This window comes from Thalassophryne amazonica, chromosome 5 (genome assembly GCF_902500255.1).
Source record: "Thalassophryne amazonica chromosome 5, fThaAma1.1, whole genome shotgun sequence".
In the NCBI taxonomy this organism is placed as follows: Eukaryota; Metazoa; Chordata; class Actinopteri; order Batrachoidiformes; family Batrachoididae; genus Thalassophryne; species Thalassophryne amazonica.
Window position 1 is genome coordinate 102,386,017 of NC_047107.1, and position 137,500 is coordinate 102,523,516.

The 137,500-nt window shown below is 39.6% G+C and overlaps 4 protein-coding genes across 6 annotated transcripts; 2 read left to right on the top strand and 2 right to left on the bottom strand.

Annotated features, from left to right (window-relative positions):
• Window positions 1-4,707: 4,707 nt before the first annotated feature.
• On the bottom strand, window positions 4,708-27,659 carry isca1 (iron-sulfur cluster assembly 1). The gene is given in 5 exon segments (XM_034170991.1): window positions 4,708-4,853; window positions 9,876-9,981; window positions 10,536-10,561; window positions 10,564-10,588; window positions 27,491-27,659. Coding segments are annotated over 5 exon segments (447 nt in total). The 5' UTR covers window positions 27,635-27,659.
• Window positions 27,660-35,746: 8,087 nt separating this feature from the next.
• tut7 (terminal uridylyl transferase 7) lies at window positions 35,747-88,613 on the bottom strand. 3 transcript variants are annotated; one of them, XM_034170994.1, is made up of 29 exons: window positions 88,364-88,613; window positions 86,882-87,308; window positions 84,013-84,176; window positions 79,420-79,530; window positions 79,091-79,268; window positions 78,880-78,968; window positions 75,288-75,339; window positions 75,083-75,152; window positions 73,504-73,630; window positions 73,280-73,399; window positions 73,052-73,183; window positions 65,125-65,302; window positions 52,958-53,649; window positions 52,611-52,761; window positions 52,358-52,444; window positions 52,095-52,195; window positions 51,306-51,363; window positions 51,100-51,203; window positions 50,922-51,011; window positions 50,714-50,827; window positions 47,488-47,565; window positions 46,856-47,033; window positions 41,807-41,854; window positions 40,126-40,217; window positions 39,909-40,024; window positions 39,604-39,797; window positions 39,378-39,402; window positions 38,954-39,021; window positions 35,747-37,439 (listed from the first exon to the last, which is right to left on the bottom strand). In XM_034170994.1, the coding sequence occupies exons 1-29, from the start codon at window positions 88,367-88,369 to the stop codon at window positions 37,423-37,425; spliced, it is 3,867 nt and encodes a 1,288-aa protein (XP_034026885.1). In that variant the 5' UTR covers window positions 88,370-88,613; the 3' UTR covers window positions 35,747-37,422. The 3 variants fall into 3 exon arrangements, with proteins under 3 accessions (XP_034026885.1, XP_034026883.1, XP_034026886.1); XM_034170992.1 differs by having other exon boundaries at window positions 38,954-39,017; window positions 39,368-39,402; XM_034170995.1 differs by having other exon boundaries at window positions 38,954-39,017; window positions 39,368-39,402; window positions 86,882-87,314.
• Window positions 88,614-89,080: 467 nt separating this feature from the next.
• Window positions 89,081-119,035, top strand: LOC117509990 (cyclin-O). Its single transcript, XM_034169599.1, has 4 exons — window positions 89,081-89,134; window positions 97,384-97,869; window positions 118,111-118,296; window positions 118,385-119,035. The coding sequence occupies exons 1-4, from the start codon at window positions 89,081-89,083 to the stop codon at window positions 119,033-119,035; spliced, it is 1,377 nt and encodes a 458-aa protein (XP_034025490.1).
• A 4,427-nt stretch (window positions 119,036-123,462) lies between these two features.
• On the top strand, window positions 123,463-126,801 carry LOC117509853 (multicilin). The gene is made up of 7 exons (XM_034169491.1): window positions 123,463-123,546; window positions 123,620-123,695; window positions 123,778-123,857; window positions 124,277-124,328; window positions 124,461-124,681; window positions 126,127-126,237; window positions 126,376-126,801. The coding sequence occupies exons 1-7, from the start codon at window positions 123,463-123,465 to the stop codon at window positions 126,799-126,801; spliced, it is 1,050 nt and encodes a 349-aa protein (XP_034025382.1).
• Window positions 126,802-137,500: the final 10,699 nt, after the last annotated feature.

Below are 137,500 nucleotides of genomic sequence, written 5' to 3' on the forward strand. Positions count from 1 at the left end.
ATTGTACTGCATTCATATAGCGCTTTTCAATCTGCATCAGACGCTCAAAGCGCTTTACAAATAATGCCTCACATTCACCCTGATGTGACGGTGCTGCCATACAAGGCAGCTCACTACACACCAGGAGCAATAGGGGATTAAAGACCTTGCCCAAAGGCTCTTAGTGATTTTCCAAATCCCAGTCAGGCTGGGATTTGAACCAAGCATCTTCTGGTCTCAAGCCCAAGACCATCACCTCCCCTAATATAAAATAAATAAATAATACAGATATACTGGTATACCATGACAGAAAACTTAAAGCAATATGTCTCAAAAATCGAAAATGCACAACAAAACAAATGAGGAACGAATGGGAGGAAACTGGAGTCAACGTCTGTGACCGAACTGTAAGAAACTGCCTAAAGGAAATGGGATTTACATACAGAAAAGCTAAATGAAAGCCATCATTAACACCTAAACACACACACACAAAAAAACAAGGTTACAATGGGCTAAGCAAAAGCAATTGTGGACTGTGGATGACTGGATGAAAGTCATATTCAGTGATGAATCTCGAATCTGCATTGGGCAAGGTGATGATGCTGGAACTTTTGTTTGGTGCCGTTCCAATGAAATTTATAAAGATGACTGCCTGAAGAGAACATGTAAATTTCCACAGTCATTAATGATATGGGGCTGCATGTCAGGTAAAGGCACTGGGGAGATGGCTGTCGTTACATCATCAATAAATGCACAAGTTTACGTTGATATTTTGGACACTTTTCTTATCCCATCAATTGAAAGGATGTTTGGGGATGATGAAATCATTTTTCAAGATGATAATGCATCTTGCCATAGAGCAAAAACTGTGAAAACATTCCTTGCAAAAAGACACATAGGGTCAATGTCGTGGCCTGCAAATAGTCCGGATCTTAATCCAATTGAAAATCTTTGGAAGTTGAAGAAAATGGTCCATGACAAGGCTCAAACCTGCAATGCTGATCTGGCAACAGCAATCAGAGAAAGTTAGAGCCAGATTGATGAAGAGTACTGTTTGTCACTCATTAAGTCCATGCCTCAGAGACTGCAAACTGTTATAAAAGCCAGAGGTGGTGCAACAAAATACTAGTGATGTGTTGGAGCATTCTGTTTTTCATGATTCCATAATTTTTTCCTCAGAATTGAGTGATTCCAAATTTTTTTCCCTGTTTGGTCTAAAAAAGTAGCCGTTACTGCCACAATTTTTTCCTGATTTTATAGTGTTTCTTAAAGCCAGAAAGTTGCTATTTGAAATGACTTTAGTTTTGTGTCATGTCTGTGATCTGCTTTTTTTCTACAAAATTAAACAACTGAATGAACATCCTCCGAGGCCTGTGATTCCATAATTTTGTAAATATATAAAAAAATTTTATATTAAAAAATTTTATAAAAAAAAAAATCAGGCTTCTTTATATTAAAATTTAAGAAATTATGCCCTTGATACCAACAATGGAAACAAATTTCTACAACATGACATGAATTTAAGTAAAATATCAAGCCAAAACTATGACAGCCACAACTAAGTGCCCCCGTTACAATAATTTAAATCAGCTAGTTTCCTTTGGACAAGTTGGAGATGCTGTGAATGAATCTTGAACTTCATTTACATCAATCATTCAGAAAGCCTAATTTGGCTTTATTTCTTTGTGAGGAGTCTGTCCCTGTGCCCCCCCCCCTTTTTTTTTAAACTCAAAAGTGATCTTGTACCTCACAAAATTAAAAGAGCATATGAGGGGAGTCATTACAATCTGATGACCTTTGATGCAGTACATCAATACAAAAAGCAACATTGTTTGCTAATGTATTATCCACAGACGTTTGCCACCTGTTGGCTGAAGGTTGAGAGGCACGTGTGTGAGAGATGGTGTACAGAAATGTAAATCAGAGAAACAGTTTTTCATGAATGTAACAGAAGCAGACTTGTTCCCCCTGGCTGTCTCAATATGTACATGGTTTTGAAGTTGCAAATGTTGCTTGAAATGAACTGTTAGTTTCTTTAATTTCAAAAGTCTGGGCCTATTGTTTGATAAAATTAAGTATATGCAGTAGGGGAAAACTTAATTTGAAAGTTTTTAGCCAAGATATTGGGAAAGTTACTTACGTCCAACATCATCCAAAATCTTATCAAGAGCTTACTATTGACAACTGATGCAACAATCACACTAAGAAAATTACCAAACACAACACACACAGTGTCACTTTATTTCATTTAGCCATTTATTTTGTTAGCTTCATATGTACACATATTACAAAGCTTAAGAGTACACATTCTAAACACAAAGTCCTGACTGCAAAAGGTTAAAAAAAAAAAATTCATGCACTCCTGCGTGAGGGAGACATGTTTTTGTGCGTTGTTGTGGTTTTACATTCTTTACATTTACACAGCAATAAACACTTTTCCTTTTCAGGGAAAACACAAAACTGAGACTCAGGCTTCCACTTCTGCACAGGCAGCAGCACCATGTTGGCACACTGTCATCAGCCAGTTCATTAACCTCAACCAAGTAAGTTTATTTTGGCCTTTCCTTAAAATTGCCATCAACCCATTGTTTTTTTGTTTTTACTTAATTCGATAGAAACGCTGGCTGCTTCAAGGGGAAGAAATTAAATTTTGCTCATCCAGTTAGGGATGGATTAAGACAATTATCAATTATTCTCTCAGTACAACAAATTAGAAGGTGCACGTCTTGTATGATTATTTGGTCTGGAACCACACACAGTACACAGAAATCCAGTAAGATTTTCATTATATAAGAAGGAGATGCTCTAATTATATGTGTTTTGATCATACATTTAATGTTACTTTTGTGTCTTTTGATTTTGTCAGATGCATTTAAACTTTAAAACTAGATGCTTGCTAATGCATTAAATGGAATCGAATTATGATATAAAAACACTGAAGAATTGTGTTGTTCGTGTGCACATCAGTGTAAATTATGAAATCAATATATACGAGGTCTATTAGATAATAAACCGACCTTTTTTTTTTTTTGAACTGTATGAATTGAATGACGTGCGATTACACCAATCGTGCTTGAACCCTCGTGCGCATGCGTGAGTTTTTTCACGCATGTCGGTGACGTCATTTCCCTGTGGGCAGGCCTTGAGTGAGATGTGGTCCCGCCCTCTCGGCTGAATTCCTTTGTTTCACACGCTGCTCCAGACGGCGCGCTTTGCTTTATCAAAATTTTTTCTGGACCTGTGAGGAATATCCGAGTGGACACTATTCGAGAAATTAAGCTGGTTTTCGGTGAAAAGTTTAACGGCTGATGAGAGATTATGGGGTGTTTCTGTCGGTGTAAGGACTTCCCACGGAGCGGGACGTCGTGCAGCGCTTCCAGGCGCCGTCGTCGGCCTGTTTCGACCTGAAAACATCCTAATTTAAGGCTTAATTCACCCAGGATGTCGTGAGAGAACAGAGAAGATTCAGAAGAGGCCGGCATGAGGACTTTATGTGGACATTCCACTGTTTAAGGACATTTTTAATGAAAGACGTGCGCGCAAATTCGCCGAGTCGTTTCCGTGACGACTCGGCAAATCTGTGTGCGCTGCGACAGGAAAAAACCTCCGTGTTGAAAACCATTTGTAAAATTCAGGCGGCTTTTGATGGCTTTCAACAAGTGAGTAACTGAGAAATTGTTTAACAGCTTGGGCATGTTCCAACTTGCCCGTTAAGGATTCCAACGGAGGTGTTTTTCCTGTCGCAACCCGCCGCGGTCGGGTCTGGCCCGACATGCGACTCTGCCCGCACGTTCTTTCATTACAAAATGTCCGTTAACAATGGAATGTCCGAATAAACTCCTCATGCTGACTTCTTCTGAAAGTTCTCTGTTCTCTGACGACTTACTGGGTTAACAGAGCCTGAAATGTGGAAGTTTTCAACTTGAAATGGCGAGACGCTGCCGCCTCGAAGCGCAGATCGCCGTCAGCGCCGTGGGCCGTCCTTACGGCGACACTACCAGACAAAAAATCTCTCATCAGCCGTTAAAATTTTTACCGAAAACCAGCTGAATTTATCGAATGGTGTCCACTCAGTTGTGCCTTACAGTTTTGAAAAAATTTTGATCAAACAAAGCAGCAGTCTCTGAGCCATTCCTAAACAATGAAAAAAATCGACAAGAGGGTGGGCGACTCCTCACTCAAAGACTGCCACAGGCGAATGACGTAACCGACAGGCGTGAAAAAAACTCTTGCATGCCCACGAGGGTTCAAGCATGTCTGATGTAATCACACGTGATTCAAATCCATTTCTAATAGACCTCGTAGACAAAAGAAGCAGTAACTGACCTCAGAGGTATATGAACCTAAAAACACACATTTAATGGTTGTGATTTCAATATTACATATTAATCCTTCCTGAATGTGCAAACATGGGTTTGGGGAGTGCGATCGTACTATGTGTGACCCATAGGAAGAGACGCAGAAGAGCACTGGCAAGAACACGTCAGCGAGGTCCTGGGGGCCACCTCCATCCTCAACACGAACACCCAATCACAACACCCTCCCTATCGTCTAACCGCCTCACCCTTTCCCGCTCATTTTGCACAGTAATATGAAAGGTGTCGCACATTAATGTGCAAAATGAAGGCAACAGGGAGAAATGGCAGGACGAAGTGAGAGTATCGTTACCGATCTCAAGTCTTTTTCCATTGGACAGGGACACTGTAGGATGACGGAGCCTCGTCACGTTCACACGTTGAAGCTCTCCACAGCCACAGTGCCTTTGATGTTGGGGTTGTTGAAGACAAATTCACTGGACAGCTTTGACTCCACAAAGTCCATCTCAGTGCCTAGAAGAGTCAGCTGAGCCTTTTTCTCTATGAAAACTCTCACTCCTGGAAAGAGACGCAGCAGCAGATTCATTAGTAATCCACAGCTGGAACTCCACTCAGCCAAAGAAATATTACGCAGTGATAAAGTGATGCTTTTCAGTTCAGACCTGGGTGTTCATAGGCACAGATTTGGGCTTTAACCATGCATATGAACATTTCTACACAAATTATGGAATTTATTAACTTGTACTTAAGACTAATGCACAGCTCTGACTGTGTACGCACAGCATCTAGTGGTAGAACAGGGAAACTGCAAGAGCATGCAGCCTCCTTCACATACATGTTCATCTCAAATTAATAAACACACAATTAGTAATTATGTCGAGTTAGGAACAGACATGGAACCTCATTTGTGTCAAAACCCATAAGACACTTGTGTGATCGAAACAGCAGCTTTTGACCCAATTGTTTAAATGCAATAAAATAAATAAATAAGGACCTTTACCATAAACAAGCACCTCCATCTCTGCCTTTTACTACAAGGAATGAATCAAACAGTTTCTCTTCTGCAATTTTACATTAAGGTGGTCCCATTATTTTCAATGCTCACTTCTTTAGGGCCCCTTCACACATAACACGACTGAAGTTGACTAGCGCACGAAGGAGGAATTGCATGCCAGTCGTAAAAAAAAAAAAAAAAAATCTGAGCCGGCTCACAAGCAGCAGAAAAAGAGAGAGTGCCCTGTGAGAGCACATTCGATCCCTCTCATGGCAGGTGTCGGCCAAATTCCAGGTGACACAACGAACGTCTAATACTGTGCAGAGCACTTAGAAAATGTGGGCCATTATTAAAGATGATGAAAACCTCGTCTTCTATACATCGTCTTTTAGGCTTTTTACACTCCCATTATAAGACAGTGATTGTAGCACAGTGGTAAAGTTTCTGCTTGTTAATCAGAGCTTTTGTAAATTGCAGGTTCGAATCCCGTGAGTGACTTTTTTTTTATTTAACCAGGATTATTTAACCGCAGAGTTCTGTATTGCGTCCTCTTTTATATCAACCCAGTGATTTTCACTAATTATACACCAATATCTACTCTATCAGTGTCAGGTGATTGTAGTAATTATTTTATAGCCAGCTGGACATAATAAGAGCACACTGCTTCACTCATGTCATTTCGTGACTGTACGTCTGTGACCATTGGTCATCTACAGAGGAATAGACTATTCAGACTTGTATTGTCCGCTATGTAAGAGGGAGTCAATAAACTGCGGTTTTTTTATGGTGCGTGGTTCTTATTTTTTTCCTCCACAGCAGCAGTGCGATGTGGTTTCACACATTCCAGCTGCTTGCACTGTGTTTGTGCACATGCACAAGCGTGCACGAACCGTCACAGGTGTATCGTGCACATGTCCGAATGTGCGCCCCTCCTGACAGCAGGTGGAATGTTTTGTGGTATCCCATTTCGTTCTTGGTTCGCTGATTGTTTTCCGGTTTCTGCGTCCTAAGTGTTATGTGTGAAGGGGCCCTTAGGAAAGATTTTAGCTTTATAAAGACAGGAGCACAAAGGATCCGGGGACAATTGTAATGATAAATTATTGTCTGCTAATTCTGTTAATTGGAATGTTTTATGCTGGAATTATAGTGAAGTTGATCAAGCTTCTTAAATTATGTCCATAAGTGATTTTGCTGTCTAAGTTAAGCCGTTTATGCCCAGATTTGTTTTTTTATAAGTGCGAAAAGTTGCATTAGTACCTTTGAGATTCTTTATTGTGAGTAGAAAATGACAGTGATACACTTCGGCAACAATTGTTGCCAGTGGGGCAAAACGGGTTAAGAAGCAACATGACACCATGAAATAATGGCTATTATGAATTGTTTGGTTCAAAACTACTGGTGGAAGTTTCACTGCCACCTAGTAGTGCTTTTTTTTTTTTTTGACTCACTGCTGTGCTTATGCACAAGTACTTCGATCTCTGTTTCACAACAGCCGGGGGTTTTTCCCCTACTCTCTTGGCAGTTGCTCAGGTGAGGAACACAGGCAACAAGAGGATGTTTCTTACCATATATGCTTAACTGAGGGTGTTCTAAATACAAATGACCATGAACGCGCAGAAGCATGTACTTTAGAACATGCAGGATTCATCAACAACTGATGCTTACCATTATGCATACGATTGGAATTTAGAGGTGGCAGCTAAGCACAGGTGCTGTATATCTACAACGTATTCAAACTACTTCATGATCAGTGGGAATGAAAACAGCTGCACTATGGAACTGCGACACAGGTTCAATTCCCTCCTTCAACATGACTTGTCAACCAGGTAGTAAATATAGTGTACTCCTAAATGCTCTTTGTACAATGGTTGCAACATCTTTGAACACAGCCATGAAATGAACTTTCTCATAAAAAATACACATTTGAAGATACAATGGAGTTTAAGAAAAAATGTGATGACTGCAGCCATTCTGGAAAATGGCCACCATCTTGAATTTTCAGGTGGCCAATCGGCCAGATATGCTACTAAATCATGAGAATGATATGCCAAATTTGGTGAATGCATCAACAAATACAAGATTTTTACATTGTCTGCTCCACTAAAAGGCAGCAGGCAGAAGTAGTGCAGCAGATAAGAGACCATTTAGAGTGGAATCCTGCAAATGGTGATACAAGCATCAAATTCGGCACAAATACTCCTTAGAGAATCCTCTTTTGAAATAACCGATTGACCACTTGAATTTTAGGGATTTAAAAAGGAATAGTTTGGACCATGTGTCATGCTTAGCCTTATAACGCCAAGTGTAACATATTTGATACAGGATTTTCTGAGATGTCTGCTTCATCAGTGTGATATTTTCTCCCCAAAAAAACAATCGTATACAATGAGATACTTGTAGTGCACAGACAAACCACCAGATGTCAGTATCTTATGCATTAGAGAGCCTTCAGATGAGACATTCATAATGGCTGCCTGAAACAAGTGATCCACAGTAATTTCCCTAAGAAAATGCAGCATTTTATAGGTTTGAAATGTTATGTTTGCTCTGGATTTAAAATGGATGTTTTTATGCTAGAACGCCCAGTGTAGCAAATATGATACAAATAAAAACATATTATGCAAAAAGGTTTTTTTTTTTTGGTGGGTTTGTTAAAAGGTCCAATAAAGACTCTTGTTTCAAAAAATTAGAATTTTCTGAATTATTTCACAGGTGGGCTTTTTTAGGGTTAGTTATCATGTTACAGGGTAACATATGTCACATGTCATAGAATCCAGTGGATGTTGACCTTTTTGACCTTTACTTTGGAGACCAAACACTCAACACAGTTAAAACTCTTCCATTTATTAATCCTATTAGCTCAACCAATAAACTGCATCACTTTTTACAAAAATTGAAGCAACTTTAACTTTTGACCCCTGTACAAGCTGAAACTGACCTTTGTCACCATTCTTGCCATTTTTACACCATAACATTTAGTCACAGATAGTCCAAACCCGGCTACACTAAAATAGGAAATGGAGCGAAATAATCATAAAATGGGGGTAACGAAATGGAACAGACTGACCCATTGACTGAAGTTTCATCTTTTGAACACCAGATGGCGCACCTGCCCCTACTACATGTACTGAGCGCGTCTCACAAAAAACAAAAGCTAAACAATTAAATAAAAGTAATTATTTGGCATCAGTCTGGTTCACTCTGCTCCATTTCATTACATTTTACACCCATTTCATGATTATCAGTCCCCATTTTGCCCCATTTCCCTCCATTTCGTATTTTAGTATGGCCCATCCAAACTATACCTTTTTGGAATCTTATGATCAGACAAATAATGTGGCGTAATTTTCAATGTGATTGGAGCATTTTTAAATTTTCAACTGACCCCTACCTGGCTGCCTATTGAAAATTCAAGTGGCCAGTTGATTTTTTCAAAAGAGTAATGTCTAATGCCGCGTTCACGCCAGACGCCAGGCGAGCAACGGCGGCGAGAGGTTGCCATGTAAACCCTATGGAAGGACGCGTTGTGGTGCCACAAAAGTCTAAGCCACGCAATGTGACGCGAATAAAGCGATTTTGAGCGATTGGCGTGTTTGTGGCGCGATATTGCGTTGCATCGTGTCTTTTTTTCATCTCGTCGTGCAGCGATGACCAATCAGGGACTGGATACGTAGTGACGTGGAGATGTCTGGAGTTTATACTTGATGTGGACAGTCCTGTCTTCTGGCAGCCAGCCTGTGAGCAGGACTTAAGTCCCTTTTGTCCTTTATTTAACACAATTATGACAGAGTTTGAGGGGAGAGCGAGGAACTGCAGCAGCAGCTAGTTTTTGTTTTTCTTTGTTCACATGTGCGCGCGCAAACGAATTGTCTGTGAAGATAATTTTATTAACTACACAGATGTATAATAAAACAAATGGTGACTGGTTTATAACACAATTATGACAGAGTTAGACGGGAGAGCGAGGAACTGCAGCAGCAGCCTTTTTTTTTTTAATTGTTCACATGTGCGCATGCGAACGGGACAGGAGGCCCTCAAAGTGGGTCCTGGAGAGGTGGAAGTACCGCTGAAAGCGGCCATCATCCAGACGCAGCTCCTGCAGCAAATGATGAAACTCTCTGAATTGGGACTGTTTCATGAGGATGTTGTGAACCCAGGGACGGCGCCGCTGCCGACATTTGCCAGCTTTCCACAACAAATTCACAGCAGCTTGCTCCGTGTGATCAAGGTCCGCCATGTTGACTTGACGGCGAGCGGAATGGAAGCTCCTCCTATTTGATGACGCACTGGGTGAATTTTCACAGCAAAAGCAGAGCAACACACCGGGCGATGGTGGCGCATCCATCGCCAGGCAAGGGATGCAAATTTGTGGCGTTGCGTGGCATCCAGTGTCAACGCGACATAAGGAGTATTTGTGCCAAATTTGGTGCTTGTATCACCATTTGAAGGATTGTTTCAGTTATCTGCTGCACTAAAGGAAAAGAACAACACTGACTGACTTCAATGAATGCTTTTCATCTTTTTCCATGGATTCCCAACATTCAACACTGAAATTCTACTTGGACAAACAGTAAGGCACAGCATACCATCCTGCAGCACCTCCTCATCAGACTTGTCTTTCTCCATTGTGTAGTTCAGTGTGTAAGTCAGTCCATTGCAGCCACGTGTTCTGACACCCACTTTCAAACCAATCTGTAAAGAGCCACAAGCATATGAGTGTATTCACAATACATATACAGATGTATGCAAATTTTAATGTTTTCATTAATGTTAATGTTTAATGACATCAATCAGAGTTTAAAAAAAAAGACAAAACCTGGCTTGACAGTCAAAATTTTTGTCCCACTGAATAAGAGAAAATGTCATTCTAAGTATGTTGTAGGACTTCATTATGTAACATAGAGGCTGTCATAGGAAATCAACTTGTCACAATTCAGTGGAGAGCAGCAGTGGAGACCAAAAGGACTGCAGGCTAAAGTAAGAGGCCAACTGAATAAACAGTTATCTTATACGTTTTTTTTTTTTTTTTTACATTTATCTCTATTTGGATACTCTCCATGTTACCAGCAACTTCTAACTATACAACCCCAGTTCCAATGAAGTTGGGACATTGTGTAAAATGTAAATAAAAACAGAATACAATGATTGCAAATCCTCTTCAACCTAGATTCCATTGAATACAACAAAGACAAGATATTAATGTTCAACTAGGGATCGGTGCATCCCTAGTTGGATCATTTACTCACATATTCAGGTTTGTCCTGCAACAACAGCTTATTCTGTTCACAGCTGCTGGAGTCTGAAAACAAAAGCAGTATCAGAAAAGTTTATTCATGACTGAAGTAGGGCAGTCACAATTATTACAATATTCGCCAATCACGATTATTTTTCATATTCGCGAATATTTTTCATAATCGTGATTGCCGTGAATTACTTATTTTATCCACAAAGTTGCATAAAACGACTCAGAATCTGACGTCATCGTGCAGCAGCAGCCACACTCAGCCTCACTGCATCACTCTGTTTCCTCTCGTCTTGGTCGGATGGTTAGCGAGGCTCGGTTTACAGACACGGCGCCACGAGGGGGCATTTGGGGGCGACGTCCCTCACGTCATCAACCTCGCCCCCTCGGATGTGAGAGTTATCAAAAATAAAAATAAAAAAGAAAGAAAAAGAAATACTGGAAAATATAGCTCCTCGCAGTTTCGCAGTTTTTTAGTCCAATTTTGCATGCTTTTTTTTTTTTTTTTACAGAGCATTGTGCTCTGCGTCCTCATCAAGCAGGCCGGTGTTCTGTCGAGATGACGGGACACCTGTTGCGGCACTGCGAAGGGAGAGTACGCGCATTGTGTTCTGCGTGTCTGTTATAAGAATCTTCTCGCCCAGAAGAAAAAAAGAGCGCCAACAACTACCCATAACTGTGTTCTTCACTCGGAAAAAGACACCTGCAGCGAGGCCTTCAGCGGAGCAGCGCCAGGACGAAGAGGCGCGATCGGAGGAACTGTGAAATACTAGTCAGTCACTATTAATAATTTCTTATGTGTCCAACCTCGTAGGTTGATCGTTAAAATTAAATTCGTTAGTTCTAAAAGCCATCATAATTATTTATAGGAAAACGTTCTATTTTTATTTCTCAAACAAATGTTTGGGCCTGAAAACAGGTTGGTCTTATTTTTCTACTAAGGTTTGAACTTTGAGAGTGTTTACACATGATAGAAAAGTGAGAAAATGTTAATGCCTGTTTGAGAAAAGTGTATAAAGTGTGTAGTGAGGGGTTTTACAGCCTTAAAACGTCATTAACAACGAATTTAGTAGTTGACGAGCCATTTGTTTTATTTAAGTCTTTGTTTTTCCTCTCAATTCATAGTTTTAGGCAGCTGCCCTGCCGTCATTTGGACGTTCAAATTTTGAATAAGCCGGCCGATTAAAACAGTGGCCGTCTTATTCAAAGCCGTTTAAAATGGGTAGTTTACCGAAGGAGCTGTGTGTGTGTGTTGTGGTGTTTGTGTGCGCGGCGAGCGGAGTCAACTCGCTACAGACTGTGAGGGAGGGACCAGGTGAGGGAGTGAGATTCCTGAACGGAGGCACGAGACATTACGTTCTGCTGTGAACCATCAGTGCACTTAAGACAGCGAGCGCGGAGCAGAGAGAGGATTTTAACCTGAGTGAACATGTTTAAAAAAAAAAAAAACCTTGGGGCTGCCTTTACTCTCTGTACTTTCTCTACATGTGTGGTTCTGATGGCACCGACCTGTTCACACCATAGGCGCTTCGTATACTGAATTTATGAGATCACGAGATGAAATAAATGATCATATATCCTTAAAAATTAGAATATATAAATGAACTGAGCAAAATTACACACACACACGGGTTTAAAGAAACCCTGCTGTGGAGAAGCTGTGCAGAGGCACAGATCACAAAAAGCTGAACTTTAACAGCTGTTATTTTCCAAGGTATGTATTTGTTCAATCTTGAGCTTAATGTAGTGTTCAAGCACAAAACGTGACTGATGAGAAAAAAGAATGACTTCATCACACTAAAATGGACTGGAGTCAGAATAAAAATACAAGCTGCTGATTTCTGTTGTTTTTCAAGTTATTAAGCTGTAGCTATATGTTTTTAATTATTTCAAAGTGAGTTGCCTCTTATTGTATTGATTTATTTATACAAAAAATAAAATAAAATAAATAAAATAAGGGGAGTGTAAGCCCGTAAGTTTATATCAGTTTTTCCTGACATGTCCAGGTGTTCTTCCTTCTTTATAAGAGTTTGGTGTTTGCTCCACAAACTTTTAAAACACAATAAAATGTTCACACTGTTCTTTATAGCAGTTCTGTAATTTCAAAAATTCAACAGAAACGACCACAAATCATAAAAAGTTGTAAAATGAAGATAAAAATAAAAATGCTGCACTATTCCCAGTTTCTCCACTCAAAAAGCCAAACGTTCTTCCAGAGTTGTGTAATCATAACAACCCCTGGCAATAATTATGGAATCACCAGCCTCGGAGGATGTTCATTCAGTTGTTTAATTTTGTAGAAAAAAAGCAGAGTGACAGACATGACACAAACTAAAGTCATTTCAAATGGCAACTTTCTGGCTTTAAGAAACACTATAAGAAATCAGGAAAAAAAAAATTGTGGCAGTCAGTAACGGTTACTTTTTTAGACCAAGCAGAGGTTGTTTGGTGCCATTCCAATGAGATTTATAAAGATGACTGCCTGAAGAGAACATTGTAAATTTCCACAGTCATTGATGATATGGGGCTGCATGTCAGGTAAAGGCACTGGGGAGATGGCTGTCATTACATCATCAATAAATGCACAAGTTTACGTTAATAGTCGGATCTTAATCCAATGAAAAATCTTTGGTGGAAGTTGAAGAAAAATGGTCCACGACAGGCTCCAACCTGCAAAGCTGATCTGGCAACATAATCAGAGAAAGTTGGAGCCAGATTGATGAAGAGTACTGTTTGTCAATCAATCAATCAATCAATCAATTTTTTATATAGCGCCAAATCACAACAAACAGTTGCCCCAAGGCGCTTTATATTGTAAGGCAAGGCCATACAATAATTATGTAAAACCCCAACGGTCAAAACGACCCCCTGTGAGCAAGCACTTGGCTACAGTGGGAAGGAAAAAAACTCCCTTTAACAGGAAGAAACCTCCAGCAGAACCAGGCTCAGGGAGGGGCAGTCTTCTGCTGGGACTGGTTGTGGCTGAGGGAGAGAACCAGGAAAAAGACATGCTGTGGAGGGGAGCAGAGATCGATCACTAATGATTAAATGCAGAGTGGTGCATACAGAGCAAAAAGAGAAAGAAACAGTGCATCATGGGAACCCCCCAGCAGTCTACGTCTATAGCAGCATAACTAAGGGATGGTTCAGGGTCACCTGATCCAGCCCTAACTATAAGCTTTAGCAAAAAGGAAAGTTTTTAAGCCTAATCTTAAAGTAGAGAGGGTGTCTGTCTCCCTGATCTGAATTGGGAGCTGGTTCCACAGGAGAGGAGCCTGAAAGCTGAAGGCTCTGCCTCCCATTCTACTCTTACAAACCCTAGGAACTACAAGTAAGCCTGCAGTCTGAGAGCGAAGCGCTCTATTGGGGTGATATGGTACTACAAGGTCCCTAAGATAAGATGGGACCTGATTATTCAAAACCTTATAGTAAGAAGAAGAATTTTAAATTCTATTCTAGAATTAACAGGAAGCCAATGAAGAGAGGCAATATGGGTGAGATATGCCTCTCTCCTTCTAGTCCCCGTCAGTACTCTAGCTGCAGCATTTTGAATTACTGAAGGCTTTTTAGTTTGTCACTCATTAAGTCCATGCCTCAGAGACTGCAAGCTGTTATAAAAGCCAGAGGTGGTGCAACCAAAATACTAGTGATGTGTTGGAGCATTCTTTTGTTTTTCATGATTCCATAATTTTTTCCTCAGAATTGAGTGATTCCATGTTTTTCCCTCTGCTTGGTCTAAAAAAAAGTAACCGTTACTGACTGCCACAATTTTTTTTCCTGATTTCTTATCGTGTTTCTTAAAGCCAGAAAGCTGCCATTTGAAATGACTTTAGTTTTGTGTCATGTCTGTGATCTGCTTTTTTCTAGAAAATTAAACAACTGAATGAACATCCTCCGAGGCCGGTGATTCCATAATTTTTGCCAGGGGTTGTACTATGATAGTAGAATATAAGAAGGGAAAAAAGAGAAAAAAATAGACAATATAATCGTCAATCGCAATTAACTGCCTGACATAATCGTCTCCAAAAATTCCTAATCGTGACAGCCCTAGACTGAAGAACACAAAATATTTATAAGTACCTTTTATTTCCCCTTAAAGTCCCTGAAAACAGTTTCATCTGGATGACATGTAAGCACTGGAAGAGAAGCAGAGAACTGTGTCTTATTTCCATAGATGTTCTGTTTTCTGTCTGCTGAAGGCATTTACAGCCAAATCAAGTGAAAGGTGCAGAAATTAGACATTTTATACACATTAGTGTAAACTGTGTATAAAGTGCTCTTGCCTTTAAACACACGCGCACACACACACACTTATCACTTCAGAACATCTGAAGCACATGAGCTGAAGTTGTGGTACTTACCATCCATGCATTTCCATCCCACTCATGACATTAAAATGTGATCCCTGCACTGGCAGCTCTGGCTTTTAAAGGCAAACACTTTAATTTAATGAGCTCAGTATCATTTATCAGAAAATGCAGCAAAGAGAAGAACATGAAGTGAAGGACTCAGCACTTCTTGATTCCACATATAACCAGGAAGATCACTGAGGCCTCAAGACTAGTTCATGTGTATGCTTAAACATCAAGGGGCACCACTATCACATATATGACACCTTAATTGGCCAGCTGTTCAATTACAGATACAATGCAACTGTAAACTCAGTAGTGAGAGCTCACAGGAGTGCCACAACAAATTAATCATCAAAGTCTGCAACCCACCCCACCCTGCAAAAAAAAACCAAAACAAACAAACAAAAACAAAAACAAAAACAAAAAACAAAAAAAAAAAAACTACAGCTCTATCCTGCAGAGAGTTGGCCATTCTCCCACAGATGGAGAATGGTAAAGACCTAATGCAGTCAAGAGTGACCTTTCATTAACTGCTTATGGGGACAACTTCAAGAATGTAAGACTCATAGGTGAGATAATATCTATAGGTAAACTGTAAATTTGGACAGGTGGAACAAAAGCGTCGACAGTTACTTAGGCGAAGGCGTTGGTGGGGTGTGGGTGTGTGTATACTTTGGTCAACCATGCAACTTAAACTACTCAGCTCATACATCCATTGCAAACAGTCCATAAATACAACCCCTGGCAAAAATTATGGAATCACCAGCCTCAGAGGATGTTCATTCACTTGTTTAATTTTGTAGAAAAAAAGCAGATCACAGACATGACACAAAACTAAAGTCATTTCAAATGGCAACTTTCTGGCTTTAAGAAACACTATAAGAAATCAGGAAAAAAAATTGTGGCAGTCAGTAACGGTACTTTTTTAGACCAAGCAGAGGGAAAAAATATGGAATCACTCAATTCTGAGGAAAAAATTATGGAATCATGAAAAACAAAGAACGCTCCAACACATCACTAGTATTTTGTTGCACCACCTCTGGCTTTTATAACAGCTTGCAGTCTCTGAGGCATGGACTTAATGAGTGACAAACAGTACTCTTCATCAATCTGGCTCCAACTTTCTCTGATTGCTGTTGCCAGATCAGCTTTGCAGGTTAGAGCCTTGTCATGGACCATTTTCTTCAACTTCCACCAAAGATTTTCAGTTGGATTAAGATCCGGACTATTTGCAGGCCATGACATTGACCCTATGTGTCTTTTTGCAAGGAATGTTTTCACAGTTTTGCTCTATGGCAAGATGCATTATCATCTTGAAAATGATTTCATCATCCCCAAACATCCTTTCAATTGATGGGATAAGAAAAGCGTCAAAATATCAACGTAAACTTGTGCATTTATTGATGATGTAATGACAGCCATCTCCCAGTGCCTTTACCTGACATGCAGCGCCATATCATCAATGACTATGGAAATTCACATGTTCTCTTCAGGCAGTCATCTTTATAAATCTCACTGGAACGGCACCAAACAAAAGTTCCAGCATCATCACCTTGCCCAATGCAGATTCGAGATTCATCACTGAATATGACTTTCATCCAGTCATCCACAGTCCAAGATTGCTTTTCCTTAGCCCATTGTAACCTTGTTTTTTTCTGTTTAGGTGTTAATGATGGCTTTTGTTTAGCTTTTCTGTATGTAAATCCCATTTCCTTTAGGTGGTTTCTTACAGTTCGGTCACAGACGATGACTCCAGTTTCCTCCCATTCGTTCCCATTTGTTTTGTTGTACATTTTCGATTTTTGAGACATATTGCTTTAAGTTTTCTGTCTTGATGCTTTGATGTCTTCCTTGGTCTACCAGTATGTTTGCCTTTAACAACCTTCCCATGTTGTTTGTATTTGGTCCAGAATTTAGACACAGCTGACTGTGAACAACCAACCTCTTTTGCAATATTGCGTGATGATTTACTCTCTTTTAAGAGTTTGATAATCCTCTCCTTTGTTTCAATTGACATCTCTCGTGTTGGAGCCATGATTCTGTCAGTCCACTTGGTGCCAACAGCTCTCCAAGGTGTGATCACTCCTTTTTAGATGCAGACTAACGAGCAGATCTGATATGATGCAGGTGTTAGTTTTGGGGATGAAAATTTACAGGGTGATTCCATAATTTATTCCTCAGAATTGAGTGATTCCATATTTTTTTCCCCCTCTGCTTGGTCTAAAAAAAGTAACCGTTACTGACTGCCACAATTATTTTTCCTGATTTCTTATAGTGTTTCTTAAAGCCAGAAAGTTGCCCTTTGAAATGACTTTAGTTTTGTGTCATGTCTGTGATCTGCTTTTTCTACAAAATTAAACAACTGAATGAACATCCTCCGAGGCCGACGATTCCATAATTTTTGCCAGGGGTTGTATGATCACTGGACACAAGTTAGATCTTGCTATTTGAACCAGATCATCAACCAATTTTTAAACAAATCAATCAATCATTATTCGCTGTTTCGCAGTTGTGAATCTCACGCCATCTTGCGGTCTGTGACTCATGCAAAGATCAGTTTCAGCAGAGTTCCAGTTCAGGGCGCAATGTAAACAAACCTTCTGAAGTATGGACAACAAGACAACATCGGGGCACAGCAGAAGTCCACCACAGGTACTACACCTCCTCTAGATAATCCTCTCAACTTTGGAGAACGTGTCATCATCATAATCACCCGTGAACTCGCTGGATCGACGTCATCCACATCCTCATAGCTATTGTTTACATGTGCTGTGAAATGCCAGAACTCTGCTGGCACCGTGGTGCATTCTGGGAAGCGCAAGGGGCCACCAGGGGGATTATGGGAAATGTTAAAGTACTGAATGTTCCTAGCTGACCTTTAAATATTTCTCCAATTTTGACAATGACTATATCAACACTATTTGATGAGAGACTCATTCCTGGTATAGACAACCAACTTGTAAAGACTATGGAGAGTGACTATAATTAGTCTTTTAAAAAAGTTTATTTTGAGGTACTTCCATAGGGATCCTCACCATGCTACAAACACTTCTAACAACATATTTCTCCTGTTCCATGAAGAAAAGAAATTAGTCTATGTTAAGTGTATTTAGCTTGCCCCATACAATTACATTAAGTAACCGTTTAGACAATGATGGTGTTTGCATTCAAAAAACAAATGACTGAAACAGTTTGTCACAAGTAAAAAGATGAACCCCAAAACAGAGCCCAGTTTGAAAACGCAGAATTTCACCTCTAACAGTAATACTGGATTGAATGTTATGTTTAGTTCACAATTAATAATACTGTCATACTAGTTCAGAATAGGAAAGTTTGTTTTAAAGCACTTGTAAAACCCCCTTATTCTTGCATGGTGCTACACATTTGTGGCTGAGCAAAGATTATTATGGGCAGGGGTTAAAGTGGGATGTGACAGTGGGGAACCCGAATATCCAGTGCAGCAGTTCAGAGGGTCAAAATGACACACCTCAAAATAACTTGCAGACTGATTTGTACTGCATGCTCCATGGACATGTTTCTTTGTGGACAGGGTGTGTGATCAGCTGAACTACAATAGATAAAGAAAACTCTACAGCAGTTAAACTAAGTGCTAGAAATGTGTTTTTAATCACATGATATATAGTGTTGTGCTGCAAATGATGACCAGGAGATGTCAGGATAACAATGAGCTGTTGTGCTGACCCTTACCAGAAGAGACGACGTTATGCCACAAGACTAGGGATGGGTATTGATAAGATTTTAATCGATATCGATGCCATTATCGATTCTGCTTATCGATAAGATTCCTTATCGATTCCCCTTGTGAATTTTGTACTAAAAGTAGGCTTTACAGGTTTTCTATGTATTCATTGAGTCTTAAAGTAAATAAATATGAAATTGGTCACTGTATCCTTGATCTCTGGACATAATAAAAATAAACAAAACAGTGTTTTGCTTTTAAGTTATTAATTCCGACTGGATTCTATCATTCTAACTTGACTCGGCAGAGAGCCGTGCAGCGTTTGGAGCTGTGTGAACAGAACGGAGGACGATTCTCGTTTGTTTTTCACAACAAGACATGAGTCCCAGTTAGTAACTTTGATCCACACAAAAGTGACTCACGATTTCACATATTCAGGGATGAAAGTGGCGCAAAACAAAAAGTGCCTCAAGTGGAGGAGTTTAAGTATCTCTATCGGACGTCGTGGTGAAGACAGAGCTGAGTAGGGGGGCAAAGCTCTCGATTTACCGATCGATCTACATTCCGATCCTCATCTATGGTCATGAGATTTGGCTCATGACCGAAAGAATGAGATCGTGAGTACAAGTGGCTGAGATGAGTTTCCACTGCAGGGTGGCTAGGCGCTCCCTTAGAGATGGGGTGAGGAGCTCGGAGTCGAGCCGCTGCTCCTCCACGTCGAAAGGAGTCAGTTGAGGTGGCTCGGGCATCTTTTCCGGATGCCCCCTGGACGCCTCGCTGGAGAGGTGTTCCGGGCACATCCCATTGGGAGGAGGCACCGGGGAAGACCCAGGACACGCTGGAGGGACTACATCTCTCGGCTGGCTTGGGAATGCCTTGAGGTTCCCCCAGAGGAGCTGGGGGAGGTGTGTGTGGGTCGGGAGGTCTGGGCGGCTTTGCTTGAGCTGCTGCGCCCGCGACCCGATTCCGAAGAAAATGGATGGAAAGTGGTGAAAAACAAAAAAAGCTAAAACCCAAAATTACCCCCCAACACCACCCACACGAAAATGTTTGAATTCTAGAAGCTCTGAAATGCAATCTGGGGTTATTCCAGACAATAAACTGCAGTGAGTGCAGCATCCATTTAGTGAGAAAAAAAACCAACTTTCTTTATTCAAATTCATTCCAGTAGTATTCTGCTCTTACTAGGATGCAGCAGTTTTCTAGTTTGGCAGATAGTTCTGGAGGAAATCACTGAAGAAATTAACACATTAAAAATATGGTTTTACCGAAACAAACTGTCATTAAACTTAAATAAAACAGGGATGAAGTGGAGGTGTAAGAGTCACTAGTTGTTCACAGGAAACACTTATTTATTTCTGTATGTATGTATATATTTATTTATTTATGTATGTTCATTGTTAGTTGGTTTTATGTTTTCTGTTGTGTTTCTATTCAGGTTCTTTTTGTCTCTTTCTCTAAAACTGTATATAATCAATAGATTAGTTATTATTACTATTACTGTTGTGCTTGCTACTATTATTAATATATAAACAAAAATAAATTTAAAAAATGTTATAATTTGTAATACATTTCACTCTTTTATGACAAACGCTTGACAGCTGCAACTGCTTAACGCTAATGTTAAAATTGAAAATGCCATAGATATAAAAACGTGTTAGCATCGGTCCTGTTTTTAAGTTATAAAATACATCTATTAACTGTTTCAGAAGACCATAACAGGTCGGTTTAACATAAAAAAGGTAAATAATACTCACAGCCATAGGGTTTTAGCGGGGGAAAGCGAAAGAAAAAAAATTAATCAATGAAGCAATGATCGAAGTACTGCTTCGATCTGCAAATCACTACTTCGATTGGTTCAAGGTTCAAAGCAAAGCCGCGCTGCAGAAAAGTTGATTACAGACACGCTGCAGGGTCTGTAATCAATGCAGAGAAATTATAATTTTCCTGACAAACACCCCCAAAAACAACGGCCACTCTGAAGGACCGATAAGGGAATCGTTAGGTAAAAACGTTATTGGTGTCGGTGGATCGAATCATTTCTTAACGATACCCGAAAGGAACCGGTTCTCGATACCCATCCCTATTCAAGACATGTTGAAAAGTCTGAATTTGCAAGTTCCAACTCAGAAAAAAATAATTTGAATATGTGGTCGAGTGGGACATTTTGCGTGGAAACTCTGGAAGAATTTCAGTGCTCTGATTTACCCAACTTTACATCATAAGAAATACAGTCATGCATCCTCTGTCATGACGTACGAAATTGTAGTATTAAAAATGCCATTTAATTACTTTTAGGAAACTGTTTCATCCGTGATATGTTTGCATTCTTTATACAGTTGTATGCAAAAGTTTGGGCACCCCTGATGACTTCCATGATTTTCCTTTATAAATCACTGGTTGTTTGGATCAGCAATTTCAGTTAAATATATCATAGAGCAGATGAACACAGTGATATTCGAGAACGTTTATAGGATTTACAGAAAGTGTGCAATAATTCTTTAAACAAAATTGGGCAGGTGCATAAATTTGGGCACCCCAACAGAAAAAATACATCAATATTTAGTAGATCCTCCTTTTGCAGAAATAACAGCCTCTAAACGCTTCCTATAGCTTCCAGTGAGAGTCTGGATTCTGGCTGAAGGTATTTTGGACCATTCATCTTTACAAAACATCTCCAGTTCAGTCAGGTTTGTTGGTTTCCGAGCATGGACAGCCCACTTAAAATCACACCACAGATTTTCAATAATATTCAGATCTGGGGACTGAGATGGTCATTCCCGAAAGTTGTACTTGTTCCTCTGCATGAATGCCGTAACAGATTTTGAGCAGTATTTAGAGTCATTGTCTTGTTGAAAGATCCAGCGCTGGCACAACTTCAACTTTGTCACTGATTCATGAACATTGTTCTCAAGAATCTGCTGATATTGACTAGAATCATGTGACCCTCAACTTTTACAAGATTCCCAGTACCTGCACTGGCCACACAGCCCCACAGCATGAGGGAACCACCTCCAAATTTTACTGTAGGTAGCAAGCATTTTTCTTGGAATGCTGTGTTTTTTTTTCAGCCATGCATACTGCCCTTTATGTCCAAATAACTCAATGTTAGTTTCATCAGTCCACAGCACCTTATTCCAAAATGAAGCTGGCTTGTCCAAATGTGCTTTAGCATACCTCAAGTGACTGTTTGAGGCGTGTATGCAGAAAAGGCTTCCTATGCATTACTCTCCCATGTTGCCACTCATTAGAAGAGATGCAAAGAGGGGAAACATTTGCAAATGGCCACCTTAAATGCCCTTTCTCATGATTGGATTCACCTGTGTAAGGAGGTCAAGGGTCAATGAGCTTACCAAACCAATTTTGTGTCCCAATAATTAGTGCTAAATGTATTCAAATCAATAAAATGGGTGCCCAAATTTATGCACCTGCCCAATTCTGTTTAATAAATTACTGCACACTTTCTGTAAATACCAAAAACGTAATTTCACTTGTCAAATATCAGTGTGTTTGTCTGCTATATGATATATTTAACTGAAATTTCTGATCCAGATGACCAATGATTTATAAAGGAAAATAATGAAAACTATCAGGGATGCCCAAACTTTTGCATACAACTGTATATTAGTCAGATTGCCAACATTATAGTTTTTAAAAAAGATGTCTGAAATTATTGATATTGTCACTGACTCTTGACTACAAATATAAATACACTCATCTGACACATTTCCCATCACATTAAGCAGTTCTAACAGCTTCACTTCAAGTAATAAAGGTTTTAGGAGTTCCTGGGAACCCCCACAGCTTCCTTCAACATCAAATGTCAGCTGAACAAGACAGTTTTGTTTCCTCATATCCAACACCGCTCTGTGACCTTTCTTTTCTCTCTGTTTGACCAGCTTTAATTTTTATTACCAACAAAAACATTGTGTCACATTCAGCTGTCCCTGACTTCACTTCATGTCCTAGTGAGGTCCTATGAAGCACTGGTTCATGACTTAGTTGTGCACATTGAATGCAAGCTACAACACTGTACAGATGTCAGGCTACCAGAATTGTTCAAGTCTTATGTGTAACTGCCGACTGGATGTATTTATTAAAAGCGTAAACATTATAGTTTGATTACAAGACACACAACAGACAGGACAGAAATACAAGCTATGCTTACATTACATTAACCCACACAGCGAATGAAATAACATACTGTTAACACAAACTGATTCTCACTCATCTTCAAACACAAGTGAATCAGTTTTTAGGTGCTTTGATAAATTTAAGGATTTTTTTTTAGTCTGAAATGCATAATGGCATGTTTGCAAATGGATTTTGCAAATCAATTATTACTCATCATAAGCTTCGCACAGAAAGTCCAACTTTTTCCTAAACAAGTTGGAACAGAGCCATTTCTGGTGCAACAGTAGTTGTTTTCTGTGCATGGAATTTAACAGAAGTTGAGCCAAAACTAATTGAAGGTGTTGTGATGTCATTCCAGACTGTTCCAGACCACACACTGATGTGCACCCTTACAGAATACAGTTGTATGTATAGGTTTGGGCAGTCCCTGATGATTTCCATGATTTTTCTTTATAAATCATTGGTTGTTTGGATCAGCAATTTCAGTTAAATGTATCATATAACAGACAAACACGGTGATATCTGAGAAGTGAAATGAAGTTTATATGCTTTACAGAAAGAGTGCAATAATTATTTAAACAAAATTAGGCAGGTGCATAAATTTGGGGACCCAACAGAAAAAAAAACTTTAATATTTAGTAGATCCTCCTTTTACAGAAATAACAGCCTCTAAATGCTTCCTATAGCCTCCAATGAGTCTGGATTCTGGTTGAAGGTATTTTGGAACATTCTTCTTTACAAAACATCCCAGGTTTGTTGGTTTCCAAGCATGGACAGCCCGCTTAAAATCACACCACAGATGTTCAATAATATTCAGGTCTGGGGACTGAGATGGCCATTCCAGAACACTGTACTTGCATGAATGCCTTAGTAGATACTGAGCAGTGTTTAGGGTTGTTATCTTCTAAAATGAAGCTGGCCTGTCCAAATGTGCTTTAGCATACCTCAAGCCCATCCTTCACTTCAGCTTATGAGATTTTTTTTGGCCTGCCACTTCAGGCCTTAACTAGTACTGTGCCTGCGGTCTTCCATTTCCTCACTATGTTCCTCACAGTGGAAACTGACAGCTGAAATCTCTAAGATAGCTTTTGTATCCTTTCCGTAAACCATGATGTTGAACAATCTTTGTTTTCAGATCATTTGAGAGTTGTTTAGAGGCTCCCATGTTGACAGTCATAAGAAGAGATGCAAAGAGGGGAAACATTTGCAAATGGCCACCTTAAATATCCTTTCTCATGATTGGATTCACCTGTGTAAGGAGGTCAAGAGTCAATGAGCATACCAAACCAATTTTGTATTCCAATAATTAGTGCTAAATGCCCAAATTTGTGCACCTGCCTAATTTTATTTAAATAATTATTGTGCACTTTCTGTAAATACTAGAAACTTCAGCATGTCATCTCTGCTGCATAACAAATTAAAGAAGAAAAGTTAGGAGTTCGAGTCCAACAAATGTCACAAAAATGCACATGAATTTCACCATACAGAAATGTCATTCTATGCAAGAAGGCTGAAAATTCTTGACTGCTACTGTGGCTGAATAGAAGGTAAGGAAAAGCAGCACCAAAGTGCTGCAAGCCTTGAGACTCTGGTGGACTGATTCAGGACTGGGATCCCCCCCAGGATGGACAGATAAGGCCTGTTGATGGCGCCTCACGTGCGGCCTTCCAGGCTGTCTGTCTGGACACATCCAAGTCTCGGCTGTCATCTGTTGTGATTTGTTTTTTGTTATGACTGTTTTTCTGTGCTTATGGGGTTTTTTTTGCTCTCCAGTGGTGCTGCGTGAGTTCAACACAGCAGCAATGGAGGTTTTTCTTTTCCCAATTCTTTCCTTGTGTGTGCTTTTATGTGTGTTCATGTACCGGACCGGCTTACGTGTGTTGTTGTTTGTTAAGTGTGTCATGAGGCCGGTCAAGGTTTGCTCAGCCCTGCTCGTGACCTAGGGCAGGGATATACATCTGGAGCTGGGTCCCCGGGCATCCTAAAAGGCGACCTCTGCTCCTTACTGGCAATTAGGATGGGTAAACATGCAGTAAACACATTTCATTGTGCAGGGAACATGTTCCTTATGAGCATATGACAATAAACTCCTTTTGAATCATTGAATCCTTGAAGACTCGTAAAAATAAATAAATTGTAATTGTACTGCATTCATATAGCGCTTTTCAATCTGCATCAGACGCTCAAAGCGCTTTACAAATAATGCCTCACATTCACCCTGATGTGACGGTGCTGCCATACAAGGCAGCTCACTACACACCAGGAGCAATAGGGGATTAAAGACCTTGCCCAAAGGCTCTTAGTGATTTTCCAAATCCCAGTCAGGCTGGGATTTGAACCAAGCATCTTCTGGTCTCAAGCCCAAGACCATCACCTCCCCTAATATAAAAATAAATAAATAATACAGATATACTGGTATACCACCAAATGTCTATAATATACCTTCATATGTATTTTTGAACACACCACCCACGACTAATGGGAATATCATAACTTTTCTTTGGCACTGCAAATTAGTGACGGCAAATTCCAAACACTGCTCGGGATGTTTCAAAACCTTTGCAACACCTGTTTTTCACTGTTCTGGAGTCTATATCAAAACTAAGATATCACAGGCTGTAAAAAATGTAGCCTTTTATGTCACCAACTGCTCCAAAATAAATGTTTCAAATATTCCACTTGATTTGCCCTCCCTGGTGCTGACACATAATAGGCTGTATGCAAACCACAAAATGCTATTAGTACAGCATCCATTATGTAAACCACCAAACATCATAGTTCATGCACAACCCCAACGCTGTTTAATTATATCCACGAACTTTTGTTTGACTTGTTGAACTTAAAATGCATATCACTAGTAAATAAAATGTCCCATGAGCTGACTATTCTATATAAAGAATTATGAACATTTTGATGCATTTCATTTTAATTTTGGTGCTATATGCCCAGAGAAATTAGTCATAAACATGGGGAAATTAGCATGATTTCACCTGCCTTTGATAAATGCTCAGAAACCTCAAGCTGTCAGGAATATGAATTTTGGTGACTTCATCTCAGCTCCTGCTTCTAAAATGAATGGGGGAATACGTAGGTTTTTTTAAGTGTAAAATCTTTTGTGGACTTTGGTGGTGAATACGTCAAAATGGTTAAAATGTGTATTTTGCAAGGAAGTAGTCACATGACCAGTGCTGCTCATTAGTTGGATAGATTTTCCAGATATAGTGCAGTCACTTGCCCAGTTCCGGATCACTGCTGTAGTATTTGTGCCACCGTTTCTCGTAATCAGCGCAAATAAGCTAATACTTGGTACCAATGGAAAGACTGATGTTTTGTCTACAAACAACCACAAGCTCGACCGGATCCAGCCATCCTAGTGATCAGCAGAGGAATCAAAACATCCCAGTGTCTACAGTGTGCGCACGTTTTCTGACACTCATTCCTGCAAGTTTGAAAGTAACGATCTCTAAGATGTAGCAAAGGTGAGTTAGTCATTCAGTGTCAGTGGTTCTAGAGTGGGAAAATACTTACTTACTTGGGTAGAAAATGTCAGTGTGTTATGTCTTGCTGTTTAAATGCTGCACGCATTTATCTCTGATGCGAAAATTTGCCGGTTGTGGATCACTGAAGCAGCAGCCTCGTGTCAGTACTTGTGAGCCATGTGTACTTTGGGGATCATCTCAACATCACGAATGAGCATGAATGTGGAGGCTTTTACTTTTTAATTCGGGAGAAATCTCACCTCCACACTTCATTTTTTGCTTGTAAAAACGTATAACAGTGCCTTTCAAAACTAAGTAAATTCTCATTTAATGAGTGTAATTTATATCATTTTGTGTTCAAAACACATTCTTGGGCACAGTGTGTATCATTCTGCATTAGAAGGGCTCCAGCCAGATGCCAGGAATGCCCCCAAAGTGACACAGTGTCGTGAACCAGAACGGGCAAAGTATTACTTCCAGCAAATATTTGCACCACACATAATGTGGCTTCACACTTTAAGTAGAAGGGCTACTCCACCAAGGCTTTTTTAGCTAGATAACATCCAAATAACCAATACAACAGTACCCAATAAAGGACATTCAGTTGCATTATGGCTCCGTATAGTGGGACTTTAAAAAAAGGTGATCCAGAACTGTCTGTATGTTGAGGAGGAAAGTGAGAGTATTTTTTATAGTGCATCTCGTACAAACAGCACGCGTGAAGCCCAGCACAGTGTGAGAATGGTCTTCAAAACATGATGGATCGTGCGGCCAGGAAAAAAATTCTTAAAGCGTGTTTCCTCTCCCAGCGTGGAACCAGCAGTATTTATGGTTTGCGCAGCTGGTGATACAGTTGCCTTGACAAAATATACCTTGCCCAGTGTCACTGGAAATAAAATACAAGTTTAAGATGTTGCTGTTGAAGATAATGGTGCTAACTGTTAGCTCGTGGCTTTGTTTATCCTCCACATCCGGGCATTTTGAGTTAAGTAACACTGGCTGCGAAGAAACTTCTGCTTATCCAAACAAAATGTTTGTAACTGCTCCAGATAGCCAGTTAGTGCAGCACAAGATAATTTTACACCGGTATTTCCTGACGAGTGCATTTTGTTGTTGTTTTTTTCGAGGTTATGCAATGACAGCTCTGCACTAGCTTCCAGCGCCATTGCTGATCACCGAACTGATGAGCCTCTGAGTTTCATTATAAAAGCAAGCACCGACCGCGTCATTATTTTCTTAGTAATAATAAGGCAGCAAGTTTAAAACCAATTTAAACCCACGGGTGACCACTTACCAGCGTCAGCGCTGCTCTTGTTGGCAGTATTTTTCTCTTGCTGACCGCTCGGACAGTCGCGCGCACCACGGACGCAGACATGTTGTCACCCTTCAATTTCATAACACTGGAGTGCGCACGCGCCAAAGCATTCCTGCTCCACATGCTGAGGCTTCGAAGCTTGTGTCGAAACGCTAAAATAAATCAGTCTGGGTGAGCGAATGTCTATGTCATCTTTGTAATAAAGCCGTTACTGATCCTGAAAAGCGCCGGGCACCGACGGATATTTGTGACAAATATCACATGGGCTCAAAAACAGTGAGGTCAGCAAATGCGACAAGTGAGCATCGCTTCAGGACTGGCAGTCACCATGACAACAGGAGCTGCAGCCAACAGCCTTGTGGATTAGCAACTGAAATCCCATTCATTTGGACAAATTATTTTCATATGCACGAGCATATTTTTAGCGACACAAATTCTGTTTATGGTGAGGGCGGCAGGGATCGATCGATCTATCTATCTATCTATCTATCTATCTATCTATCTATCTATCTATCTATCTATCTATCTATCTATCTATCTATCTATCTATCTATCTATCTATCTTTTTTTCTTGGAAATGTATTAGTTTCATCAGTTTTGTTACAGATATGATCATGATCTCAGAAAATGTACCACCTTTCATTTTTTTCCAGATGTTTTTTGTAACTTCTCATTTTACCAAAATGAGAGTGTAACCTACACTCTCATTTTAGTAAAATGGTAAATGGGGCAAAATCAACATGGAGAGATGTCACAAGTGGCATACCCCAAGGGTCAGTCCTCGGACCACTGCTGTTTGTGATATACATTAATGATCTGCCAGACGGTGTGAACTCAAATGTACGAGGGCTGTCCATAAAGTATAGGTCCTTTTTATTTTTTTCAAAAACTATATGGATTTCATTCATATGTTTTTACGTCAGACATGCTTGAACTCTCGTGCGCATGCGTGAGTTTTTCCACGCCTGTCGGTGACGTCATTCGTCTGTGAGCACTCCTTGTGGGAGGAGTCGTCCAGCCCCTCGTCGGAATTCCTTTGTCTGAGAAGTTGCTGAGAGACTGGCGCTTTGTTTGATCAAAATTTTTTCTAAACCTGTGAGACACATCGAAGTGGACATGGTTCGAAAAATTAAGTTGGTTTTCGGTAAAAATTTTAACAGCTGATGAGAGATTTTGAGGTGATACTGTCGCTTTAAGGACTTCCCACGGTGCGAGACGTCGCGCAACGCTCTCAGGCGCCGTTGTCAGCCTGTTTCAAGCTTAAAACCTCCACATTTCAGGCTCTATTGATCCAGGACGTCGTGAGAGAACAGAGAAGTTTCAGAAGAAGTCGGTTTCAGCATTTTATCCGGATATTCCACTGTTAAAGGAGATTTTTTTAATGAAAGACTTGCGGGCGGATTGCAGTGTTGGCTCGCAGCCGCCGCGACGCTCCGCCACAGGAAAAACACCTCTGTTGGAAGAGTTAAGGACAAGTTGGAACATGTCCAGCTGTTAAACAATTTCTCATATACTCACTCCACTGAAAGCCATCAAAAGCCGCCTGGATTTTACAAATGGTTATCAACACGGAGGTGTTTTTCCTGTGCCGCCGCACCGCGTCGGCTGCGTCCCGACGCGCGGACCCGTCCGCACGTCTTTCATTAAAAAAATCTCCTTTAACAGTGAAATATCTGGATAAAATGCTGAAACCGACTTCTTCTGAAACTTCTCTGTTCTCTCACGACGTCCTGGATCAATAGAGCCTGAAATGTGGAGGTTTTAAACTTGAAACAGGCTGACGACGGCGCCTGAGAGCGTTGCGCGACGTCTCGCACCGTGAAAAGTCCTTAAAGCGACAGAATCACCTCAAAATCTCTCATCAGCTGTTAAAATTTTACCGAAAACCAGCTTAATTTTTCGAACCATGTCCACTTCGATGTGTCTCACAGGTTTAGAAAAAATTTTGATCAAACAAAGCGCCAGTCTCTCAGCAACTTCTCAGACAAAGGAATTCCGACGAGGGGCTGGACGACTCCTCCCACAAGGAGTGCTCACAGATGAATGACGTCACCGACAGGCTTGGAAAAACTCACGCATGCGCACGAGGGTTCAAGCATGTCTGACGTAAAAACATATGAATGAAATCCATATAGTTTTTGAAAAAAATTAAAAGGACCTATACTTTATGGACAGCCCTCGTATATTTATTTGCGGATGACACAAAACTGTTCTGTAAGGCAAATACCCCAGAGCACAAATCCTCATTCCAGCAAGATTTGGACAGACTAGTTGCATGGTCTGAGAGGTGGTTATTAAAGTTTCATCCCAACAAATGCAAGGTAATGAAGGTTGAAGAGTAAATACTGATAGATTCTACTTCAGCTCCAGTGAAAGTAAACAAGAACTGAAAAACACAGACAAAGAGAAAGATCTGGGAGTTATAAGTAGATGAGAACCTGTAGTTCAAGGATAATATCTGTGCCAGAGTCAACAAGAGTAACCAGATCATGGGAATTGTACGAAGATCTTATGACCATTTAGATGAGGAAAATTTCCTTGTCCGCCCCCACCTCAAGTATGCTGCACCAGTGTGGATGCCAGTATACAAAAAAGATGTAGCAACAGTTGAGAATGTCCAGAGAAGAGGAACACGTCAGATCCCATCTTTGAAAGCGACTGAGAAAAGTGGAACTGCCTACCTTACACTTCCGCAGACTGAGACAGGACATGATTGAATTGTACAAGCTATTCAATGAGTATGACAACCACGCTGATCCCTTACTTAGGGCAGCTGCTGGGACATCTACTGGAGGACACCGTTTCAAGTTGGAGAAGCAGCAAGCTACCTCAGCATTCATTTAAATATCATGTAGTCATCAACAGGGAGGGATACCTTGCACACCCGAGTCTCGCAAAGAGTTAATTACATCAGTGAATTGAATTTAATAGATGTATGGAGAAAATATCACTCTAATCAATCTGTTTTCTCATGCTTCTCTGCCACTTGTCAGACTTTTTCTAGAAAAGACTATTTTTTGGTTTCTGCTTCCCTTATATCGTCAATAACTAAAAGCTGGTATAATAGCATCATTATTTCAGACCATTCTGCAATCTTTTAACTTTAAAATGCTTTCAGCACGGCCATCCACTAGATGGCGCCTCCAATCTTTCTGGCTGAGGGATCCAAAATTCATGGATTATATTGGTGCTCAAATTGCAGATTTCTTTAATAATAATAATACAGATCAAATCTCAGCCTCTGTTCCCTGGGAAGCATTTAAAGCTTTTTTAAGGGGTCATATGATATGCTATACAAGCTTTAAACACAAATCTTGGAGACTGGAAATGGAGCAGCTAGAAAATAAAATTGATCAAATTCAATCAAAGGATTTTAATAACCCCTCTGAACAGTCATATAAAGAACTACTCGAATTAAGAGCCAAATATAATCATCTTTCTGTTAATAGAGCCACTAAGAGTCTCCTTAGACTGAAGCAGTCATATTATGAGCAAGGAGAGAACGCTAGAAAATTGCTAGCTTGGCATATAAAACAATCAGAAACAGAGAGAACAATAATACAATAGAAACAAATAAAAATGTAGAAACTAGTGACTTTAAAGAAATTAATGACGAATTTAAAACATTTTATGAAAATCTGTATGGCTCCAATATCTCCCCATCAGCTTTACAGAACCAAATTGAATTTTTGGATTCACTAAACATTACTCCTCTTGAAGAAAACATCCTGGCAGATATGGACTTAGAAATTTCTACTGATGAACTAGCAGTGGCTGCCAGCAGTATGAAAGGCTCAAAAGCTCCAGGGCCCGACTGTATTCCAATTGAAATATATACAACCCTGGCAAAAATTATGGAATCACTATAAGAAACACTATAAGAAATCAAGAAAAAAAGATTGTGGCAGTCAGTAACAGTTACTTTTTTTAGACCAAGCAGAGGAAAAAAATATGGAATCACTCAATTCTGAGGAAAAAAGTATGGAATCACCCTGTAAATTTTCATCCCCAAAACTAACACCTGCATCATATCAGATCTGCTCGTTAGTCTGCATCTAAAAAGGAGTGAACACACCTTGGAGAGCTGTTGCACCAAGTGGACTGACATGAATCATGGCTCCAACACGAGAGATGTCAATTGAAACAAAGGAGAGGATTATCAAACTCTTAAAAGAGAGTAAATCATCACGCAATGTTGCAAAAGATGTTGGCTGTTCACAGTCAGCTGTGTCTAAACTCTGGACCAAATACAAACAACATGGGAAGGTTGTTAAAGGCAAACATACTGGTAGACCAAGGAAGACATCAAAGCATCAAGACAGAAAACTTAAAGCAATATGTCTCAAAAATCGAAAAATGTACAACAAAACAATTGAGGAACGAATGGGAGGAAACTGGAGTCAACGTTTGTGACCGAACTGTAAGAAACCGCCTAAAGGAAATGGGATTTACATACAGAAAAGCTAAACGAAAGGCATCATTAACACCTAAACAGAAAAAAACAAGGTTACAATGGGCTAAGGAAAAGCAATTGTGGACTGTGGATGACTGGATGAAAGTCATATTCAGTGATGAATCTCGAATCTGCATTGGGCAAGGTGATGATGCTGGAACTTTTGTTTGGTGCCTTTCCAATGAGATTTATAAAGATGACTGCCTGAAGAGAACATGTAAATTTCCACAGTCATTGATGATATGGGGCTGCATGTCAGGTAAAGGCACTGGGGAGATGGCTGTCATTACATCATCAATAAATGCACAAGTTTATGTTGATATTTTGGACAATTGAAAGGATGTTTGGGGATGATGAAATCATTTTTCAAGATGATAATGCATCTTGCCATAGAGCAAAAACTGCAAAAACATTCCTTGCAAAAAAGACACATAGGGTCAATGTCATGGCATAGGGTCAATGTCAATGAGCAGATCTGATTTGATGCAGGTGTTAATTTGGGGGATGAAAATTTACAGGGTGATTCCATAATTTTTTCCTCAGAATTGAGTGATTCCATATTTTTTTTCCTCTGCTTGGTCTAAAAAAGTAACCGTTACTGACTGCCACAATCTTTTTTCTTGATTTCTTATAGTGTTTCTTAAAGCCAGAAAGTTGCCATTTGAAATGACTTTAGTTTTGTGTCATGTCTGTGATCTGCTTTTTTTCTACAAAATTAAACAACTGAATGAACATCCTCTGAGGCCGGTGATTCCATAATTTTTGCCAGGGGTTGTAAAACCTTTTCGGACTTACTGATGCGGCCGCTGCTTGAAATGATTATGGAGTCTTTGCATTATGGATCCCTGCCGCCCTCACTGAACATGGCTGTAATCACATTACTATTAAAGCAAGGCAAAACTCCCACTTTGTGTGGATCATATCGACCAGTATCCTTACTTAATAACAACCTCAGAATTCTTTGTAAGGCTTTGGCAAGACGCTTGGAGAAATTGCTACCACAACTAGTGCACCCGGACCAGAACGGTTTTGTTCGGGGACAGCAGGGTTTCCATAACATAAGGCGGGTGCTCAGCATTGTGTTTGAGAGTTCTGACTGCACGGATAATGCCATTCTATCCTTGGACGCCGAGAAAGCCTTCGATAAGGTGGAATGGCATTTCCTGTTTGAAGTTCTTCAGAGATTTGGGATAAAAAAGTCTTTTCTTTCTTGGATCAAATTACTTTATTCTGATCCCAAGCAATGGTACATACAAATGGACACTTATCCACCCCTTTTAACCTACACAGAGGTACGAGACAGGGTTGCCCCCTGTCTCCATTATTATTTACTCTAGCAATTGAACCGCTTGCGGTAGCGATTCGCAATCACCCTGTGCTGAAAGGTATTACAATAGGTGATAGAGAGCACCACATTGCTCTGTATGCAGATGACGCAATTTTGTTCTGCTCCAATTTGACACAGACAATACCTGCATTATTGGATTTAATTAATTTTTATGGTAGCTTTTCAGGTTATAAAGTTAATAGTTCAAAATCAACAATATTATTTATGAATCAGCTAGAACGCATTAACCCCCCAATTTTTACACCCTTTGAAATATGTGTACACAGGTTTATTTACCTTGGTGTCAAGATTACCCCTACAATTGATGAAATTATCCCCAAAAATTATAATGATCTTACTGAAAATGTTACTAATTTAATAAATAGATGGGATAACTTACCCATCTCAATAATTAGCTGAATTAGTATACTAAAAATGTCAATTCTGCCTAAATATTTATATTTATTTCAATCTATCCCTCTTGCACCCCCTGCATCACTTTTTAAGATTCTGAAGAATCTTTTTTCAAATTTTATTTGGAACAACAAATGTCCCAGGACCAGACTCTCTCGCTTGTATTTGCCTTATGAACGGGTTGGCTTGAAACTGCCAAATCTTGAGTGGTATTATTGGGCTGCTCAGATAAGAGCAGGGATGTTCTATTTTGAGCAGAAGTCCCCACCTGCTTGGGTTTCAATTAAGAAACATCTTATCAATGTGCCTCCAAATTTATATTTATACTCAGCTAACAAAGTAAAATTACTTAAAAACACAAAAAACCCATTTCTTCGGAATACATTATCAGTTTGGCACCCCTCTCAGTTGTGTTTAGAGGAAAATGCGGAACTTTCTCAGTTCTCACCCATCTTTGGTAACGAAGAGTTTGTTCCAGGTAGGGCAGACTCTGGATTCAAAAGTTGGTCAGTTCAAGGGGTTAGCAAAAATGCAGACTTATATGATGCCAATGGGACACTTATGTCATTTACGGAGCTCACATCTAAATACAACATTCCAAAAAAACACTTTTTTTAAATACTTGCAGCTCAGGAGCTTTATTCTTTCTAAACAAAAAAATAGTCTGTCATTACCCTCTCTGTCCACACTGGAAGAATGTACCTTAAAGTTTTTAGATTCCAAGGGTCAGGTCTCTTTATTGTATACTCTTTTTGTGAACAAATCCAAAGAATCATCTGTTCACATTCGTAGAGCATGGACAGCTGATTTACAGCAGGATATTACGGATGCGGAATGGGCAAAAGCTTCTCGACTCACTCAGACCCAGTCTATCAATGCAAATTCTAAGCTATTATAGTACAAATGGATATGTAGATGGTACATAACACCCGTAAAGCTGAACTGCTTTAACATACCAGACACATGCTTGAAATGTAAAGTCCAAAAAGGTACCTTGTTTCACTGTATGTGGGAGTGTCCCGTCATTCGGTCATTTTGGAGTAATGTTTTAAGCATAGTTAGTAATATTGTAGGTAAAAATGTTCCTTGTAACCCTAAAATGTGTCTATTGAGTATTTATCCCGCTGATTTTGTGCTGTCTAAAGAAACTGTCTTTGTTAAATATTTGCTTTTTGGAGGCCAAGTGTTGTATTGCCACAACATGGAAATCAGATATGCCCTGTACAGCTTCACAATGGTTGAAGGGGATGACTTTTTATTTAACTTTAGAAAAGATAAGCTATTCTTCCAAAAATAAGCTTGACAAGTTTTGTAAAATATTCCATAACTTCCTTTTGAATAACAGCATACCTATTGATGGATGGATCTGCTATACAGAATAAAGTTTTGCTTGTAATTTTATTTTTTATTCCTGTCTTTTTCTTTGTTTATTTAATAATTGCATTACTGAGCCACCGCATTATTTGCTTTCTACTCTTTTATTGTACTCACACAGTGCCTTTGTTTGTTCCTTATTGTTGTTCATTTTAAAATGAAAATCTCAAAAATATGGTTAAAAATATATATATATATCATGTAGTCAACACATGGAACAGTCTCCCAGAAGAAGTGGTAATATACCCCAGCTTGGCTGCTTTTAAAAATAGACTGGATAAACTCTGGAAGGACCACCCACAGAGATATGATTGGGAGGAAGAAGTATGAGTGGCAACCCCAACTAAGAAGATCTGGACATTGAGGCTTGACCTATACCCAGAATCATCATAAGGTATCAAAAGGTAAGGTATTTTACAAACACACAAATCCAAACATGTAGCCTCCACAAACGCAGGATTATCATGGTTTATGTCACTGAATACATTTACTAAGACCATTACCCACTGACAAAATGCTTCAAACCTGTAAAGGGTGGACTGTAAGGGTAATAATGTTGGTTTATTTGAAATTCATAAGAATTATACGTCAATATCTGATGTATCTGATATTGGATGTATCAGTATTGTATGTGCCATCAGTGTAAAATGAAAACACTCCAATAGACAGTTTTTCATTGTCCACAAATATATTTTAAAAACACACATGTAGTACAAGCTTTTCTATTACATTTTCAAATAAAACTTTTGCACAGCAGGACTCATTTTTAATGGATTCACAATGATTTACAAGCCAATTCTATAAGGATCAGGGTTCCTTGAAAAAAATTAAAATAAACTGCAATTTGGGATGAACACAAAGAGATGCTGACATTGAACAAAGCTATTTTTCTAAAATGAAAAATTATATACAGTACTATCAACATCACTTAAAAAAAGACACATTCAGCCAAAGACAACAAATCACAAAACTAATTTTTTAAATCTGAACAATAAGTAGTTCCTTCTGACATAACTAGATTCAACATAATTCAAAGGCATGGAGCCTCGCAGTGCAGCTACCAAACTGTGGCATTCATACAACAAAATATAGTCTTCTTAGCAAATAAATAAACTAAAACTATAGCCATTCCAAGTACGGAATCTTCTGCCCATTTATGTCACATACATGCTCTTTTTTCAAGTTACTAATGACACTTCCTGGCATGCATGAAGATACTGTGCGCACACATCAGCGTCAGCAAACAGTGTCAATGCCCCAAAATTTACACTAACATTAATTTATTTATAAAATAACAGTGAATCAAAAAACAAAACAGGAAAAAACAAACAAAAAACAAAACAAAAACTAAATTAAACTATGATCTGGAAAATATCAAGATAAACATTTGAGCAAAGATGCAAACATAAACAGAGACAGTGCTTTAAGGCAGGAAGAAAAATGACTGGAGGGCGTTAGTGTAGAGCGCTTAAAAAAATAAAATTCAATTAAAAGGTCCTCTTAATTTCAGAAGGTACTCTGACTTTCAAAGGTTTCAGGACAGCCTGTATAGTAACTGTATTATTTAACTGTCAATTAAAAAACTGCAAATTCACTGTGTATAAATCTGTAATTGAAAATAAATTATATGTAGATCAAGAAATGTTCTTATTCCTATTTGAAATGGCCTAGATCTCAATGACTAATAGACATCACATAACTCAATATATTTGAAACAACATTCAGATTATTTAATCAACTTGTCTATAATTATAGCACTATCTGTGTATTTTTGAACAGAAATAGGTCCTCTGAGACTACAAGGACACAAAACAAATTATTATAAGACAAAAAGCACCTCCAATTTACTGTATGTGTACGCTGATCAAGATCCAGGCTATTTACAGTTATAGGTTATGTATTATTAAACAAAACTGAAAGGCACTTCTCAATCAATTTATATCCATTTCTTCCAAATCCTTTTTCAATTTAATTTACAACACTGTTGGTCATATGAGTTTAAAACTTGCCTGGCAGTGTATGTGAACTAAGAAGTTAGAAACATGCATAAAGGTTTGTCTTAAAAATGAAAGGTTTTAAAAACTCCTCTGAGGGGGAGGGGGGGGGAGGGGGGGGCATGAGGGAACTCATAAAAAGGCCCTATTTGGCTTCAAGTCAAGCGGCTCTGCTTTGGCTTTTTAGGGGCTCCTACTGGCCATACAGTTCTATTGAGCTTTATGGACATGAGCTGCTGTGCGTCCGACACAGGTGAACCGTGTGTGGTTTACAAAGCCATCGCCACCGCCTCCTAAGTAGTGGAGGTCGCTCCACTGGGCTCCTTCTGTGGTCGGCATTACCCAAAACTCAGCAGGCTAAACTACCTAAAAAAGACAAAGAGCACACAAAACTGCATGTTTTAGGAAACAAGAGGACTGCAACTGCATACATTAATTAAAAGTACATTGGTAGATATGCTATTCAAAAATATCGCTGTCTTTGCATAAACGAAACAAGCTAAAAGTTCGGACTTTCCAAGACTTGTAGAAACCCTGAAGTTAGGCTCTTAAAGCTCTTAAAATGGCCTGCTTCTGAACAATTGAAAACTCTGGGTGTATTAGTTGCCCACAATATTTTAAGAAGGATGAATCTCCAACAATAAGTGAACATGGTGCATAATATTATTACTATTAATATTATTAATATTATTATTAATATTACTATTACTATAACTAATTACTATTATTAATATTATTATTCTAATATTATGCCTCATAATTTCATGGTGAAGTCATTTAAGCAAAAAGCTAGAGCACCGCGCTCGTAGAGTGCAAGCCTTCGCCAACACTAGTTTCCAATTCCACAAAATTTTACCTTGGAAAGGTCAAAGTCCTGTTAGAAGTGGATGTTCATAAGCTAAATTAGATGCGAGCAATTGTCAGGAGTACGTATTTAGTTCATGCACTTGAATTTAAGTTTTTTGTGGTGTTGTCAGGTTTTTTCAACTTTTTCGGTTTCTGAATTCTTTTTCAGAAAATTTCACAGAACATTGGTTCTCTCTGTTCTGCACAATTTGTCACTGCTTTTTGGCAAACAGGCATAAACTGGAACCTCCATTCAATTTTAGTGGTATAGGTAAATCCATAACAGAGAAATGAGAGTGATTGAGGCACTTTTGATTGCGAAATAATAAATGTACACCAAATGGGCTTTTCAATATTAAATTCAAATGTCCACAAAATCCACAATCCGGATCACATCTGGATAAAACTTTGTCAGGTGATAGTGAGTGTGTCAGTCTGCATCTCACTTTCAAATATGAGAGTGACTGGGGCACGTTTGCTTAACATATAATGTAAAATATACATTAAATGGGGTTTTCTATGTTAAATATAAATGGCCACAAAACTAATCTGGATCAGATCCAGATTAAACTTTGTCAGTTGATAAAGGATACCATCTTACATAACACTCTCAAATATGAAATAAATTTGATCTTTTCTGTCAGAGGTATGAAGTTTTAGAAATTTGTTCAATGTTAAAGATAGGGATTTTTCCAATTTTCCAAGATTTTCCTGACTTTGACCTTGAAAATTGAATTAGTTCTTGCCTATGAAGATATGAATCTTTAGTAATAAACTCCTAACAATATATAAAAATTGGGGACTCCAGTCTGTTCACAAACAAACAAACAGAGGCGAAAACATAACCTCCTCCAACTTTGTTAGCAGAGGTAATAATTAAAATCCAGCATTGCCTAATGTCACTTGGGATTGTCCCAGAACTGGCCTACATCAAAAGTAATAATTCAGTTTAAGGGATAAAATATACATCATAGAAAATAAGGCGAAAAAAAAAAGGTTTGGTGTGTCTTTTTCAAAAGACAGAATTGACAAACCTGCCTGTGTGTTCATGATCACTTTTTGTTGTTTCCTCATCTTCCCATCTTGTACAGGTGCACCCTGTGGAAAAAACCAAACACATTGAACCTCTGCACACACTTAAAACAGTTATTCTAAAATGACTGTCCAAACCAACTGTCTGTTTAAAGGATAAAAAGTTATATTACAAAAGTGGTCTGTTTAAAATCTTTTTTTTTTTTTTTTGGCAGCAGTTACTGCTTCTGGCCATATTTGAGCTTGCATTCAATAAGTACTCTTCGAGCTAGGATGTGGTCAATGGTTTGATAAACTCTTTACCACACGTGAACATTCAACTTTCACGCTGCAACAGATGATTAACATTTGAGGTGTGTTCACCTCCACATGAGTGGACTGGATGACCATTTCTGTTGATTTGTCACAAAACATACCTGTTTCTCCTTCTCTCTAAAATTCCTCACGTGGCCTGAAGAAAGCGATGGTTAGTTTATCTTCATCACATTTCTTACAACAAAATTTTGAAAGAGTAATAAATGTCTTATCTGCATTTATGAATAATAACAACGATAAAGGTCTGCATGGACTCTAAGAAACATCACAGGAGTCAGACTTTCACTGAAGTTCACACAAATATTTTGTGAAGTCATTAACAGTGCTTTTTCCGAACCTGCAGGACTCCTGTACTGCTGACAGTCCTTTTTGATGTGGGTACTCGATCCACACAGGTAGCAGCACCGTGTCTGGATGGTCTTCCTCCAGTGCTCACTCTTCTGTCTGACCTGCTCTTCAGTGCCCCCTGCTGACTCCATTTTTTCTCGAAGATTATCGGGTCTTTTCTCCATCTCTCGCCTGTTTGTGGACCTGTCCAACATTACCCAAAATTAAAACATTATAACAGTAGATATTTCATGCATGTCATCTTTCAGTAGGTAAATAAAGGACAACCCGAACATGAATTCTGATAACACTTACTTCCTGCGTATTGGGCAGTCTTTCATAAAGTGGCCGATCTTGCCGCAAATGCGGCAGCAGCGGTCGTTGGGAGCTACCTGTCCCTCAGTCAGAACTTCAGGGTCAAAGAAGTACTCCTGAAGCAGATTCACACAGATCAATGTCAGTGCTTCAATAATGTGCTCAAAAAGAAAGAAAAAGAAAAAAGTGCAGCTGCAGTGTTTAAACAGCAACAAACCATGTGACTGGGGTACTGAGGAGGACAGACTTTGGCTGGAGTTCCAAACACTCTTCTGCCATTGATGAAAGCCTTCATGATAAAGTTTGTCACTGTTTTAACGACATGTACCAAACAGAGGTGAGAACACAAAAAACACATTTGAAGGAGAGAAATAACAATAATCCCTTCATTAAAAGGATTGGGTTTTAAACAGAGGTACATGCTCTCATTATTTCAATTTTTTTTTTTTTTTTTTTTACGAATAAACAGCAAACAGTTTTCTTTTTGCAGAACAATATTAACTATTGAACTTACTATGAAACAGTAGTAGGGTAATTTATATAATGGCTGAGTGGATCCTTGTCATTTGACTGGTGAGTTAGTTGTATGTCACGTGACATGGATTACTCGTACCATTTGCCATTGTGTTTCATTGACTGTGCAATGGTTCTATTTAGCGTGCAATTTTGAAATGTGCTATTGCACGCCCTGACCACAGCGCGCACTCACACTACCAGGGGCAGCATTTAGCTAAACATGGCGGAGTTTGTTTTGCTGGCGGACAATGATTTGAAGGAGCTAACTGACACTGCTAATTCTTCTAACACATACACACACACAAAAAAAAACAAGTCCACCATGCCGTAAGCTGTCTGGAGGCACTGAAGAGCTGTTAGGATGAAAAGCTGGACAAATTTCTGACACGATTTTTCGCTGGAATGAGAAAAGCAGACGGCAGTCTGTACACGAAGTCAGTGGACGGCATCACAGACTACTGAGAACAATTTTGGACTCCTATTTAAAGTTGGTGCTGGACTGTTAAGCACCAGTGAGGAACACCAAAATGTAAGTCCCTTTTCTGCTGTTTAGAAATTAATAAAATATCAAATGACAAGGATCTAATTTAGCCATTATATAAAACAAATATTGAATGTTTTTCCATTCGTCTCGTTGAATGGTATGTTCCATCTTTCACCTCATGAATTATTCGTACCATTGAACTCAAACATTCATTATTTGTATATTATATAATGGTTGAGTGGATCCTTGTCATTTGATTGGTGCTTTTTATGTCACATGACATGGATTATTCATCTCATTTGTTTTGCATTGCATTTAGAGTACGATTTGGTTCCATTAAGAGTGCAAATTTGGTTCCATACATTTGGTACATTGCACTCTGCACACACACACCTACACACACGCACGCACAATGACAGAAGCAAGATGATTTAATTGAGCTAACTGACGGTGTTAATTCTTGGAACACACACACACAAAATCCACTCCTCTGTAAACTGTCTGGATGCATGAAAAGCTGACGTGATTTTTGGCTGGACTGAGGTAGTACAAAAAGTTTTTTTTTATGGAAGTCCGAAGTCAGTGCACAGCATCACTGGACTAACACATCACAATTTGGACTTTAGCAGCAGTGGAACACCAAAATGTGAGTCCCTTTTCTGTTGTTTATGAATTAATAAAATATCAAATGACAAGGATCTATTTTAACCGTTATATAAAACAAATATTGAGGTGAAAGCTGGAACATTTATTTGTATAACATGTAATCTTATGCTATTAAATAAATCCAACACCAACATCATGTCAGTACTCAGTTGTTAACATCATGCAGTTAGGTAGCACAATCTCTATCAGGACACAAAGTCAGATCATGCAGTTACTAACAAAACTGGCATACTTTTCCTGGACAGTCCAGCACCCAGATTATGATTCAGGTCAAATGGATCTGTAGAAAAAAAAGAAACATCACAGTTGAACAAACAGCCAGACATAGTCATGTTCCACTTATTCAATCAATTTTTTTATATAGCGCCAAATCACAACAAACAGTTGCCCCAAGGCGCTTTATATTGTAAGGCAAGGCCATACAATAATTATGTAAAACCCCAACGGTCAAAACGACCCCCTGTGAGCAAGCACTTGGCTACAGTGGGAAGGAAAAACTCCCTTTTAACAGGAAGAAACCTCCAGCAGAACCAGGCTCAGGGAGGGGCAGTCTTCTGCTGGGACTGGTTGGGGCTGAGGGAGAGAACCAGGAAAAAGACATGCTGTGGAGGGGAGCAGAGATCGATCACTAATGATTAAATGCAGAGTGGTGCATACAGAGCAAAAAGAGAAAGAAACAATGCATCATGGGAAACCCCCAGCAGTCTACATCTATAGCAGCATAACTAAGGGATGGTTCAGGGTCACCTGATCCAGCCCTAACTATAAGCTTTAGCAAAAAGGAAAGTTTTAAGCCTAATCTTAAAAGTAGAGAGGGTGTCTGTCTCCCTGATCTGAATTGGGAGCTGGTTCCACAGGAGAGGAGCCTGAAAGCTGAAGGCTCTGCCTCCCATTCTACTCTTACAAACCCTAGGAACTACAAGTAAGCCTGCAGTCTGAGAGCGAAGCGCTCTATTGGGGTGATATGGTACTACGAGGTCCCTAAGATAAGATGGGACCTGATTATTCAAAACCTTATAAGTAAGAAGAAGAATTTTAAATTCTATTCTAGAATTAACAGGAAGCCAATGAAGAGAGGCCAATATGGGTGAGATATGCTCTCTCCTTCTAGTCCCCGTCAGTACTCTAGCTGCAGCATTTTGAATTAACTGAAGGCTTTTTAGGGAACTTTTAGGACAACCTGATAATAATGAATTACAATAGTCCAGCCTAGAGGAAATAAATGCATGAATTAGTTTTTCAGCATCACTCTGAGACAAGACCTTTCTGATTTTAGAGATATTGCGTAAATGCAAAAAAGCAGTCCTACATATTTGTTTAATATGCGCTTTGAATGACATATCCTGATCAAAAATGACTCCAAGATTTCTCACAGTATTACTAGAGGTCAGGGTAATGCCATCCAGAGTAAGGATCTGGTTAGACACCATGTTTCTAAGATTTGTGGGGCCAAGTACAATAACTTCAGTTTTATCTGAGTTTAAAAGCAGGAAATTAGAGGTCATCCATGTCTTTATGTCTGTAAGACAATCCTGCACTTTAGCTAATTGGTGTGTGTCCTCTGGCTTCATGGATAGATAAAGCTGGGTATCATCTGCGTAACAATGAAAATTTAAGCAATACCGTCTAATAATACTGCCTAAGGGTAGCATGTATAAAGTGAATAAAATTGGTCCTAGCACAGAACCTTGTGGAACTCCATAATTAACTTTAGTCTGTGAAGAAGATTCCCCATTTACATGAACAAATTGTAATCTATAAGACAAATATGATTCAAACCACTGCAGCGCAGTGCCTTTAATACCTATGGCATGCTCTAATCTCTGTAATAAAATTTTATGGTCAACAGTATCAAAAGCAGCACTGAGGTCTAACAGAACAAGCACAGAGATGAGTCCACTGTCCGAGGCCATAAGAAGATCATTTGTAACCTTCACTAATGCTGTTTCTGTACTATGATGAATTCTAAAACCTGACTGAAACTCTTCAAATAGACCATTCCTCTGCAGATGATCAGTTAGCTGTTTTACAACTACCCTTTCAAGAATTTTTGAGAGAAAAGGAAGGTTGGAGATTGGCCTATAATTAGCTAAGATAGCTGGGTCAAGTGATGGCTTTTTAAGTAATGGTTTAATTACTGCCACCTTAAAAGCCTGTGGTACATAGCCAACTAACAAAGATAGATTGATCATATTTAAGATCGAAGCATTAAATAATGGTAGGGCTTCCTTGAGCAGCCTGGTAGGAATGGGGTCTAATAAACATGTTGATGGTTGGATGAAGTAACTAATGAAAATAACTCAGACAGAACAATCAGAGAGAAAGAGTCTAACCAAATACCGGCATCACTGAAAGCAGCCAAAGATAACGATACGTCTTTGGGATGGTTATGAGTAATTTTTTCTCTAATAGTCAAAATTTTGTTAGCAAAGAAAGTCATGAAGTCATTACTAGTTAAAGTTAATGGAATACTCAGCTCAATAGAGCTCTGACTCTTTGTCAGCCTGGCTACAGTGCTGAAAAGAAACCTGGGGTTGTTCTTATTTTCTTCAATTAGTGATGAGTAGAAAGATGTCCTAGCTTTACGGAGGGCTTTTTTATAGAGCAACAGACTCTTTTTCCAGGCTAAGTGAAGATCTTCTAAATTAGTGAGACGCCATTTCCTCTCCAACTTACGGGTTATCTGCTTTAAGCTACGAGTTTGTGAGTTATACCACGGAGTCAGGCACTTCTGATTTAAAGCTCTCTTTTTCAGAGGAGCTACAGCATCCAAAGTTGTCTTCAATGAGGATGTAAAACTATTGACAAGATACTCTATCTCACTTACAGAGTTTAGGTAGCTACTCTGCACTGTGTTGGTATATGGCATTAGAGAACATAAAGAAGGAATCATATCCTTAAACCTAGTTACAGCGCTTTCTGAAAGACTTCTAGTGTAATGAAACTTATTCCCCACTGCTGGGTAGTCCATCAGAGTAAATGTAAATGTTATTAAGAAATGATCAGACAGAAGGGAGTTTTCAGGGAATACTGTTAAGTCTTCTATTTCCATACCATAAGTCAGAACAAGATCTAAGATATGATTAAAGTGGTGGGTGGACTCATTTACTTTTTGAGCAAAGCCAATAGAGTCTAATAATAGATTAAATGCAGTGTTGAGGCTGTCATTCTCAGCATCTGTGTGGATGTTAAAATCGCCCACTATAATTATCTTATCTGAGCTAAGCACTAAGTCAGACAAAAGGTCTGAAAATTCACAGAGAAACTCACAGTAACGACCAGGTGGACGATAGATAATAACAAATAAAACTGGTTTTTGGGACTTCCAATTTGGATGGACAAGACTAAGAGTCAAGCTTTCAAATGAATTAAAGCTCTGTCTGGGTTTTTGATTAATTAATAAGCTGGAATGGAAGATTGCTGCTAATCCTCCGCCCCGGCCCGTGCTACAAGCATTCTGACAGTTAGTGTGACTCGGGGGTGTTGACTCATTTAAACTAACATATTCATCCTGCTGTAACCAGGTTTCTGTAAGGCAGAATAAATCAATATGTTGATCAATTATTATATCATTTACCAACAGGGACTTAGAAGAGAGAGACCTAATGTTTAATAGACCACATTTAACTGTTTTAGTCTGTGGTGCAGTTGAAGGTGCTATATTATTTTTTCTTTTTGAATTTTTATGCTTAAATAGATTTTTGCTGGTTATTGGTGGTCTGGGAGCAGGCACCGTCTCTACGGGGATGGGGTAATGAGGGGATGGCAGAGGGAGAGAAGCTGCAGAGAGGTGTGTAAGACTACAACTCTGCTTCCTGGTCCCAACCCTGGATAGTCACGGTTTGGAGGATTTAAGAAAATTGGCCAGATTTCTAGAAATGAGAGCTGCTCCATCCAAAGTGGGATGGATGCCGTCTCTCCTAACAAGACCAGGTTTTCCCCAGAAGCTTTGCCAATTATCTATGAAGCCCACCTAATTTTTTGGACACCACTCAGACAGCCAGCAATTCAAGGAGAACATGCGGCTAAACATGTCACTCCCGGTCCGATTGGGGAGGGGCCCAGAGAAAACTACAGAGTCCGACATTGTTTTTGCAAAGTTACACACCGATTTAATGTTAATTTTAGTGACCTCCGATTGGCGTAACCGGGTGTCGTTACTGCCGACGTGAATTACAATCTTACCAAATTTACGCTTAGCCTTAGCCAGCAGTTTCAAATTTCCTTCAATGTCGCCTGCTCTGGCCCCCGGAAGACAATTGACTATGGTTGCTGGTGTCGCTAACTTCACATTTCTCAAAACAGAGTCGCCAATAACCAGAGTTTGATCCTCGGCGGGTGTGTCGTCGAGTGGGGAAAAACGGTTAGAGATGTGAACGGGTTGGCGGTGTACACGGGGCTTCTGTTTAGGGCTACGCTTCCTCCTCACAGTCACCCAGTCAGCCTGCTTTCCCGGCTGCTCGGGATCTGCCAGGGGGTAACTAACGGCGGCTAAGCTACCTTGGTCCGCACCGACTACAGGGGCCTGGCTAGCTGTAGAATTTTCCACGGTGCGGAGCCGAGTCTCCAATTCACCCAGCCTGGCCTCCAAAGTACCGTTACTGCTAAAGGAGGCCGAGGAATAACTAAACATTTCACACCCAGAGCAGAAAAGTGCGGGAGAGACAGGAGAAGCCGCCATGCTAAATCGGCTAAGAGCTAGTAGCTACGCTAAGCTAGCGGATTCCTAAAAACACGCAAAGTGAATAATGTGTAAATAATTTAGAGGTGATTCAGCAGAAGGAGTGCTTTAGTTAAGGCACGTAAAGATTACACTGGGAAACAAATCGTAATCTAGATAACTAGATCAATCTAACTGCGCAGATTAAACAGCTAACAGATACAGAAAAACACCGCTGTGCTCCGGAACAGGAAGTGATACAATACCGCAGTGAGAGCCAACCACCAGTAGAGGCAAGCGACACTATAGAAAATGACAATTAACCCTCAGGGGTCCAGAAACATCTAAGACCATTGACGTGGACTCGTCAGAGAGCCCATGGACCCTTGAGGGTTAAAATCAGTTTGTCAACATTCACTACTCAAGGTGATGTGCACTCTTTAAATTGAGAGAGTCACACTAAATTACTATTTTCACTTCAACACATTAATGACAGCTTACTTTGGAACGGGTGATAATTGTGATCCTTCAACGAATGAACAGGACACTGTAATATTGACGATCTTCACATTACCTGTAAGTACACATAAGTGCAGACTGTATTCTGACAAATCAACCGACCTTCAATTACAATGTATTTTGATGTCCACTGCTTGTTGAAGGTGGTGAGAAGGGCTTTCTGACGGACACAGACAACATGTTCTCTGAAGTCAAAGTCCTCTGTGTAGAAGCGGAGCAGACCAAGCCACAACTCCCCAACTGTCTCAGTATTCTTCCCAAACTGAGGCCAGCGACTGGGCTGCAGGGACAGAAGACAAGAATGAGTCAATACAATGCACAGACATTTTTTGAAATTAAATTTTTCTCATTTCAACACAAATGGAACTGCACATTTTATTTTGCAGCTGCGGTCTAGGATTACTGTATATATGTAGTAGTTGTACACAAATGGGGGTCCAACAATAAATCATGAAACCAAAAAAAGTCACGTTCAGATGTTTGTTTTTAATGTGATAGTGCAAAAATACACTGTAAAAACTTCAGGCAGAATGGTTAGGATGTGGAAACTGCAGATCTATAAGCTATTTAGTGAACATTTGAAGTGATATTATTCCACATTTTTAAAGTTATGCAATTCTTTTTCTATACCTGGATGAGGAAACCTGGCAGGAAAGTACCTTTTTGAACCATACCATGATTCATACTGAGCCATAAGGAATGAGTACCCTTACACCCCAGTACACAACACTTACTAAGGTTTCCAAATCGTTACAGAAGTACACATTCCAGCCATCCACCAGCAGCTCGGGCTTCTTCTTTCCATTGTAAATCTGCAACAAGTACATAAAACAGTATGTAGAGTTGACAATGACATTAAGAGACCAAACAGTGAGCATGTTTACATGACTATACTCATCAGATAACTGTTAGTAATTAGATAACTGAAATAATCTCAGGCATTTACAGGCACTTCAGTAATCTAGTAATTGGAAAAGCCATGTTTACGTGGTTTCAGTTCATTAGTTGGATTTCTTTGGAAGTGGAGAAAGGAGAAAGGGCAGCTCCTGAAGAAAACAAGAGTGCTCTGAAAGCACAATATTCCCTGCTGGTAAATGCTGCTTTTGTACACGTGCTTGCTAGATTCTGATAACATTTCAAGGTATGTGGTAGTTGATTTCAGAATGCAGATACCAACTCATGAAACTGGCAGAGTTTAGGTTTGTAAATCAAGGGCCATAACTCTGCCAAAATGTGTCAATCTTGTACAATATTACAATATGCATATTACCAAGCTATAACAAGGAATTGCACCATGTTTCCCAAAATTCCCCCTAAGAATGTAAGAGGAGTTGATTTCAGAATTCAGACACTCACTCATGAAACTGACAGTCTAGATTTGTTAATCAAGGGCCATAATGCTGGTAAAATGGGCCCAACTCAAACAATATGATATGCGTAATACCAACTTATAACAAGGACTTGTACAAAGTTTCATGAAATTCCTGAGAGGAGTTGATTTCAGAACAGTTATACCCCTTTTGGGACAGACAGACAGACAGACGGATGGAAATCCGCACAACAGAATCCCTCTTCAGGCTTTTCATCCAGAGAAGGATAAAAACCATAGACTGTAAAGAGAAAACGAGCACACTCTCTCACTCACTCTCTCTCGCTCTCTCTCTCTCAGTAGGTGTGCAGAGTTGATTTCCTCACACAAGAAAACTGAGGAAATATGACGCCATTCTTTGTGCCAATTCCGGTCATCTTCAATAAATATGTCTATAAACCGCACAGGTTGCCGAGAAATTTGCTCTTTAGAACGCTGAAACAAAGCACAGAGCTTCTGAAACATACTTTTTTTTTTTAACAAACAACGGAATCTGAACTTTGTGATCTAATGAAGGATGCCATGAGGCCTGACAAGACAATGGTCCATCCTGCTGTACTTCTGGAAATGTGAGTGACAACTGCTTTTACACATGCGCAAATGTAAAGGAAACAAATAAATGAGATTATTATATGGCTGCAACGTTATGCGTACTCTGACTGGCTGATTTCCAGTCTGATATTGTCCCTTATCAGACCGTTACCATGACAATACCAGAAAGCTAAAAACACGATTAGAAAACCTGAGTCGGACATGTACATACTCCATAAATATCTAAACAGCATCGAAAAAACACAGACTGAAAGCTTACCAGCTAATAACCGGATCATCTGTTAGCAAGTTCTTCAAGGAGGTGAAGCGAACAGGTTCACCTCCTGCCAACTATGAGCCGTCAGCAGGTGATATTGCAAGTTTGTGTGTTTATATATATATATCATAGCCATATAATAAACAAATTATTAACCTCGATTGCTCAGTCTGTACAGGAATATCAGACCTCTGTTTTTCACATGGACCTCACTAACACTTGGTCCGTATTTACAGTTCGATCTGATATTTTCCCGTCCAGACCTCACGATCAGTCAATAAACATTTATTAATGGTATACATGTACCAAAGAAATCGGAGTATTCGGGAGAAATCCACGTGTGTTAATCTGAATTCTAATAATCAGATAACGGTCATTATCAAATAAATTACATGGCCACTTAATATCATAATTTTAATACTTGAAATTACCACACATCAAAATACATTCATTCATTCATTCATCTTCTACTGCTTAGTCCAATTAAGGGTCGCGGGGGGCTGGAGCCTATCCCAGCAGCTAAGCAGCGCGAGGCGGGGTACACCCAGGACAGGACGCCAGTCTGTCGCAGGGCCACAAACAGACAAACAAACACAGACACACCCACACACACCTACGGACAATTTAAAGATACCAATCCACCTAACCCGCATGTCTTTTGATGTGGGAGGAAACCGGAGCACCCGGCGGAAACCCACGCAAACACGGGGAGAACATGCAAACTCCACACAGAAAGGCCACGGGAATCGAACCCACAACCTTCTCGCTGTGAGGCAACAGTGCTAACCACTGAGGCAACAGTGCTAACCACTAATCCACCGTGCTGCCCACATCAAAATACAGTATAGTACAAATTAATCTTTCGAGGCCTCCAACAGCCTGCAGGAAATAAGACAAAACCATTTCTGAAAATAGTAGAGAAGCTTGAATCTTCGACTGGACTGGGTTGCTTGACGCGAGGACGTTTCGCTTCAAATCGCAGAAGCTTCCTCAGCTAAAATTCTTGCTCATGATCCCTAGTTACAAACAGAGCAAGGTAGTGTATTCTATCAGATGTCAGGAAAACTGTAACGAACACTACATAGGTGAGACGAAGCAACCTTTACACAAAAGGCTATACCAGCACAGCAGAGAGGGTGCCAGTGGACCTCAGTCTGCAGTTCATCTCCACCTTAAAGACACTAACCACACATTTGAGGACAAGGAAGTTAAAATATTAGCCAGAGAGAAGAAATGGTTTGAGAGAGGGGTCAAGGAGGCATTCTTTGTGAAACGTTTGAAACCCAGCCTTAACCGGGGAGGGGGTCTGAGACACGCTTTATCCCCTGTTTACAATGGGGTACTCAGGTAAAAGCAGTTTCAGTCTTTTGTTCATGGTAATGAGTCATTCACGTCATCAGCAGAGTCGTCAAGGGAGCCACAGCTGCCCTGTCATTAGGAGGGTGCTAACTAGAGCACAATAGGTTCTAATTAGAGCTACTGTTTAGTCACTAGCCTTAGCAGTCTGCCTCTCGGTAAGAGGGGTCTGGTTAGATTTAAAACTCCAGCTTTTGTGACTTCAGATCATTCTTCTTGACAAGAGTCAAGACAGAAGTCAGACCACCAGAGCAAGAATTTTAGCTGAGGAAGCTTCTGCGATTTGAAGCGAAACGTCCTCACGTCAAGCAACCCAGTCCAGTCGAAGATTCAAGCTTCTCTACTATGGAAACCACCTGGACAACTGAGAGCCTACACAGAAACATTTCTGAAAATAACACTCAAATCAAATGGAAGCTGTGTGTACCTCTTGCAGCACAGGGATAACTGGAGGATTTCTCTGCTGCAGGAAGAACAGCACCATGAGGGTGTATGCATAAGAGGAGAGGCTGCCGCGTGAAGCATCTCCAATGTCACACATCTGTAATGGGCCAGACCGATTAAAAAAAAGAAAAAACATTTAAGGCATCAAAATATGTGGCAATTCTGATGTAAAGAAGGTAAAGCATGCTCACCTTGGCAAAGGTCTTCATGACATAACACAGGATCTTCACCCTCCGGTCAATGGCAGCATACGATGCGAGCAGGTGTGTGTTGTGTAGGGCCTGATGAGTACAATTCTCAATATCAAAAATTCAAATGTCCATTGTCACATTTACAAGATCACAGGCAGAATTCAAACTCAAGTCCCACCAGTGTGTTGTAGAGGCTGATGTCCCCTTCCAAGCCGGTGTGAACATGGCAGAACTTGACTATGGGTACTTTTGCTGTTGTGATGGGCAGGATGTTCTTCAGAGCTAGAGACATAGTTTACATTGGCAAAGTAAAGTCAAACAACACTTCTTCAATGTGTGTTTTAATTTCATTACACCCCCCCCATCAGCACAAGTCTGTCTTACCTGGATGTTTTCTGAGCTGTCTTGCCAGGCTCTCAATAATGCTGATGCAATCAACATCCTGTGAAACACAGATACTACATTATTCCTGCATAATCACAAATCATTTAAAAAGATAAAACATCTACCCCCCCCCCCAAAAAAAAAATTGCTTCATGGTTTTTGTCCACCATGAACTAAGCCTTCTTCTTTGTCTTTCGGCTGTTCCCGTTAGGGATCGCCACAGCAGATCAATCGTTTCCATCTCACCCTGTCCTCTGTATCTTCCTCTGTCACAAGCCTGAAATACTTAAATTAAAATCCAAATATAAAATGAATACAAACATCAACACTTTGTAAAAATTAGTGTGTCTACACAAAGTCCCCATTTTGTGGTATACCAGGGTAGCTGCATCGCAGCAATAGTCAGTTTAAGCAGTGATGGTTTAGAGCTCTAGTATGGCAACTACAAATAGCTCTCTGTTCTTTGTGTATTTGTGAAATATTTGAAATAGTTTCACGTTTGAAAGCAACACATACATTTTCAGTAATTTGCAATATTCATTTTGTGTTTAATCAACAAATCAGATCTTAAATCAACTATATTCGCTAATGCTAATTGTTTTGTTAGCAAGGAGTCAATTTCAAATTTCCATTATCGTACAGACATTTATTTATTTTAAACCATTGGCAGTAGAAAACCTTCGCTGCTTAAACTCCTGAATGTCTTATGTGCTGATGACAGCACCTCAATGGCAGCAAAGATGACTGTAAGGAAATAAAATTACCACTGGGATAATATAAATAACTTACATCTATGCTGTCCTGACCCTCCAGCACCATACAGATGTCAAGGTCACTCTGTCTGAAGCCAAACCCATTTTTGGAGGATCCAAAAAGTTGAAGCCTGGCACCTGGCCATTGAGGGGGAGAAGGGTTTTAATTTCCTTTTAGATTAGCTCTCATTATAATTAGAGAGATTAATCAGTAGGCCAATATCATGTATTATTATGGCAGATTATGTTCAATAATCTACTGTACATATGCAAAATAGTGAAGACAGCAACTTATTTTACCAGCAAACTGCCGTCTGACAAAAGCCTCCAGGTTTTTCAGGATGTGCTCTCTCACACTAACTTCTATTTCATCTGGGGCAAAGTCCACTAAAACAAAGCAAATGATTCACAACAACGTGGAGGACTTCAACGCAAGGCAGTGTTCAAAAGCCACTGTGCCATTACAAACACAGCATAAATCCACTTTATTCTACAGACATGCTGCGCTTGTAGAAGGATTCTGGATGCCTCTCAAATACACACAAGCACTTACAGTAGCACTGCTCACAGACTTGGTTCAGGACACAGAGAAACTCTGGTGTCATTGGGGGTAAAGGATCCAGCTGCACTTTCTTGAAATCTTCTGGACAGTCTTTCTTCAGATGCCCATCATGCTTGCACAAGCTGCACACAACCATGTGTGACTGACAGAGACAGAAAGTAGTTAATGTCCACGAGCCAATGACATTCATTTGAAACAATATGTCAGGTTTAAAATGCATTAACCTCATTCTCAATAATTGCAATTTTTTTTCCAAGACACTTGAGTTAAAAAATATTTGTTCTCTTACATGCTAAGAAGTGTGCTTTTAGCAGATGTACACACAAGGCGTAACGTACCTTTCCTCTGGTGAATGCCTGTCTGGTGAATTCATAGGTCAGGCTGTTTTGCTTGTTCTTAATTTCTGGGTTCTCGTCTTTGACTGCATCTTCTGAAGGCGGATGTGTTTGGCTGGCAGGTGACAGCTCCTCTTCATTGTCTTCCTCATCCATGGAACCAGGTGTGTCCAACTCTGGTCCCTCCTCATCTGACGCAAGCTCCTCCCCTGAGATATCATCAGCAAAAAAAATCTCCTCATCCTCCGTAGTAAAACTATCCAAGTGGTGTCTGGTACCTGTGTCCACATCCTCCTCTACATCATCCTCCTCATCCTCAGACAGACTGCTTTTGCCCAAGTCCTCCTTTTCCTTTTCTCTCTCTTCAGAATCGCTGTCTATTTCAACTTCCTCTTCTTCTTCAATGATGCAATCGGAATCTTCTGGACCATTGTCTTCATTTTTAGACAGACTTGCAGATTGTGACTGAAGGCTTAGCTGCCTGAAATCTGGCAGGTAGAAAGTATCCTGCTTCAGAGTCTTAGATTTTGCCACCTGAAGCGACCCGCGCTGTGCACCCGTCCTGTGATTAGCAGCTGCTGAGTTGAGTGGCAGTGCAAAGTACTTAAATGTGGTTTTGAGGCAGTGGACGATGTATTCATACATTTGCTGGCTACTGACGGTGCGGGCCACATTCCTCTTCACAGCAAATGGGTCTGAACACAGAAACAGTCACAAAGTTTATTTTAAACCACTTGACAGTAATGTAACATTTTAACATCCAACAGAAGATCCATTATCTTCACCACTCGAACAGCTATTAGATTCACCCTAAAATCTGGCGATGGGTAGAAAACCTTTCAACACTATTAAGTTCATATCAACCTTTCATCAAAAATCACATATTATTATCCAGCAACAACGACTGCATTCTCACCATGTCCATTATCGGGTGGTGTAGGATCAGTCTGAGCAGGTAATCACAACACTTTCATTTCACTTCCTCAAGGTGTGTGTGTTTTTTAAACAACTTAAACAAACATTATTTAATTTTGCTGGCTGAACAACAAAGTCCAGAAATCATATATTCAAACTGAGACTGAATGACACACAGTAACAGACTGGCAGACAAATGACTAATATTTTGGATTTTTAAATACAATCTGGGTCGTAAGCAGACTGATGACTTGTAAACAAAAGATTTTAGCATTTATTTGTGCTCAATAAATGAAACAGAACCTGCTGAGAACAAACATTTCCTAATGAACAGTGTTTGTGGCTGTGTGTTTTTATTTTTCTTTCTATGTAAATATAATATCATCTAATATACAACCCCTGGCAAAAATTATTGAAACACCGGCCTCGTAGGATGTTGATTCAGTTGTTTAATTTTGTAGAAAAAAAAGCAGACCACAGACATGACACAAAACTAAAGTAATTTCAAATGGCAACTTTCTGGCTTTAAGAAACACTATAAGAAATCAGGAAAAAAAAATTGTGGCAGTCAGTAACGGTTACTTTTTTAGACCAAGCAGAGGGAAAAAAATATGGAATCACTCAATTCTGAGGAATAAATTATGGAATCACACTGTTTCTTTCTTTTTTTGCTCCGTATGCATCACTCTGCATTTAATCATTAGTGATCGATCTCTGCCCCCCTTCTCGGCATGTCTTTTTCCTGGTTCTTTCCCTCAGCCCCAACCAGTCTCAGCAGAAGACTGCCCCTCCCTGAGCCTGGTTCTGCTGGAGGTTTCTTCCTGTTAAAAGGGAGTTTTTCCTTCCCACTGTGGCCAAGTGCTTGCTCATAGGGGGTCGTTTTGACCGTTGGGGTTTTTCATGGTTATTGTATGGCCTTGCCTTGCAATATGGAGCGCCTTGGGGCAACTGTTTGTTGTGATTTGGCGCTATATAAGAAAAAAGTTGATTGATTGATTGATTAAATTTTCATCCCCAAAACTAACATCTGCATCAAATCAGATCTGCTCGTTAGTCTGCATCTAAAAAGGAGTGATCACACCTTGGAGAGCTGTTGCACCAAGTGGACTGACATGAATCATGGCTCCAATACGAGAGATGTCAGTTGAAACAAAGGAGAGAATTATCAAACTCTTAAAAGAGGGTAAATCATCACGCAGTGTTGCAAAAGATGTTGGTTGTTCACAGTCAGCTGTGTCTAAACTCTGGACCAAATACAAACAACATGGGAAAGTTGTTAAAGGCAAACATACTGGTAGACCAAGGACATCAAAGCATCAAGACAGAAAACTTAAAGCAATATGTCTCAAAAATCGAAAATGCACAACAAAACAAATGGGAGGAAACTGGAGTCAACGTTTGTGACCGAACTGTAAGAAACCGCCTAAAGGAAATGGGATTTACATACAGAAAAGCTAAACGAAAGCCATCATTAACACGTAAACAGAAAAAAACAAGGTTACAATGGGCTAAGGAAAAGCAATTGTGGACTGTGGATGACTGGATGAAAGTCATATTCAGTGATGAATCTGGAATCTTCATTGGGCAAGGCGATGATGCTGGAGCTTTTGTTTGGTGCCGTTCCAATGAGATTTATAAAGATGACTGCCTGGAGAGAACATGTAAATTTCCACAGTCATTGATGATATGGGGCTGCATGTCAGGTAAAGGCACTGGGGAGATGGCTGTCATTACATCATCAATAAATGCACAAGTTTACGTTGATATTTTGAACACTTTTCTTATCCCATCAATTGAAAGGATGTTTGGGGATGATGAAATCATTTTTCAAGATGATAATGCATCTTGCCAGAGAACAAAAACTGTGAAAACATTCCTTGCAAAAAGACACATAGGGTCAATGTTATGGCCTGTAAATATTCCGGATCTTAATCCAATTGAAAATCTTTGGTGGAAGTTGAAGAAAATGGTCCATGACAAGGCTCCAACCTGCAAAGCTGATGTGGCAACAGCAATTAGAGAAAGTTGGAGCCAGATTGATGAAGAGTAATGTTTGTCACTCATTAAGTCCATGCCTCAGAGACTGCAAGTTGTTATAAAAGCCAGAGGTGGTGCAACAAAATACTAGTGATGTGTTGGAGCGTTCTTTTGTTTTTCATGATTCCATAATTTTTTCCTCAGAATTGAGTGATTCCATATTTTTTTTTCCCTCTGTTTTTCCCTCTGTTTCTGTCTGTGATCTGCTTTTTTTTTCTACAAAATTAAACAACTAAATGAACATCCTCCGAGGCCGGTGATTCCATAATTTTTGCCAGGGGTTGTATATAAACACACATATACCATAATTTCCAGACTATAGAGTGCACCTGAATATTAGCTGCACCTACCAATTTTAAAAAGAAAAAATGAATTGTACAAAAATAAGCCGCGGGTCTCCACGTTGTAACATGAGATATTTACACAGAAAGATGTTAGACAAAAAGATTTTTTAACTTTTATTTAAATACGCACCGTAAATGCTTTTTTCCCCCTCAAGTGTTACACATAAATATTGACGTCCACGTCACCCAGTGCGTACATGGTCTCGCGTGGCTTCTCCGCTTCACACAGACAACTGAGTTATTTTAAATTTTCTTGAGATTTCATTGCATGCAGCCAGGATTGGATGGAGTCTGTGGTAAATGAGACGTTAATGAGGCGCTGTGACGTTTTTAACTTGCACCAAAACAGAGAACCAGTTTGGAAGGGTGGAGGGAGAAGGCTCTGCTCTGCTGACTGATCTGACGGTGCAACTGTGGCGCAAAGTGCCGGAGGGGGAGATTTCTTCACGAAAACAAACTGGTATATTTAGACTGTGTGTGAACTTACACCATATGAGGAGAGCAGCTTTCAGGAAATCAAGTGACAGCATCAACTGATGTATTTGGACTTATGAAAAACTCTAGAAAAATACATACACTCAACAAAAATATAAATGCAACACTTTTGGTTTTGCTCCCATTTTGTATGAGATGAACTCAAAGATCTAAAACTTTTTCCACATACACAATATCACCATTTCCCTCAAATATTGTTCACAAACCAGTCTAAATCTGTGATAGTGAGCACTTCTCCTTTGCTGAGATAATCCATCCCACCTCACAGGTGTGCCATATCAAGATGCTGATTAGACACCATGATTAGTGCACAGGTGTGCCTTAGACTGCCCACAATAAAAGGCCACTCTGAAAGGTGCAGTTTTATCACACAGCACAATGCCACAGATGTCGCAAGATTTGAGGGAGCGTGCAATTGGCATACTGACAGCAGGAATGTCAACCAGAGCTGTTGCTTGTGTATTGAATGTTCATTTCTCTACCATAAGCTGTCTCCAAAGGTGTTTCAGAGAATCTGGCAGTACATCCAACCAGCCTCACAACCGCAGACCACGTGTAACCACACCAGCCCAGGACCTCCACATCCAGCATGTTCACGTCCAAGATTGTCTGAGACCAGCCACTTGGACAGCTGCTGAAACAATCGGTTTGCATAACCAAAGAATTTCTGCACAAACTGTCAGAAACCGTCTCAGGGAAGCTCATCTGCATGCTCGTCGTCCTCATCAGGGTCGCGACCTGACTCCAGTTCGTCGTCGTAACCGACTTGAGTGGGCAAATGCTCACATTCTCTGGCATTTGGCAGGTTGGAGAGGTGTTCTCTTCACGGATGAATCCCGGTTCACACTGTCCAGGGCGGGTGGCAGACAGCGTGTGTGGCATCGTGTGGGTGAGCGGTTTTCTGATGTCAATGTTGTGGATCGAGTGGCCCATGGTGGCGGTGGGGTTATGGTATGGGCAGGCGTCTGTTATGGACGAAGAACACAGGTGCATTTTATTGATGGCATTTTGAATGCACAGAGATACCGTGACGAGATCCTGAGGCCCATTGTTGTGCCATCCAAGAACATCACCTCATGTTGCAGCAGGATAATGCACGGCCCCATGTTGCAAGGATCTGTACACAATTCTTGGAAGCTGAAAATGTCCCAGTTCTTGCATGGCCGGCATACTCACCGGACATGTCACCCATTGAGCATGTTTGGGATGCTCTGGACTGGCGTATACGACAGCGTGTACCAGTTCCTGCCAATATCCAGCAACTTGAAGAGGAGTGGACCAACATTCCACAGGCCACAATTGACAACCTGATCAACTCTATGAAGGAGATGTGTTGCACTGCATGAGGCAAATGGTGGTCACACCAGATACTGACTGGTATCCCCCCCAATAAAACAAAACTGCACCTTTTAGAGTGGCCTTTTATTGTGGGCAGTCTAAGGCACACCTGTACACTAATCATGGTGTCTAATCAGCATCTTGATATGGCACACCTGTGAGGTGGGATGGATTATCTCAGCAAAAGAGAAGTGCTCACTATCACAGATTTAGACTGGTTTGTGAACAATATTTGAGAGAAATGGTGATATTGTGTATGTGGAAAATGTTTTAGATCTTTGAGTTCATCTCATACAAAATGGGAGCAAAACCAAAAGTGTTGCGTTCATATTTTTGTTGAGTGTAAATTAGCCGCATCATTGTAAAAGCCGCAGTGTTCAAAGCATGTGAAAAAGTAGCAGCTAATAGTCTGGAAATTACAGTGTGTGTGTATATAAATATATATATATATATCAATCAATCAATTTCAATCAATTTTTTTTATATAGCGCCAAATCACAACAAACAGTTGCCCCAAGGCGCTTTATATTGTAAGGCAAGGCCATACAATAATTATGTAAAACCCCAACGGTCAAAACGACCCCCTGTGAGCAAGCACTTGGCTACAGTGGGAAGGAAAAACTCCCTTTTAACAGGAAGAAACCTCCAGCAGAACCAGGCTCAGGGAGGGGCAGTCTTCTGCTGGGACTGGTTGGGGCTGAGGGAGAGAACCAGGAAAAAGACATGCTGTGGAGGGGAGCAGAGATCGATCACTAATGATTAAATGCAGAGTGGTGCATACAGAGCAAAAAGAAAAAGAAACAGTGCATCATGGGAACCCCCCAGCAGTCTACGTCTATAGCAGCATAACTAAGGGATGGTTCAGGGTCACCTGATCCAGCCCTAACTATAAGCTTTAGCAAAAAGGAAAGTTTTAAGCCTAATCTTAAAAGTAGAGAGGGTGTCTGTCTCCCTGATCTGAATTGGGAGCTGGTTCCACAGGAGAGGAGCCTGAAAGCTGAAGGCTCTGCCTCCCATTCTACTCTTACAAACCCTAGGAACTACAAGTAAGCCTGCAGTCTGAGAGCGAAGCGCTCTATTGGGGTAATATGGTACTACGAGGTCCCTAAGATAAGATGGGACCTGATTATTCAAAACCTTATAAGTAAGAAGAAGAATTTTAAATTCTATTCTAGAATTAACAGGAAGCCAATGAAGAGAGGCCAATATGGGTGAGATATGCTCTCTCCTTCTAGTCCCCGTCAGTACTCTAGCTGCAGCATTTTGAATTAACTGAAGGCTTTTTAGGGAACTTTTAGGACAACCTGATAATAATGAATTACAATAGTCCAGCCTAGAGGAAATAAATGCATGAATTAGTTTTTCAGCATCACTCTGAGACAAGACCTTTCTGATTTTAGAGATATTGCGTAAATGCAAAAAAGCAGTCCTACATATTTGTTTAATATGCACTTTGAATGACATATCCTGATCAAAAATGACTCCAAGATTTCTCACAGTATTACTAGAGGTCAGGGTAATGCCATCCAGAGTAAGGATCTGGTTAGACACCATGTTTCTAAGATTTGTGGGGCCAAGTACAATAACTTCAGTTTTATCTGAGTTTAAAAGCAGGAAATTAGAGGTCATCCATGTCTTTATGTCTGTAAGACAATCCTGCAGTTTAGCTAATTGGTGTGTGTCCTCTGGCTTCATGGATAGATAAAGCTGGGTATCATCTGCGTAACAATGAAAATTTAAGCAATACCGTCTAATAATACTGCCTAAGGGAAGCATGTATAAAGTGAATAAAATTGGTCCTAGCACAGAACCTTGTGGAACTCCATAATTAACTTTAGTCTGTGAAGAAGATTCCCCATTTACATGAACAAATTGTAATCTATTAGACAAATATGATTCAAACCACCGCAGCGCAGTGCCTTTAATACCTATGGCATGCTCTAATCTCTGTAATAAAATTTTATGGTCAACAGTATCAAAAGCAGCACTGAGATCTAACAGAACAAGCACAGAGATGAGTCCACTGTCCGAGGCCATAAGAAGATCATTTGTAACCTTCACTAATGCTGTTTCTGTACTATGATGAATTCTAAAACCTGACTGAAACTCTTCAAATAGACCATTCCTCTGCAGATGATCAGTTAGCTGTTTTACAACTACCCTTTCAAGAATTTTTGAGAGAAAAGGAAGGTTGGAGATTGGCCTATAATTAGCTAAGATAGCTGGGTCAAGTGATGGCTTTTTAAGTAATGGTTTAATTACTGCCACCTTAAAAGCCTGTGGTACATAGCCAACTAACAAAGATAGATTGATCATATTTAAGATCGAAGCATTAAATAATGGTAGGGCTTCCTTGAGCAGCCTGGTAGGAATGGGGTCTAATAAACATGTTGATGGTTTGGATGAAGTAACTAATGAGAATAACTCAGACAGAACAATCGGAGAGAAAGAGTCTAACCAAATACCGGCATCACTGAAAGCAGCCAAAGATAACGATACGTCTTTGGGATGGTTATGAGTAATTTTTTCTCTAATAGTTAAAATTTTGTTAGCAAAGAAAGTCATGAAGTCATTACTAGTTAAAGTTAATGGAATACTCAGCTCAATAGAGCTCTGACTCTTTGTCAGCCTGGCTACAGTGCTGAAAAGAAACCTGGGGTTGTTCTTATTTTCTTCAATTAGTGATGAGTAGAAAGATGTCCTAGCTTTACGAAGGGCTTTTTTATAGAGCAACAGACTCTTTTTCCAGGCTAAGTGAAGATCTTCTAAATTAGTGAGACGCCATTTCCTCTCCAACTTACGGGTTATCTGCTTTAAGCTACGAGTTTGTGAGTTATACCACGGAGTCAGACACTTCTGATTTAAAGCTCTCTTTTTCAGAGGAGCTACAGCATCCAAAGTTGTCTTCAATGAGGATGTAAAACTATTGACGAGATACTCTATCTCCCTTACAGAGTTTAGGTAGCTACTCTGCACTGTGTTGGTATATGGCATTAGAGAACATAAAGAAGGAATCATATCCTTAAACCTAGTTACAGCGCTTTCTGAAAGACTTCTAGTGTAATGAAACTTATTCCCCACTGCTGGGTAGTCCATCAGAGTAAATGTAAATGTTATTAAGAAATGATCAGACAGAAGGGAGTTATCAGGGAATACTGTTAAGTCTTCTATTTCCATACCATAAGTCAGAACAAGATCTAAGATATGATTAAAGTGGTGGGTGGACTCATTTACTTTTTGAGCAAAGCCAATAGAGTCTAATAATAGATTAAATGCAGTGTTGAGGCTGTCATTCTCAGCATCTGTGTGGATGTTAAAATCGCCCACTATAATTATCTTATCTGAGCTAAGCACTAAGTCAGACAAAAGGTCTGAAAATTCACAGAGAAACTCACAGTAACGACCAGGTGGACGATAGATAATAACAAATAAAACTGGTTTTTGGGACTTCCAATTTGGATGGACAAGACTAAGAGACAAGCTTTCAAATGAATTAAAGCTCTGTCTGGGTTTTGGATTAATTAATAAGCTGGAATGGAAGATTGCTGCTAATCCTCCACCCCGGCCCGTGCTACGAGCATTCTGACAGTTAGTGTGACTCGGGGGTGTTGACTCATTTAAACTAACATATTCATCCTGCTGTAACCAGGTTTCTGTTAGGCAGAATAAATCAATATGTTGATCAATTATTATATCATTTACCAACAGGGACTTAGAAGAGAGAGACCTAATGTTTAATAGACCACATTTAACTGTTTTAGTCTGTGGTGCAGTTGAAGGTGCTATATTATTTTTTCTTTTTGAATTTTTATGCTTAAATAGATTTTTGCTGGTTATTGGTAGTCTGGGAGCAGGCACCGTCTCTACGGGGATGGGGTAATGAGGGGATGGCAGGGGGAGAGAAGCTGCAGAGAGGTGTGTAAGACTACAACTCTGCTTCCTGGTCCCAACCCTGGATAGTCACGGTTTGGAGGATTTAAGAAAATTGGCCAGATTTCTAGAAATGAGAGCTGCTCCATCCAAAGTGGGATGGCTGCCGTCTCTCCTAACAAGACCAGGTTTTCCCCAGAAGCTTTGCCAATTATCTATGAAGCCCACCTCATTTTTTGGACACCACTCAGACAGCCAGCAATTCAAGGAGAACATGCGGCTAAACATGTCACTCCCGGTCTGATTGGGGAGGGGCCCAGAGAAAACTACAGAGTCCGACATTGTTTTTGCAAAGTTACACACCGATTCAATGTTAATTTTAGTGACCTCCGATTGGCGTAACCGGGTGTCATTACTGCCGACGTGAATTACAATCTTACCAAATTTACGCTTAGCCTTAGCCAGCAGTTTCAAATTTCCTTCAATGTCGCCTGCTCTGGCCCCCGGAAGACAATTGACTATGGTTGCTGGTGTCGCTAACTTCACATTTCTCAAAACAGAGTCGCCAATAACCAGAGTTTGATCCTCGGCGGGTGTGTCGTCGAGTGGGGAAAAACGGTTAGAGATGTGAACGGGTTGGTGGTGTACACGGGGCTTCTGTTTAGGGCTACGCTTCCTCCTCACAGTCACCCAGTCGGCCTGCTTTCCCGGCTGCTCGGGATCTGCCAGGGGGGAACTAACGGCGGCTAAGCTACCTTGGTCCGCACCGACTACAGGGGCCTTGCTAGCTGTAGAATTTTCCACGGTGCGGAGCCGAGTCTCCAATTCGCCCAGCCTGGCCTCCAAAGCTACGAATAAGCTACACTTATTACAAGTACCATTACTGCTAAAGGAGGCCGAGGAATAACTAAACATTTCACACCCAGAGCAGAAAAGTGCGGGAGAGACAGGAGAAGCCGCCATGCTAAATCGGCTAAGAGCTAGTAGCTACGCTAAGCTAGCGGATTCCTAAAAACACGCAAAGCGAATAATGTGTAAATAATTTAGAGGTGATTCAGCAGAAGGAGTGCTTTAGTTAAGGCACGTAAAGATTACACTGGGAAACAAATCGTAATCTAGATAACTAGATCAATCTAACTGCGCAGATCAAACAGCTAACAGATACAGAAAAACACCGCTGTGCTCCGGAACAAGAAGTGATACAATACCGCAGTGAGAGCCGACCACCAGTAGAGTCAAGTAAAAAAGTAAAAAAAAAAAAAAAAAAAAAATAAAAAGGTAAAAAAGTAAAAAAGTCTTGAAAAAGACTATTAGTTCAAAGTCCAAAGCAGCAGGTAGCAGTCTCTGTGTAAACAGTCCCAACAGAGAGCCAAAATTAACAGATACAGCAAAACACCGCTGTGCTCCGGAACAGGAAGTCAAAGGGTTAGGGTTAGGTAGGGTGTATATATATACACGAGGTCTGCGAGAAAAATAACGTACCTTTTATTTTTTTCAAAAACTATATAGATTTGAATCACGTGCGATTACATCAGCCAACCTTGAACCCTCGTGCAGACATGCGGACGGATTGGCGCGTCGGCAGGCATCCGGCGTGGCGTGCCGCCACAGGAAAAACACCTCCGTGTTGATAACCATTTGTAAAAACCAGGCAGCGTTTGATGGCTTTCAGTAGAGTGAGTATCTGAGAAATTGTTTAATAACTGGACATGTTCCAACTTGTCCTTAAGGCTTCCAACGGAGGTGTTTCTCTGTGATGCCGGGCCATGAGCGGCTGGGTGCCGACGTGCCAATCTGTCCGCACGTCTTTCATTACAAAATCTCCTTTAACAGTGGAATGTCCGGATAAACTGCTGATCCCGAGCTCTTCTGAAACTTCTCTGTTCTCTCACGATGTCCTGGGTCAACAGAGGCTTAAATTTGGAGGTTTTCAGCTCGAAATAGGCTGATGACGGCGCCTCAGAGCGCGGCGCGACGTCCCGCTCCGTGGGAAGTCCTTAAAGTGACAGTAAGACTCCATAATCTCTCATCAGCCGTTAAAATTTTCACCGAAAACCAGCTGAATTTCTTGAATGGTGTCCACTTCGAGCTGCCTCACAGGTTCTGAAAAAAATTTTGATAAAGCAAAGCGCCAGTCTCTCAGCAAGTTGTTAGACAAAGGAATTCCGACGGGAGGGGTGGACCCCCCTCACTCAAAGCCTGCCCACAGGCGAATGACGTAACCGACAGGCGTGAAAAAACTCTTGCATGCCCACGAGGGTTCAAGCTTGTCTGATGTAATCGCACATGATTCAAATCCATATAGTTTTTGAAAAAAAATAAAAAGGTCCGATAATTTCTCACAGACCTCGTATATATATATATATATATATATATATATATATATATATATATATATATATATATATATATATATATATATATATATATATATATATATATATATATATATATATATATATATATATATATATATATATATATATATATAAGGCCAAGTGGTCACTGTGTACGGGTATGCATGCATGCATGTGTAAAGCTTTGATCACAGAGAAACTGGGCAGAGCTGTTTGTATGCTTATGTATTCTGGGTCAAAGATGAACGCCGCAAAAATGGAAAGTTGACAAGACTAATATTTCTGGAGAGATTATGGATATTAGATAACAACAGTGAACAATGGACGCTGATAATTACATCCTAGAATCACACGCCATTTCACCAGGGCACAGTAAATCATCTATATATTAACAGCGAAGTGGCCTCTGTGTATGTATATGCATGCGTGAGTGCATGCGTGCATATGTGTACCTTCGAACAAAGAGAAACTGAGGAGAGCTGACATATGCCGTTTGGTATGCTTATGTATTTTGGGTCAAGGATGAACACCGCCAAAATGGAACATCGATAGGACTAATCATTTTGAAGAGATTACGGATATTAGCTAACAACAGTGAACAATGGATGTTGATAATTACATTCTGGACTTGCATGCCATTCCAACTCACGATAGATCCTTTGCATAATTTATTACCACCTTTGAAAAAAATGCCAGCTACCTATTTTATAAACATTACCCAATCTATAGCCTGTGGATCTCCACAGAGCAACACGCTAATACATATATAACTTTCACAATGGTACTACATGCCAGAAAAAAAGAAGCTTCTCACCCTCCACAGCTATGCGTTTTTTTGGCCAGTCTTTAGTCTCTCTGGAGATGACGGCTCTGGTGCGTACACTGATGACGTTGTCGGCTATGTTGAATTCCAGTGAATAGAAGCGAAGCATTTCAACCCAAAGAAGCCCAACTTCCACAGGCAAATGAGGAGTGTGAAACACCAGCGGAGTCTGCACAGAAAAGTGTCCAACATGCTGACAGTTAAAAAAAGCTGTTCAAACTGCACTCACATTATATTTATTGACATGAACCATTCTCCAAAGTATGCAAGAGTTTCAGCATTTATCCAAATCATCTTTCTTTATGTTTCCTCCCAAATCAAACATTAATATGACATTTTAAACCTTAAATTTGCAGCTTCTTCAGTTTCAACTTCCAAAACAACAAAGTCATGGTCATCTTAACCGAACTTAATTTCATTTCATTTTTCTTGGGAGCTTTTTCAGGCTTTATTTGAGAAATCATGTAAAGTTGGGACAGAAAACAGGGGGACAAAGATGGTGAAGAAACAAAAAGAAAGCATGCCCAAGATTACAATCAAACCCGGGGATGCTGCAGACAATGCTTTGTGGAATATATGGCAGATGACTCAGCAACCAGTGCACCTTTGAGGAAGTATTTTGTGGCAGAGATGCACAAGAGAATGAACAAAACAATCTAGTTTTCTTACAGTGGTGTCTAAAAGTTAGTATTCTATTCAATTGTAAAATACAGTGAGTGAATGAATAGAGAGATTCAGTCAACAGATGGACAGACAGGCAGATGATAATAATAATCAATTCCCTAATCTTTAAGTACCCCTACTATAATGAAGATAAACAGAAAACAAACCTTTCTCAACTTCGATGCACAATAGCAATACAAAAAGCAAATTTGTTCTGGTTATATAATAAACCATAAACCTGTCTGACAGATGTTGGTTGTGCTAAAAATTTTACATACCCTGGCAGAATTTTGGATTTTCTTTTGGGGGGGGGGGGGGGGGGGGGGGGGTTTTGAAATAATATGAATGATAACACAAAAACTTTCTTTTTTCACTCATGGTTTGTGGTTGTGTGAAGCCCATTTATTGTCAAACAACTGTGTTCACTTACTCATCTTCAACCACTTATCCGAGATTGGGTCGCGGGGGGCAACAGCTCATTCCCAGGCCAGTGTGGAGATATAATCTCTCAACCTAGTCCTGGGTCTTCCCCGGGTCAAGTGTGTTTACTCTTTTTAAATCATAATGACAACAGAAACTACCCAAATGACCGTGATCAAAAGTTTACATACCCTGATGACTTTGGCCTGATAACATACACATAAGTTGACACAAACGAGTTTGAATGGCTACAAAAGGTAACCATCTTCACCTGTGATCTGTTTGCTTGTAATCAGTGTGTGTGTATAAAAGGAACAGTGAGTTTCAGGGCTCCTGACAGACCCCTGCATCTTTCATCCAGTGTTGTACTGACGTTTCTTGTTTCTGAGTCAGGGAAAACAAAAGAATTGTCAAAGAAAAAGTAACTGAACTGTATAAAACAGAAAAGGGATGTAAAAAAGATATCCAAGGGACTGAGAATGCCAATCAGCAGTGCTCAAACTTTAATTAAAAACTGGAAAATGAGGGATTATGTTGGAACCAAACCACAGTCAGGTAAAACAACAAATATTTCAGCAGCAACTGCCAGGAAAATTGTTAGGAATGCAAAGAAAAACCCACAAGAAAAACCCACCTTCAGCTTAAATACAGCACTCGCTGAAAAAAAAAAAAAAGTGGTGTGGCTGTTTCAAGATGCACAATAAGGATGTACTTGAAGAAAAATGGGCTGCATGGTCGAGTCGCCAGAAGAAAGCCATTACTACGCAAATGCCACAAAGTATCCCGCTTACAACGCTGAACAGCACAGAGAACAAAGTCATTTGGAGTAATGAGACCAAAATTGAAATTTGTGGCCACAACCACAAATGTTACATTTGGGGAGGAGTCAACAAAGCCTATGATGAAAGGTACGGTACACCCTTCCTACTGTGAATCATGGAGGTGGATCGCTGATGTTTTGGGGATGTGTGAGCTACACAGGCACAGGAAACTTGGTCAAAATTCATGGCAGGATGAATGCAGCATGTTATCAGAAAATATTGGAAGAAAATTTGCACTCATCAGCCCGGAAGCTGCGCATGGGACATACTTGGACGTTCCAACATGACAATGATCCAAAACACAAGGCCAAGTCAACCTGTCATTAGCTACAGCAGAATAAAGTGAAGGTTTTAGAGTGGCCATCTCAGTCTCTTGACCTCAGTATCATTGAGCCACTCTGGGGAGATCTCAAACGTGCAGCTCATGCAAGACAGCCCAAGAATTTACAGGAAATATAAGCTTTTTGCCAAAAAGACTGGGCACCTTTACCATCAGAGTAAATAAAGAACCTCATCCACAACTACCACAAAAGACTCCAAGCTGTCATTGATGTTAAAGGGGGCAAGAAATGGTATAATAAGAACTGAGGTATGTAAACTTTTGATCAGGGTCATGTGGGGAGTTTCTGTTGTCATTATGATTTTAAAAAGAATAAACACAGTTGTTTTACAATAAATGGCCTCACACAACCATGAGTGAAAAAGGTTTTTGTGTTATTCATATTCTCTGACAAATGGCCAAAAAAATAAAATAAGATAAAATAAAATAAAATAAATAATAAAAAATTCTGCCAAGGTATGTAAACATTTGATCAGGGTAATGTGGTTAGTTTCTGTTGTCATTATAACTTAAAAATACAACCCCAACTCCAATGAAGTTGGGATGTTGCGTAAAATGTAAATAAAAACAGAGTACAATGATTTGCAAATCCACCTATATTCAATTGGATACACCACAAAGACATAGAGATATTTAATGTTCAAACTGATAAGCTTTATTGTTTTTGTGCAAATATTTGCTCATTTTGAAATGGATGCCTGCAACATATAAAGCTGGGACAGTGGTATGTTTCCCCACTGTGTTACATCACCTTTCCTTCTAACAACACTCAATAAGCGTTTGGGAACTGAGGACACTAATTGTTGAAGCTTTGTAAGTGGAATTCTTTCCCATTCTTGCTTGATGTACGACTTCAGTTGTTCAACAGTCTCCGCTGTCGTATTTTGCACTTCATAATGCACCACACATTTTCAATGGGCGACAGGTCTGGATTGCAGACAGGCCAGTCAAGTACCCGCACTCTTTTACTACAAAACCACGCTGTTGTAACACGTGCAGTGTGGCTTGGCACTGTCTTGCTGAAATAAGCAGGGACGTCCCTGAAAAAGACGTTGCTTGGATGGTAGCATGTGTTGCTCCAAAACCTGGATGTACCTTTCAGCATTGATGGTGCCATCACAGATGTGTACGTTGCCCATGCCATGGGCACTAACACACCCCCATACCATCACAGATGCTGGCTTTTGAACTTTGCACTGATAACAATCTGGAGAGTCTATTCCTCTTTTGTCCGGAGGACACGACGTCCATGATTTCCAAAAACAATTTGAAATGTGGACTCATCAGACCACAACATACTTTTACACTTTGCGTCTGTCCATTTCAAATGAGCTCGGGCCCAGAGAAGGTGGCGGTGTTTCTGGATGTTGTTGATGTATGGTTTTCTTGGGCCCAGAAGAATTTATTTCCTTTTTTAACTCCACCTGCATTGGGAATATTAGACTCTGTTGCACCATTTAAACAGAGGTCCATTAAGCCAAAACCAGATCCTTGGTTGAATAACACCACACTTGCCTTGAGAAGGCGCTGCAGGCAGGCTGAATGTAGATGGAAGATAGATAAGTTGCATGTGTCACTAGATATTCTAGAAGGCTGTCTCTCAGACTATCAGAATGCTGTTAAAGAGGCCAAATGTAAATATCTTTCAAGTGTCGTCTCTGCCAACTGTAATCGCCCCCAAGTGTTGTTTAATACAATTCAGTCAGTTATAAATCCATCGGATAATGCATTTAAGAACGCAACAAAATCAACTTGTGATGATTTCCTCCATTATTTTGTTGAAAAGGTGGCCTTGGTTAGACAGAGCATTAGCAATTCACTAAATGCTCCAGACCTCCATCACGCCCCTGTTGCTCCTGCTGTGTTTAGTACATTTGATCCAGTGTCACTCTCACAGCTCTCCGATGTAGTACAGAAACTGAAACCTACTAATTGTCCTTTGGACATTATTCCACCTAGGGTGCTTAAGCAGGTTTTTGACACAGCTGGACCATCTCTTCTTCATTTTTTCAATACCTGTCTAAGGCCAGGGTCTGTGCCAACTGTTTTTAAGCAGGCCGTGGTCAGGCCACTTATCAAAAAACCCAACCTAGACCCCGTTGTGCTGTCAAAATTCAGACCGGTGTCCCATCTGCCCTTTCTTTTCAAAGTTCTTGAAAAGCTTGTTTTCACTCAGTTAAATTCATTCCTGGTTCAGAATCAAATTTATGATAAATTTCAATCCGGATTCAGAGCACGCCATAGCACAGAGTCGGCACTTTTATGAATGACATTCTGCTGTCTCTGGACTCCAAGACACCTGCGCTATTGGTTATGCTGGATCTCACTGTGGCATTTGATACAGTGGACCATTCCATCCTGCTGACCCACCTGGCCCAGCAGGTGTGTCTCCAGGGACCTTTACTGGAGTGGTTCAGGTCATATCTTTCAAATAGGTCTTTTACTGTTATGATTAACAACCTCTCCTCTTCACCAGCTTCTCTGACCTCCGGTGTGCCACAGGACTCAATTCTTGGCCCTGCCCTTTTTTCGTTGTACATTATGCCATTAGGTTCTGTTATTGCTCATCACGATGTGTCCTTTCATATGTATGCGGATGACTTACAAATCTATCTGCCTGTGACTTCTTTTTCAGACACACAGTCCATTAATTCCTGTCTCACTGACAAAGTGCTGGCTATCTCAAAACTTTCTCTGTCTGAATGAGTCAAAAACTGAATTCATCCTCTTTGGATCTTCCAGCCATGTAAATTCAGTCAAAAACATCACTTGTTTGGGCTCTCAGCCCAACCACACTGTCAGGAATCTGGGTGTGATTTTTTTGACCCCTGATTTAAAATTTAATAACCAAATTGACTCCATGGTTAGAGCAAGCTTTTTCCAACTCAGACAATTAGCTAAGGTCAAACCTTTACGAAACCGCAGAGATTCTGAGAAAACCATCCATGCTTTTGTCAGTTCACGTCTGGACTATTGTAATGCTCTATACACTGGACTTAGCCTCTCTTTACAGTGTGCAACTGATGCAGAATGCGGCTGCTCGCCTCCTCATCAGCACTCGCAAATACGACCATAACACACCAGTTCTTTACTCCCTCCATTGGCTCCCGGTTCAGTTCCGAATACAATTTAAACTCTTGTTGTTCATCTTTAGTTCAATCCATGGCCTCGCACCGACTTACCTCAGTGACATTTTGACCCCTCACCAGCCCAGCAGAGCCTTGCGCTCTTCAGACCAACACCTGCTGGTGGTTCCAAGGTCGACGTATAGACAGTGGGATGATCGTGCCTTTGCCGTGGCAGGTCCTAGACTCTGGAACTCTCTTCCTCTGGAGTTGCGCTCCATCTCATCCCTGCCCCTGTTCAAAGCCAGGCTGAAAACGTATTTGTTTTGATTGGCCTTTGACACATAGAGCTGTGACTCCCTGGAAATCGACAACTGTAATATATTTTAGATGTATATGTTTTATCTTATGGTTGTTTTTAACTGTGTGCAGCACTTTGATCAACTTTGGTTGTTGTAAAGCGCTTTAGAAATAAAACTTGATTGATTGACTTGATTTTCGCTTTGCATGGTAGAGTTTTAACTTGCACTTGTAGATGTAGCGGTGAACTGTGTTAACTGACAATGGTTTTCTGAAGTGTTCCTGAGCCCACGCAATAAGATCCTTTACACAATGATGTTGGTTTTTAATGCAGTGCTGCCTGGGGGATTGACGGTCTCGGGCATTCAATGTTAGTTTTCAGCCTTGCCGCTTATGTGTACAGAGTTTTTCAGATTCTCTGAATCTTCTGATTATATCATGGACTGTAGATGATGGAATCCCTAAATTCCTTGCAACTGAACATTGAGAAACATTGTTCTTAAACTGTTCAGAAAGTGGTGATTCTCACCCCATCTTTGCTTGTGAATGGCTGAGCCTTTTGGGGAGGCTCCTTTTATACCCAATCACGACACTCACCTGTTTCCAATTAACCTGTTCACCTGTGGAATGTTCCAAACAGGTGTTCTCTGATCATTCATCAACTTTCCCAGTCTTTTGTTGCCCCTGTCCCAGATTTTTTGAAATGTGTTGCAGGCATCCATTTCAAAATGAGCAAATATTTGCACAAAAACAAAAAAGTCTATCAGTCTGAAAATTAAATATTGTTTTGTGGTGTATTCAATTGAATATAGGCTGAAGAGGATTTGCATATCATTGTATTCTGTTTTTATTTACATTTCACACAACGTCCCAACTTCATTGGAAGTGGGGTTGTAGTAAACACAGTTGTTTTACAATAAATGGGTCCACACAACCACTAATCTTGAGTGGGAAAAAAAGTTTTTGTGTTATCATTCATATTCTCTGAAAAATGGCAAAAAAAAAAAAAAAAAATCTAAAACTCTGCCAAGGTATGTAAACGTGTGAGCACAATTGTATCTGGAATTATTGCAAGAAATAATCTTATTACATGCATAATGGAAATTAGGAACATGCAACTTGAAATCATTTTGGCAGTATCTTTCATTTCCACTTTTTTTTAAACAAACAAAAAAAACTCTGCCATATCAGTTACCTGCATGTATTGTATATCGGAGATAGCAAATCTTTTGTGATGAAACACCTGACTTATTAAACAGGTGTTTAATAAGTCAGTCAGACAATAGATTGGACTAGTCGGTACAAGTAAATGCAGCGTATAAAAGGGGACAGAGCAGATTGTTCTTCCTCAGAAGACTGAAATCTGTTGGTGTTTGTAGCGATATGCTTTTCCTTTTTTATCGATCTGTTGTGGTCAGCACTCTATTATTTGCAGTTGTGTGTTGAGGGAACAGCCTATCTGTTAGGGACAGTAACAGACTGGATAAATTTGTCAGAAAGTGCGTGTCAGTGATGGGGAGGGAGGCGGTCTTTGTGGGTGAACTGGTGGAGTGTAGGTTGAGGTGTATTATGAATTCTGTTATTAACAACAAATCTCATCCTCTACACGACACTGTGGTTGCTCAGAAAAGCAACCGCAGTGACAGATTCCTCTCCATGAGATGCAGGACCGAGAGGTATAGAAGATCATTTGTCCCAGCCGCCATGAGATTAACGCTTCTTGTTAATGTAGTTTTACTTCCATGCGTTTTTCTATCTATCTATCTATCTATCTATCTATCTATCTATCTATCTATCTATCTATCTATCTATCTATCTATCTATCTATCTATCTATCTATCTATCTATCTATCTATCTATCTATCTATCTATCTATCTATCTATCTATCTATCTATCTATCTATCTATCTATCTATCTATCTATCTATCTATCTATCTATCTATCTATCTATCTATCTATCTATCTATCTATCTATCTATCTATCTATCTATCTATCTATCTATCTATCTATCTATCTATCTATCTATCTATCTATCTATCTATCTATCTATCTATCTATCAGGTTGACCTCTGTTAATTCAACTGACAAATACAATAAATAAATAAACAGAAAATGTTCACATATCTCCCCTTGAAAATGTTTTACCACAATCACTTTCTGTCATGCACATCTTGATATGGTGCAGAGTCATTGTGTGAGGTTTCAGTGAAATCCAGCAACCAGGTTTGGAGAAGTTGCACTTAAAAGAGACATGGACAGAACTCCAGAATTTGTCAGAAAATGTTCTGTTTCTGTCATTATGATTACCTTTCCCTTCAGACAGGATCCCTCAACTGGTTGCGTTTCTTTTGAGGATGGGGTGTAACACCAGTGCACATGTCCGTCCTCTACATATGTAAGAGAGAAGCTTGACAGCTTGCTGAGTGAGAACATCTTAATCTAGAGAGAGTAAGATGCTTTATATTATTTCCATTAAGAAACTAAGAAGTTAATAAAACAAAAATAATTATTTCAGGTTAAGCAAAGAACACACACCTCATTGTTTAAGTAGGTGGGTAAGAGCGGTTGTTTGCGCTGCTGTAAGAAGTATATAACCATGAGGGCAAAGACATAAGTTGGAAGCCCGCCTTCCTCTGCTCGGTCAATCTGGCAGATCTAAGACAAGAAAGAAGAGAAATATTTGCAGGTTTTGACTGTGCCCCTTTTACTTGCTGCCTGGCTAATGTGGACAACTGTTTAAGTAATAACTGGAAACTAACCTGTGCCCAACGTCTGAAGCCCACAACGAGAGGAAGGAGGAGCTTCTCCTGACTGGTGAAGGAAGACAGGTAGGAGGTGGTGTGGAAGGCGTGATCATTACCTGCACTCACTCTGCAGGTCAGACCACTGTGGGGAACAAGTGACAATTTCAGCTTAAAACACAGATTTATAATGGAGCCCAACATGAGCAACTGTTCTCCATTTTCTAATTAAAGTCAATTTAAAATTCCTATAGTTTTAACCCTCTGGGGTCCGAGGGCATTTTTTGGACAGTTCACTCGCCTGGCATAAATGTTTTATTATTGCTGTTAAAAAAATTACCCTGCATCCCGCAATCAAGTTTTATGCCTCTTTTTTCAGGATAACCTGTACTTTCAGAATACAGATATTATAGTGATGTTTTATAAGTGTAATAAAGGTTTACAATCAGAAATAAGAAAGGAAAAAATAAAGCGGAAATAATTTTCACACATTTATTCAAAACACACAGCAAACTATAATAAACAACTATTTTGACACTTTATAAAGGTAATTTGGGGTCTTGTAGAACAGAAGGTACAAAATAAATGTTCGAACAATAAACACAAATGCACATTTTGAACAATATATACAAATGGTCTAAGTGTTTTGTTTGTCTTTATGCCACATCTCAAAGCAATTTCTGTCTGCTATTACACAAAGGCTTATAACACAAACTTTTTTCTTTCCTGGAGTTTGACTCTCTCTTGGAATGTGTTCCTGCACTGTAAACAACCTTTCTTCACAGTTTGAGGCCCTGTTAACACCCCCCTTCATTTATATGTGTAAATGGCACTTTACAAGCGAGAGCGAGAGAGGCTTATTCAACAATATTCCCTGGCCAAGTAGTGAGTCATTTCTGCCAGTGACACTCTTTGTTAGACCACGTGAGGTTGTATAAGGCCTTCTTACGCTGATCATCTTCATTCATTCATTGCGCTTTTACGCATGGAGCCAGCAGCCAGGGGGCTCTTCAAACAGCATTCACATGCCAGAGAGAAACACATTCTTTCTACAAACGATCTTTGGGATACCATGTAAGACTGCTCTGCCCTACGATTGGATATTGAAAAACCATGTGACGGTGAACCAATTCCAGTTGGACACTCACATTGAGCACGTCATCACACAGCTTCTATGAGGAATACAAAGATGGTGGACGGCTGGCTCGAAAGTCTGCGGAGTTAACTTTTCAGCAAAAAAGTAAGTTTCTATCTCATATCATTAAAATGTTATTTATAACCTGGTCTCAGCAGTCGTATACGACGGCGTCGGCCCCAGAGGGTGAAGATGTCTCAATTTCTCAGCATTTTAAGATTTACTGTCTTAAACTGTTTATATTTATGCGTCATTGCTACCAACTAAAAAATATGCAAGAATGGTAGTTTTGAGATTTTATGTCCTCTCAAAAATGTCAGTGTTCTCATGTCAACAGGAACACGTGTCCAAGTAACTTGAAGTAGTTGGTCTTCAACTGCAGTGCAAAACAAAAGAACGTAACAATGTTTACTCTACAATGTATGTAAAATTGACCAAATTAACCTCGGAAGAGACCCCCACCTCTTTTTCTCTTTACAGATGACCACTGGCACCCTAGCATAAAAATCAGCTTCCAGGTCAACAAAGAGAGCTGAGGAGATAAGACATTAACTATAAACATCATCCATGACAGTCTGCCACATGATTGATGATCACTAAGATAAGAATTTCTTTAAAACAAAAACTGTCAAATGTTGCAACCAAAAAGAGAAGAAAACCAACTCACGGCTCATGGAAAGGCTCTTTTTGACTGCCAACAACACATCTGGCTGATGCATCTGTGAATACATTCCATTTCAACTCCTTTATACACCATAAATACAATATAAAAGGACATGAATAGGCTGGGCCCTGCAAACATTAAAAATTAACAAAATTATTGTTAAAAACTATTTCATAAGATAATGACTGTAAAAGGGCAGCACCGCTGTTGTCTTACAACAAGAAGGTCATGAGATCGCTTCCCACCTGGTCCTTTCTGTGTGGCATTTGCATGTTCTCCTGGGCCCGGTTTCATAAAGCAGTCTAATCTTGTTTAGTTGACTAAACTCACTTAGTCAATTAATCTTTTGACGTTAGTCATTGCACAAAGCGCTTAGTCAGCCAACTGAAAACTGAAATTTTTAGCCTGGTACAGAGGAAACTAATCTTATTTTAGTCTACAAAACTTCAGTGTCTTACCTCAAAAATGGCAGCTATCATGTACTACCACATGATGGAGCAGGAAGGAAGGAGAGCCTTGTGGCGGAAGCGGGTGTTTCAGGACCGGAATAATTCATTGGAGATGTTTATGGATGCCAAGGTTCAATAGCAACACCGCTTCTGTTTGCTTCAGCCATAATTGTAGCAGATGATATTCCAGACATAAACAAAACCCAAAACGGAACAAAACAAAACTCGTGCACTGTAGGTGATTCTTGGCAATGGCACTCGTGAGGTCACTATGCCTGTGAAAATTGTCGACTAACATAAAACAGCTAATCTACAAGTTTAGTCATCGATGTGAAACGGAGATTAGGCAATTAATGTTGGGCGACTAACGTTAGTCGACTAAGTAAGTTTAGCAGACTAAAGGATTAGATTGCTTTATGAAACCGGGCCCTGGTGTTTGCATGGGTTCTCTCCGGGTGCTCAGGCTTCCTCCCACTTCCACAGAGACACAGGTTAGGTGAATTGGTGACTCTAAAATAATGACTTTTTAAATGATTTTCCTGCTTTTTCTCACACATCTGTCCACCCTGTCTCCAAACATAATACTACTGTTGGATTTCAACATACACATGGACAATATTAATAACTCTCTTACCAGAGATTTTTCACTTTGTCTTGAGAGTTTTGGATTACAGCATCATATTCATGTTCCCACTCACTCTAAAGGGCGTATCTTGGACTTAATCTGCTGCTCCGGCATCACCCCTTTTGATTGTACAGCAGATGAACCCCTTATAACTGATCATTTTCTCCTCGCATTTAATGTCAAACTCACTCTCTCCATTACTAAGCTCTCCTGTCTCATCTCTTTCCATAATATTAAGGACATTAATTTTAATTCTCCATTGATGCTCTTATGGACATTCACAGTTTATCCACCCTTGATGAGCTGGTTTCACATTATAACACCGGACTTCATGGCATTCTTAACTCCCTTGCTCCATTAAAAAACATCTGTCTCCTGGTTTAGGCCTGAACTTCAGGCAAAGGCCAAAGGTCGGCAACTTGAGGAGCTACATAGAAAAAATGGACTTCTTGCTCACAAAGAGATGCACAAAAATCATTTACTACATTACAAAGATTGTGCTGCTCAAACCAAATACAACCGTTACTCTGGCAAAATCTGTTTAAATGAATGTAACACCAAGTCATTGTTTCCACTGTTCAATAACATCATCCAACCCCCCCCCGGACTCGACCATCTCACATGTACTCAACTGCCTTCTGTGACTCCCTTATGTGCTTCTTTCATGAAAAAAATTCTGAAGATCCAGCAGCATCTTGGTCCAAACTCCTCTGTCTCCACCTCATCTGAACTTCATCCACCCACTCATTTCATTTTCTTCCTTCCATCTTCCCACTCTCTCTGAAATTTCAGATCTAATCCATAAATCCAAGGTGTCCACCTGTCAACTGGACCCCCTCCCCACAGTTCTGGATTAAACCTGCCTCCCTTCTCTGGCCCCCTCATCTCTATTATCATTCACTCCTCTCTCACCTGTGAAACTGTTCCTGCATCCTTCAAAACAACTGCAATAACTCCAGTATTGGAAAAGCCTGGTGCTGATCCCACCAACTTCAATAATTTCCATCCTATTTCTAATCTACCCATCATCTCCAAAGATCTTGAGAAGGAAAAAAAAAACAAAAAAAAAACAGCAGCTGTCCAACTTCACTCCCAATTATCTCACAATAACTTGTATGAACAGTTCCAGTCTGGTTTCCGCCCACTTCATAGCACTGACACTGCACTCATAAAAATCCTGAACAACTTCCTCATGGCAGCTGATTATAGATTCCTCACTATTCTCATCCTCCTTGACCTGAGTGCGGCTTTTGACACTATTTGTCATATCACCCTCCACAATAGATTATTTTTACAAACGGGTATTTTATGTCATCCACCAAGGAGGTTATGTTTACACAGTTTGGTTTGTTTGCAGAAATGGGGGTGGGGGTGGGGGAGACAAACAAACAAAAAATCAGGGAATATATTTGTGCGACCTTCATGAGCACAAAACATTAGAAAACAGAATGTCCTGTGCATGCTCATCTCTGCCTGCATGCTTGGTCAATCTCTGCTCTGTGGGGGAGGCAACTGTGCTCTTGTGCAACATATCCGTGCTGTCTCAACCTGTCTGAGCGCTCAACTTGACACAGCGTAAGGTTGTGCCACAAAACCAGCCAATCACAGACTTGGAGAAAGCAATCTGACTGACTTTTTTTGTATCCAGTTGCGTATTAGGTTGCTTCAAGAAGAAACAGAGATTTTCAGATATACTTCATTAATATAATATGTACCTATAAGAACATTAGAACAGGATTTCGCAGGAATGTAACACTCTTTTGAATCGACTACAGTATATTACTCATTTAGTGTATTACTGTACTAGGCAGGGGTGACAGCTAAGTGGTTACGTGTGCCACCGCTGCTGATTCTCCATGTAATGTGGAGCTGTGTCACGAAGGGCATCTGACATAAAACCTCTGCCAAATCAACATGCAGATCTACCTCGGATCTGCTGTGGTGACCCTGAGTGAAAACGAGAGAAGGCAAAGAGACTTGAAGCTGCATTATTGTATGGTCACGTTCCCCCTGCCCATCCCCATATTTCTGGAATCTTCAGCTGACATAAACCTATCCTGTTCTCTGCACCATGGCTGCATGGAAGTAGTCTGTGCAGTTTTTAGATTTTTATCAGCTATAAATCCTGTGCATGTATTTTTGCCAATCTGGACTGATTTCCATCAAAATCCCCTGTTTGAAAGTCTTAATACCTGACTGGATACAAAACAGCCCATCGGACTGCTTTCTCCAGCTCTGTGATTGGCTGGTTTTGTGGTACAACATAATGCTGTGCCAAGCTGAGTGAGTGTGCAGGCAGAGATGAGACAGCACGGAGCAGATATGTTGAGAGAGGAAAGACAATGTTGAGTGAGAACACAGTTTCTTAGTGTTATGTGCACATGACATATTTCTGTTTACATGGATTATTTTCTCTAAGTGTGCTTACTGTAGGCTGGGATGTTTATCAGTGTACTTAATGAGAAAACCAAGACACAGCTCTTGATTATTGACACTATCAATCTCACACTGGGCTACTCACATAAGGGGGATACTGAATGTCAATATTGACGTCAGAGTCTTTAAATCCAAACTTGGTGCAAGATGATCCATAAAGCCTGAGCCTTATCTCTAAAGGCAAGGGGAAGAGAAGAAGGACACAATGGTTTGTTCCAGATACCAGAGCATATTGAGTTGGTGGTAAACACAACAGCCTCTACGTTAATACTGAATTTAGTTACTTAGTCACTTACCAGGGAGGACAGAGACAAGGAGGTCTTGCATGGTGGAGACAATACATCGTCTCTTCTCTACATCCTGGTCACTCATGCCATGCTCCCCCACAACCTTTTCAAGTGCAGCGCTAATGGCACTGATTTGTTCCTGGTCAGGAGGCAGGATCTCACTCAGCATCACCTGCTCCTGCTTCTCCTGTGAACAGAAACAACAAATCAGTCACACTGACTGCACTGTTCCTTTCTGCACATCTGATGTCATAGCTACTAAAATGTGACATTATGTGTCAAACAACTTTGAATAGTAATCATGCTGCTGATGCATAACATATAAAAACATTTCTCACCCTGGCCCTCTTCTTGTGTCGCTTGTCTCTGATGTGTCTGTAAGCCTCAGACAGCGACTCCAGTGTAACATCACAGAGCGCGCAGGTGTAAAGTGCACCAGTGTTGTTTCTCTGGATCATTTTTTAAAAAGAGGAAAATGTATTAATCCTATAGCTACAACAAAACAATCAAATCAGCTTTGTTTAATGTCACTAAGACTGACTGAACTAGTGCAGTTACGATTATTACAATATTCGCCAATCGCGATTATTTTTCATATTCGCGATTATTTTTCATATTCGCGATTACCATGAATTTATTTTATCCACAAAGCATAAAACGACTCAGAATCTGACATTGTGCTGCAGCCTCGCTCACTCTGTTTCGTTCTTGTCTTAAGGCAGGACAATAACATGGAGGCTGAGGAGCGATCCCTCCTGCTGTTTGGATAATACGGCCGATTAAAACAGTGGCCGGTGTGTGTCGGTGTGTGTGTCTGTGTGTGTGCGCGTGCGGAGTCAACAGGCTGCAGACTGCAAGGGAGGGGGTGGGTGAGGGAGATTCCTGAATGGAGGCACGACATGTCTGAGAACCATCAGTGCACGTGAGACAGCGAGCGCAGAGCAGAGAGAGGATTTTAACCCGAGTGAACATGTTAAAAAAACAAAACCAAAACGTGGAGCTGCCTTTACTTCTCTCTGAACTTTCTCTCTTGGTGTGATTCTGCCGTTACCATCCTGTTCACACCATGTGTGCATCGTATATACTGAATTTACAAGATCATGAGATGAAATAAACGGTCAAATATCTTTAAAAACATATTTAAAAAATGAGAATATATGAATGAACGGTGAAAAAATTACACATACACAGGTTAAAATAAAACCCTGACGTGGAGAAGCTGTGGTGATGTTCAGACGCACAGATCACAAAAAGCAGGTGAGAACTCTGAACTTTAACAACTGTTATTTTCCAAAGGTATTTATTTGTTCAATCTTGAGTTTAATGTAGTGTTTAAGCACAAAACGTGACTGATGAGGGGAAACAATTTCAGAAATGCAAGAGAAACAACCACATCAGAAAAAGTTGGGACTGTATGTAAAATGAAGATAAAAATAAAAATGTTGCACTATTCCCAGGTTCTCCACTCACAGAAGCCAAACATTCTTCCAGAGTTGTGTAATTATTCTACAATAGGGAGGGAGGGAGGGGGTGAGGGAGGGGGGGGTGGGTGGGTGAGGGAGATTCCTGAATGCAGGCGTGACACGTTCAGTGCGCAGCGAGCGCGGAGCAGAGAGAGGATTTTAAATGGAGTGAACATGTTAACAAAACGAAAACGTGAAGCTTTTACTTCTCTCTGAACTTTCTCTAAAGGTGTGATTCTGCTGTTACCGTCCTGTTCACACCATGTGCGCGTCGTATGCTGAATTTATGAGATCATGAGATGAAATAAACGGTCAAATATCTTTAAAAACATATTTAAAAAATGAGAATATATGAATGAACTGAGATACACACACACAAAAAAAATGTTCAGACACACAAATCACAAAAGCAGGTGAGAACTCTGAACTTTAACAGCTGTTATTTTCCAAAGGTATTTATTTGTTCAGTCTTGAGCTTAATGTAGTGTTTAAGCACAAAATGTGACTGATGAGGAGAAACAATTTCAGAAATGCAACAGAAACAACCACAAATCAGAAAAAGTTGGGACTGTATGTAAAATGAAGATAAAAATAAAAATGTTGCACCATTCCCAGTTTCTCCACTCACAGAAGCCAAACGTTCTTCCAGAGTTGTGTAATTACACTACAATAGTAGAATATAAAGAAGGGGAAAAAAAGAAAAAAAAATAGAAAATATATTCGTCAATCGCAATTATTTGTCTGACAATTAATCGCCTCCAGAAATTTCTAATCGTGACAGCCCTACTTGAGATCAGAGCGCAAAATGCTTGAGGATTTTCGAAATGCGATGTTTTCTGTATCGATTTTCTATTGCGATAATTGGGTTTTGCGCAAAACCAGAGGTAATAGCATTATAATATTATTTTAGTTGGTGGTGTGCCGCAGGATTTTGTAAATACAAAAAAGGTGCCGCGACTCAAAAAAGGTTGAGAAACACTGGTGTAGAGGACAAAGCAAATTAAGTATACAAAACCACTTAATTAAATACGTTGCTAAACTTGGGTTTGTCTTACTGTAAGTGTCTTGTGTGTACTCAGTGGCTGAGTTAGAATTTCTTTAAAAAACATGCAAATTGCTATTTTAGGGTTTTGTTTTTTGTTTTTAAACTGAGCAAATAATTTGTTTTAGTGTGGAATACTCCAAAGAATATTTCACTTTTGTGAACTGATCCTCATAACGTGTAAAGTGAAATCAAAATACCAGCATGGCTGCAGCTTTGAACACTGTTACAAACAGCCCCAGCCTCCCCTATTACTATTATAACTGGTCTGCTGTCCCAATAAAGATCACAGCTTTGACCCCCTAAAACAAACAAAAAAACATCACTCATTCATTTTATCTGAAATTTTCATCCTCGTTTCCACACCAGGAGCAACATTCGGGAATAAATCCGAGCAGCTCGTCAGCTCACCTGAGCTGAAGTGGATCCAGAGGAGTCAGTCCGCAGCTGGCAGAGGTGGATGCGCTCCTTTCCACCCCGCAGTAAAGAGCGCAGATCAGCAGCCTCTGTGACGTGTGCGCGCTGACAGTGTGAATGAAGCCTGACACGGTTTATAACGAGTCAGACAAACGTCTCTCCTCCAACCGGGATGTGCAATTGTCATTAAACCACGAGAAAGATCTGATGTGCGCACCTCCATGCGCCTCCAAAAGGATCCCTGTGAAACTTTGGTGTCATTGATTTGATTAGTTTTGTCCCATTTTAAACCTCCGAAGAGTTCTTCAACTTACTCCAGCAAAACACACGGAGACAAAATAAAAATAAATAAATATAACCCAAATGTCGTCGTCACCACCATCTCTTCCTGCCTGCCTGACTGACTGACTGACAGCAGCAGCTGCAGCGTCACGTATATCACTTACTGTAGCAATCTAACGTTCCGGCATTTTTGTAGCAAGGGCTAAAATTCCGGCGCCCCAAAGCCATTAATTTTGGCAATGTTGATTTGCCAAATATTTATTAATTTTCCCTAGCAACTACATACAATTGGTTATTTCGCTGCACTTCAAGGGCGCTTTGAATCACCGCCCAAGACAAGGAACAGTGTTGCCACAGTTACTTTGAAAAAGTAATCCAATTACTGATTACTGATTACTCCTTGAAAAAGTAACTTAGTTACTTTACTGATTACTCAATTGTAAAAGTAACAAAAGTAACTAAGTTAGATTACTAGTTACTTTTTTAGTTACTTTTCCCAGCTGCCGAAAACAACCCTCTGCCACGTCAACATGACAATGATACCTGTTTTGCCAAAACTCACTTTATAGTCACCCTTTCTTGACTTCAATGAAAATAAATACTTGTTTTATAAAAAGTAAAATAAAGACCTCTTTCTTGACCTCATATTTAACTGTTGACAGCACTGTAACAGTAAAACTTGCAATTTCGAACCTACATTGTTTATAAATGTAACTATTAAATTCTAACATTTTTCTAACATTTAAATTCTCTATAAACATTTTTCTTGTCGAAATTATTATTATTTTAAGCAATATTAGTAGTTGTAGTAAAAAACGGCTTCAAAACTGGACCTTTAATCTAGGGGTGTTGTGGGGTGGGGCACATCCTTGCCCCACGCCCCCATTCCATCTGGATTCGCCCCTGCTTTGGTGTTTGAGCACAAAGAATGGATAACATTTATTTATGCAGAAAACAGGACCAGATTTACAGGTCAGAAAGTTTTATTGCGTTTTCACATCATGTGGTCCTCAGAAAGAGAGTTTAGGTGCATTTGAGTGGAATATAGTGTCAGTTGCTGACGTGTCGCGGAGGATCAGCTGTTTTAACGACCAGATACAGAGCGGCTCAGCTCAGAATTCTAAATAAAGGAGGAAAAACAGTATAAAAATGTTAGTGCAGGTGTGCTGATCACCGTGCTTTAAGAGGTGAGGACGAGTCGAGCAGCTGCAAAAAAACGCGGATGAAAAGCTCACAGCTCGCTGAAAGTGGGCAGTTCAGTCGAACCCCGACCTCCTGCCCACAGACCAAGTTTAATGCTGCTATCGACCCACAATGAAAAATAATAGTAACGCACAGTGACATGGAGAAGTAACTTTAATCTGATTACTGATTTGGAAAGATTAACGCGTTAGATTACTCGTTACTAAAAAAAGTGGTCAGATTAGAGTAACGCGTTACTAAGTAACGCGTTATCGGCATCACTGACAAGGAATGATACGTTCTCTGCTTCTGTCAGTGGAAATGCACTGTTGAATGAGAGTCAGTTGGAGGAAGTGTTGTTTTAATCATTCATATTACATGTAGACACATACTATTAAGTAAAACTGACATTGATACTTTTTAAATATATATATATATTATGACTTTTCCCCTCCACATCTAGGAGGGCAGCGCCCGAGCGCCCCCTATGGGCCAGCCACCACTGCTCAACAGTATTTTGTAGAAACACTGGTGAATGCCTTTACCTTTTTCAGGAAGTAGACCTCATCTTTATTAAGTCTCCTCTCCACCTGCTGTAGGCTGCGCAGCTCTTTGGCTGAGAGTGTCGGCTCTTCAGCTGCAGGAACATTGTTGTCTTCTACAAATATCTTCCGTTTGTTTCTGTGTCTCCGTCTTTTAGCTTTGGATACTATGGAAAGAAAAAAAATTGGATTTGTTCTAATGGACAAATTGTCAAGTGAAGTGAGTGCATGAATCAACTCAAGACTTCATATCAACACTTAACAACTAGAGCACCACACTTGTAGAGCGCAAACCTCCGCCAACACTAGTTTCCAATTCCTCAAATTTTTACCTTGGAAAAAAGTTTCAAGGTCAAAGTCCTAGTGGCTTTTCATAATATAAAATATAATACAAAATATAGATGAAAAGAGCTTTTCAATGTTAAAAAGAATCAAATATCCGGCAAATCCGCAGTACGGACCAGTTGTGGATCAATCTTATTCTATTCAATGAGCGTGCCAGTTTGCACCTCGTTGTCACAAATGAGAGTGATTGAGGCACTTTAGATTGAGATATAACGCAAAATGTACATCAAATGGGCTTTTCAATATTAAATTCAAATGTCCACAAACTCCACAATCCGGATCAGATCCGGATCAAACTCTGTCAGGCCATGGTGAGTGCCAGTCTGTGCCTCATTTACAAATATGAGAGTGATTGGGGCATGTTTAAGATTTCATGTAAAATATACATTAAGTGGAGTTTTCAGATAAATTTAAATGGCCACAAAACCTGTAATCCAGATCAGTTCTGCTGCATCAACCTTTGTCAATAGATAAAAGATACCATCCTACATAATGCTCTCAAATATGAAAGAAATTTGATCTCTTTTGACAGCTTTGTGAATTTTTTAAAAATTCGTTCTATGTTAAAGATTTTTTTCTAAGATTTTTCCTGACTTTGCACTTTGGCCTATGACCTTGAAAAGTGAATCACTTTTTGCCTATAAGGATATGAATCTTCAGTAAAAATGTCATAATAATATATGAAAAATTGTTAGATCCAGGCTGTTCACAAATAGACAAACAAGCAACCAGACAGACAAACAGGGGCGATAACCTCCTCCAACTTCATTGGTGGAAGTAATAAGGAAAACTTGGTGAGTGACCACATTGAGCACACTTTCATGCTGGAACATACCTTTAAAAAAAAAAAGGAACTCTGAAGCATGTTGTGAGTTATTTAACCACTTCAGGTACAGTATTCACAACTGAGTGTTTTTTAAGTAACCTCTGAAAACCTCAAGTTGGAAAAATGTCAAACAAGCTCAGACATAAAAGTTATTCTGATACAATGACATAAACAAAAAAAATTAAATGTGGAGAAAGAGCACTGGAGCAGGGGTAGATTTGGACCATTCATTTTGCACTGTATTTCTGCTATGGGCCTGGGTCAAGAAAAAAAAAAAAAGGCTGCATTCTAACATTTTGGATGAACTTTATTCCAATGGACTCTGACTTATTACTCAGTTAAAACAGCTATTTGATATTGTTATTGTCATGGTTACATCAGGGTCATATGGAATTGAACAACAACAAAAGAAGTTTTTTTGTTGTTGTTGTTTTTGTTTGTTTGTATGTTTGTTAGAAGTGTTTTTTAAATTCTACATCAAAAATTATTTTTGTGTAACTTTACCACTTGTGTACCTTTTTGTGTAATTTTACAACAGGCAGAGGTGTCAGCCTTCACTGATACTGCATATATCATAATGATGGAGTGCAGACAGATGCACATTTTCTATTGTGTTTGAATAATCTTCAGTCACAAGTTTTAACTTTTACATCTAAATATAATATTCTTTATCAACAGTAATTATTGGAATATCATTACAATATCAATAAAGAAATAAAATGATTTTGAAAAAGTTTATTATATTTATGATATGCAGTCACTGCTTGTACATTGGTAGTCAGAAAACCATGGTCACATGGAAAAAATAATCCATATATAACAATCACATGGTTCCAAGACTTTGCTCATCCAATTTATAATAAAATTCTCAGCAAATTCTTGCTTATAAACAACATTTAGCAGCATACAAGAATTGTGGAAATCCTCTGAAATGTTTAAGCACATGCTGATCAAAAACTGAAAAGAGCCACTTAAAATTCCAACAAAGTGTGCCAAGAATTCTCAGTTTGACTCTGAACATTCATAATCTATAGCATTTGGATAAATCATTATTGTTGATAAGTAGATCATTTCAAAGCTGCTCTTTATCCTGAAAATAATAATAATAATTTTAATGGCCACCACTTTCCTATTTATGTGCATTCCTGCATATGAAAGAGCCCCCCCCCCCTCCCAAAAAAAAAAGTTAGTGCTGCATTTTCTAAAGAAGCCTGATAATGGCAACGGCCAGCACTAGTGACTGAAACCACTGAATTGAATATATTAAGTGTAAATAGACAGTACTTAACAGTAGTTTTAACATTTCTGTCAGGCCATCATACAGAATAGCACCTGTATGTTTCCCCTTCATAAACACTTTTAATCCCATATTTTTGCAGCTTTCACTCACTGATAACATTTTCATACATTGATTACACGACCAACTGGCATGATTTTTTTTATAAATGGAGCCAACAACAGCTCATTTCATACATGCAGGCATGCAGTTTAGCCTTTATCTGCGAATTATTTTCAATTCCAAATCACAGAGGCTTAAAACTTGACAGATGTAACTACGCATGACATCAACTATGTCCAAGAGACACCATTAACACGCCATTTCGAAATGATGTGTGATGGCTTCCTTGGCTTTCTAAGTGCAGGAAAAATTCTCCACGTTTTCTGTTCTTTCCAACACACAACTAATTTTCAAATCCTCACCCAAACTGTGTGCAGAGTCATCAGTGGCCTCCCTCCTCCACTGTTCGCCGTCCTCCTTCAGACCTTCTAGGGTGCTCTTCTTAAAATGTGGTGACTGCAAGTGCACTTTGCAGTTTTCATCCAGACCTTGTCTACTATTCTCAAAACTGGAGAACCACCAGGCTTCATTATTTGGTGAAAAACCATAACCACCTCTGAATGTCCCACGGGAGTTACTCAGAGGACCCACTCGTCTTTGCTTAGGGCTAGCCCGATAGGGTCCTCGTTGATTCTTACTGCCTTGTTGGCCTCCCTCAAGTCTGAAGTTCTCGCCTTGATCCAAATCTTGGCTCCTCCATTTCTCTATTGTGTCTGGTGCAGTGCCTTTCTCCCATCCACTTTGTTTGAATCTATGAGGTCTGCCTGAGTTTTCCATGGTACACTTGCTCTAAAACTGCAAGGAAAGATGTTGTTAAAACAACTGGCAAAAACCTAAATCTTTGTCATATCCAAGTTAACAAGACATATACCACAAGCTAACACTGCCAGTATAGCCATAACTAAAGCTACCAGAAAGTCCTGTAGACTTTTTGAAATTAAACAATCCCTGTCAGCATGCCCCCAACTCTTAAAATGTTCCTTTTTCACCAGATCCTTTTCTTCCGGTTTGTTTCATGAAAATTTTTACATTTATGTAACTACTGCCCTTGTTTATCAAACAGTAGTTAGACACTCCAAAAACATAACATTAACATAATATAAGGTTTCCCCATAGACTGCATGTTTTCTCCAAGAATACACTTTGGAAAATCGCCTTCTGTGCAAAATGAAATATGTCTCAATGTGGAATTTGCAGTAGTCATTAACAGGTGAAGGAATACAGCTCCATTCTTTACTGCACTGCTGCAAGTCTGATTATGTGTGCACAGCAGAAATCATTTATATTCATGCAAAAAAGTGATGATTACTCGATAAGATTGGAAATCAGAATTATGAGACCACACACAATCGCGTAGTCCTAATGAACACGACACAATGCTGATTTAAAATGTCACATATGCTTCGCTTAAATGTCAGCTTCTCAAATGCCCATCGATGACGTTTATTTTTAAATCAAACTTGCAGAACAAAAGCACAGCCGCTGTTTGAGGAGCTCGAAGCCAAAACACACCGCGTGACGTCATGAACAGTTGGGACTTTGTCCGAACTGTGTTCGCCAAAACTAAACTCAAGCTTCGTTCATTTGACACCCGCAAGTATTCGCTCAGGTGTCCGTTGTGTTAATTAATATACACACTGTTTTCACACTGTAAACAAAACACCGCAACGCTCACAAAGTAACAAATGCTTAGCTAACTATAACTAGCTCACTTGCTAGCACGTACAGTCTTGACTTACAAATTTTTTTCCTGCCAATTTTACTGACCACTCTTTCCAACAATAATGACTAACTTTATGAAGAAGACGATAATTAAAAGATAATAAATACCAAAATCGTTTTACCTCCATGCTATCAAACGCGTCTTGACCTTAATCGTGTCAGTTATGAGCCAGGCCGCCGAGGTAGCTACTAAGACCTAAGGTTGGTGTTTATGTTTTACTTTCTCTTCTGCAGTTTAAGATAAAATTATAATGTGTAGCCTGCAACAATATGACCCAAATATCCATAAAAACAAACTATGTGTTGATGTACGTCCGAGCGAATGTTTGTTTCTTTTCCTCCTGCGGCATCTTCTGCTGTTTTCATTGGCGGCTGGCAAATAACATTTACTGATATTACTGCCACCTTCTGGATAGGAGTATGCTTTGGTTTTCCTCTTCTGTCTTCCAGTGGCCTCTGTGTGTGTGCGTGCGTGTGTTTGGCTTCGATCACACAAAAATCGGGGAGAGCTGACTTTTGCTGTTTGGCATACTTATTCGGTATTTGAATATTTCCCATAATCCCCCTATTCTTCCCAGAATGCACCGTGGCACCAGCAGAGTTCCGGGGTCTCACAGTGCATGTAAACATTGGCAAAGCGAGGATGTGAATGGTCATGATTCAGTGAGTTCATGTACGATTATGATGAAGACACGTTCTCTCAAGTTGAGAGGGTTATCTCGAAGAGATGTAGCACCTGTGATGAACTTCTGCCGTGTCACGATATTGTCTTGTTGTCAACGCTTCACGAAGTGTGTTTACATTGTGCCCTAAACCGGAACTCTGCTGAGACCTCTTGCATGAGTTATGGACCACCAGACCGCCAGCAGATTCACAACTACGAAACACCGAATGTATTCTGGATCCCGGATGAATGCTGCGAAAACGGAAAGTTGATGGGACACATATTTTTGGAGAAATTAGCAATTTTAGGTAGCCAATAAACATTGGACATTGTGGTTTAGATAAGTGTTATGTTGCCATTACCATGACTGAGTTAAGTGTAATGTTGGCACCGAGTGAAATGCGTAGTGTTTTTAATGTCTTCCACCACCATCTCTGTTTGTCAAATTAAAAGCACCTGCAGAATGCAAAAAAAAAAAAAAAAAAAAAAAAACTAACAGAGATGTGTGTGTGAACAGAGGACTAATATTTTTGGAGAAGCTACATATATTAGCTAACAACACTGAACAATGGACACTGATATTTACATTCTGGACTCTCATGCCAATCCAGCAGGGGGCGGTAAATCATCTATATATTAAAAGTGTGAGTGCATGATTTTAATTAGTAACTTCATTGTAAGTACATAGTATTTGTAAATACATTAAAAGTATGTGGATGGCACAAGAAAGTGAAAACACTTATTTTCATTGTGGTCCGTTTAAAATGAAATGACAAAATAGAAGTAAAAATAAAACAATATAATAATATTGTGTATTGTGTATATGATAACAAGAACCCCCAAAATTATAAATACATTAAGACAGTAAAGTAACATAAAAAAATTAAGTAATTAACAGGAAATAAAAGCATTGAATTCTTCTAAAAACTGTTGAGGTCTAAGATTCTAAAACCATTCTGGACTCACACACCTTTCTAACTCATTATAGAAACTTTGCACAATTTATTAACACCCTTGAAAAATATCAGCTACCTATTCATAAACAAAACACAATCTAGAGCCTGTGGATCTCCACAGGGCAACATGCTAGTCTGTGATAGTAGCCAAATGGCCCCTGTGTGCATGCGTGTGTATGGCTTTGATCACGCCAAAACCAGGGAGAGCTAATATTTGCTGTTTGGTATGCGTATGTATTTTGACCCAAGGATGAATGCTGCATAAATGGAAAGTTAATAGGAATAATATTTTTGGAGAAATCAGCAATTTTAGCTAACCAGTAAATAATGGACGTTGTGTTGCAATGCACCATGGGAGTTCGTGGTTTTCAGTGTTGTTATTGCAATTTGTGATTCATGTTAGTTTAACAGGTTGTAAACACACACACACACACACACACACACACACACACACACACACACACACACATATATATATGTCTGTATATATGTCTGTCGCTTTAAGGACTTTTCACGGTGCGAGACGTCGCTGAAAACCTCCACATTTCAGGCTCTATTGATCCAGGACGTCGTGAGAGAACAGAGAAGTTTCAGAAGAAGTCGGTTTCAGCATTTTATCTGGATATTCCACTGTTAAAGGAGATTTTTTTAATGAAAGACGTGCGGACGGGTCTGCGCGTCGGGACGCAGCCGGCGCAACGCGGGTTATTTTTAGAACGTTACGTTCTAAAAATAACCCGCGATAAGCGAAATCAGCGAAGTAGTCAACACTATTTTTTGCAATTATTATAGATGTTTTAAGGCTGTAAAACCCCTCACTACACACTTTATACACTTTTCTCAAACAGGCATTAACATTTTCTCACTTTTCTCTCCTGTGTAAACACTCTCTTTTTCTTCTGGGTGAGAAGATTATAAACAGACACACACACGCAGAACTCTCCCTTCGCTCACTGCCTCCGGAGGTACGGATGCGGGACCCACAAAGAATCCAAGTCTTCTCTCAGTGGCCACCGAGCTCTGCAACTGTGGTCAACATTCGCATGAAAACAGAGAGCGTAGTCTCTGGACCTGTTGCCAGATTTGGCGTAGCTCCACACAGCAGACAGGAGGGCGGTGTGAGTGGCCCGCTGCGGCGCTTACCGAGCCCGCAGACTCAGTAAGCGCATCAGAGGCAGTGAGAGCAATCACGGTGTTGCTGATCGGTACCGTGACCGGCCCGCCTGATAAGGACGCAGAACACAATGCGCTTTAAAAAAAAAAAAAAAGCATGCAAAATTGCACTAAAAAAATCTGCGAAACTGCAAGGACGCGAAAGGTGAACCGCATTATAGCGAGGGACCACTGTACGAGGTCTGTCAATAAAGTAACGGTCCTTTTTATTTTTTTCAAAAACTATATGGATTTCATTCATATGTTTTTACGTCAGACATCAATCAATTCAATCAATCAATTTTTTTTTTATATAGCACCAAATCACAACAAACAGTTGCCCCAAGGCGCTTTATATTGTAAGGCAAGGCCATACAATAATGATGTAAAACCCCAACGGTCAAAACGACCCCCTGTGAGCAAGCACTTGGCTACAGTGGGAAGGAAAAACTCCCTTTTAACAGGAAGAAACCTCCAGCAGAACCAGGCTCAGGGAGGGGCAGTCTTCTGCTGGGACTGGTTGGGGCTGAGGGAGAGAACCAGGAAAAAGACATGCTGTGGAGGGGAGCAGAGATCGATCACTAATGATTAAATGCAGAGTGGTGCATACAGAGCAAAAAGAGAAAGAAACAGTGCATCATGGGAACCCCCCAGCAGTCTACGTCTATAGCAGCATAACTAAGGGATGGTTCAGGGTCACCTGATCCAGCCCTAACTATAAGCTTTAGCAAAAGGAAAGTTTAAGCCTAATCTTAAAAGTAGAGAGGGTGTCTGTCTCCCTGATCTGAATTGGGAGCTGGTTCCACAGGAGAGGAGCCTGAAAGCTGAAGGCTCTGCCTCCCATTCTACTCTTACAAACCCTAGGAACTACAAGTAAGCCTGCAGTCTGAGAGCGAAGCGCTCTATTGGGGTGATATGGTACTACGAGGTCCCTAAGATAAGATGGGACCTGATTATTCAAAACCTTATAAGTAAGAAGAAGAATTTTAAATTCTATTCTAGAATTAACAGGAAGCCAATGAAGAGAGGCCAATATGGGTGAGATATGCTCTCTCCTTCTAGTCCCCGTCAGCACTCTAGCTGCAGCATTTTGAATTAACTGAAGGCTTTTAGGGAACTTTTAGGACAACCTGATAATAATGAATTACAATAGTCCAGCCTAGAGGAAATAAATGCATGAATTAGTTTTTCAGCATCACTCTGAGACAAGACCTTTCTGATTTTAGAGATATTACGTAAATGCAAAAAAGCAGTCCTACATATTTGTTTATTATGCGCTTTGAATGACATATCCTGATCAAAAATGACTCCAAGATTTCTCACAGTATTACTAGAGGTCAGGGTAATGCCATCCAGAGTAAGGATCTGGTTAGACACCATGTTTCTAAGATTTGTGGGGCCAAGTACAATAACTTCAGTTTTATCTGAGTTTAAAAGCAGGAAATTAGAGGTCATCCATGTCTTTATGTCTGTAAGACAATCCTGCAGTTTAGCTAATTGGTGTGTGTCCTCTGGCTTCATGGATAGATAAAGCTGGGTATCATCTGCGTAACAATGAAAATTTAAGCAATACCGTCTAATAATACTGCCTAAGGGAAGCATATATAAAGTGAATAAAATTGGTCCTAGCACAGAACCTTGTGGAACTCCATAATTAACTTAGTCTGTGAAGAAGATTCCCCATTTACATGAACAAATTGTAATCTATTAGACAAATATGATTCAAACCACCGCAGCGCAGTGCCTTTAATACCTATGGCATGCTCTAATCTCTGTAATAAAATTTTATGGTCAACAGTATCAAAAGCAGCACTGAGGTCTAACAGAACAAGCACAGAGATGAGTCCACTGTCCGAGGCCATAAGAAGATCATTTGTAACCTTCACTAATGCTGTTTCTGTACTATGATGAATTCTAAAACCTGACTGAAACTCTTCAAATAGACCATTCCTCTGCAGATGATCAGTTAGCTGTTTTACAACTACCCTTTCAAGAATTTTTGAGAGAAAAGGAAGGTTGGAGATTGGCCTATAATTAGCTAAGATAGCTGGGTCAAGTGATGGCTTTTTAAGTAATGGTTTAATTACTGCCACCTTAAAAGCCTGTGGTACATAGCCAACTAACAAAGATAGATTGATCATATTTAAGATCGAAGCATTAAATAATGGTAGGGCTTCCTTGAGCAGCCTGGTAGGAATGGGGTCTAATAAACATGTTGATGGTTTGGATGAAGTAACTAATGAAAATAACTCAGACAGAACAATCGGAGAGAAAGAGTCTAACCAAATACCGGCATCACTGAAAGCAGCCAAAGATAACGATACGTCTTTGGGATGGTTATGAGTAATTTTTTCTCTAATAGTTAAAATTTTGTTAGCAAAGAAAGTCATGAACTCATTACTAGTTAAAGATAATGGAATACTCAGCTCAATAGAGCTCTGACTCCTTGTCAGCCTGGCTACAGTGCTGAAAAGAAACCTGGGGTTGTTCTTATTTTCTTCAATTAGTGATGAGTAGAAAGATGTCCTAGCTTTACGGAGGGCTTTTTTATAGAGCAACAGACTCTTTTTCCAGGCTAAGTGAAGATCTTCTAAATTAGTGAGACGCCATTTCCTCTCCAACTTACGGGTTATCTGCTTTAAGCTACGAGTTTGAGAGTTATACCATGGAGTCAGACACTTCTGATTTAAAGCTCTCTTTTTCAGAGGAGCTACAGCATCCAAAGTTGTCTTCAATGAGGATGTAAAACTATTGACGAGATACTCTATCTCCCTTACAGAGTTTAGGTAGCTACTCTGCACTGTGTTGTTATATGGCATTAGAGAACATAAAGAAGGAATCATATCCTTAAACCTAGTTACAGCGCTTTCTGAAAGACTTCTAGTGTAATGAAACTTATTCCCTACTGCTGGGTAGTCCATCAGAGTAAATGTAATGTTATTAAAAAATGATCAGACAGAAGGGAGTTTTCAGGGAATACTGTTAAGTCTTCTATTTCCATACCATAAGTCAGAACAAGATCTAAGATATGATTAAAGTGGTGGGTGGACTCATTTACTTTTTGAGCAAAGCCAATAGAGTCTAATAATAGATTAATGCAGTGTTGAGGCTGTCATTCTCAGCATCTGTGTGGATGTTAAAATCGCCCACTATAATTATCTTATCTGAGCTAAGCACTAAGTCAGACAAAAGGTCCGAAAATTCACAGAGAAACTCACAGTAACGACCAGGTGGACGATAGACAATAACAAACAAAACTGGTTTTTGGGACTTCCAATTTGGATGGACAAGACCAAGAGACAAGCTTTCAAATGAATTAAAGCTCTGTCTGGGTTTTTGATTAATTAATAAGCTGGAATGGAAGATTGCTGCTAATCCACCGCCCCGGCCCGTGCTACGAGCATTCTGACAGTTAGTGTGACTCGGGGGTGTTGACTCATTTAAACTAACATATTCATCCTGCTGTAACCAGGTTTCTGTTAGGCAGAATAAATCAATATGTTGATCAATTATTATATCATTTACCAACAGGGACTTAGAAGAGAGAGACCTAATGTTTAATAGACCACATTTAACTGTTTTAGTCTGTGGTGCAGTTGAAGGTGCTATATTATTTTTTCTTTTTGAATTTTTTATGCTTAAATAGATTTTTGCTGGTTATTGGTAGTCTGGGAGCAGGCACCGTCTCTACGGGGATGGGGTAATGAGGGGATGGCAGGGGGAGAGAAGCTGCAGAGAGGTGTGTAAGACTACAACTCTGCTTCCTGGTCCCAACCCTGGATAGTCACGGTTTGGAGGATTTAAGAAAATTAGCCAGATTTCTAGAAATGAGAGCTGCTCCATCCAAAGTGGGATGGATGCCGTCTCTCCTAACAAGACCAGGTTTTCCCCAGAAGCTTTGCCAATTATCTATGAAGCCCACCTCATTTTTTGGACACCACTCAGACAGCCAGCAATTCAAGGAGAACATGCGGCTAAACATGTCACTCCCGGTCTGATTGGGGAGGGGCCCAGAGAAAACTACAGAGTCCGACATTGTTTTTGCAAAGTTACACACCGATTTAATGTTAATTTTAGTGACCTCCGATTGGCGTAACCGGGTGTCATTACTGCCGACGTGAATTACAATCTTACCAAATTTACGCTTAGCCTTAACCAGCAGTTTCAAATTTCCTTCAATGTCGCCTGCTCTGGCCCCCGGAAGACAATTGACTATGGTTGCTGGTGTCGCTAACTTCACATTTCTCAAACAGAGTCGCCAATAACCAGAGTTTGATCCTCGGCGGGTGTGTCGTCGAGTGGGGAAAAACGGTTAGAAATGTGAACGGGTTGGCGGTGTACACGGGGCTTCTGTTTAGGGCTACGCTTCCTCCTCACAGTCACCCAGTCAGCCTGCTTTCCCGGCTGCTCGGGATCTGCCAGGGGGGAACTAACGGCGGCTAAGCTACCTTGGTCCGCACCGACTACAGGGGCCTGGCTAGCTGTAGAATTTTCCACGGTGCGGAGCCGAGTCTCCAATTCGCCCAGCCTGGCCTCCAAAGCTACGAATAGCTACACTTATTACAAGTACCATTACTGCTAAAGGAGGCCGAGGAATAACTAAACATTTCACACCCAGAGCAGAAAAGTGCGGGATAGACAGGAGAAGCCGCCATGCTAAATCGGCTAAGAGCTAGTAGCTACGCTAAGCTAGCGGATTCCTAAAAACACGCAAAGTGAATAATGTGTAAATAATTTAGAGGTGATTCAGCAGAATGAGTGCTTTAGTTAAGGCACGTAAAGATTACACTGGGAAACAAATCGTAATCTAGATAACTAGATCAATCTAACTGCGCAGATTAAACAGCTAACAGATACAGAAAAACACTGCTGTGCTCCGGAACAGGAAGTGATACAATACCGCAGTGAGAGCCAACCACCAGTAGAGGCAAGCAAGAGTGCCATGCTTGACATGCTTGAACCCTCGTGCGCATGCGTGAGTTTTTCCACGCCTGTCGGTGACGTCATTCGCCTGTGAGCACTCCTTGTGGGAGGAGTCGTCCAGCCCCTCGTCGGAATTCCTTTGTCTGAGAAGTTGCTGAGAGACTGGCGCTTTGTTTGATCAAAATTTTTTCTAAACCTGTGAGACACATCGAAGTGGACACGGTTCGAAAAATTAACCTGGTTTTCAGTGAAAATTTTAACGGCTGATGAGAGATTTTGAGGTGATTCTGTCGCTTTAAGGACTTTTCACGGTGCGAGACGTCGCTCAGCGCTCTCAGGCGGCGTCATCAGCCTGTTTCAAGCTGAAAACCTCCACATTTCAGGCTCTATTGATCCAGGACGTCGTGAGAGAACAGAGAAGTTTCAGAAGAAGTCGGTTTCAGCATTTTATCTGGATATTCCACTGTTAAAGGAGATTTTTTTAATGAAAGACGTGCGGACGGGTCTGCGCGTCGGGACGCAGCCGGCACAACGCTCCGCCACAGGAAAAACACCTCCATTGGAAGCCTTGAGGACAAGTTGGAACATGTCCAGCTGTTAAACAATTTCTCATATACTCACTCCACTGAAAGCCATCAAAAGCCACCTGGATTTTACAAATGGTTATCAACACGGAGGTGTTTCTCCTGTGCTGCCGCACCGCGTCGGCTGCGTCCCGACGCGCGGACCCGTCCGCACGTCTTTCATTAAAAAAATCTCCTTTAACAGTGGAATATCCGGATAAAATGCTGAAACCGACTTCTTCTGAAACTTCTCTGTTCTCTCACGACGTCCTGGATCAATAGAGCCTGAAATGTGGAGATTTTCAGCTTGAACAGGCTGACGACGGCGGCTGAGAGCGCTGAGCGACGTCTCGCACCGTGAAAAGTCCTTAAAGCGACAGAATCACCTCAAAATCTCTCATCAGCTGTTAAAATTTTCACTGAAAACCAGCTTAATTTTTCGAACCATGTCCACTTCGATGTGTCTCACAGGTTTAGAAAAAATTTTGATCAAACAACGCGCCAGTCTCTCAGCAACTTCTCAGACAAAGGAATTCCGACGAGGGGCTGGACGACTCCTCCCACAAGGAGTGCTCACAGGCGAATGACGTCACCGACAGGCGTGGAAAAACTCACGCATGCGCACGAGGGTTCAAGCATGTCTGACGTAAAAACATATGAATGAAATCCATATAGTTTTTGAAAAAAATAAAAAGGACCGTTACTTTATTGACAGACCTCGTATATATAACTTTTCATTGTTCAAAATTGGTAACACTGAAAACGCATTTTTCAATGTGAAAACCTTTGTCTTGCATTAAAATAAAATAAAAAAATATTCTAACCTCAAGATTGAGGGAGTAAGACCCAATGTGACAGTCGACCCCGCTCTCCCCTAGCTGTAGCGATTCAAAATCAAGACTGTTTGGATCTTCGTGGGAGGCCCTGAGGGGCGGAACCAAATCATCAGGAGCGGGGAAGACCCCGGGAAAGGTGACGTCACCAGAGTCCCAGCTGCTCCTCCTGTCATCAGACCGCAGTACCACGTGGACCAGCCAGACACGGGTGGACGGCGGTCACAGCGGCTCCGAAAGAGTCCACAAACGGAGACGGACCAAGTGCACATTCTGGAATCGGCTCAGGAGCGACAGAGGAAGCAGAAAATCATGCCCAGGTTGTGTGATTCAGGGATCGAGGAGGATTTAGGATGGGAAGTGTCCTCGAATTGTTCTCAAGCTGGGGCAGCTTCGTCCCTGCTCCACGAAGAGCCGGAGAGTCCTGCAGGACAAGTGTCCACCTGGTACCTGCAGTACGGGGACATCGGCTACAAGATCCAGAGGGAAAAGGAGGCGCTGTTTCACCCGTGTCAAAGCTTAGCTCACCAGCCACAAGTAGGACAAGAAAACACTCTTTATATGATTATTAATACAATAGTAGTATAGTAGGATAACCAAAGTCTTGATCTCAGCGTGTGCAGCAGGGCCGTGAGAAGATGATTTGGATTGGGGGTGCTGGAGTGGGGGGTCCCGCTGTGCTGACAAGAACACATCTAAATAAATAAATAAGACTACACACAGTATGATGGCAAAATAAATAAATAAGACTACACACACACACACACACACACACACACACACACACACACACACACACACACACACACACACACACACACACACACACACACACAGTAGGACGGCAAAATAAATAAATAAGAACACAGTAGGATGGCAAAATAAATAAGAACACACACACACACACACACACACACACACACACCACACACACACCACACACACACACACACACACACACACACACAGTAGGATGGCAAACTAAATAAATAAGACTACACACAGTATGATGGCAAAATAAATAAATAAGACTACACACACACACACACACACACACACACACACACACACACACACACACCACACACACACACACACACACACACACACACACACACACACACAGTAGGATGGCAAACTAAATAAATAAGACTACACACAGTAGGACGGCAAAATAAATAAATAAGAACACAGTAGGACGGCAAAATAAATAAATAAGAACACAGTAGGATGGCAAAATAAATAAATAAGAACACACACACACACACACACACACACACACACACACACCACACACACACACCACACACACACTAGGACGGCAAAATAATAAATAAGAACACAGTAGGACGGCAAAATAAATAAATAAGAACACAGTAGGATGGCAAAATAAATAAGAACACACACACACACACACACACACACACACAGTAGGACGGCAAAATAAATAAATAAGAACACAGTAGGACGGCAAAATAAATAAATAAGAACACAGTAGGATGGCAAAATAAAAGACACACCACACACACACACACACCACACACACACGCACAGCACACACACACACGCACAGTAGGACGGCAAATAAATAAATAATAGAACACAGTAGGACGGCAAAATAAATAAATAAGAACACAGTAGGATGGCAAAAATAACTAAGAACACACACACACACACACAGTAGGACGGCAAAAATAAATAAATAAGAACACAGTAGGACGGCAAAATAAATAAATAAGAACACAGTAGGATGGCAAAATAAATAAGAACACACACACACACACACACAGTAGGATGGCAAACTAAATAAATAAGACTACACACAGTAGGATGACAAAATAAATAAATAAATAAGAATACACAGTATGATGGGAAAATAAATAAATAAGACTACACAGTAGGATGGCAAAATAAATAAATAAATAAGACTACACACAGTAGGATGACAAAATAAATAAATAAATAAGAATACAGCATGATGGGAAAATAAATAAATAAATAAGACTACACATCAGTAGGATGACAAAATAAATAAATAAATAAGAATACAGCATGATGGGAAAATAAATAAATAAGACTACACACAGTAGGATGACAAAATAAATAAATAAATAAGAATACAGCATGATGGGAAAATAAATAAATAAATAAGAATACACACAGTAGGATGGCAAAATAAATAAATAAATAAGACTACACACAGTAGGATGACAAAATAAATAAATAAATAAGACTACACACAGTAGGATGACAAAATAAATAAATAAATAAGAATACAGCATGATGGGAAAATAAATAAATAAATAAGACTACACACAGTAGGATGACAAATAAATAAATAAATAAGAATACAGCATGATGGGAAATAAATAAATAAGACTACACACAGTAGGATGACAAAATAAATAAATAATAAGGAATACACACAGTAGGATGGACCAAAATAAATAATAAATAAGAATACACAGTATGATGGCAAAATAAATAAATAAATAAGAATACACACAGTATGATGGCAATAATAAATAAATAAGAATACACACAGTAGGATGGGAAAATAAATAAATAAATAAGACTACACACAGTAGGATGGCAAAATAAATAAATAAGAATACACTATGATGGGAAAATAAATAAATAAGACTACACACAGTAGGATGGCAAAATAAATAAATAAATAAGAATACACTATGATGGGAAAATAAATAAATAAGACTACACACAGTATGATGGGAAAATAAATAAATAAATAAGACTACACAGTATGATGGCAAAATAAATAAATAAATAAGACTACACAGTATGATGGGAAAATAAATAAATAAATAAGACTACACAGAATGATGGCAAAATAAATAAATAAGACTACACAGTATGATGGCAAAATAAATAAATAAATAAGACTACACAGAATGATGGCAAAATAAATAAATAAGACTACACACAGTATGATGGGAAAATAAATAAATAAATAAGACTACACAGTATGATGGCAAAATAAATAAATAAATAAGAATACACAGTATGATGGGAAAATAAATAAATAAGACTACACACAGTAGGATGGCAAAATAAATAAATAAATAAGAATCACAGTATGATGGGAAAATAAATAAATAAATAAGACTACACAGTATGGCAAAATAAATAAATAATATAAGACCACAGAATGATGGGAAAATAATAATAAATACGACTACACACAGTATGATGGCAAAATAAATAAATATAAGGATACACACAGTATGATGGCAAAATAAATAATAAATAAGACACACAGAAGGATGGCAAATAAATAAATAAGACTACACAGTAGGATGGCAAAATAAATAAATAAAAAATAGAATACACACAGTAGGATGGCAAAATAAATAAATAAGACTACACACAGTAGGATGGCAAAATAAATAATAAATAAATAAATACACAGTAGGATGGCAAAATAAATAAATAAAGAATACACACAGTATGATGGCAAAATAAATAAATAAGAATACACACAGTAGGATGGCAAAATAAATAAATAAATAAATAAGACTACACACAGTATGATGGCAAAATAAATAATATAAGAATACACACAGTAGGATGGCAAAATAAATAAATAAATAAATAAATAAATAAACTACACAGTATGATGGCAAAATAATAATAAATAAATAGAATACACACAGTAGGATGGCAAAATAAATAAATAAATAAATAAATAAATAAGACTACACAGTATGATGGCAAAATAAATAAATAAATAAATAAGAATACACACAGTAGGATGGCAAAATAAATAAATAAATAAATAAGACTACACAGTATGATGGCAAATATAAATAAAAAATAAGACTACACACAGTAGGATGGGAAAATAAATAAATAAATAAGACTACACAGAATGATGGCAAAATAAATAAATAAGACTACACACAGTATGATGGGAAAATAATAAATAATAAGACTACACAGTATGATGGGAAAATAAATAAATAAATAAATAAGAATACACAGTATGATGGGAAAATAAATAATAAATAAATAAGAATACACAGTAGGATGGCAAAATAAATAAATAAATAAATAAATAAATAAGACTACACAGTATGATGGCAAAATAAATAAATAATAAATAAGAATACACACAGTAGGGGCAAAATAAATAAATAAATAAATAAGAATACACAGTAGGATGGCAAATAATAAATAAATAAAAAATAAATAATAAGACTACACAGTATGATGGCAAAATAAATAATAAATAAATAAGAATACACACAGTAGGATGGCAAAATAAATAAATAAATAAATAATAAATAATAGACTACACAGTAGGATGGCAAAATAAATAAATAAGACTACACACAGTAGGATGGGAAAATAAATAAATAAATAAGACTACACAGAATGATGGCAAAATAAATAAATAAGACTACACACAGTATGATGGGAAAATAAATAAATAAATAAGACTACACAGTATGATGGCAAAATAATAAATAATAAGAATACACAGTATGATGGGAAAATAAATAAATAAATAAGACTACACACAGTATGATGGCAAAATAAATAAATAAGAATACACACAGTAGGATGGCAAAATAAATAAATAAATAAGACCACACAGTAGGATGGCAAAATAAATAAATAAGAATACACACAGTAGGATGGCAAAATAAATAAATAATAAGAATACACAGTATGATGGCAAAATAATAAATAATAAGACCACACAAGTAGGATGGCAAATAAATAAATAAATAAGAATAACACAGTAGGATGGCAAAATAAATAAATAAATAAATAATAAGACCACACAGAATGATGGCAAAATAAATAAATAAGAATACACACAGTAGGATGGCAAAATAAATAAATAAATAAATAAATAAATAAGACTACACAGTATGATGGCAAAATAAATAAATAAATAAATAAGACTACACACAGTAGGATGGGAAATAAATAATAAATAAGACTACACAGAATGATGGCAAAATAAATAAATAAGACTACACACAGTATGATGGGAAAATAAATAAATAAATAAGACTACACAGTATGATGGCAAAATAAATAAATAAGAATACACAGTAGGATGGCAAAATAAATAAATAAATAAATAAGAATACACACAGTAGGATGGCAAAATAAATAAATAAATAAGACTACACAGTATGATGGCAAAATAAATAAATAAATAAATAAGAATACACACAGTAGGATGGCAAAAATAAATAAATAAATAAATAAATAAATAAGACTACACAGTATGATGGCAAAATAAATAAATAAATAAATAAGACTACACACAGTAGGATGGGAAAAAATAAATAAATAAGACTACACAGAATGATGGCAAATAAATAAATAAGACTACACACAGTATGATGGGAAAATAAATAATAAATAAGACTACACAGTATGATGGCAAAATAAATAAATAAATAAGAATACACAGTATGATGGGAAAATAAATAAATAAATAAGACTACACACAGTAGGATGGCAAAAATAAATATAAGACCACACAGTAGGATGGCAAAATAAATAAATAAATAAGAATACACACAGTAGGATGGCAAAATAAATAAATAAATAAATAAGACTACACACAGTAGGATGGCAAAATAAATACATAAATAAGACTACACACAGTAGGATGGCAAAATAAATAAATAAATAAGAATACACAGTAGGATGGCAAAAAAATAAATAAATAAGACTACACACAGTAGGATGGCAAAATAAATAAATAAATAAATAAGAATACACACAGTATGATGGCAAAATAAATAAATAAGAATACACACAGTAGGATGGCAAAATAAATAAGAATACACACAGTAGGATGGCAAAATAAATAAATAAGAATACACACAGTAGGATGGCAAAATAAATAAATAAATAAGAATACACACGTATGATGGCAAAATAAATAAGAATACACAGTAGGATGGCAAATAAATAAATAATAAACTACACACAGTATGATGGCAAAATAATAAATAAGAATACACACAGTAGGATGGCAAAATAAATAAATAAATAAATAAATAAGACTACACACAGTAGGATGGCAAAATAAATAAATAAAATAAATAAGACTACACCAGTAGGATGGCAATAAATAAATAAATAATAAGACCAAACAGTATGATGGCAAAATTAACAAGTAAATAAACAAATAAATAAATACACACAATATGATGGCAAAATAAATAAATAAAAAACAAGACTACACACAGTATGGCAAAAAAGATAAAATAAAATAAATGATATAGTCCATTTAAATCTTGCATCCCCTACTCTGTGACAGGGCACAAACATCAAGCATATGCACGCACACATTATCATCACCAACAAATCAATGCACACTACAAAAAAGGCAAGCAAGTGTTGCAACAAACTACTAATTATTCTCAAACACTTAATCAAACTGTCTTTTTTTATGTAAATGACAACAGGGAAACAATTTTAAACATTTTAATACATTTATTCATTTATTTTATTATTTTGTCATTTTTGTCATATTTTTACAGCAGGGGTGGCTACAGCACCCGCACTTCCCACAGCTACATAGATAGAGTGTTCATGGTGTTCCAACACTCTACACCTCATGATGTTAAAGTAAATATACAGTGCATCCGGAAAGTAGTCACAGCGCTTCACTTTTTCCGTTTTTTATTTTTTATTTTTTTTTTATGTTACAACCCTATTCCAAAATGGATGAAATTTATTTCTTCCCTCAAATTCTACAAACAATACCCCATAACGACAATGTGAAAAGTTTTTTTTTAATTTATTAAAAAATAAAAATAAAATAAGAAGTCACATGTGCATAAGTATTCACAGCCTTTGACATGAAGTTCAAAATTAAGCTCACATTTATCCTGTTTCCACTTGAGAAGTGTCTAGAGCTTATTTGGAGTCCACCTGGGGTAAATTCAGTTGATTGGACATGATTTGGAAAGACACCTGTCTACACATACAGTGCATCCAGAAAGTATTCACAGTGCTCTTCATTTTCCAAAATGCATGAAATTCATTTTTTTCCTCTCAAAGTTTTGCACACAATACCCCATAATGACAAAGTGAAAAAAGTTTTTTTTGAGAATATTGAAAATTTATTAAAATTAAAAACATATAAGTATTAACAGCTTTTGCCATGAAGCTTAAAATTGAGCTGAGGTGAATCCTGTTGACACTCTTCATCCTTAAGATATTTCTACAGCTTTACTGGAGTCCACCTGGGGTAAATTCAGTTGAGTGGACATGATTTGGAAAGAAACACATGAGAGCCTCTAGAGCAAGCACACAGGTGACAGTGGTAAGGAAAAACTCCCTCTGATGATTTGAGGAAGAAACCTCAAGCACACCAGACTTAAAGGGGTGACCCCCTGCTTGGGCCATGCTACTGACACACTTGACAATACCAATATTCAGGAAATTTGGGGAGTTCATGTTGGTGTACAGGATGGGAGGCTTACAGAAGAAGACACCCACAGTCATTTCTGTATGGAGCCACACCTCAGCAGCAAATAAGCAGGTTGTGGTTTTTGTAGGCATTACAAGTTCTGTCAGCATGCCTATTGAGATACTATCAAATTCTGTAAATCCAGGAAATACCTCAGTGATGGCACCCCACCTTGATAGCAGGTGTCGTGGCTGGGTTAAGGCATGCTGGGATATGTTTAACCTAATGTTGTCTTTTTTCTTCTCAAACTAATCTAAAAAATCTTGTGCTGTAAAAGGAGAGCGACTTAAAGGTGGTTGTCCATGTATAAGTGTTGCCACCGTCTGTGTCGAACATGAACGTTGAGTTGTGCTTGCTTTTGTTGATCAAATCAGAGTAATAGGTCCGCTTTGTAGCAGTAGTGCATGCTTATAGTCTAAATAGCATCACTCCACTCAGGTGGAATACTTCTAATTTTGAACTACACCTTTTTCGTTCTAAACCTCTAGCCTTATGCTTGAGGTCACGCAAGTAATCACTGAACCAAGGTGACTGTGTTTTGGGGGGGGCGTGGTTTAATATAGGTTGAGCAATCATGTAGAGTGTAGTTTTGGAGCAATCATGTTGATTTTAAACTGTCCACAAGACTGTCTAATGATTTGGCATTTTCCAAACATGATGCTAAGATATCAGGTAGTCTAGCTTCGAGTTCAGTCATAGTTGAGCAGTTAATGTGTTGCCACAATGATAAATAAGGTTATTGTTCCACTAAACACTGCAGTGAAACTGTAAACCTAATAAGTGAGTGATCAGAAACCACTGATGCAAGAGGCATGATGTAAATATTTGTGACAGGAATACCACGTGCGAGAACCAAATCCAGGGTATTTCCACTAATATGTGTTGAATCCTGAAGACCGAGCACTCAATTAGCTTTTGCCACTGAATTATGTGCTTAGAGAATAATAACTTATTGGTAAACAAAATGCCTAAAACTTTTTCTTCCATAACAGTGTCAGTTTTATCTCCACACTCATAATAAGGATTCTATGCACCAAAATGCATTACTTTACATTTTTCACTATTAAACCTGAGTAGCCATTCATTTGACCAATCTAATAGTTTATATAAGTCACTGTTAATACAGCTGTAATCAACTAATGACAATATGGGGTGAAACAATTTGGTGTCATCCGCAAACATTTTACTCTCTGCTGAAAGAACACCTGATAAGTCATTAACAAAGACTAGGAACAAAATAGGCCCTAGGACTGATCCCTGAGGGACCCCACTTTTTTAATTTATTTTATTTATTTTCATTTATATAGCGCCAAATCACAACAGAGTTGGCTCAAGGCACTTCACACAAGTAAGGTCTAACCTTACTAACCCCCAGAACAACAGTGGTAAGGAAAAATTCCCTCTGAGGAAGAAACCTCAAGCACACCAGACTTAAAGGGGTGACCCTCTGCTTGGGCCATGCTACAGACATAAATTACAGAACAATTCACAGAAACGTGTTACCCTCAGTGATGATGACTTGTTCCCATTTATGCTAACACACTGTTTATATTATTATTATTATTACTACTACTATTATTACTGTTTATATTGGAATATTCAACACATTTGACTCAGATGACATACCTAAGACAGTTAAGAGTATCACTCCCTCTTTGTCTTGTTGGTTCAGTTATGTGCTGACTAAAAATAAGACATTTATCTTGTCAAAAAATGCCTGAGAGAAAGACATACTACAGTCATTCACATAATTATCTTTCCAGTTGATATTAGGTAAATTAAAATCACCATTAATCAAAACTCTACCATTACTCAATTTTGCAGCTTGTTCTAATTGCTCAGGAATACCATCGACAACAATATTGAGACTATGTTTATCCAGTTCAGACGTTTCTTCCATGTACTTCATAACTTGACGCTCTATCAGCTTCTCTATATTTCTGGCATCTTTCAGTGCTGTCAAACGTTGTTTAACATCAGCCAACTCACTGCTGGGGAGGTGATGGTCTAGTGGTTAAGCATTGGGCTTTAGACTAGAGCATCCTCGGTTCAAAACCCAGCCAGACTGGAAAATCACTAAGGGCTCTTGGGCAAGGTCTGTAATGCCCAGTTGCCTGTGGTGTGTCGTGTGCGCGTTGCATGGCAGCACCCTGACATCCAGCCCACTCTCACATTTTTTTTTCATAACGCATTTTTTAAATTTTGCTATTTTAAGCTTTCCCTTCTCCTAAATCTAACTATAACCGTAGCGTAAGTGTTTACCCCTCAAACGTTAACCATGACACCCCCCCCCCCCCAGACTTCTCCTTTCACCCCACATTTTGTGCCCATCACAGAATGAATTCATGCCCCCGTTACAAAAAAATAAAAACGCCCCATTTTCGTACCCCGGTCACGAACCCATAGATTAATGTACATTTCTTAACCCAGTCCCACAAACTGTCATGAGACTGGATTGTGACATCAGAGTGTGAGTGTGAATGGGTGAGGCATAATTGGAAAGCACTTTGAGCTTCTGATGCAGATGGAAAGTGCTATATAAATGCAGTCCATTTACTGTCGGTAGGGGTTTTCATGACATTTCTGTCGCACCTTTTACAAAACCACCTCACAACGTCCATTAGACCATATTTGATAAGAGCTTCCTGCTTGGGAACATTCATGTTACAGCAAGGGTCGAGGTATGAAACTACTGCAGACAAACCTCACATTCTCGACTCCTCCCGTACTTGTTTCCACACATTTACCACATGAAGCGTCACCGCACATCCTCCAAATCGGGGAAGCTTTGTGAGTCATCGTCACTCTGTTCACTGTGCAAGCCAAGAGAAGCTCTACCTTGCGTATTTGTATCGACGTTGCTTCTGTCCGGGCTCCAATCCTGTCATCGCTACTCATGCTAAAGCTCAGTGCAGCTGATCCCCCACCCATATATATATATAAAAAAAGCAAAGCAAACACACTGAGTGGTTAGTGCTTCGTTTGTGGGTGATTCTTAGACTACGGGCACTTATTATGACCTTTGATCATATTGTATGAAAAACAGAAAAAAAAGGGGAAATTTCACACTTTTATAGTTATCTTTACAATGAAAGTGTTTTAAGTAATTTGTTCTAGTAGTCTATGATGACTTTTTCACCTTTTTTCAGCATCATTATATGCAAATATTGCCATTTTGTGCTTGTCCCACACCCAGACTTGATCTTCAATGATAAAAATGAATGGTAAAAAAACGTTTTTCTAATGTTTTAAAATATCTCTGAATAAAATATCAGTAAAATAATCAAAACATAATTGGGGTATTCAATGTCATACAACTGTTGTGATTTTTTTAAACAAAATGTAGTTGTCCCACACTATTGCCGTAATTTCCACCACAACACTGTAATGTCCCTTTAAACAGTTTGTATGAAAGATTGTTTGGGTAGTTCCTATGGAGATAAACAGTGACATCAGCTATGTATATAGCGCCAAATCACAACAAACAGTTGCCCCAAGGCGCTTTATATTGTAAGGCAATGGTGTGGTGGAAATTACATTTACAAGGCCAATAGTGCCCGTAGTTAAAGAATCACCCTTGTGCAGATTTGTGCCATTATAATTTTCATTTTTGCTGCTATAGATTCTGAGATATTACGAGTTTTATTTTTGTGATGACGGCATCATCCTCCCAGACTTCTCCAAAATGAACCAGACTGTTTTACTTTTTTAGTGCTTCATTTGTGCTGATTTTTGCCGTAAAAATGCCATATCATAATGCACAGTGTGATAGCATAATAGGTGACTGATAAGGCAACCATCAAGAAATCCTCTGCCAGATGTTGGTTGTGCACGAATCGAAGAGTCTCTCTGGCATCCTTCAGTCTCAGAAGACCATGGAAATGCGCCTGGTAAGGGTCTATATGGTGTCAATTGGAGCTGAAGCAGCTCCTGGTATGGCTGTTGAGACTGATACGGGAGTGGCAGTCTCTGCCACAGTGGCTGCGCTTGAAGGTTGTCAGATCACTGGGGCATGTAGCCTGGCAAAGCTTGCGACGAGCATGCTTGTCAGTGGCTGCCAGCTGGAGTTTAGTTTCGCCAGTCTGGAGACCCTGGTGCAACTCCTTCCTCCACTTGTCTCTATCTACGGCAACCTGCTCCCAGTTGTTGGGGTTCAACTCAAGCGCCTTCATGTCTCATTTGCATGCATCCTTGAAGCACAGATGGAGCATCCCTGTGCACGGCAAGCTTGCCATAGAGCAGATCTTTTGGGATCCTCCCATCAGGCATACGGGAATCATATCTGAGCCAGCGGAGACGGCACTGTCGAAGCAGTGTGTAAAGACTGGAGAGTCCAGCGCGGGTGAGCATCTCATTTGTTGGTCACCCTGTCTGACCACTTGATGTCCAGGATGCGCCGCTAGCAGCGCATGTGGAAAGTGTTGAGTCTCCGCTCTTACCTGGAGTACAGGATCCAAGACTCACTGCCATAGAGCAAGGCACTGAAGACACAGGCCCTGTAGATGGCAGCCTTGGTGTGCACTGTCAGCTTGCGGTTTTCCCATGCACGCTTTAATAGTCTGGCAAAGGTGATCGATGCTCACTTGATCTGTCTGCCAATCTCAGGGTCCATGGAGAGGTTGTCAGTCACAGTGGAACCAAGGTAAGTGAACTCCTGGACCACCTGCAACTCATAGTCACTGATGCTGATTCGTGGGGCAGGGTCAACGCCCTGAGCCATCACGTTGGTCTTTTTCAGGCTGATTGTCAGAACAAATCCCTAATTGGCACTTGAGAAGCTGTCCATGAGGTGCTGCAACTGTTCTTGGAGTGTGCTATGAGGGCAGTGTCGTCAGTGAAAAGCATGTCTCTGATGAGAACCTCGCAGACTTTGTTCTTTACTTTGAATCAGGACAGGCTGAACAGCTTGCCATCTGGCCTGGTGCGGAGATAGGTAAACTGGAGGGTATCCCGCTGCTGAAGCACTACAAGCGTCCAACCTCTCGCACTGTGCCTGTGCAAACACCGCAGACCTGTCTTGTAATTTTTTTTTTTAAACTTTGATGTCTCCCATCGAGAGTTTTTGTAAATTAAGGTTGAAAAAAAAGCTTCTGTTTACATTTTGCTTGAAATTCACATTCACCTTGAAAACTTGCCAAAACAAAATTCCAGATCATCCGTGTGTCTGCTATGTTTAAAGTAGACCTGCATTGAAATAAATGTGGTCAGCTCTCAGAAAGAAATAGCTGATGTATTTATAAGACCTTTATGAATGCAGTAAAGTAAATCTGCAAGCCCGAATTTGTAATTCAGTGGAGAATCTTCGTTTAAAATGACAAATTTGCAGCTAAAACCCTCCGTGAAAACTGTTTGTACATCCGGGACATTGCAGTGACATAAGAGATAACAGAGCGCTCGCACCTTCAGTCCGATCCCGCATTGAAATTGATTTTTATCTGTTAGTAATGTTACTGTTATACACATCCTGGTTTCAACATCCAAAAGTAAGCTGCAATGAATGCGAGATACAGCTGTGCATGCTCAGATCAGCGGCGACATTCTTCTCCAACACCTTGCTCTCACTGCCTCCAATGCGCTTACTGAGTCTGCGGGCTCAGTAAACGCCGCAGCGGGCCACTCACACTGCCCTTGTGTCTGCTGTGCAGCCGGCACCACCTCCCTGTCTACTGAATGGAGGTGCGGCCAACTTGGCATTGGGACCAGGAGGCAGAGCTGTGGTCTTATACACCTCTCTGCAGCTTCTCTCCCCCTGCCATCCCCTCATTACCCCATCCCCGTAGAGACGGTGCCTGCTCCCAGACCACCAATAACCAGCAAAAATCTATTTAAGCATAAAAATTCAAAAAGAAAAAATAATATAGCACCTTCAATTGCACCACAGACTAAAACAGTTAAATGTGGTCTATTAAACATTAGGTCTCTCTCTTCTAAGTCCCTGTTGGTAAATGATATAATAATTGATCAACGTATTGATTTATTCTGCCTAACAGAAACCTGGTTACAGCAGGATGAATATGTTAGTTTAAATGAGTCAACACCCCCGAGTCACACTAACTGTCAGAATGCTCGTAGCACAGGCCGTGGCGGAGGATTAGCAGCAATCTTCCATTCCAGCTTATTAATTAATCAAAAACCTAGACAGAGCTTTAATTCATTTGAAAGCTTGTCTCTTAGTCTTGTCCATCCAAATTGGAAGTCCCAAAAACCAGTTTTGTTTGTTATTATCTATCGTCCACCTGGTCGTTACTGTGAGTTTCTCTGTGAATTTTCAGACCTTTTGTCTGACTTAGTGCTTAGCTCAGATAAGATAATTATAGTGGGAGATTTTAATATCCACACAGATGCTGAGAATGACAGCCTCAACACTGCATTTAATCTATTATTAGACTCTATCGGCTTTGCTCAAAAAGTAAATGAGTCCACCCACCACTTTAATCATATCTTAGATCTTGTTCTGACTTATGGTATGGAAATAGAAGATTTAACAGTATTCCCTGAAAACTCCCTTCTGTCTGATCATTTTTTAATAACATTTACATTTACCCTGATGGACTACCCAGCAGTGGGGAATAAGTTTCATTACACTAGAAGTCTTTCAGAAAGCGCTGTAACTAGGTTTAAGGATATGATTCCTTCGTTATGTTCTCTAATGTCATATACCAACACAGAGCAGAGTAGCTACCTAAACTCTGTAAGGGAGTTAGAGTATCTCGTCAATAGTTTTACATCCTCTTTGAAGACAACTTTGGATGCTGTAGCTCCTCTGAAAAAGAGAGCTTTAAATCAGAAGTGTCTGACTCCGTGGTATAACTCACAAACTCGTAGCTTAAAGCAGATAACCCGTAAGTTGGAGAGGAAATGGCGTCTCACTAACTTAGAAGATCTTCACTTAGCCTGGAAAAAGAGTTTGTTGCTCTATAAAAAGCCCTCCGTAAAGCTAGGACATCTTTCTACTCATCACTAATTGAAGAAAATAAGAATAACCTCAGGTTTCTTTTCAGCACTGTAGCTAGGCTGACAAAGAGTCAGAGCTCTATTGAGCTGAGTATTCCATTAACTTTAACTAGTAATGACTTCATGACTTTCTTTGCTAACAAAATTTTGACTATTAGAGAAAAAATTACTCATAACCATCCCAAAGATGTATCGTTATCTTTGGCTGCTTTCAGTGATGCCGGTATTTGGTTAGACTCTTTCTCTCCGGTTGTTCTGTCTGAGTTATTTTCATTGGTTGCTTCGTCCAAACCATCGGCATGTTTATTGGACCCCATTCCTGCCAGGCTGCTCAAGGAAGTCCTACCATTATTTAATGCTTCAATCTTAAATATGATCAATCTATCTTTGTTAGTTGGTTATGTACCACAGGCCTTTAAGGTGGCAGTAATTAAACCATTACTTAAAAAGCCATCACTTGACCCAGCTATCTTAGCTAATTATAGGCCAATTTCCAACCTTCCTCTTCTCTCAAAGATTCTTGAGAGGGTAGTTGTAAAACAGTTAACTGATCACCTGCAGAGGAATGGTCTATTTGAAGAGTTTCAGTCAGGTTTTAGAATTCATCATAGTACAGAAACAGCATTAGTGAAGGTTACAAATTATCTTCTTATGGCTTCGGACAGTGTACTTATCTCTGTGCTTGTTCTGTTGGACCTCAGTGCTGCTTTTGATACTGTTGACCATAAAATTTTATTACAGAGATTAGAGCATGTCATAGGTATTAAAGGCACTGCGCTGCGGTGGTTTGAATCATATTTGTCTAATAGATTACAGTTTGTTCATGTAAATGGGGAATCTTCTTCACAGACTAAAGTTAATTATGGAGTTCCACAAGGTTCTGTGCTAGGACCAATTTTATTCACTTTATACATGCTTCCCTTAGGCAGTATTATTAGACGGTATTGCTTAAATTTTCATTGTTACGCAGATGATACCCAGCTTTATCTATCCATGAAGCCAGAGGACACACACCAATTAGTTAAACTGCAGGATTGTCTTACAGACATAAAGACATGGATGACCTCTAATTTCCTGCTTTTAAACTCAGATAAAACTGAAGTTATTGTACTTGGCCCCACAAATCTTAGAAACATGGTGTCTAACCAGATCCTTACTCTGGATGGCATTACCCTGACCTCTAGTAATACTGTGAGAAATCTTGGAGTCATTTTTGATCAGGATATGTCATTCAAAGCGCATATTAAACAAATATGTAGGACTGCTTTTTTGCATTTACGCAATATCTCTAAAATCAAAAAGGTCTTGTCTCAGAGTGATGCTGAAAAACTAATTCATGCATTTATTTCCTCTAGGCTGGACTATTGTAATTCATTATTATCAGGTTGTCCTAAAAGTTCCCTAAAAAGCCTTCAGTTAATTCAAAATGCTGCAGCTAGAGTACTGACGGGGACTAGAAGGAGAGAGCATATCTCACCCATATTGGCCTCTCTTCATTGGCTTCCTGTTAATTCTAGAATAGAATTTAAAATTCTTCTTCTTACTTATAAGGTTTTGAATAATCAGGTCCCATCTTATCTTAGGGACCTCGTAGTACCATATCACCCCAATAGAGCGCTTCGCTCTCAGACTGCAGGCTTACTTGTAGTTCCTAGGGTTTGTAAGAGTAGAATGGGAGGCAGAGCCTTCAGCTTTCAGGCTCCTCTCCTGTGGAACCAGCTCCCAATTCAGATCAGGGAGACAGACACCCTCTCTACTTTTAAGATTAGGCTTAAAACTTTCCTTTTTGCTAAAGCTTATAGTTAGGGCTGGATCAGGTGACCCTGAACCATCCCTTAGTTATGCTGCTATAGACGTAGACTGCTGGGGGGTTCCCATGATGCACTGTTTCTTTCTCTTTTTGCTCTGTATGCACCACTCTGCATTTAATCATTAGTGATCGATCTCTGCTCCCCTCCACAGCATGTCTTTTTCCTGGTTCTCTCCCTCAGCCCCAACCAGTCCCAGCAGAAGACTGCCCCTCCCTGAGCCTGGTTCTGCTGGAGGTTTCTTCCTGTTAAAAGGGAGTTTTTCCTTCCCACTGTAGCCAAGTGCGTGCTCACAGGGGGTCGTTTTGACCGTTGGGGTTTTACATAATTATTGTATGGCCTTGCCTTACAATATAAAGCGCCTTGGGGCAACTGTTTGTTGTGATTTGGCGCTATATAAAAAAAATTGATTGATTGATAATGTTATTGTGGCAACTCATAATATGTGGACAAAAACCCAGTTATTTGAAACCGCTATGCGGTTGTGTGTACTGTAATAAAACTGATTTTGGTGCGATTTGGAGGTTATAAGGATTGTGTTGATTTTATGGATTTTCTCACTTGGTTATACAGGTGGACCCTCAAAGGGGTTGACATGTATGTGCGACTTTATTTCAACAAATACATTGACAGTAAACAAAGGACAAGGCCACAATAACATTCACAGTATTAACAAAAGTAAAGTGACTCTTTAACATTAAGTCTCTTGAAAAAATTCCTTTAAAGGGCATGACAGTTTTTTTGACATTTGGGAGAGTCTATAAGCTTAATACTGCTTATATATTGTTCAGATTCAGCCAGAAGTCTGTGTAAATTCCTTTTCAATATGCTACATTTATGAATATGGAATTTACCAAACAATATTAAAAGGTTGATAATGTGTTAAATGGTCTCTCCCACAATGTTTTTTTACAGTATCTGTTATGGCATCATACTTTGCAAATAATATGCAAATTAGATGATGATGTTATTTAGCAAATTTTAGGACCGTCAGTAGCTACTTTTGTTACTGAGTAGTTGGCAACACTGCACACTCGCATGTGCATGTGCCCGCTGTCATCACGCAAAAATAAAAGAATATCTCAGAAACTATAGCAGCACAAATGAAAATTTTAACAGCACAAAACAGCACAAACAAAGCACTAAAAAAGTAGACTAGTCTGGGTCATTTTGGAGCAATATAGGGGGATGATGACCTCTGAATGACCTAAAAAATAAACTTTAATATCTCGGAAACTATAGCAGCCCAAACGAAAATTTTAACAGCACAAATGAAGCACTAACCACTCAGTGTGTTTGCTTGGATTTTTTATGTGGGTGGGGGATCACCTTCACTGAGCTTTAGCATGAGTGGCGATGACGGGGTTTGAGCACGGACAGAAGCAACGTCGATATAAATATGCAAGGTCGAGCTTCTCTTGGAACAGAGTGAACAGAGTGACGATGACTCACAAAGCTTCCCCGGTGGTGATGCTTCATGTGGTAAATGTGTGGAAACAGTAGTTTCATACCTCGACCCTTACTGTAACATGAACATTCCCAAGTAGGAAACTCTTATCATATATGGTCTAATGGACGTTGTGGGGTGGTTTTGTCAAAGGTGCAACAGAAATGTCATGAAACCCCCTAAAAACAGAAAATGGACTGCATTTATATAGCACTTTCCATCTGCATAAGAAGCTCAAAGTGCTTTCCAATTACGCCTCACCTATTCACACCCACACTCTGATGTAAGGGTGCTGCCATGCAAGGTATTCACTACACACCAGGAGCAACTGGGGATTAAGGAACTTGCCCTAGGGCCCTTAGTGATTTTCCGGTCTGGCTGGGGTTTGAACCGAGGATCCTCTAGTCTAAAGCCCAATGCTTAACCACGAGACCATCACCTCCCCAACAGTGAGATGGTTGACGTTAGACAACGTTTGGCAGTACTGGAAGATGCCAGAAATATAGAGAAGCTGATAGAGCATCAAGTTATGAAGTACACGGAAGAAAAGACTGAGTAGGATAAACACAATCTCAATATTGTTGTCCACCAAGATGTGGAAGTAGAGGATTGTGAGATGAGAGATACAACCCCAGTGGAATGAAAAGAACATGACCTAAAGAAGTTGTCGGAGCTGAAACAGGCAAGCAAAGATCTTGAAATCAAAGAAGCAGACTTTTAAAGCACCTTTCAAATAGGTGCTAAGAGAGATGATGCAAAGCCTCCTATGCTGTGTATCAAACTATGCCGCTCTGATGTGAGAAAGAGGCTGCTTGATAATGCCAGTAGCCTTCGAAAGTGGCCCCCTGGATGGAAGAAAAACTACATCAACCCTAACTTGACAAGGGCACAGCGTGAATGCAATCAAGCAGCTAGGAACGAATTGAAATGAAGAAGAGAAAATGGCGAAAACAACCTAATAATTCGCAACTTTGAGGTCGCCACATGCCAGACATGGCAACGAGAGACTATGTAGGACATGGGCACATATCAAAAGGCAGTAGCCATTTATGAGCCAGTCCAAGGACTCTCGCAAAATGGTTACATCAACAAAAGCACTTTAAAATGTATTGCTACAAATTTTGAGAGCATTTTAATAAGGTGGATGAATTCAAAGCTAAAGTAAATGAAGTAAGACTGGATGTAATTTTCGGTACTGAAATGTGGTTGAAACCAGAAACTGATGATGGTTTAATTAATCTACCTGTTTTTAATATTTTTAGGAAGGATACTAATGAAGTTTGGGGAGGGGTGATGTTTTATGTTAAGGACCATTTTTATGCTGAATTATGTGAAAAGATATTTTATGGTTAAAACGTGACAAATTTCCTGATAATTTACTTGGATATTGAAAAGGTGACAGTGAGGAAACACTGAAGGAACGACTGATCGAGCAATTAGAACCAGCTGCAAAATTGAGTAATGGTAGAGTTTTGATTAATGGTGATTTTAATTTACATAATATCAACTGAAAAGATAATTATGTGAATGACTGTAGTATGTCTTTCTCTCAGGTATTTTTTGACAAGATATGTAAATGTCCTATTTTTAGTCAGCACATAATTGAACCAACAAGACAAAGAGGGAGTGATACTCTTAACTGTCTTAGTTATGTCATCTAGTGAGACAAATGTGTTGAATATTGTAATATAAACAGTAATAATACATTAATAATAAAACGGTGTGTTAACATAAATGGGAACAAATCAGCATCACTGAGGGTAACAAGTGGGGTCCCTCAGGGATGTGGTTACACATCACACAGCTGCTGTGAAAATAAAAAAAATAAAAATTACATGCCACCTATGGGAATCGAACCCATGCCAAAAGCTCTGATTACCAATCAGAAACATTATCACTGAGCTACAATCACTGTCCTGTGAAAGCTGCTGGAAACTGCCTCATATCTGGAAGGACATGGACGTATTAAAAAAAATGCACACCATATAAAAACACAGCATTTATCAAGTGGGCAATACATATATACAAATATGATCCATCTGTTATGACCCATGTAGATGACCCATGGTCATGAAATTACATGAATGATGAAGCAGTTCACTCATCTCATGTCCACATCTACTGGTCCAGTGCATCCAGCCGGCTGCGCGCGCGTTCTGCCCGACACTCATGTGTTGTGGACGCCGCGCCGCAGGACTGACACCACGTCATGTGGAACAGAGCTCACGTGGGTGGTGTGACACTCCAATCGCCCGCTGCGTGTTCTGATCTGATGGTCTGTTTCAACCTGGGAGCAGCCTGTCAGTGTCCACGCTGTGCACACGCTCGCTCGCTGCAGCCCATCGCCACAGCGATATATGTTTTTATTTATGTCCACGTAAGAACAGCAAGCAGACACACACACATCACAGTGGGCAGTTGTTAGTTCATGTCTGTCAAAACACGGTACGTGTTGTCCAGCTGGGACATCCAGATCCACAGATCTCCACAGCCGCTTCTGTTGGCGGCCACGCCTCCTGTCAGTTCAGCACACACACCGACATGTCAGTGTGTGCTTGCAAAGCCACACTTGTGGGGCATTTAGACAAATTTCACATCCAGCTCGACAGTGATTGTCTGCAGACTGTAGTCGGGTTAATAATTCTAAGTGCCATGCGAGCGGTGTTATATGTTCATGCGTGTCACCTGGAATTTGGCCGACACCTGCCACAAGAGGGTTTGATGGGTTTGCACAGCACACACTTTGTCTTTCAGTCGCTGGTCTTCACAAATAGTTGTAGCAACAGGTGTACGAGGCAGCTATGATTTTACACTTTTGCACAGGATTTCTGCTTCATGCACACTTTATGTGCAAATTGACCAAATTCCTAAGACACATTCCCCTTCTCTCCAGAGCATACCTTCACCTCTCCAATCTCATCTCAGCCTCTTCCCTACTTCCACTATAGATAACAATATCATATGCAACATCATAGTCCATGGAGACTCCTTTCTGTTTAGCTTGACAGCAAACACCATATCTAACATACAGCAGTATGTTCCTTATACTCTTCTATCTGCTGCATCCCTGTGGTAATCAGCTCTGTGTGTTCTGCCTGTAGTTGGATGCAGAGTCACGTTGTAAGCTCGTCAGCTGGCTCATCCCAGTGCACAAACATTTGCACTTGTCCTTTGAATGCTGCTGCCTTTCCATCAACATCATGGACCGATTTCTGGCATCCACACCTCTGGCTGCTGACTGCTTCCAACTACTGGGTGTCACCACGCTTCTCCTTGCTAGTAAACAGGTACACTGAAGTGCAGTTTTGCTTGAATTACAGACCGCATGTGTCTGTTGTGTTGTAACAACTCTTCCTGTTTGTCTATCTCACCCAGGTGGAGGTTTGCTCCCCGTCGATCAGCCATCTCTTGTCACTGTGCTGCGATGCTTTCACCAAGGAGCAGCTCTGCAACCTGGAGTGTTTCATCCTCATCCGTCTTAACTTCTGCCTTGCGGCCCCCACGCTGGCCTTTTTTCTGGACTACTACACAAACTGCATGGAGGCTGCTCAGCTTGAGAGTGCAAATACAGGTGGACAAGAGTCCACACTGAAGAGTTCAAACACCCAGATTTCCAGGCAGTGCAGCAGACTTGCCAAAAGGGTGTGCGAGTTGAGTTTAGCAGACTATGCTTTTAATAAGTACCTTCCATCTCTGACTGCCAGCTGTGCCCTGATGCTGGCCATTGAGTTAGTGAAAACCCAACAAGGGCTTGACAAACCGAAAAGGCCTGTGCCTGAGCTGATCCAGGCAAAGGACGACCAGTGGGACAGTTTTGTGGAACTAAGCATAAGTAAGGATTCACTGGGAGGCAGTAATCAACCAGCCGAAACCCTACAGAGACCTGAACTCGGCTCACTGGAAGAGAACTGCCATTTTCTGTCTGTGGATCAAGAGGGTTATGACCATAATCTGACTGAGGAATGCAGAGAGAACCTGAAACTGTTGGTGACACTAAACCAGGACATTTTGGAAGTGGTGATGTGATGATACGAGATGTGCCACTGCACTCAGCAAAAATAATGCTTGACCTGAATTAGACCTGTTTGTTCTTATGTGTGTGCTTATGCTGTATCCCAGGAACCTATGAACCCACAATCTTAATTTTAGTGTCAAATTATATGAAAGATGCAAGTGTCAATTAGAAACATTTATAGAAACATTTATACGATAATGACAAAAAACAAAATGAAAGACATCAGAGGGCTGATGCATACCCTGCACACTCTACACACCATGATATAAATGTACAAGTAAATATACATATGTCTGTAATGGAGCTTTTGATTATGTACACTGTTAAACTGAACACTCTAATACAATAATTAAGTTAATGTAACTCAAACTTTGAAAAACGTTATAGTCACTTATTTCCATGAATTAAACTAACTCAAAAATGAATTGTTGTCATAACAACTCAGTTCCTTTAAGTGCGTTTAAAGATTTGGGGCATTTAAGTGTTGGTAATGTATTTCCAGTGTATTCCATTCACTCATTTTAATTGAGTTTATGTAACGGAGGCCAGCAGGTGTCGCTGTGCATATGTAGTTAGTTAGTAAACCTCACTCTCAACAGCTCAAAAGAATTCTCTGGTCACAAGGCCAGAGCCCTGGGTTTTAGCCTTCTGGTTAGAGAGTTCGACTTCCATGCCAGAGATCATGAGTTTGCATCCCGAGGGGAGCGAATGGGCGGCGTCATAATAACACAATGAGAGTCAACAAGTAAACCAAAGTGTTGGGAAGGTGTCGTAACACGGACCCGCAACAGGGGGCGCAAATGAACGGACAATGGATAAGACAAAGAGTAACAATTTAATGTTGTGAAACGCACAACTGGATACAGACAAAGAGAATGCCAATTAAACACAAGGTGACGTGCGGGCAGACTCGAAGATAGGAGACCTCTGGCGATCGGAGAGCTGGGACCCACACAGCTTCCACCACCAACGGCCTGAAGAACACCGGAGCCGCCAAGTCCTGAGTCCCCAGGTGGTCACCGTCTTCTGTTGCAGACCCTGGTACTGCTGGCAGAAGATGAAAAACAGTTAATGGTGAGTGTGTATCCACACACCCAGTAATCCTTCACCTACAGATCTTCGAGGAGGGAAAACCTCCACCTCCGATACAAAGTCACCCGTGCAGCTCCTGACAGTGGCTCCTTGGATGGAGTGAGAGGCGAAGACGTCGCAGACTCTCACTGCACGCCAATCCAAAAACACTGACTCCTCAGGAATACGGCTTCACACAGAACAATTAGTTAACACTTGATCACAGCAGAGAATTACCTTACACGGTAGTTGATTTCTCGGCGAGGAGGTGGAGTAATGATCCGGCTTTTGAAGGGATGCAGGTGATTGGTGACAGCTGGTGTAAATGAGTGACAGCTGTCACTCTCTGTCTCGGTGCCCTCTCATGCTTGAAGCCCGCACTCCAAGCAGGGCGCCGACTGGTGGTGGTGGGCCAGCAGTACCTCCTCTTCAGCGGCCCACACAACACAAAGAATGCATCAAAAATCTAATCCAAAATGTAATGCCATTTTTTTAGGCAGAAATTTATTTGTCACTTTTATTGAAAAACATAAACTAGATGTACATAAGTTTAATTAACTATAAATTGTTAAGTTACTAACACTTTAATAATTACATTTGTGAAAATTATTTTAAGTTGGCAAACTCAAATGGTTTAAGGCAATCGGTTTCCTGAAATGTTTGTGTTCAACTAACTCACTGAATTTTACAGTGTATGACTTCACCATATGATTTCTGTGTGCCTTCACTATGAAGTCATACCAATCACTCACAAACATTTTGCTGATCAGTGTATGCTTTAGATCATCCATCTCAGCTTTTTGGATGTTAAGATATACAGAAAAAAAAAAGTTGTTTTAGAGCATTTTTTTTTTTCCTTTACCTTTGACCAAACTACTCCAATATCTAGTTTGATCCATCTGGGCTTCATGAGATATTAAAAACAAACAAGCAAAAACAAACAAACAAACAAACAAAAAGCCAGCATGTTTTTGGGCCATGTTTTCCTTGACCTTTGTTGACCAAACTATGTCAATATGCAATAAAATGCAAAGTAATTATTTTTAAAAATCATACAATGTGATTTTCTGAAATTTTTTTAAGATTCTGTCTCTCACAGTTGAAGTTGGTCTTGTTGGATTTGTGAGAATCTACTGGTACCTTGTTTCCCATGTAACAATAAGAAATATACTCAAAACCTGGATTACAAATAAAACAAATAAAACAATACTAAAACAACAAGTCTGTATAAAAGTGTCTTCAGCTGGTTGGAGTCTGTGCCGTGTAAAGACAGAGGAAGAGCATTCCAGTGTCGTTGAGCTACTGCTTGAAACAACTAATCCCCACGAGTTTTAAAATGTGTGCTCAGGACCATCAGCAGCCTTTTGGTGTCCAGGAAGAAGTAGAAGGTTTCATCGGGTCGGTGACGTACTGGGACGTCTGCCCACGTAGGGCCCTAAAAATGAAAACTAGAGTTGTGAAATTCATTCTAAAATTTCCTGGAAACCAGTGAAGAGAGCCGAAAAATGAAGTAATGTGAGCTTTTCTATTAGTGCCAGTTAAAAGTCTTGCAGCAGTATTCTGCACAATCTGAATCTATCCAACAAAGTTTCATCCGAACAACTAACTCATCATCAGATAGAATCATAAACGGATGTCTGTCTTGCTGACTTTGAGTATACCGTAATGTAATCCAGAATAGAAATGTTTTTTTGTATATTGTTAATAAAGTCACACCAAAATCAAGTCTACAAACCTGCTTTTTGGGAGGGTGATGGGAGGGACTTTCAATGTAACAGGTTGTGGCACCACTGGAAAAACTGTACTTGACTTCTTTCCAACATTTGTGCTGTTTAATAAAGCAAACGTGTGAATTGATGTCATTTTAAAATATGAAAGTGATGCTTGAAAGGTTTGAGAGATGTTTGGTGAACTTTATATACCTCATTAACAGTCAAAGTAGTCATTATTGAACGTTTTGCCCTTATTTCTGTTTGCAATATGCTGTATGTTTTTTCAAAATTATGTATCAATGATTAATTTGTGTTTGCACTAACTTCTGTAAAGTGTTTCTGACTTTTGATTTTGTTGCTGATACTGAAGCACCTGTACAAATATCGTAATGAACTGATTTATTATGAAATAAACAATAAAATATTTGTTGTCAGTCTCTGGATTGGTGATAAACCATAAACTTATTCAAACTCATTAATGTTTGCCAAACAATATGTCCTTTCATTTGATAAAAGGGTTAGTTCTGACTTTAAAAAACATTCAGTGATGTAACACACCAGCAAAACGTGACAAAATCATAGATATCTCAATTAAAGAATTAATTAATCAGTTATGTGATCACTTTTTGCATTTTTTTTCTTTATCCACGACATAACTAACCACTTTGAACAAAGTTTGTGCTACATAAGTTTCATAAATGAGGATCTGTGATCTTTTGATAAATAGGTTCACAGACTGGAGGTCAGTTTGTCTTTACCTCTTTATTTACCATCGCATCACTGGCTGAAGACTTGAAACTGCACTGTGCCAACACAGCCTGGTTAACTCAGGGGGCGTCAACAGATAATCCATTACGCGTGGCAACTTGACCTGCTGACACAGTATCGACCACACAGGTGCATTCAGCGTTAAGAGCCAAACAGACTCACTCATGTTTATTTACTAACAGACACATTTGTCACCAGTGTTTACCGACCTGTCTGCTGTAATTCCCTTTTTCCTTTTCCACTTTGTTTTCGTGTCAACGAGCTTTGACCTAATTGAGCTATACAGGCGAGGTATTTTACGCACATTGGATAAAATAAATAAATAAATAAACTGCACACTAAAATTCTGAAGTAATAATTTCTGGATCAACAAATAAATTGTTTTACAATAAAATATACAAATCAAAAGATTTTGTTTCGGCGAATTAAAAAGAAGAGGTGATTTAGAGTTATTTTAACAGTAATTCCAGCTGCATGACGCCTCACTGCACTGGCGCGTCAAAACAATGAAGATGTTTGATTCTGACTTTCAGACATGCGAGAGTCTACATGATGCGTTTCTAAAGAGCGCAGAAACAGTTTGGGACAAGCCTGGATTGTGTCCCCGGGCGCAGAGCGAGCAGGTCTGACGCACGGGGGCATCTGTTGTAAATGGCGCCTTTACGCGCGACACACACTCCCACTTTACACTTCAGAAAACCGTTAGTCCGCACCTTATTAGTCTCCAAGGATGCAGCCACTCCCTGGAGACCAAATAAGTGCCTTTTGATTGGGCTAAAACTATGCACTGGCGGCACGGAGAGACACAAACCGGGAGAGTGTCGCCTATATCAGCTCCAAATCAAGACGTTAACTATCAGTCCTGCTGCAGCAAAAATCCGACAAGGATGCAAAAAGACAAAATTGCATTTGGTTCTGCAACCCCCATCCGCATGGATCAACAAGGGAGGAGATCCGCACCAACCAAAATGGTAATCTATGCTGATAGTGTATAGCTTTTAATAAAGCGCCAGTTTTGCATTAAAATATTTAATTCTCCGGCAGGGTAAAGTGCTGACACCAAGGAGCAGCAGCCCGCTCAGCGTGCACGTAGACAAGCTCCCCTGCATCATTGAACAGGGTATGTGCAAACTTCTAAATGCAAAAAAAAAAAAAAGGAAATGCATGTTGTATTTCCACCCACGCATTTATTTCTGTTCTAGTCTTTTCAACACTCGCGTGGGATGATTTGAATGAGTGCGCGTCTGTGCTGAACCGGGACAGCGACTCCCTCGGGTCTCAGGTGAGGGGGGAAAACCTCGTCTTTTTCATCCATCAGATTGTAGAGTGTATAATTCTGCAGGACAGGGACCTCTCCGTCACTCTCACTGTGTTAAAGTGTTTGACACTGTGTTGGAATTCATCAGGAATGGAGATTTACGCATGACGCGCAGGCTAATTGGTCTAAAACGCACACGTTTTGTCCAGTATTCCTCCTTGGCACAGTTTGTCGGGGGCGAGGGAAACAACTACGACAGCGCACACTCACTGAAATGAGTAGACTAGAGTAGATCACATATGGAGCTCCTACGAAACACAAATGACCACCGAGATTTGTGCCGACATTAAATCACATCACCTCGCCTGGTCCTCGTGCAATGATCACGAGTTGTTTGACAAAACGTGTGTCATTTTTAAAATGTTGCTTTTACTCACTTGCAGGTGACTGAATCTGATGAAGAATTTGGAGATTACGCATTAAACTTCATGGGAGGTGAGAGAACCAATAAACCAACACTTTAATGCATATATACTATTGATATTAATAATTATAATTCTTTTACAGTAATATTATTTCTCATCAGTGCTGAGCAAATCCAACGCAAATCTGCTCCTCCTGTGTCAGATTCTCCTGCTACCCTGGAAAGCAGCCTGTCTCCTGCTGAGCTCATACCGTTTCAGGGCTGCGTCATACCTCCCCTCGACCCTCAGCAGGACTTGTGGGCTGAAGATGAGTTGGTTGACTCTTCCACAGAAACAGACAGACCTCCTGCTCACGACGGAAATCCCTGGAGGGAAATTGCTCAGTGTGAGACCAGGGTGCTGAGGGGGTCATGGGAAAGTCAGGTAAATCTTGACAGTTATGATTGTTGATCATGCAATGTAAAAATGATCTTCAGCTCAGGTGTGGAAGTGAAAGTCTTAACTGAGTAATTTTCGGGTAATGAAAGACAAAACGGAGTTTTGGAAATCAAAAATGAGCAGTAAAAGGCTTTGTGTGGTAACCAGTAATTTTGTCATGAAAAGTATCAAAGTCCAACTCAAATTTTCTCATTTTCCCTGCAATAAAGGATTATTTAAAAAAGGAGGGTTGTCTGTATATTCCCTGAACCAGCAAGAGGCATGCATTCTACTTGTAAAGAAGTATCAGCAAAATGTTGTGAAAACTTTGATCCTCAATATCTCACAAGTGTTATTTTATGACTTAAGTACTTCTTGCACAAAGGTTTTCATTCCCATACAAAAGTATTACGTCATCTTTATGTGGAAATAACGCACCACATGTGATTTCGTCTGCTCGTGTTGAATGATGTTGCTAATGCCCTAGAATGAGCAAAGCTGTAATCCTGAATGTTCAAATTAATTAAAAAAAATTAAGTATAGTGTAAACTCCAAGGTTGAAGGAAACATTCTACTTACTTAAATATTTCAAGTTTGTGTATTTCCAGTGCATTCCATTCACTCATTTTAACTGCCTTTATGTAACGAGGCCAGCAGGTGTCGCTGTGCAGATATAGTTAAACCTCACTCCTAACACCTCAAAATAATTCTCCGGTCACAAGAACAGAGCCCTGAGTTTTAGCCTTCTGGTTAGAGAGTCCAACTTCCATGCCAGAGATTGTGAGTTCACGTCCCAAGGGGAGTGAATGGGCGGAGTCATAACAACACAATGCAGAGTCAACAAGTAACCCAAATAATGCATCAAAAAAATGTAATCCAAAATGTAATGCAATTTTTTTAGGCACTTTATTTGTAACTTTTTTATTGAAAAACATAAACTAGATTTACATAAGTTTAATTAACTATAAATTGTTAAGTTACTAAAACTTTAACAATTAAATTTTTGAAAATTATTTTAAGTTGGCAAACTCAAATTGTTTAAGGCAATCGGCTTCCTCAAATGGCTTGAGTTCAACTAACTCATTGAGTTTTACAGTGATCCAGCTCACATCTGCTGGCGATCCCAAGTGAAAACCAAGGAAGCAGCCAAAAAGACGTAGTGACACTTTATTTGTAATCATGAAGTGCAAGTAGCATTTAATAGAAACTTTTAAGTTCTAGGAACAACTGACTTATGTTGGACTCAAAAATTTTGTGGCAACTGATTGCCTCACTATTTTTGAGTTCTGCTAACTTGTTCAGGTTTAAGTAGCCTTGCATAAAAATGAGAACAGGTGACCACTTTTGGGCCTATAGGTACACTTCATGCGGTCCAAATCCTGACTGATGTTGTCCTCTGTCAGTTATGCACTGATTTGTTTTTTCTTTTTTTTATTTCTTTGTGTCTTCAGCTCCATGAGACAGCATACCAAAAACAGGAAGAGACTGACTCCCTCCAGGGGAGAACCCTTCAGCTCCATCAGCTGGCTAGTCGTGCTAAGCACCTATCCTCGGTGATAGAAGTGAGTGTTTGACAGACTCAGTCAAATATATACACATTTTTCTTTGAATATCATATGATCTGACCATGTAGTGATGCTCATGCTATAAATTTCTGTCTGCTCTTTTTTGGTTTTTGGAATTGTGCTTTTTTTGTTTAGAAACTGATGACCTTCAGGGACCCAGTGATAGTTTGTGGTGATAAAACGTCACTGAGTCCTTGTAAACGGCAGCGACTGGACCAGGGAAGTGAAGCGGAGTCGTTTGACTCAGTGGAGGAGATCCTCAGGGACATCAGAGCATGCTGCAATGATGTCCTGCACAGCATGGCTCCTGCTAAAAGCCTGCAGCAGGACTCAGACAACATACAAATGTATGGTGCATTTGCAGGCCTACATACGTCTGTTTCCAGAGACGGCACCAGGAGGATCGACGGAGGAGAGGCTGCACGCAACACCTCGTCTTTCCGAACGTGTGTCAGGGAACACAGCACCATAAGGACACAGGTGTTTCCTCACGGGCACGCCTTTACATCAAGAACACACAATGGAGGCTATTGCTTTCGCTGGTTACCCAACCACAGCTGAAAGTCATTTTGAAGCTATAATTGCTAAATTAATTTGAAGGTGGCATTGATCCATTCAAGGCTGCAAAGATGTGTGGGTGGGCCACTGAATACTTAGTTCCTAATCAAAAGTGATACTGGTGAATTCCTCAGGTAACTGTGAGCTAATAATAATAATAATAATAATAATAATACTGCAGACGATTTTACATTACAATTTCTGAATTTTTTCAGGAAAAACATTTGGTAATGAAAGAATTTCCATTTAATGATCCTTTACTGTTGACATATTTAAATAAAAATATGCAAAACACTGTGTGGCCTTTTCTAAGCAGCAGCTACTTCCTCTCTCTTTAGTCTTACTCTGGTGTGGTGTATCTTTCTTTTTTCTTTTAGCCCACAAAACTGCACAATTTTATTCAACACTGCCTGGTGACATATTTGCTGTTCGAATTCATTAGTGCAAATAATCAAGGGTTTTTTATATAGTTAGAACTCAGTCTCAGTATCCTGTAGAATAGACAAAAATTGTATAATAACCAGCCCAGTCTCACATTTTTTAAGCCCCCATTACAAAAAGGATCCCATTTTTGTGAAACAGGTTTTTTATTTACATTTTGCTATTTAAACTGCTATTTGGGCAGCATGGTGGATTAGTGGTTAGCACTGTTGCCTCACAGCAAGAAGGTCATGGGATCAATTCCCACCTGTGGTGTTTGTGTGGGTTTCCTCCGGGTTCTCCAGTTTCCTCCCACATTTAAAGACATGCAGATTAGGTGAATTGGAAACTTTATAATTTCCCAGGTCTCCCTTGCAAAAGAGATCTCGATGTCAATGAGACTAACCTGGTTAAATTACATTAAAATATCCTCCCCCTTAACTCTAACCATAACCATAGCGTAACTGTGTCCCCTCCCTTAAACCTAACCCCCTCTGTCACCCAACATTTCGTGCCACCGTCACTAGCCCATAGATTAATGTACTTTTCAGAATGCCAACACAAACAGCCATGAGCTGCGATATTCTTCTGAGAGGGGTAGCTTTAGCTCCATAGGAGATAGTTAAGGTTTACACAGGGATCTAAATTTATAAATGCTCCAATAATGTTAAAAAGTGTACCATATTATTTGTCTGACCATAAAGATTGCAACATTGTATCATTTGTGGCACCTGTGGCCAAAAATTAAGAATTATGGGTAAAATGGTGACAAAGACATAATTTCAGTTTGCGTGGGGGTCCAAATTAAAGGTGCCCCAGTTCATATAAAAAGTGATGCAAATTATTGGTCTAGGTGACAGAATTCAGTAAATAAAAATTTTTTTGTACCATCTATTAAGCTTAGTTGGCACATCATATGGAAAAATATATCATGAGCATCAATGGATGTTGACTTTGTTTTTTACTTTTGATTACCAAGCATTCAAAATAATCCTTTAAAAAACATTTAGCTCAGTCGATAATTTGGATCACTCTTTAACCAAGATCACTTTAAGTTTTGAAATTTGCCTTTTTCACATTTTTGCAATTTTTCCCCGTAAATCAATAACCTTAGGTCTTACATTGTAGAAATTATGTCTCTAAAATGAGTATCCTGATCAAACCATCTTCTTATTTTTGCCATTTATGTTTTAATGTTCAGACCTGTGTCCATGTTTTTGTTTGGAAAAAGTTAGTGTGATGTGTATCTTAACACCTTTAATTTCATTTACTAAAAGTTCCATCAGAATTAGAACTCACAAGCACATTAATAAGGGTTCAAGAAATTTCAATTTCAATTTATTTTCATTTATATAGCACAAAATCACAACAGAGTTGCCTCAAAGTGCTTCACACAGGTAAGGTCTAACCTTACCAACCCCCAGAGCAACAGTGGTAAGGAAAAGCTCCCTCTGAGGAAGAAACCTGAAGCAGACCAGACTCAAAGGGGTGACCCTCTGCTTGAGCCATGCTACAAACATAAATTACAGAACAATTCACAGAACAATTCATGGACGAATATACAAGAAATGCTATTGGCGCACAGGACAGGAGGATCGCCAACATGAATACAACTCCCATCTCTGGATGGAGCTGCACCTTAAACAGAGAGAAAAAACAGAATCAGGTATCAGAAAGACAAAAAAAAAAAAAAAAAAAATACTGTATAATTTGCCAGCATTAAACAACAAGAAAAACAGAGAAATACTAAGGTGATCGCCAGCCACTAGCCCTAAACTTCACTAAAAGACCCAGAATTAAGGTAAAGTTGAGGCCGCAGCCCACTCCAATTACCAATAAATGAATTAAAAGAGTAAAAAGCGTAAAACAAAACTGTACCAGTATGCTCGCCATATGAAAGGGAAATAAATGCGTCTTAAGTCTGGACTTGAAAATCTCCACAGAATCTGACTGTTTTATTGACACAGTTGAAGCAAAGCTACAACTTTAAAGGCTCTCGCCAGTCATTTTCATGTTTGAATCTGGTGCAGAAGTATTGTACATTTTATGCTCCTGCAACCATTTTCTAGCCCTCTTATTTATTTATTTATTTTGTTAATGTTCAGTGGTACATACTGTCACGGTGTGCAGCTGCTGCTCTCACAGACGGTGAAATTTTCTGTCATCCTCTCATTGACAACAGTGGAATATCCTGTTTATTGTCTGCCACAATTAGACCTAGGATCATTGATTTTGAGACCCAGCACCCCTGTCTGTGCTTCAACTCAGTTAACGGCAGACAAACAAGATACTGTTGGGCCTTGGTAGAAGCATGTTCTCTCTGAGTACTCTCTAATTTAGTGATTGATTGCTCTGTGTTTGAGAATTCTGCAATGATGCAACAATATGGTACAACTACACGAGAAAAGAGTAGATAGTGGTCAAAATTATTACCTCTGCTAAGGAGGTAATGTTTTCATCTGTGTATATTTGTGTAGCAGTCACAAGGATTATTCAAAAACATATGAGAAACACAGAGAAATGTAATGAACAGTACTAGAGCCTACCCCAGCAAGTCATAGGACATGAGGCGGGGCACACCCTGAACAGGATGCCAGTCTGTCGCAGGACCCCTCCAAGTCTCCTTATTTCATTCAATTTATTAAACTTAATTATTAAATTATTACACACAATATATCAAATCGTTAAATTTATGTATTGCGTTCAATTAGCTATATATTAAAAGCCAGTTGGCCTCTGTGTATGTGTATGTGTGTGTGCATGCATGTGCATGTGTGTACCTTCGATCACAGACAAACTGTGGAAAGATGACATTTGTCATTTGGTATGTTTAAGTATTTTTGGTCAAGGATCAACATGGTCAACACCACAAAATGGCACATTAATAGGACTCATATTTCTTTGGAGAAATTATGGATATTAGCTAACAACAGTGAACAATGGATGTTGATAATAACAACTCAATGCATTTTGGTCTTGTCTATGTGCCTAAATGCAATGATTTGCTGCCATGTGACTGGCCACCAGCAGTTGTGTGGCAAGAAAATGCCTGGTTGATGTCAGAGGAGAATGGGCAAACTGGTTGAATGGGTGACTTTGTGAGATCATGTCAATATGGACCAATATCTCTGAGGACTGTTTCCAACACCTTGTTGAATATATGACATGAAAAATTAAGGCAGTTCTGAAAGAAAAAGGGGGTCCAACATGGAATTAGCAAGGTGTACCTAATAAAGTGGCCATTGAGTGTATATGTAGGTTGGCATGAATGGCGCCATTCACCCTGTTGTTTTCAATTCCCACAAATTTTGCAAAATTTCAGAGTTCACTGACTGCATTGAAATGCTGCACTTTAACTGCTGCACACGGACAACAGCATTAACATCGCAACATAAAACTCTTTGTATATTGTGCCTAAAACTCTCAGGAATATATAATCTGTCTTTTTAGACATTGTTATTATGTTTATGTAAACATGTGAGAAGTTTAGGTTGTTTCTCCATTATTTTCACTGGGAATTGTTGTGAGTCACGGTTGCTTCCTGTTCACGTCTGTCCTGTTTGTTCCAGAGTAATATATGTAAGATGTCTGAAATTCGGTTTGTGTTCATGAAGTTCCACGCAGGTTAAATGTAGCAGACACAGATTATTTGGAACAAAGTTTTCAGTGTCTCATGCATGCAGTCTCTTATTAATGTGATGAAATGTATAAAAATTCCATTTTAGTAGTTTAATGTTCAATTGCAATTGCTTGTCGTGGTTTCTCAATGTTGTTTAGACTGCAGCGACTGTCTGGCGCGCAAGGGATTATGGGATATCTCAATAGGGCTATAATGGAGTCACGAAGCGCTGTACTGAGTGCTCCTTTAATTGACTGAGTGGGTTCACCAAAAACTTTCCACCGTTAACAATTGACATTCTTGCTGCCAACGTCCAAACAAACAGGTCGTTTTCTGTCAAAAGCTCAACGTCAGCTTCGCTCGACACCTCCTCGTGCATCTTAGAGCCACTTTCCCAGCAAACAAACCCGATTGTGACTCAGCGGCGCTGAAGGCCGCGCTTTGTCTAACATATTTGACCGCTTCAGCTACCGCCAAACTGCGGGGTGCCACGCGGGAGGGCCAGAGGGACAACGCGGAGACAATGAACCGCGTTTCTAAGGTGATTAAAGCCAAAGCTGGACGCGTGCTGCCAAACCTATGGCGGGGGCGGGGCTCAAAATGACAACCAGTATTATGCGACAGTGGTTAACTCAGAAGTATTTAGTTTGTGGTATTATTAATGTAATGTGTGTTTTTGTTTGTTTGTTGTTGCTGTTTTTTTTGTTTTTTTTTTTTGCGCTCGTGCACTTCCACAGAGCTGCCAGCGCGTGACACCGCGCACTTGTCTCGAGCGCAGTTGGAAGTGGCAGGTGGCGAGAACGCGCGGGACGCTCGCGCCGTTCGACTCGTTTAGCGCCAGAAGAGCTCAGCGTGAATCATTATTAAAGAGTGTGGCGGCCCGCCGAGAGCAGGCCCGGAGCCGCAAACACCGAGACCAAAAAAACAACAACAACAAAAAAAAAAATCCCTGGACTGTACGGCAGCATCCTGACGTGTGTGTATGCGCGTGAGAATGTGAGGCATCACTGTATCATTTTATTTAATACAACTGACATCCCAAAGTATGTTGCATCACACTGGATAACACAATAAAGTGAAAACACTTATTTTCATGGCGGTCCACGCATAAAGCGAAAAAAAACAAAAACAAAAACAAACAAACAAACAAATAAATCATTTCATTACATTTACTTTGCTGCCTATTGTGTAGTTTTATGTAAAAACAACAATGGCAATAAGTATTTTGACTTTTTTTTTGTGTTATCCTTGAAATTCCATGATAAATGTATTAGGCATATGTTTTAACACATGGTATTTTGCTGTATGTTTTATATGGAATTTCTAAATCAATCAATCAATACATAAAAAACGCGCGCGCACACACACAAACACATTTAACTGGGTAAATTACCTTGTTTTGTTAATAAATGCTTCCCAGTCTTTATTAGTAAACTGTCTCACGGATTGTCGTGATTCAGCAGCACGAAATAAACAATCTATTGGTTCGTCATATTGTCACGAAAAGTGCAACATTTTCATTATGGGAGCACGAATTTATTCTCATTAATTCCGTGATTAAAAGTGCGGGGGGGGGGGGTGGTTAGGGTTAGGAGGAGTAGGGTTAGTAATAGTGAATAAAAAAAAAAACCGTCATGAAAATTTTAATCATTTCATGAGGGGGGGACGAAACGAACGTGAAACTGGGCTGTAAATTCTATAACAACAAAATGCCTGTATATTCTTAAATATTTTAGCCTACGTACATGTACTATTATTCTTCTCCGTTCATTCATTTTTACACGCAAATGAGAGTTGAAACACCAGCTCTTCAGGACATTGAAAGAATATGGTTTGAGGAAAAAAAAACCATTTAGTTTGGCATTCAAGTTCTGGCACTCTAGCGCCCCCCCCGCCCCGTCTAACGCCTCTTTAACATTATGAGGTCACATTTTATTTTGTTCTCTCTTTATGACGTCATAGAGAACTGATATAGATTTTACTGTAACTGCCCTCCTGTGTTGGTTGGAATGTCAGGGCGCACTTATTGTTATTTTTTCCATCTATCAGGTTTTTTTTTTCTTGGATTTTATCTGCTTATTTTCTTGACGGTCTCAAGGGCCCAGAGGTAATTTCAGGACACAGGGGCCACCTCACCATTCGAGCGATTTCTGTCTGTTTCCAGGAGAAACATGGACACAGAAGAAATCAACGGAAATAACTTAAACAAACAAACAAACAAAAAAACAAACAACAAAAAAAACAAAACCCCACGTCGTTCTAAGCACCAATAGCGGAGCAGATGAGGGCGCTTCCCGCTCCCCCGTCCGCCCGCTGAGCGCATTTATGAGCGCAGCAGCGCAACAGGTGCAGCAGACACGGCCTCAGTCTCACTGCAGATAATCACAATTTACTCAACCAATGGAGACTGAAGACACATTTCAATGGGTGAGCATGAACTGTCTGTCTAGAAGTTAGAAATGTAATTATTCATTTATGTACAATCACATAAAGTCTGTTTGTTGTCGTGACACTGCTGCTAGGCAGCCAATCCAAACATCAACAATTCTGACTCCAAGAAATTAAATGCTGTTTCTTTCAATCTAGTTCTCACAAAATAGATTGTAAAAAAAATTGTTACAAATTAGTGTATATTTTGTTTTTTATTTAAACAGTTATGTTTTGCAGGTCCCGGTGATTTAACTAGATTAAGTGAATTAAATGTGATTTAAGTATTTTTGTTTTTATATAAATGTTTCTCATATTTCATTAAACAGAGAAATCAATCATCCAGTTACAAACCTAAGTTAAAATTGAATTAATTAATGAAATTGATTTTTTTTTCTTTTTTTTGGCTGTACATGACAACACAATGAGTTTTCAATGATCTCTCGGTAACAAATTGATTGTTCATACATGATTGCATTCCAGCTAATTTTGTCACAAACTACAAGGTAGCACTTTTTTATATTTATTCTTAAATGCCAAACTTTTTAAAATAATTTATCCAAAGTTTTAGGGTCAGTAAATGTGTCTTCCTTTCAACAGTCCCGTGTATTTATGCTGTTGTGTTATTTACTAAAATATGAAAATAATTAAATACATAACTCTAACTACAATTTGCATCACTTTTTATTGTGTGAAGGAAGTTGTTGTGTTTTGCATATATCATGAAGACCAACATCTTTTATGTTGACCACCAGAAGAATATGAGCAGATCTGTGAGAAGACAGAGGAGATATTCTCCCTTTGAGGTAGGAACATAAATATCAAAGTGAGACTTTGTGGCTGCGGTTGTCCGATATCGCCGACCAAACGGTCCCCCCTAAAAATCGGTCTGCCCTGCCTTCACTTCACATGCGGCATCAGTCGCGGTTCACGGATTATCACCTCGTTTCTGCTTCAAACTGCACTCCAGTCATCATCTATCTCAGCAACAGATATCTGAAGCTTTTGTACAACAATCATTTCGACATACATTCAGCATTGTTTCATCATAAAAGACGGAGGAAGCGATCAGAGTAGAGGTGGGCGGATCGATCCTAATATCGATAATATCGATACCAACGCTGGTATTGATATTGAATAGTCCTCGTGTAAAAAGATCGATACTCAAGCTTTTTTTCTGTCCCGCATGCACTGACTGCTGCGCACGCAAATTCATCAAAGTCTTCTCTCTGTCTGTAAGAGCAGTGCTGCGCTGTCACACAACACGGAGCAGCGCACCCTTGCATTGTGGTTTGTCAGCCCTCTACCTCAGGAGATTTTATTTTGTGTTGAGTGATATTTTTTTAAACAAAAATGTTGATTGTGATAATAAAGTATTTTGTTGTCACATACAATGTTTGGCAAAATTCTATCCTAGGTCTTTTGGATCCTTTGGATCTATGAAGTTTAAATATGAAAAAGTATCAGTATCGGTATTGATATCGGCAATACTGGGCCTGTATTTACTTGGTATCGATCAATACCAAAATTCCCGGTATCGCCCACCTCTAGATCAGAGTGCTGTGGCTACACGAGCTAGCTGATGCGTTCACTGCGCATCAGTCATTTGAAAGCATCACCAATTATCGCCTCTGCTTAAAACGGCCTTGTTTCTGCTTAAATCTGTAGAATGATTTAACAGGTTTTACCTTGTCATCTGATTTCAATTTTTTCAATTTATTTTCATTTATATAGCGCCAAATCACAACAGAGTTGCCTCAAAGCGCTTCACACAGGTAAGGTCTAACCTTGCCAAACCCCAGAGCAACAGTGGTAAGGAAAAACTACCTCTGAGGAAGAAACCTCAAGCAGACCAGACTCAAAGGGGTGACCCTCTGCTTGGGCCATGCTACAAAACATAAATTACAGAACAATTCACGGACGAATATACAAGAAATGCAATTGGCGCACAGGACAGGAGGATCGCCAACACGAACACAACTCCCATCCCTGGAATTATTAACCATCTGATGGTTAATAATTCCCTTTGATCGCTTTTGGTAAAGAAAGTCAGACTCAGACGAGCTGCTGTGTCCCAAATGACGCTTTGCACAGTGGAGGCAGGCGGACCGATTTTTTGGGGGGGGTGTTCAGCCTGCAACACCGGTCTGAGCCAGCGAAGGGGTGGCAGTGTGCTGCTGGCTGTGCCTGTTGATTGACAGCTGTCAGCCACACTCCTCACAGCTGCTGCCAACAGACCTCAGACAGCCACACCAGCACACTTTTAATTTACGTACAATATCAGCAGTGGAATCAGCATAGTGAAAAGAATGAAGCCAGAGACTGATAATAAACAGATAAAATACTGACTTCTTCATCATCCAAGAGTCATGTATTTGCACAGGCCTGGATTGTGACTGGTTGGGAGGCAGTGTAATGTTAGCTGACGCTACATTTGTCAGCTGACATCGCTCTGCTTCCTTAGCTGTTACACTGCACTGGACTGTCAACGTATTCAGCAGTTTGACAAAATACTAATTCAAATGCACAAAATGGGAGAAAAGTTAAAAGCTTGTTTTCTCCACTTCAGAGAAGGCTTCTTCCTAACATTTACCAGTCTGGGACCTTCTGGTAAATCAGGAAGCTTGTGGGTGGCTGGAAGGCAGTGTCTTGTTAGCTGGTTAATTCTGGAAGTTCCAGTTAACCTGCCGTTGCCCTCTAACTGCCCATGTTACTCCACAGCAGACACCCAGGAGACGCATTATTAAACTTCACTCCTATTGACAACAAAGAAATGTTAGCCCCTGTATTTTTCATTATTGTTCAGACCCTCTATTTGTGATGCCAAGATTTCAATAAATATATATATATATATATATATATACGTATATATATGAGAGAGAGAGAGAGAGAGAGAGAGAGAGAGAGAGAGAGAGAGATGGATTTATCTTTCTGTATATATAGCGATACTGTGGATTAAACAGCTGTGGTTTTTTCATCTTTGATGGCATTTCAATAATTTTCACTCATCTGGTTAATCCACTCCAATGACTGTCAAGTAGTTTTATTGTTAAAATGATTTTTCTACAATTGGCTGGGTTCAAATCAGTCAAAATACACTAAAATGACATGCTTCACCTTTTAATATAAGCATTTTTTTTTAAAGAGATGGAACAAAACACAGATCAGACCAAAATGAACGTTAGAAATCAAACCTGAACAATCATTCAGCAGTGGTCCCTTTACAGAGATAATGGTCCATATGGGACAGACAAATGCACACACATATAACGCTGATCAAAACAAATGCGAAAAAAAAAACAACTAAAAAACAAAACACTGTCATGCCCCTTTTGATGTTTCTGTATTGTTTTACATGAAATCAGATTTTTTTTTTTATGTTTAAAGCCTCTTTATAGAGAATTTAAATAATTGATCTCTTTCCTCAAAGTGAAAAATATAAATCACAATATATTAACAAGCAATTTTAGACAAATTAAGGGCCATTACTCTGGGTAGGTATGTCTCTTATTTTCATTCTTTCCAAATTTGCTCAAGCTCCGCCAGGCTACCTCTTAAGTGAACAGCCTGTATTTTTTTTCAAATACAGATGTAAATCCGTAGTCGGCTTGATAGCTGCACAAACTTGGCCGATCTAAAAATTTTAAAGATATTCCTGTGGAGCTTTGGCTTTATGCTCAGGGTCATATGTTTCAAACCAAATCTTCACTTAATTGAATCGTGCAAGCTGCATCAGGTTTTCTTTTTAGGTTGTTTTCCTTTTGATGCTATTAACACAGCCTGCAGCACAGAAGCATCATCAGTGTGATGCTGCCACCACACGGTTCCACATTCAGGACGTTATGTGTGTAATGACGTCCAGTCTCTAGCTCACACCAAACACAGGATATAGGCAGAAATTATAACAGTGACATGCACTTTGAATTTGAGGACTGATTTTGCTGAATTCTCAGTGACAAGCAAGTTTCCATGTATTCATCCCGTAACTTGTACTTTTCAATTCGATTTTTGTAGAGTTGCCTCGGGTGTTCTTTGGTCTTCATGGTGTAAGTTTTGCTACAATAATGACTCATCTCAAGCTGGACCGTCCAGAACTGCACGACAATCCATTGTAAATGCACTGAATAAATATGTTTGCAAATTACCTGTGTGGAAAAGTGATGACTGAAGGCACCTCAACACTTGCACTAATTTGATCCCCACAGTGGCATGCAATCTTGCGTGCCAGTGAATAAA

Bases quoted from the DNA above. Each gene is read 5' to 3' on its own strand.
- LOC117509853 (XM_034169491.1), top strand. From the start codon at position 123,463: ATGCAAAAAGACAAAATTGCATTTGGTTCTGCAACCCCCATCCGCATG. The intron at 123,858-124,276 runs GTGAGGGGGGAA...ACTCACTTGCAG, and splicing joins GCGACTCCCTCGGGTCTCAG to GTGACTGAATCTGATGAAGA. The intron at 124,682-126,126 runs GTAAATCTTGAC...TTGTGTCTTCAG, and splicing joins GGGGGTCATGGGAAAGTCAG to CTCCATGAGACAGCATACCA.
- tut7 (XM_034170992.1), bottom strand. The intron at 79,269-79,419 runs GTGAGAAATGTT...TTCTGTTCACAG, and splicing joins GACACAAGAAGAGGGCCAGG to GAGAAGCAGGAGCAGGTGAT. The intron at 75,153-75,287 runs GTGAGTTGGTTT...TTATCTCCTCAG, and splicing joins AAAGAGCCTTTCCATGAGCC to CTCTCTTTGTTGACCTGGAA.
- LOC117509990 (XM_034169599.1), top strand. From the start codon at position 89,081: ATGAGTTATGGACCACCAGACCGCCAGCAGATTCACAACTACGAAACA. The intron at 97,870-118,110 runs GTAGGACAAGAA...TTCTGCCTGTAG, and splicing joins GCTTAGCTCACCAGCCACAA to TTGGATGCAGAGTCACGTTG. The intron at 118,297-118,384 runs GTACACTGAAGT...TATCTCACCCAG, and splicing joins TTCTCCTTGCTAGTAAACAG to GTGGAGGTTTGCTCCCCGTC.